The sequence below is a fragment of the Cataglyphis hispanica genome, chromosome 4 (assembly GCF_021464435.1).
Source record: "Cataglyphis hispanica isolate Lineage 1 chromosome 4, ULB_Chis1_1.0, whole genome shotgun sequence".
NCBI lineage: Eukaryota > Metazoa > Arthropoda > Insecta > Hymenoptera > Formicidae > Cataglyphis > Cataglyphis hispanica.
In genome coordinates, this window is record NC_065957.1 from 4,523,406 (window position 1) to 4,643,997 (window position 120,592).

Sequence of the window (120,592 nt, forward strand, 5' to 3'; positions counted from 1 at the left end):
GTATATACTCGTTCACGATATTTCGTATAAGTGCGAGCGTTACACGATATCTTCGTTATCTGCGCAATAATACTATTTGTATATTTCGAACGTAGGGACGGTCCGCCGCTTATAAACTTCAACTTGTCAACTTTAGCCTTATCCTTAATATATCCCTCATACGGATCGCTCGTGTACTCTGGAAACTTGCTGAAGCAACCAACGTGACTTCCACCAGGTTTCTTGGGGAAAGGGACGTAGAATCGCGCGAATTTCTTCTTTGCAATTTCGATCGGACCGAAGTAAGTGGGACCTGGCACCTCATCTTCGTAAGGATTGGGGGGAAAATAATCCAACGGCGCACTTGTTGTCAAGAATCGGCCTTTAGGTACTATCTCTGTTTCAATCAAGTAATATGATTTAGAATTCAATAAATAAGAAAAGACACGCTTGTCAATAATCAAAACAAACTTTTAAGACTCAGAATTACCAGAAATTAAGTATATTATATATATATAATTTATGTATTCAAAAAAATATATTGATTAAGAATGATTTTCAGATATTATATAAATATACAAATGAATGACACGGGAAATTCTATCAAAGAAAATTCTAATTTCTAAAAGTTTTTGAAAAATTTCTCAAAGTTTAATAAAAATTAGATTCTATTTTTGTAAATATAAAAAATATTATTATATATAAAATTCTTAACGTTATGCATTTTAAGGAAATCCTCTGAAAGAAAAAAAATTAAACATTTACGACACTAATTTAGGTTTTATTTAATTACTGCCAAATGTTTTTTTTTTTTTTTTTCTTTCCTAGAAAGAGAGTTGATGTAAAAGCTAAAAATGTTTTCCTCACTAAAACCAGTAAAAATAAGCAATTCTTTTTTTACGTTATAATTAATCACGTGCTGCCGTATAAAATGAAGGTAATATTTCGAAAAAATTCCAATCTACATCTATATTCCGCTTTCTCATTACTACTTTTTCGCACAGTAATTGTCTTCATAGCACGTTGTACATGTATACAAAATAATTAAAAAAAAGTGACGAAATATAATTTAAATTTTAAAATAATTTTAATTATCGTTTCTATTGGCAGTAAAAAGCGTAAAAAAAATTCATATCATTATATATATTAATTTTCCCTAATTATATAAAAATAATTAGTGTTTTGTGACAAAGATATATATTTAATTACGCATAATTATTTATAAAAATTATAATGAAAATTATTGTATAAATTATATCTCACAAGAAGCAATTCGAATTTTTCAGAATAAAAAATGTAATATACAAGATTTATTAATTTTACCTCGTATAGAATACCGTCTGAAAAATACATATATTTTGTAACGGAAAGAATTATAGATTCCAAAGTACTTTATAATATGTGCGATAAAATAAGAAAGAAAAGAAAAATGTGCTCGACAACAGCGCAGTTGTAGCAGCGCTTGTACACGTGACTCCTGCTCTCATCAAATTCAACTCAACATCGAAATAAACTCGTCTTTATAAAATAAGTCAGTTACTAAGAGTGAGAGGAGCGAGAGCAATATTACGAGTGCTTTTACTACTTCGTTTTAAAAAAGTGAAGAGTTGCTCTTTTAAAAATATCTTAATGACATTCCGCAACGCGTATCGCCCGCTCAAAATTATGCATATGAATAATTTATCAAGAATTATGCGCAAGGGAGAGCGAAGATCAGATCAGAAGAGGCGTAACGCAAACACATTTACTTTTACGATCTATCGCTTCGGGAGAGTAAGGCTCGTGGGAATACGACGGATAAGGATTGAGGCAAATATTCGCGTAGCCTGGCCCACCAAGCGGATTGGGTTTGATCTTCATATTAGGCAGAATTGGTGTCTTCTTTTTCTCTATCAGTCTCGGTTCCGTACTAAAGTAAGAAAATTTATCAAAGCATCCATACCAATCTCCGGACGACGAATGTTTCTTCGAGGGAGATGGCGGTAACATGCGGCCACCAATCTTTCTTTTCTCATCTTGTAACTGAAACAATCCCGTTAAATACATATAGTATAAATAGAACACTTCTCAACCCTTCTTTTCATTGTCCTTGTTAAAGCGAAAACTAAACTGGAATGAGCAACCTCGAATAGTGTGATTGAAGCAAATTAAAGAACAAAAGTCAAATAATGATAAATGAAGAGGTTTTAACGACGTCTAACATGCTATTTAATCAAGTATAACAAATTAAATAGCTTCAGCTTGATTAACAAGTTTTTATAGTCGCGCGCATTAAATTATAATCAAACTTTATTAAAGGAGATTCTTTAAGGGGTATAAATTTTCTCTCTGACAAGGATTTAATTAAAATTTAAATCAATATAACAATTATTTCAACCAATATAAATCCTATATGAACGCGCTTTCTCCTTTTCTCTCAGTTTTTTTTTTTTTTCTGCGGCTCAATGAAGGTTGATTTCATGTACAACATTTTTGCATACCCGTTTCTTTGCTTCTTCACGCCATGGTTCCGTAAGTGCCTCGCCTTCAAAAACTCGCTCAAACTTTTTCTCGAATAATTCCTTAGGAGGTCCACCGAGAATTTGACGTCCTTTCTCGATGCCCTCGCGAAATTGCACAGGGCGCTGATACTGATCAAAAGGGCCCGGTTCAGCATAACTGAAGAAACCTAGAAAGCTTCATCTGTGAAGATCCCAGAAATCTGTAGTTATACACGCATCGGCGATTTTATCGAAATATGCATTACCCGATCGCTCGAGATCAATTTTTCCATATTGACCGACAATTGACAAATCATTTATTGTACGTTTCTTACTCATACTTTTCCTTTTTATATAATTTTGGCATTATTTTCTCTCGAAGGTAACCTAAAGCTTTATCACGTCACTATGAAATATATATACTTATATATATATATATATATATATATATATATATATATATATATATATAGATATTTTTATGCGAAGAACGCGCGCGCGATCGTCGTTTATCGAAGGAAAGCGACAAAAAGTTGCCAATAGGGCAAACACTCTCAATATTGTAATCTTTCTCTTTACGATTTATATATTTTTTGCACAAATGTCTACACATCATTCATATATATCTGTGGTTGTATATATAATAAAATATATAAAATTAAATATATAATTAAGAAATATTCTTTTTTAAGTAAACGACTTTTTTTAAATAAACGATATTAATTTAAAAATTAAATATGCAATGATAAATAATTTTTTATATATAATATAATGATACATGTCACGTAAATCATGTAAATTACGGCATCTTGAAGATTAAGTATAAACTTATGAGTAATTGACCTGGTTCTTGTCAGTAACGAGCCGTTCTTAATGAGTTGACGCCAGTACCAGCGGATATCTAGCGGCATTCTCGTTGCGGTAACAGTGGAAACATTTCATTACCGCCTGTTTGAATAGACTGCACAGAATGAAGGAGTTACGTACTTGCGAGAGGAGCGATTCTACCTACGTACTGTTCTGGTCTTGTAATGCCGAAATAGAGAAGTCATGTCGTCTCCAGAGAGATAGCGAGCAATGATAGAGCGCTTAATGGAAAAATATCTATGACAATGGCAATTAATTTGCGTTCGTAATGAGTCGCTTGTTATAACGCTTGGTAATCTACACTATCTTCGACCATCATCTTATTTATATTCAAATCATAGCAATCGAAACGCGGTCTCGCTTTAATAACGTTCCGAACAATCTAACTTGCGTTACGGCAATATCGTTCAAGCGAAAGTTTTCCAGGCCTCCAAAAGGCCGAGTTCATCTTCGCCCGTAGCTATGCGTATGCGTCAACCCGATAATTTCCACAGTCCCTATCTGGCACGATGTTTCCGCGCGATCCACCGAACAGTTCGCGAAGCGGGGCGACAACGGGCCGCGATAATAACTAAACTTTCGATTGCCAGGGCAAGCCATTAAGATAAGACTCGAGGTAGCTAAGAGGACGCCGAGCTTCCGAACGAGAATAGTTGCGGAATCTGTAAGTGGTCGAGAGCGAAGGCTGTGGGAAAGCGGTAACGGAAAAAGGGAAATGCGAGAAACCGACGAAGGAAAGAAATCGACTGCCCCAGGAAGGAAGAAACGGGGAATGAGAGGTAAATTGGAAAGGTAAACGAATATAAGAGAGGTGGGATATATAAAAGGAGGGATGAACGGCGACGGAGGCGAAAGTGGTAGGAAGGTCGATGGAGGAGATGTCAGCGATGGAAATAGAAAAATGTCGATATACATCGGCCGCGCCGATAAAGTGGTAGATCGATTAAGATTAAACGTCCCGGAGTGTCGTCGAGTTTAAGACAAGTTACATTGGAAACTCGGCGATTGCCTTCGGCAGAATTGAAATCAAGGACGTGACCATTTAATTTGCAAATGGAAGGCGAACGATTGGCTCGACTCAGCTCAATTCGACGCGTCTGAGGAAACTGATGATGATGTCCTTTGGTTACTAAATATTCCCCGGAATCATAAAAAGGTTAATAACGTATAGTTTGTAACTGACGCTCTCGAAAATGATCCAGAATCGCCAAAATAATAAAGAGAGAGGTGATTTTCATCTTTGACAAGTTTAAATAATTAATAATTTAAAATTAAATTCCTCGTGTAAAATATAAAAAAAAAAAAAAAATAATTTATAAAAATCTACAACATACGATGCCTCTAATGTGATATTTCCCATTTAATCTTTATTTTTCTTGAAGTATTACGGAAATAATAAACAATTATGTAGTTATTGTCTTACGATGCATACTCTGGCAAGAGTCGAAATAATAAAGGTGATAAACGATATGCGTTATGACAGTTTCAAATGGTTGCACTGTCTTGATTCCATTTCATTAGCAAGAACACTGAACTGGTTGACACTAAAAATATCGTGAATAATCCTAGTTTAAAACATTGTTCGAGAAGATTATAGAAAAAAAAATTGAAGAAAGGATCAAACCAGGATTTATCGTTCCAAGTGGAACACGATTGAAGAGAAACGTTCTGTCTGTGTACGTGTATGTGTGCGTGGATCCTGAAATTTCAATTCAATTACTTTAATCCTCTGCTATCCATTTACGAGACGGTTTGCGCGAAAAGACACATCAATAGCGACGACAACAATGACATAGCCATAAATATAAAAGAGACGAAACGAGTTATCCGTTCTATAATTCTATAATTGACACGTGTTCCAACACGGAAACCGGACAGTCTATTATTAGGAGCGGTCGCGAAACTACAGAATTATCGATGTCGCGGTAACATTGAGAGACCATGTCCATTAATTCAACCTTAGTCTAAGAGATTTAAATAATTAAACCCGGGGACCCATCCGTTGCGATTAAAGGCTGCAATTTAAACCGAAAATTTGCCAGAGACGTCCTTGCCGGCGACCGCATCATCTTTCTATATTCCCGTTCCTCTAAAAGAGATGCGAATCAGTAAATTGTAACGCGAATCCTTTGTCCAATCTCCGCGGTCACAGATATGTAAATTATATAAAAACGAAGAGCTCTCAATTTGTATATTACATTTGTAAAATGCATTGATATCGTCTCTAGAATTTATTTCAAAATACAATCTAATTTTCTTTTTATATGAATAATAAATTCGTAGATTGTGCCTAGTTTCTTTTTATCATTATTATATAATTATAGCAAGACAATATATAGAAATTAGCGAAAGACCATATATTCCTTTATAGGCCTAAAGCTACACGGAACTAAACTACATTACCTTGCTTGGGCTATCACACGTGCCGTAGTCAAAGAGCCGGGCCTGTTTATACTGACTGAGTGTCGCGATTGTTGGCAAATTGGTGGTGGACGGATCTGTCGACGATGGCCGGGGTTTGATGAAGTAATGGACGTTCTCTGTCGGCGTGTTGACTTAGCCAAGCCATATACATCGTAATGGTACGTACACAATGCCAACAGGCAACGTAACGACTGCCAATACGGGTTCAGCTTTGTACAGTAAGCTTCGTGTATATACGTACACGCGTATCACAAGTACACAATGCGTTACGTATGTAACGTAAGCTATCGACTGTTCTTCGTTTATACCGTATCGTGATTCCTGCTAACGTTTTTTTTTGATATAAATCTCGCGCGTTATTTCAAATTTATAAATATTTTGCAACATTTTTATTTTGTAAAAAGAATATCTTTTGAACAAATCGAAGAATTATTAATCCATTAATTCGACACATAGCGATGTATCCGAAAGAATGGTTAGAGTTGAAAAAAAAATTAACGGCGGCGTGATTTTTTATGAACAAGAGTTTTGGCCGTGTCCTTTTTTTTGCGCAACTTGACTGCGTGGAGATGACGCATGGCCTGCACCGACGCGACGGTATGCACCGCAAGATTCCACGCGTCGCGTATCCACTACGTGCCGCCGCAGTGCGAAATTATGACAAAGGGTTTATGTCTTTCTCTGCTCTGCCACTTCGCAAAAAGAGAAACGCCGCTCGCACGCGAGCGGTAGGACAATAGAAGTAGTATGCAACGGCACAGTCTCGAGAGCTGTCCCGAAATAAAGCGGTTTGTTTCGGCGACGTTGTTTTAGGAATACCTGCATCAAGCCTGGTTCGCTTAATCAAGGGAAATATCATTGCGAAACGTTGACAAAGGGGAGCGACGTGTTTAACGTTATTATTCCGAGATGCTTTATACGATTGTTTTATACGTAATTACAGGAGCCCTTGATGCACCTCTGCAAAGAGATCAAATTTAATAAACCCTGTCTCGTTACATTAGCAAGATTTCTTTTGATCCATTTACAGCGGATTGATTGTTTCTCGACGATAGCTTCTTTAATCTTAACATCATAGATATTGATCTCGCGTAGAAATTTACTGGAAAAGAAACTCGGGGAGGGAAAGGCAGAGAGATATTTCGCGTGGAAAGAAATTACGAGCAAATAAAATAACTTGTCTATTCGCATCCGAAACACACTCATGCGCGATGGTGTTACGTCGTTTCGTTTACGTCAACAACGACGGGAATATACAATACTTTTCGTCTCCCTGTCCGCGCGCGTTCCGTTGCTCTCCCTTTCACGCAACGCGTCAGTGCCATCATTCTGATTTAGTATTTTTCCAGGACAGTTTATTGTTGAAAAGGGAGCTTTTAAAAACCGCGACGCTTAACGTACCCGCTTCGTCCAGGATATGGGAGAAATGGAGTACGCTCTTTTTTCTGTCGGAGCTCTCGGTCGTTTCGTTTTATTCAATTTTTCGTCCGGCACTCGGCGAAGCCTCTTCCGGCAGCTTTTATCGTCGCTCGGACTACTCGTCCAGTGAGTTTATCATTGTATCCCTGGACCATCACGAGATCCTCGAATAAGTCATTTCGACCGGCACGATCGAAGGAAATAATCATGATCTCTTTTGAAGATGTTGCGAGAGAGCAAAAAGCATCTCGTGAGATCGATTACGTGTAACTATCACGGTATCGATTTCCATAATCATGCCGGAAAATGTCCGGGCTTTCGCCGAGGAGTTTCTCTTTTCGATGAATAAGACGGCTATAAAGAATGCAATGGGGTAGAATTAATGGGACATCTCTCTTGCTAATGGATGCTGAGAACGTCCTTCCCCGATAATTTTTCTTCTCGGCTCCTTTGGACATAATTCAAAACCAATAAAAGTTCATCAAATATGCACAATGGAATTAACACGTAAGGTAGAAGGGACTTGAACCAATTAGGCTATTTGATTGCCGGGAAACGCAATACAGTACTCTTTCATTATCTTACGAGAGGTGTCATTATCGTAAAGAGAAGGAGAATGAATAAAGAGGAGACACGTTCAGTTTAAGTACTATATATTTTATTGTATCTTGCATTCGAACCTTTATAAATAATGAACAATGAATACCGACATATTAAATGAGCTTCCTATTTCACTCTTTCTCTCTCTTTCTTTCTTCGCCTTTAATGATGGGCGACGACCAGGCATCATATAAGTTTGTGTTCTCACTTTAATTGCATTAATAATGATATAATAGTACCAATAACTTACAGACTTGCTTACAGACTTGTTTTAACCATTATCGTGTATACATTAGTATGTGGATGCATGGGGATGAAATATGATTAATGATGGTAGAGTATATTATTGGAGAGCGTGCATATACACACAAACACACATACACTCGCACACATAACATGCGTATATCACACATTCTGTCGCTCGTCTTTCCATCTGCGGTTCTTCAGGAATAACACGCTGCCCGCGAGGCTTAACTTTCTAATTGCCAGTTATATTATCGAACACACGTAGATTATTTTGCTTGTAATCTCGCGCGCACTCTCATGCACAAACGTATACACACCCACGTGATATTATCCAGACTTGCGCGAGCGGTAATCGTCACGTCGCACGGTGGACAATAGAGGCGTATTGCCTGGGCAAAATGAAGAAAAAAAAAAAAGATATTAAAAACGAAAGGACGCTTTTATTCTCCGGAGGGCTGTTTTTAATTAGAGTTAATCTCCTCAAGATTAGCGAAGCCAAAGGTAAAACTATTTTAAAGCAAAGATCGTAAAAAAAATTGGCATTACAGAGATAAGCGCATATATATATATATATATATATATATATATATATATATATATGTATATATAAATTTACAATATCAAAATCTAACAATCGTATCGCTCACAAATAAAAGGTACATAATAATTGAGTGTAAACAAATTATATTTTTATATGTATATATATACATATATTATTTTATATGTATTTTGAAATAGAACTTTTAATAATAAAAGTTCTACAAATTCTACGAGTCTTACGGTAAAGTGATCATTTAATAATGAATTATTTCATACTAAACTATTTATCGAGTCTTATTTTATTATTTCTTCGATGACATATGTAATATCTTCGAGATTCGCTTGGGCCGATAGAAATTAACGCGATGTAATTATTTTCACGCTTACAATTGCATTTATAATTTTCATTGTTTATTTTTTAACTGAAAAGACAAAGAAATAACTAAAAAAGATGATTAAAAATTATTCCTTAACAAAAAGTTATTTTTCCAAGTAACTTCCAAGAATATATAAGTGATATTCACCGCATACAGAGCGGCTGGAAAAACTTTTCCTATCTTTCTCGAAAATGAATTCCGCGTGAGCGAACGTCGGAACAAGCAAACAATCGAAACTGATGACATTCGGTCCTGTAGCCTTGCCGGGACAAGCGAGAATATTCTGCAAAATTTACGCTTACCTTACGCGACGTGATGTAGTTGTAAAATTGTTCGTTGTAGTTTGCGCGCTTGACATTAATTCACAAATTGGCCTCTCGCGGATTAAAGCCATCTGAATCTTACATCTTGCCACGAAACAAGAGAGCGAACGGAGAGTAGACGACGTCTCGAAACTTCTCTTTAAGAGAATAGCAAAACGGTGACAGAAGAAGCCGACGATAAACCCCGAAGGAACATGAGAGAAGCCGCCCGGCAAGAGAGGACGAAAAGCCCGAATGCAAAAGTTTGCTCGCGAAACATTCGGACGTCGTTGCGATTCAATGCATTCCCGATACTCTCGTCGTCCCAATCCTCTCGGTTTTCTCTCTCTCTCTCTCTCTCTCTCTCTCTCTCTCTCTCTCTCTCTCTTTCGCGCTCGGAATAATAATTAAATTTATCGCGGGCACCGGTTATACGCGCGGATGTGGTTTTTGCGTAACGGATCGTGCACGGTCGCACGCGTTTCGTTGAAATATTTTGCACCTGCTCGTGCAATAATGCCTCTGTTAAATTATCACATTACACAGCCGACGCACGCGGGGAAGAAGGGGCGAGGGGAGAAGGAAGGGGGGCAGGGCGGCGGGGGCGGTCGCCGCGCGAATAGAAGCTACTGATTTACGCCAAACTAACCGTACGTCATTGTCAGGTAGGGCTGCTTAACGGTTCATTTTCCATCGGCAATTTGTTGGCCAATCGATCCTCGTCCGATTGTCGCGCTTTTACGGTGTGCCACACGTATCCCGATCCCGCTCGCGCGTTGCAGTTCCGCCCGAGTACATCCCCTGATGCAATCGTACACCCCATCGTTACATTGCGCGCTATAAAATTTCTAAAATGCAAATGCTACTCGCGTACGTTATTTTTGCGTACGGATTTAATTCGATATTTTCGGGAATTATTATGTAGATCTTGCAACATTCTCATTCATTTCTTCAACGATGTTTTTTTTTACATCGAGTAATTCTCTAATGTTTTATTCAAATCAATTTAATAACTTTAAAACATTAGTTTCTTAAACATAATTTTTTTTTTTTTATAAAAAATGTCAAATTGAAAATCGCTCGCGCATTAATTTTCTCTTGGTAAGAAACCTTGTTGGTACTCATTCTTATAAAGCCGCAGTTTCTTTGGTAATTCATATGTCAAAATAATTTGATTTTGCAATATTTATTCTTGAAATAAATGAAAAGTTATAGCATTATCTGCGTTTCGAATAATTGCAAATCGTTATAATCAAATAAAACGATATATAATCATATATATAATGAAAAGTTGGTTTTAAAAATCCATTACAATGTTCACAATATTTCAATAATTTTACATACAAAAAACGGCTACTGAATCTTTTAATGAAATCAATTTCGCGGATTTCATTTGCTATTCGTCAGATATACTTTAAGCGAACAAACGAACGAACGAATAAATAAATAGATCTTCATCATCCATGTTCATCATATATTGCGCCGCGGAGCTACTGAGCATGAAGATTAACATTGAACATTAATGATACGCAACCATTGTTTCATGCTCGAATGATTTTTTCGACCCATTATGAGCCTCGAAAATATTGCTTCTACCAGATGAAATTGACTAACAATGACAACTTGTATGGAAAGAATCGATGTTTAACAATTATTTTAGCAATTTTTTATTAACAATGATTATCGTCGATCGCTTCATCTGCAAAATTGCTATATAAATTCCAATTGTTTGTTAACAACATAAATTTTGATTCGCTCAAAGAGTAGCGTTTATAACAAATTGGAAATGTAGAGGATGATATGTAGATCTGCGGACTTTATATAGTCTGTAATTATCAAAAATTGATGAATATCAGAAAAATGGGACACTTTTATTATTCTCTATACAACGGAGTGTATACAGAATATAATTGTACAATTGCATTGTAGACGGATCGAAATGAAATGCAGTTTTTAGTAATAAACTGTGGCAAATTTTTCCATTTTGCGGATATTAAAAAAGCTGCGTATTCTTCGGAAATAACAATCGGTATGCCGTAAATCTTTTGGACGGTGTCGTTCGACAAATTCATATTTAACGTATATTTCGAAATACCTTCTTTAATATTAAGATTCTCATACTAAAAATACATAACAGTATACAGACATAAAATATAACTTCAACAAACATATACATATACATATATATAAATATACAAAGGTGTATATATATATATATATATATATATAAAAGTATATATATATACACATCCCAATTTTTGCAACATTACAAAACACGTTTGCTATACCTTCGCAAGACTCGTCTTTTTTCGATCGAGAAAAAATTTTTCGTTGTTATACCCTCCGAAAAATTATGCATTAAAAACTTATAAAAAAATGATACGCACACAAATATTCACACGTATATTCGTAAACTTTAAATTTAATTATCTCAGGAACAAATAGTACTTATCTACGTCGGTATACCGAAACGTTTCGTGACACAGGTGAACCAAAAATAAAATTAAAATATCGTCGATTTCAGCTGATGAAATCACACCACGCGGCCACCACTTCTCTAGCAACATTACACGAACATATGTCATAGTCGCGCGTTATATATCACATGAACGGAATCTCTTAATTAACGGATCCGCATTTGAACATTGTGGGGAGGGGAGGGAGGAGGGACGCGAATAACGCGCGTAATAACAACGCGTCAACATGCCAGTACCAGGAGCTCGAGGCTCGAGACACGATAAGGGGAGAGGGATGAAAAGTTTCTCCTCCCGAAATTCGCAGCGCGCGCGCGAGCACCACTCATCCTGCGCAAATCCCGCATTGATCGCCACCGGAAACGATTAGTCAAGTTTCTCAAGAGATACACTCGAGAGAAATGTCTGTTGAAACTGATACGCGTCGTCTCGTGGAAATTGCGAGATGCGGTGGTGCCTCTAGCGAAGCTACTCCTCGTTCGAGAGTTAAGTCCGCGAGATCTCGAAACGGATTCGGTTGATACCGCCGTCTTTGTCACGCGTATACATATATATAACCGTGACGTGCCGCGTGAGACTAGAACTCGAGTTCTCTATACGTACTTCGCACCAATTGCATGTGGTTTCCTGCGAAAGTGACGGAGAGGGCCTAATGCCCAAAGTTCCCGTCCGCTTTGAGAGGACATTCCGAGCGCGCGAGTCCCCGTGGGGAGGGAGAAAGTTAGCACCATTCGAATCGCAAGTCCAAAATGCACCGGGGTCATCACGGTCACCTTAAGAGCGACGATAGTGATATCACAACGGTGAAGATAAAGGTCGCCCTCGGGGCCGAGGTACCGCCGTGTTGCATGGCAGCTGGATTCTCCCCTGCAACAATACGGAAACATCGTGCCATTAATTTAATGCACTCCACTCACTCACCTCTTCTCTTTCGATCATCTATTTTATTTTATTTGTTTACGATACGCGCTGAATGATATTTTCGAGACCGCAAGTCGAATTTTTTTAAAATATCTCTGCGGAGATGTTTACGAAAAATCGTCGTTCATCCCTGATATTTCGCTGATATCGCATCATAAACAAAATATGACAGATTAATAAGTCGAATATTATTTTTTCAACATATGTATTTTTATAAATATATTTTTCCAACATACATATTTTACGAATTGTAGACAGTAAAAAATATTAAGTACTAAATATTTGTAAGGTCCACGTTATTAAATTGTCATTCTTTCGAATAAATCAAACATATTCGTGCTGTGTCTCACGATTAAAATGATACCTTAGTTTGAAAAAAAAAAAAAAAAAAAACGGAGAACATGTTTCCGCTTTAAGATTTAGTAGCAGAAAAGATATATTATCCTAAGGAACTGAACAAAGAGAGAGACAGAGTAGATTTTAAAAGAAGTGTATGAGTTATATACGTGAAATCTCCGCGCTAATAATCGAAAGATATTTCTATCCTTCTCCAGCTTTGTCGAAGTAAAAATGTCATTATTATATCATTTCATTTATCCGTTTCTTATCTTCTACCTTTTATAAATTGCATTTCTATTTTTACGTTTATGTCTTGATGTTATCGATCTACCGATGCGATTTTATTGGCTTTTATAATATTTATTCGTCTAGTCGTTATCAATGTCTCAATTTATTACCGCTGGAGAGAAAACATGAGGAGGGAACTTGGATAATAAATCATCTCTCTCGGAAGATGATCAAGGTGGATGTAAAGGAGAACTTGCACTGTGTATACGCATCGTGTAAATAATCTTGTATTTCTGTAACGTGTAAATTATATAACAATTTCTGAATATCAAACAAAACATATTCGCGCGTCTATCAAATGACGTTTCAATGAAATGGCGTTTCAATTCCTCTATTTGATTTGTCATGGAATACCGTGACAAAAGCATAGGAATTGCAACCAGTATATGTATTTGGCTTTTGAATCGTCCGAAAATTCAAGATATAAAGGCAAATCCGGCCATCCATAAAATTCGTGGCGAAATATCAAATGCGACGTGATTCCGCGGTCCACTGTCGCATTGAAAAGTGACAAGAGCTGCGGTCTGCACGAGTTTAGTAAATGGCTGATCGAAATCGCTCGTCGCACAATCGCGGCAAAAGTATCGCTTTTATCGCTTACAGAACCAAGTCCAATGGCAATTGAAAAAGAACTTGTTTCATACGTCAATTGGTCAAATGATTTATAATGGGAAAAAGCGTAAATGTATTAATCTATTCATGACACGTTTCGTCCAGTTGAAAGACATGTTTATAATCAGTTCTCTCATAGTCGTCGTATTAGTTCACAGTCTTCTACACACATGTCGGTGTGGCAAATTTTCTCTGAAATTCCAGAACGTAATTTGATGATGCGACTATAACTTTCTACATATGAGCGCGAATATACAACGTTAAGTTAATAATACATGTTTAAGCAAAGTCAATGTTATATAACGTATAATATTATATTGCGTTTCCGTTGACAATTGTACATGCAATATGTATATAAATGTATTTGCCGATAGAAGCATGCAAAATAGATTTGAATTTTGTATTATTCAAATCGCTTTGTCGCACGTATGCCATTTTCTTTTTTACAACCATTAATTCTATAATTAATTTTTATCCTTTCCTGGCACAATCAAACATTTAGCTCGATTGATCCTAAAGTTTCTACGAAGTTGAAAACATGCTAGCCGCGTGGCACTTTTAACGGCTTAGTCATAGGAACGACCACCTCTCTCCAGGGATTCAATTAAACACTCTCGCTGTGAGAAAAATTTACAACTCTGTTTACGCGCCTTCCTGGTAAACCGGTTCTTAATCCTGGATCTTCGTCCCATTAATTAAATCGTCTGAATCCTCACCGGACTAAGACGTTCCGTCTTATTGAAAATGCTTTCGTTAATCCAGCAAAGAGATGAAACTACATTTTCAACTGTCACGCGAAAAAAAATTCGTCGAGTTCTAAACGTTGAATTTTTAACCAAATATAAAAGAAGCGTATATAACGGGGCATATAGATTAATAATGAGCTCGATATAAATTTTTCATTCGCGTGCATATTTAGCAGTTTATCTAGTCGACAGAAATCTGTTCATTTGACACGAATTATGCCGAGTATTTGGCCATCCAACCCGTCCGCTTAATCACGAATTAATTGGCCGATCACTCATACGCTGCTCCCATACATACACGATGCTTTGTAATATCGAATGGAAATCTGTCATAATTTTATTGACTTTATTCATCACATTGTGCATCATGCAAAAATGCTATATGCTCTAAAAGAAAATGAGATACTTAATCTTTCCTAAATTTATCAAAGCTCGCTGCGTACAATTCCGACTCTGTTTATTTCATCTCCCGTAATTATTCGATATCCGTTAAACTCCAAGAGAACTTTAAAATCTACTCAATTCCGGATTGCGCTAACCATTTGCTCGAGTAAAGTGAAATTGATTAGCGTCGTTGCGCTATCCTCAGATAGGGAGGAACGTAAATTTTAATTCGCGCGCTACCGAGAATCGAGAATTGTATAATATTCCACGTAACCGCACGATTAATCACACTCGGCAACTCGGAGATACGATTTTCTTCGAGTATCCGCCGGTCTCTCCCCGGGCCGAGAAAGCGGCTCGAGAATCCGGGGACTTAAAGAATTCACGGCAGTAGAAAAAGGTGGATGCGAAATGAGCTGTCAAGTTCCCCCCGGAGATTCCTTCTGTGTATTATACATGGTCGTGCGCGCGCGAGCTGACCTGTTAACTACGTCTTGCGACGAGAGAGCTTTGCAAACTCCTCACGCCTGGCCTTACGTCGACAATGTAAGGAGACGCGGAAACGGGGAAGAGAGAGAGAGAGAGAGAGAGAGAAATAAATAGATGGAGAGAGAAAGGGAGGCTTTTCGACGCGGAGAGAGCAGTCAGAGCAGTGATGCCGAAGAGGCGACGGCAGACTTCCGTGTCGTAGAGGCGGGTCGACGTGTAGTCCTCCTGGAGCCTGCGGCTACGATTATTAATGGGCAGGGCGTGACACCCCGCGAAATAACCTCTCTAACCCCGGCTTTCGTGCCAGGACCAACCGGCCAACCACCCGCCGCACCAACGCCGTAGTCGCTTGTCTCCTCATAGGCATTAACTAGGCCAAGAACTACTCATTTTCCAGAACGAACTTTCCGCCACTCACACATTCCCCTATTTCCGCTTTTTCATCGATCAATTTCATCCGGTCAGTCATGGTTGGTCGGTCTTCTATTACATTTATCGTTTTTTTTTTTTTTACCGTTACATTGAAATTCTGTTGCTATCTAAATTTTTCTATTAGTTGTCTAATTTCTTTATTTCTTCCAAATTTATTTTATTCTATAGACATTTTTTGTTCAAAATACTGCTAACAGTAATTCGAGATTAACTGCCAAGAATAAGAATGGAGAGATCGCAAAAAGTAAAACCAAGAGAAAATAAGAACGGAAAGAGGTTTCACGCGAGTTTAAAGCAAACTTATCACACACAAGATGGTACCGAGTAATGTACTTCTCCTTCAACTAAGTTCGCGCTTAATTAACAATCATAGCATCGCGAGAATTAATTGCGTTAAGGGTCGTTCTCTCGTATATTGTGAGAGAATATTTTAATTGGAAAAAAAAAAAAATAACGAAAGAGTTGCATAACTATGTCACGTGCTTCGCTGAAGGAACTAAAATCGTATCACCTTTTTTCTTGTTTTTCTTGTTTTTCTTTTTCTTTTTGTTTTCCTAGTTTTACGTCAGAAGCTATAACACTGTTTTGTATGTATATAACAGTTCAACGCGCATTCGCCAACAAGCGCGGTTTCTCATTTGCATAATAAAGTAGAGAACTTTAAAATATATTTAAATATTAACGAATCGCATGGCGCGCTGCATTGTGTGATGTTTAGTTGAAATTTTATTTTACTTGTTTTATGAAAGGTGTTTATATTTTTCATTATTTTATCTTTGACAAATATACATATACACACATATATGCATATACATATCGCATACATTATTATATTACATACATAATTATATTATATACATATGTAATATAATTTGCAGATATGATTGGCGGAAAAAGACGATTGTAAGTTTCCAAAATCATTGAAAATAAGGAGGGAATTTGAATTTATAACAGTTTGATGGCAAATGCGGCGAAGGAGGACGAATCGATCTGGTCGAGACATTAGAATGCGACTCGAGCCACGAGATGGTCAAAGATGGTCACAGGTCCCATTTTGCAAATTGCTCACTCCGACGGACGATCGTTAGCGCCAATCTCATGCATAAACGGATAGACGAGCTGCGGAAGTACGAAACATTTCACGATGCATAGCGCTACACGAAATTTCAGAACGTGGATCGACTCCCGCCGCGGCAAACTACTTTCGAATGCGGGCTTCGAGCGTCCGACTACTTGTCAAGCAAATTCGCATTACTTCCAGTATTATGATCACTCTTGTAGTTACCGGCATACAACACCCGCGGTAATAACTCTCCGACTTGCTTGCGCATTTCGCATAGTCATCGTCGACAATAACGGTAGCTCACTCTAATTCTATCTGGCCCATATCTCGCACGTAAGATAATAAGACGCCTGTTTTGCGAAAGATGTTTTCCATGGTAGAATTCATAGTCAGGGATCCCCTTATTCGAGTGTTTAAATATTTAAATAAAAAATATGTGCCGAAAAATGTATAATTGCAAATTTAAAAGATATTTTCAACTATCATGTGTCTCGCGAGATCTTAGTCTTTTTAATTACAGGAAGATTAAAAAGTCGGACAATTAAAGATCACTTGGCTTTTCGAAAAAAAAAAGACTCCATTGTACATCGTATGAGCAAACATCTCTTCGCCGCCTCGTCAAACTTTACCGAGGAGATCGAACGCTCGTATTGGACCGCCGCGACTTAAGGTAATCCGCCGTAAATAATGCACATCACCTAGAGATGCGGCGTCTCTGAGCCGCTCTGGCCCAAGCGCGAAAAGCCGCCGTGAAAACTCGTTGAGCTCTTTTGCTATAAGTTCGAAAGACGTTCTCCCCAACCCCTCGATATCGACCGCATTCTACAGTGGCATCACCCATCCGCTGCTATGAAGCCTGCGTTTAGCAGTATTTCCCACAAGAGCACGCGTCATCGACTCAACGTACGTGCTATTTTATCGTGATACCAAAGTTTTGCGGTTTACGTCATTCTAGGATGAAGGGGAAAGAGCACGAAAAAGAAAAGAAGGAAAATGTCATCTTGCAATAGATCAAAAGAAAACTGCAGGCAGTACGCCGAGAATTGCTTATCAGGCAAAAAAACGAGTCGAGTTAAATATTAAACATATTATATATATCATTCTTTCTCTCTCGCATCAAATTTTCCCTGTAGATGCGAATAATATCAATAATAACGTGACATATATTCAAATTCGATAAACTCGACTGAAATCGTATCAATCATTATCCATGCTAATTCCATTTTGATAGATTGATCTTTATCTCTCTAACTACAGGGAATAAATTATCTATCAACACGATAAATTAATATCCATTAACATGTCTGGTTTTTGTAATAAAACTCTCCTTTTCACTTACATTATTTCCATAAATTGGAAATATGAGAAGTAGCGTGCTTTCTCGGAAATAATGTACATTTTGGACGTTAATTTGATTAATGAGAAAGAAAAAGAGAGAGAGAGAGAGAGAGAGAGAGAGAGAGAGAGAAAGAGAAAAATTATAAAATAAAGAATAGTTGTAACTCGACCAACTAAAAGAGAAAATAGGTCAACCTAAATATTTTCAATTATAAATGCGCCATGCGCTGGTATTAAACGACGGCCCGGATGCAAAATAGTAGTTACTCACAAAAAAAAAAAAACATTCGAATAAGTGACGGTATAAATTAATGCAACGTGTTTTAAAAGTGCTTCAATATATTATTTAGCAACAAATAAAATTATTTATAACAAATTATATGTTAACCATGGAGAGAATTCTCGTTTTATTCCAAGTATCGTACACAGTCGACTATTTTCTTCGTGTTATCAAGAATTATAATTTAATTTTTTTATTACATGAAACTCGTTGAACAAAACAGAAATGGAGATCAGACAAAGATTACAAAGAGCGACGACCCGTCAACGGCATCTCCATCTCGGTCGTGTTTGGCTCAGCTTACTTACCCTGATGAAATCACAGCTTTCTATTACTAAACGATCGATTGATGCAAGAAGACGCAGAGCGAACAACTGACTTCTTTGAAGCGTGAGGAAGACAGAAAAGTCAGAGAAACGGAAGACGGTATAGGAAATAAAGGAGAGACCGGTAATAGGCATCGACGCCGTGTTGAAAAGCCGTGGAAAATCAATTATCGACCGTGCAAAGGAGTGGAAAATTATATCGATAGGCGTCGAATGCCGAAGGTGGCTGGCATCCCTCCGATCCTACCTCCTTCCAAACACCGTTATCAGTACTGAACAGAGAGTGAGCCTTTAACTGTGTGTTTTCGAGTGTGGTTGATTCCTTGGAGCAAGTAAATGCCCCTGATACAATTAAGAAAACACAATGGGACAAATTATTCCCCGAGATTTTCAAACTGCGTATTAAGAATGATTTTTGTACGTCAAAGAAAAATAATTAAATTTCCCTAATTATTTATTTTTTTCTATTAGACTACACATAAAATTTAAATAATATTTATCAATTAACAAGTATGAAAGTCAATTGGAGCCAGCACGCAATAATTGGGGCGTAAATAAATTATATTTTGTTAAAACATGAAAATTACATAAAATCAAATGTTTCGGCCAATTTCAGGCCCTTCTCAATGAAATCAAATTAATATTTATTATTAAAAATCGAGTAGATTATTTCATAGATTTTATAAATTTTAACAAAATATAATATTTATTTACGCCCCAATTACTACTAGCTCCCCTTATTATTACTTCTTAATTGATTTTATTTTTTGAGCCTCTGTAATTTTTGTTTTAATATTTTATATTAATATTTATCAATTTTTTTGCATTCAAAAAATGAATTTTCTAAAAAATAAACATTTCCTCCATTCTTTGCTCGCTTATTAATGATAAAGTATCGAGATACGAAAGTATATGTTTGTGGTAAAAACATACCATTTAACACGTGGACGGACACCATAGTGACTGCTGCTACATTCGCCAGGGCACAGCTGTAGTTCCCGCTATCTTTTTTATTCGCATTTGCAATGTAGAGCCTAGATACCGCACCGGCTGCACCCATGTCCGTCTTGACGCTGGAACAGAAAGCAGAATGCTCCGTACAAACCTTGATAACGGTGACCGTTATCGCACGTGTTTCCGTGAAATAAAGAACGGATGTTCACTCGACAGTTATTTGTGCGAAAAGGGTGGATAAAGAATTTTAGTTCGCAAAAAAAGATACAAGAGCAGTGATACAATTGTCTTGAACAAATAATGTAATATCAGATAAAAGAAATGGTTGAAGATAAAACTGCCTGAAACAAAAACAGTGACAAAACAAAACAAACACACATAGCTGGACACTCGTATATTTCTATATTGTATTTAATCAACAAGTAAACATTATTATTTCTTATATGATATTGCATATTCAAAACTTTAGAGCGTTAAAAAAATAATGCTGCAACCTACAGACAGATGACGGTAACTTATGATTTATGACGATAGCAGGTGGCTATGTAAGAATACCCTTGAGGGATCTTTCGAAGGAAGGAATATGAAAACGAGGGTAGTTTATATCAAACATTTATCACCCATGCGAACGAGACTTTTTTTTCTGTACCACGCCGTCGCACTGGGTAGTAAACAGATTTAGTCCGTAGTTTACAACCACAGTGTAGACAAATAAAATAACCACCCATCCCATACAATCCCTAAAGATTGTAAAACGCAAACCTCCTCATGTGGAAAAAGATTTATATTAGAAATATATATCCAAAAAGTGTATCTTCTAAAATTATATCTAATAAAATGCAATTTATATCATAAATTTATTATTTTATGCATTTTTATGCTGATAAAGATATAATAATAGGGATAAAAATAAGTAAGAAAAAAATGTAAAAAAATCGTAAACATATAAAATAAATATAGCTCAAAATATATATATACACTTATATAAATTTTAATATATAATGTATGATATAATATATATATATATATATAATATAATATATATTTATATATGATTTATATGTACATTTATATATAATTTATATGCAATTTAATATATATTTATATATAATATTAAATATGCTTATTAAAAATGAATAGATATATATATATTTCAATTCGTTAAAATAAAATTTGTGTGTAAACAATATTTATGATAATTAGTTTTTTCTGTCTTTGCTCAAAATAGCTTATAGTGAATTTAACGAGTTTTACAACTAAAAGCCTCGAATATAATCATTTCTAAGAAACTTTCTAAGAATCAGAAACTTGTTAAGACTGCGCAGAGAAATATTTGAGAGGGAAAAGTTACACGGGCAACGAATCAGTAGTAGCCTTCTTACCTCGAGATAGATTTTACTTTAAAAATTAAATTAACAAAAAATTACTATCGACGATCTATATTATCATATTTAAACCTGTATAAGTAAGATAGAAGTTAGCTTAACACTAAAGACAACTCACGTTTCAATTTCACGAATTAAGCTGATGAAATAGAGCATTCAAGAAAAGAATAAGGGAAAGGCGGAGAAAGGCAAAGAGGATGTTCTGCGAGCAGAAGATGGAAGAAAGGCGTAAATCAACTAGTTCGCCCTCCAGCAGCTGCCCTTGACAGATCGAGCGCTCCACCCAAGCTTTCTTACCCCTCGATCTCGGGCAAAAAGAAAGATAATGGAATGGGTTGGCGTACGTTGCATACGCTTTCACGTATAGCATCGTATTAATTTCACACATTATTTCATTCGTATTACATTTGAAGCATGCTTGCATAACATGCAGCGCGCAAAATTAAATTATTTTGTTACAAGCCTATGTGCAAGTATGAAGAATTTGTTATTTCGAGTTTTACGTTACGTTAAAGAGAAAAATTGAATTGGTTTTATGTTACACTAAAGAAATATAAGAGATGACGCAAAAAATTACCGTGGCGTAATATAATAAAAAAAAAACGGGTAAAAAAAAGAAATAAACTGTCTTGCTTGAAATTTTTGAATATATAACGATGCGTGATGCTTGTTTTAGACACACCGCATGTTACGTAAGCTTGTGTAGAAAGATCTCGGAAAGAAAATGGGATAAAAATAAGATATATATATATATAAAAAGGAATACGCGGTAGAAAATGTCGCTATATAAAAGAAAGTTGGATTTTAAAAAACCGAGCGCAAGATACTGAAAAGACGGACATGCCGATGACGTCGGAAAAGATAGAGAAAAAAAAAGGATAGAGAGGGAAATGTTAAAGGGTCGGTTAAAAAATTCACATTCGAATAACCCGGATGCCGCAAAAGACGCATCTACTTGTCCCTTCCTGTCTCACCTACGACCATACGGATGCTATATCATCCCGCCAAACCTTTGCGGCGAGATCCTTTGAGAGCAACGCGTCGAGTGCTCTCCCAAGAATGCAGCGAGCGTTAGAACGTTAAAAGCACTTGTTGCCATCGTTATCGTTACCGTTGACACCGTTCGGTGTTTCCGCTTTTTTGCTGTCACGGCCCGCGTAAGCAGATGCTCGAATTCCCCTTCTCGAATCAAGTTATTCTCTTCGTCATGTGAAAGCTATCAACGATCGTTCAATTAACAATATCGATACGCACAATTTCGATTTTTCCCCATTTTTTCTCCTGTTGAAAAAAGCTTATGTTGAGGCACGGAAAAAAAAGATATTTTATCGTAGGGGAAAAAAAAAAAAAACTCACGTTCACGGCAGCGAACGAGCGGAACGTCCAGGGCGACATCGTGTACTGCATACGCAAGAGATCGCTTTATCCATCAGGAGGCCAATGCAGCAACTCGCGTAACATTGATCCAGTCGTTCTAGCACGACCGAAATTTTCCCCAACGATCGGCATCCGGGGACAGATCACATGCCATTTGCCGTTCCAGCAACCACTCTCGCACGCGAGGATAGACATCCGTCACGCGTGACGCGCGCGGACATAGTCGTATAAACACTTGTTTTATTATATTTCGTTTAACCGAAAATGCCCGTTTTCGAATTTGTCCCCGATATCCGTTGATACGTCATCGTTTAATCCCTGGCTGGCAAAAATGGCCGTTGAATAGCTCGCGGCGAGAATTTGTAATGGGAAGGATTAAATCTTCTTTGCGGTGACATGGGAGATTAAATACATATCGTGTGCGAAAATCAAGCAGCGCTTACTGACGTAAATTTTTCAACTTTTTTATGCGCATTGCGTTCATATTTTGCTTATCGTGCAAAAAAAAAATATAATCCATGATTATATCATTCGTAAATCAAGAATACGAAACATCCGCGAATGGGAAATCCCTTTAAAAATATATTCCTCAAATATTGGACATCAATGCTTAATAAGCGAATTTTTAGTACAATTATTTCTTCTCCAATTGTCATTCAACGTACCTTATGAAAATTTTTTTTAGCGCCCAACTGAATATATGAAAAATTATTCAAATATTCGTATGTGTCTTGTGTGTTGTCGCTGCATATTATTGAATTTAAAGAAGCAATGAGGTTTATCTCGTCAAGCCAGCAAAGTTGGAGTATTATTTCGCGATATACAGAGACTAACAAAAAGAATGCATTATTTTGTGAACAACATAATCCATTTTCTCAGTCAACGTATCATTTTGGTTTACACATATTATTTTTAGCGCACACGTTCACAAGCCAAGCCATCAGCTTATCGCGTACCTAATCATTTTGGCTTTCCTTCTTTCTCTCTCAGCCAAATATAGTGCTTTTTACCACGCCGTGGAATTTAATTCGAACATAAAGCGCAAAATTTATCCTCAAATTCTTCCACACGCAACTTTGCCCACTCGAGCTCCACCTCCTTCGCGTTCGACCTAGAAACTTTTTTTCCCCTTATGGAATCGCAGTGAATTTCGCAGCGGCAGTGTGTAGAAAAATTTAAGAGAACTTTCAGTCTATTTTTTTGTTTCTTCCCTCATTGATTTTATTCCCTCTTCTTCTCTTTTCGCCATTTTTTACGGCACATTGTATGAGTAAAGCGATACGCATGCGGTTCGCGCACTCTCCTGAGTACGTGCATCTTTTAACGTGAGAACTGAGAAACAGTTGGTAACAGCGTGGTTTTACGAAGATCGTGAAAGGGTTGTGGTGTGAAATTTACCCAACGGAATGCGCAACGAGGTAGAAAAAAAGGAGTTTGGAACATGCACTTTCGTGAGTCATTACGCAAGCATAACGCTGTCATAATGATGATTCGATGATTATTCAACAAAATTTTTTTATCTCTAATTTTTATCTCTCATCTGTGAAGAATTCCTTGTATTTGATGAGAAATTTTCATTGCTTCGGTATCTCATGAATTATATTTATTCAATCAGAATAAAGGAACAAAAGGAACAAGGTACCTTGATATACACATTACGGAAGTATCCTCAAACTGAATTCATTATACGACGAAGCTTTGTCTACCACTGCTCTTTTGTTCTTCATTTCAGGCAATAAGTACGCTTTTCTTCAGCTCTTTTTATCGGAGAAAAGAGCTTGCTCCTAGATCCAAGAGAATCGGACAATTTTATCAAAGCTCAAAAGCTTTTCGCCTTTGCGAATTTCACTTATTTCATTCGAGAGCTTATGTTGTGTCCACAAGTATATATATGTATGTATATATTTACAAGTTTACAAGGAAAAGAGAAAGAAAGAAAAAGAGAGAACAATTCGATCACTCTATTGTAAACAAAGCAATATTGTTAATATATCCGCTCGCAAGAATCATATACCGTTTTTCCTATTTCCGTGACTTTGTTAGAGGCTTATATAAAAGAGACCTCATTTATCAATTGTGTTCCAACTTGTCTTCTTTAACGTATCCGTGTCATAGAAAAAAAGTTAAGCATTTTATATGTCCCCTCCGTGAGTTATGCAATAAATGAAAGAAATCGCTTATGGTGAACAGATTTTTTGCACTTTCCTTCGTAAAAATACGTCACTCGATGGACTTCTTAATGGTCAGAAATCTGAGCGCGCAGTACTTTAGTCCGTACGTCTTGAGCAAGGAACCTCGTCTCCAGCTCCTCGTTTCCTGACTTAAAGGGAGTTGCGAAGTTTCTTTGTTATTCCCTTCCTGCCGACCTCCGTCGGGATTTTGCCGGCGAATCGGCCGGACAGACATTGCAAACTTTTCGCTGGAACTTTTCATCAGACTAGTCGAATGTAAAGCGCCGTCAGCTATAAACAGTTTTCACAATAACTGCAACGACAATGCATGAAAGCGGGTTAAAATGTTAAATAGATTTATCAAAATTATTTAAACAAAGCTTGGTTATATATATACATATGTATTTAACGAAACTTTCCTTTTGTTTAATATAAATATAAAACACACACATATATATATATATATATATATATGCATATTAAATGCATAAAATTGGACAAAAAGGCGCTCTTGATGAAAATTTTGAATAAAATATTTTGCAATAAGTGTTTTTATTAAACTTGTATGCAATAAATTAATTTATTTTTCCAACGAAATTAAAGAGAGCATAGATTTGGCTTTAATTGTCATAAGAATAATAATTTTATCGATCGGTTCTTCCCGAAGGAAGTAAAAGTATTAGGTGCGACTTCGCAGAAGTGCTAGCAACCGATTAATTCTCGGGACATAAAAAGTGAAGGTATAAAAAGCAGATTAAACGAGCCCTCGACGAGAGCTTTTTCATTATCTCCAAGATTTCGCATTCGGCCAAGCCGTAGGTTTACGGTTCGTAAATTTAAACGCGCCCGCGTACTCTTCTTTCACACGAAAGACGTAAGAAGGAAAGGTAAACCTGTAAAGATCCCTACCCTCCGCCTTCCCGCCGTCGTTTTTTCTCCGAGTTTAGCGGGTTTGTCGAGCAGGTTTTACGCGGCGTAAACCTAAATACGAGATGGGACGGGGTAAGTCTGTACAAAGAGAGCCGCGCGAATACAAGCGCGGCCTCTAGAAACGAAACTATGTCTCTCTCGTTGTCTCCGCAGAAATTTTTCGGATTATCCCGGATTTGCCGTACGACGCAATACCTTATCGTACCCGTGACTTCTTTTTCCAATCGAGACACGTAAAAAAAGTCGCCAAACATACTATCGAAGGAACTTTCTGACATAACGCCGTAAAGATTTAGGTCACAAGTCAGATGATTTCTACGTCTACTTGTTTTCCCTCTAAAAGAAAAAAAAAAAAAAACGTCCTACTTATTCCCCAAAATAAGTATACCAATCTGTATAATTCGTGTTACGCGACATAGAATTTTCTCTATATATCATGTAAAGAAATGCTGGTAAGCGAGAATGTGAAACAAAAGCCGTGCTACATTTATTCATTAAAATATCATTCACCACATCGCCCGCGATTTCGTACTTTATATACTTATATACATACTTCCCGTATTTTTGACGAGAGATTTTTTCGCTACTAAATAATAAACTAAGTGGGAGTTGTTGCATAATTGCGTTCAAAGAATGCCGGATAATTAACTTTTGTAGAAAAAAAAAATTGTAAAGCGCGCGATAAAAATAAAGAGCATACTACAGACAGAGAAAGAGAGAGAGAGAGAGAGAGAGAGAACGCGTTAAATTTAAGCTTGCAAAGAGTACCTTATTTAACCAGCTATGCGCGATTGTATCACCAAAATCGCAATAGCGCGTGTAAAAATAATCGCACATCAGTAATCAACGTGAAAACTCACGAGAATAATTAATGAAAAATTGGAATTGCCCATTGTGTCGGCCGAAAAAAATATGATCGTCATATAAGAACGTAGCGTAAAATTTTATGACGCTTTGCGTATCAAATAATCGATCCAGTACAACTGCATGCGTTACGATTATGCCAGTATATCTATAAAATGGGCAAACAAATATATAAACAGATTAGAGGCAACTGAGAGCTCGCGTCGCAAACTTTGTTGACCTACTCTACTTATTTTCGGTGCGCGTACCCTGAACAACGTTACGCGCTGTAATAAAATTCGACATGTATAATGGGAAAACTTCAAACGTAATAATCTCCGACGAGATTTCATCACGGCAAAAGATCAGTACAGTACAGCTATCTTGTTGTTGGTGACATATCCTCTTTTTATTTTTCCCCGTGCGTTGCACCAGGGGATTTAATACCGTCTTCTTTCAGCGCACTAAGAATTCGAATTACAGAGCGAGAGTCTTTGTTACAGTCGACTTTGGCTTTCCCTAGCTTCAAAGCAGCAATTACATGCCGGCCAATTACAATCCGATACAAGAAGCACGAGATCGAAAGGAAATAATCGCAGACAAATACGTCAGAAGTCGGGTCTTTCATTCAACGTAACATTGGAATCGAAAGGACGTGGAAACGGAAAAGGGATCGGAGTCCGGTCTCGTACATTGTGGAGGGTGAGTGGTTCAGATGGCCTGGGTCAGGTGTGAGCCAATATGCGGCATCTGGTGTTACATGCTTCAAGCTTCGCATAACAAGCTCGGGGCTTGCTGTGCGCTGATGGGAAAAGTTGCAGGTTGCAAGCTCAGATGTGTCGTTCTGGGAGAGCTACGCGCATATCCTTCCTTTCTTCCTTCCTATCTATATCCCACATATATCTATCTACTTACCTTCCTCCTCTATCTTTATTTTGGGCGCGTTCATCGATTATATGGACGCACTTACAGCGTCTCCTGTAACAAGGGCGAAACGTATTGTGCTAAGCCACGCTCACTAGCTTTATCTTCAAGCTCGTCTTCTTCGATCTTCCTGTACTCTCTCGCCAACGTTGCATTCATATCGTATATCGTTCTCTCGTCTAACTCTTTTTATTTTATAAAAGATTTGTCGAGATATCGTTAGAAATTTTTCTTGCAACAGAAGCCTCAAAATACTATTTATACTATATACATAATATTATTTATATTATTTAATATTAATTATATATACATAATAATATTTATATTATATATGTACACCGCGTTTCGATATCAAGCATAATCGTTCCTCCCAGATTTCATTTATTATAAGCCATTAGAAATAAATTAAACAAATTACAAATATATAAAAAAATTATGTAATAAATATTATATTGTGCAAAATATATAATGCAGAATATATGATAAATTACGTGTTTGTAGTAAATTATGTGCGCAATTGCTTTTATAAATCTATCAAAGTTTCTCTCGCGCGTTATAAATGCGCCTTGTCAATATCCTCTCAAATTTTTAACGCGTCTAAATCTACTAAAGTAGACGGAAACTCTCTTGCAATTTCTTTGCACTTCTCTTCCGAATGAAAGAAATTGACGTAACGATTATCGACGAAAGCATATAGAAACACGAAATATTGAATGCACGAATCTAATTTAGCTTTCGTGCCACCAAGTGATCTAAAATAAAACCGATACACTTCCCCAACGTTGGACTACAGTTCGAACGAATTCGCGTTCGATCGAAACGAGACTCAATGTCAATTGGACCATACACTCGTCTCGAAAAAATAAAACACGATGCGAATAATCCACCTACCTATTATCTCGGAGCATTGGCCAAACTTTTAAACCGCGGCCCTGCGCGATTTAATGCGCAAAAACTTTGAATGAGAATAAATGTACCGAATATATGATTACGACATTCCGCAAATTATTCCCGCAGGATGGGGGCTTTAAAAGAGTACACTACAAGAATTTTACAACAAACTAAAAGCAGCGCATAATTACGAATTTGAATGACATTTAGATGCATTTGGCAAATTTTCTAACTGAAATATATAAACTGAAATGTATAAATAAAATAAAAAGAAAGATGGAAACAATAAATTTCACAGAAAGCCCCACATTCGTTTGAAGCATATTATGAGAAACTCAATTTTTGAAATTTATTTTAAAAATTAATTAAAATAAAAATAATTCTTTTTAACGCGCAATCTTATTGTTACGGAAAGGAGTGACAATTAAAATAAATAGCATAAAAGTAATACCTTTGAAAGTTTTCAAAAAGCAAAAAGCTTCCGTTAATATAAAGCTTTCCTGGTATCCTTTCGCTTTTATCGCTACACTTTTCCTTCAATCTCTTTGCAACTTCCGTCATCAGAAAGTGATTCAGTGCATCTCTATATGCATCCCCCTGTCTGCTTATTTCTATTTGCGCAACGTGAAAATATAAGCACTAAAACTTTCTCATTCCGGCAACCTCTTCATAGAATCTTAACTATAGAAGTATAATCTCGTACTGATTCAGTATTTATATTTTACAAATGCATTTGACATTTCTATCAAAATTACTTTTCGCATTTGATATGAAAAGAGTCAATATTCCTGACATTTCGCTATCTTTAAATAGATCTGTCATATTTCAATATTTAATATACACATGTCTAAGTCTAAACACATGTCTAAATCTAAAAGGTTAATCAGCAGATCATTTGTATCCGTTGATAGCCTGTCATCATTTCGCTCATAGAAAGCTATTTCTCCGATAGAGAAAAAAAATACATACATATGACTGATTGACACATCACCAACGTGTAAACGCGAACAGCGCACATTTTTCATGCAATTCAGTATTTTCGCTAACGCTTTGACGTGCAAATAATGCCGGCACTTCTCCGCATTGATTATTTTTCTAATACTGATTTTCCCGACTCAACTCGGTAAATCGTCACGATAAAGCGCGATGCGAGAAGCAACGAGAAACGAGCTTTAAATTGTGTTAAAATCGTTTTATCGAAAATTTGCTATTATGGCTCGCGTGTTTGTCGCACAAGCATATGGCCGAGATAACGAGCGCGCTTATGATATCGCTCTCCGGTTGCCGGAATATTATGCATTCACAGAATTCGAATTAATTTAACGCGCATAAACCGTTGCACGAGGAGCGCTAATAACGCAGCAGAGATCATGTCACGCGATGGCATGGCCTCTGCCTGCCTGCCTGCCGCTTGGGCAGCTCCTGGAATTAAGGGAATTGTTTCAAGTCGCGGCATCTGTTGTAGCCGTTATCTCAGCATACCAATTTGACAGGCATCCGCAATTGCACCCGCCCCAGAAATGTCGAGGAAAAAGGCTACGGTCGATTTTTCAGTCTGACAGCTCCTCGAAGGGAGGCGACGTCGTCGTTCTCGGCTGTCTCGGACGCGGCGCATCGCAATAGAGGTCGAGGAGATCACGAGAGAACGTTAGCCAGGCCGTGCCTTCATCTCTTTCTGAGCGTAAACAGCATCAGGCATGATTAAGTAATCCGTTCTCGTCTCTCCGTCGTTCCCTTGAAAGGGCGTTCTCTTTTATGCAAAATTGGCGCCTGCCAGCCATAATGCGAGAGTGGCGAGATGAGATATCGTGTAAAGTAGCGTCGTACCCAGTTGTAATTCCGTCGTGTATCGAGAAAGGCTTTTCAACATGCACACTCTTCTTCGTACTTTGAAGAATATTACGGCAAATCATGCTCGAATGAATATTTCGTGATGTATATCGTCCAGATGCTAATTCATTATTCTGCTCCGTGTAATCTACTATATCGTTCTCTTAGCGCATTATGCACTGAGTGCAATACGCTCTTTAGAGAATTTACATTCTGAATAAATTACGAGAGAAGATAAGATCATATTTACGTTACAACTTTTTCGACCGCGTTTCGAAAAGTCTCATTTATCTAAATTGTACTTTCAATAACAACATTTCATCGCGCAAAATTCATTATCACTTCCTTCGCGTGTAATTCCGTGAAATATATTAGTGTCCCTCGATGATTAACGGAAACATAATTTATAGAACTTACCGAGATTACGTAACGCAATAAACCGTAATAGCCGGTAGAGAGAAAAGCACCGAGTCACGATTCGTTCGTGTCGTAATCCCCGCAACACGCGACAACAATTGCGAAGCAAAAAAAGCTTGCGAGACATCCGTCACTCTGTCAGTGCATACAATACACCCGCAGCACGCAACAACTCACTCGTTTACTTCCTCATTAAGAGGCAAAAGATTTATCAGGCTATTACTTAACCGAAGATCATACATCTTTCTTAATGTCACTCAGCGTATTCTCCGAACGTTTCATTAAAATATCGTGGAAAACTAAAAATCTGTATAAAATTTAAAAGTAATGTCAACCTTATGTAAATAATTTCAAATTGAGGATAATTGCTCGAAAACTTTTCCTCCAGAACTTCTCGTCGAGGTCAGAAGAAATCTTTATTACGTTAAAATCTCTTGCATGCGTTTCAGCGCAGTCTCGAGATGTGTCGCTTGTCCTGACTTAAAGGCACTGTCGTCGCCTCGACAAACATTAGACTGACGTAGAAACGTCGCAATTTCCTTACACTATTAGCGGACTCACTTGAACAAATAATCTCGAGACGCATCATCATCCTCATTTTGAATATAATGCGTTCCTTGTAGCCCGCATTCTAGATACGCCATCGCTGATGCGCGCGCGAAATAAATTCTAATGAACTCTCTGCATTCTCCTTTTCGCCTCTCGCCTTCCTATCTTTTCGTCTTATTGTCCATCTCGCTTTTTCCTATCTTCCGGTTACGCTTCATTGATGCGCGCGCGGTCTCTTCATGCGGCTTCTTAATTTCCTGTCTCTCGATTTCCATGAATCAGTGCTTACAACCCGTCGCCATTTCTCTGACATCGTTTTCACGATATCTTACGACAAGTCGTAACTTTTGCCATCTGCAATTTCCACCAGTCGCGTTTATCTTCGCGTGTAATATAATATCTTTCTTTTTTTTTTTCAGTTAAAGCGATCTCCATCTCCGCTTCACAAACGATCTACGATTGCTGTAATCTCTCTCCTTTACATTCTTCTGTTCCGCTTCCTTACGAATCGCCAAAGTTTTGTTTCATTCAAAATGATACCGATCCTTTGTAAAGCATTGCACTATTACGGAATATAGTGCGGGGAATGTTTGTAGCTGTAAATTAGTACCCGCATCAAGGGAGAGACCAGCAAAGAAGAGACTCGCATTGTTGTGCTCCGCGTTACACCTTGTGCAAATAGTTCGGTAAACCGCTATCTATTAAACGCCATTTTCAGCCCTCCTATGTGCACAATTTTGTTTATCGTTATCTTCCAATTCGAATACATTGCGGCAACTTTGATCGGATTTAAAATCATACAAAGCCACGTTGAAAAGCAATCTTTGCGATGGCTGAAAAATAGCCATATTCGCGAATTCTATTTCCTTTAAAATTACAAAAGCTATTCTCGTTAATAATTGCGAATAATGCGATAATGCAATAATTGCAAAAAATTACGATACACGGATGATTTCAATATTCACGTCGCATTTTTATGTAAGCATGTTATGTAAGCAAAATTGTTAGATTTGTTTGTCGCGTATCTGCAATGACCATCGAAAGAAAATGGCAATTTACACGGAAACGGCATCGAATCCCAAATATGTTGTATATGCAAGTATACGCAATATACGTGCAACGCGCTCGGTGAGGATGATATTAGAAGTCCTTTGTATGCAATTCGATTCGTATGCTCGATGCATGTGTGCCGCGGATATCCAAGTTTTCTCTCGTCTACCGTCTTTTCGCATCGATCGCCGCCCATGGAAACGGCTATGGTTCTCGAGAGATGGCTGCGACTGTAGATCGTTGCATATGCCCAGGATTATCTCCGACTCCCGCGCGCATTTATGACGCGAGCACACACATCCCAACTCCAGCTTGAATTTTTCTGACCGCACGTGCGACGAATTATCCTACCCCTTTTTTTCGTCCCGAAACGCACCCCTCGCGCTCTGGCGCTTCCGTGTCGGACCGATAAAGTGGATGACGACAGCTTGGACGACTAGCGAAATTGAAATATCGCGGACAGTGCCCGGCTACGTGCAAGAATAATAATTAATGCCACGACTTATCGCCACAGCGGAGAGAATAATTGAATCGTTAAGCATGATAGTCGCCGTCCGTTTTTCATTCCAATTACGATGAGAAGAAAACGCTTTCTCATTCGGAGCCGCTAATGCTAATCACGTTAATCGTGCCAAGAAATCACGCGTCAAAAATAAAAAAAAAAAAATTTTAACGCTTTGCAATTCATAAATCACCTTTGATTTCAAGAATTCTATAAACAATTGCATCTGTGAAAAATTTTACAATTTAATAAATGGGAAATAAATTCGAGGAACATTCACATAGAGGGCATTTTTCGTCCCGAGAACAAGATTTTCTTTTTCTCTCTGCCTACCTTGATCTTCAATCGCATTTTTACTCTTTTTGATGCATTGACACTACTACCGCCAAGTACTACCGAAAGGCGCCAAAGTACGGGGGGAGGAGGGGAGGAAAGTATCTAAGGAAACAGGATATAGCGACTTCTCTCCGCCGAAGCAATAAACTCACTCGGCTCCTCTCGCGGTGTCCACCCTTTGCCTTTGATCCCGACTTTTATTCTGCGCAAGAGTTTCCACGATATTCGAACCGTTGGGTCAACTACGGCGCCTAAAGTAATGACGTCGGGATCCTCCAAGAAATCGCGTCGTTATTCAAGTCGGAGGAAAGTCGAGGAAACAGTTGAAACTCGCCAAGTGGAGAGATCCAGATTTCCTCCGGAGCACAAAAATGAAAAGGAATCTGATATCACCTCATTAAAGCTAAGATAAAAAGGAGCGAGAATTGCAGTCGCGTTATCCCGATCTGTGTCGGATATCCAATAATACGGATACTTATCTCCGTAGTGATAATTGCATAAGAATTTCTCGACCGAAAATCACGTAAAAGGGGAAGGCAGCCGTAAAAAATAGATACATTGTCTTTTTTGTAAAAAAAGTAAAATAATAGGAAGCCTCTCGCAATGTAAGGCCAAGCCCGTTTCTTACACGCAGAAGAATATCCCACGAAAACTTTGAGTTATGGCTCATAAAAACTTTGCGAGCCCGGACGATTAAGTCGCCGCATAATATAGCGGACCATGAAACCACCAGTGTGCTACACGAAATACTATTGTGTAAGTTACACTCGTGTCCACTAAATGCTTCGCTCTTTTATATACTTATACATACACGCGAAATATCTTATTTAAACTCTGGCCGAAAAAGGATTAACAGAAGGTATTTCGTTTCAGGATTAAAAGAACGAAAATTAAAAAAGGAAGAATGAAAAGAACATTTTTTAAAATCTTTTTAAACATTTTCGTCTATTTGTAAAGAAATCAGATATATTTTTTCATTACAATTTTTACGGGCGCGAAAGGAAAACACGAGACGCTTATGTGAATCATAACGTTCACGTGGATGGTCCATAAAACAAGGAGCCCGCAGAAGATAGCGCAGAAAGCAGCGAATTGTTTACGAAGGGCATTAACGTCAGCGTTGCAACCAAAAACAATTAAGATACAAGCCGGGGCACAATCAGCCTCCTTCCGCCCCCAGTAGAGAATCAGCGTATTTCTCAGTTTAATCCGTCCTACCTCGGCAAAATTGTCTCCAACAAGTACCAACGATTTCGATAAAGCACCCCGCGTCACAATTATACGCGACCCTTTTGTCGCGTTATCAGCAAACAATCTCACGCTACGTCAGAGCCCATTTCAAATGAATTTGCTCATTCAGGCGACCATAGTCGAGCGCGTGTCAGATATTTATCGAGAAAGCACAAAGCACGAGGACGCGTTTTGTGAAAGAAAAGCGGAGCCGGTTAGAGTGTTTCTCTCCTATGACACATCTTCCCTGTCTTTTCATTAAGGAGGCACAAAAACATCGTGATAGAGCGAATGAAGTTCCTAGATTTGAAGTCTCGTTAAAACCGTCTCCGGCCGGTGGCACCAAGCCAGCGGCACTATCGCCTGTAGTGATGGATGGTTTTCGTGTGTACTACCTCTACTCTTCTAATAATTCCAACAGAGGAGACAGAACGGAGAGAGAGAGAGAGAGAGAGAGAGCGGCTAAATTACGTAAATTAAAAGTCGCTGCGTAACTTGTTCCCCCCGCCGCGCGGCTGCTCGTATCCCGCATTCATATAACCGCGCATAACCATTGTAATTATTTTAATAAAGAGCTACGAGATTGCGACGTATGCGTTTTTCCAAATACATATATCCACATGTATGAAAACTGCATTAATTTATTACATACTTTTCGCGATTAACGAACAATCGCTGAGCCACGAATGGGAAGTATCGGCAGAAGATTTATATTTCGCTTGCGCTTTTTATCCATGAGATGTACAATATTTTTCATCGAATTTTCGCATTGCTCTCGGATTACTCGGAAATATCTACCGAAGTGATTTCCGCATACGCGACGCCGCAATTAAATACCGTCTGATGAAGTCGCATACAAGACCGCTACGAAGCCAAGAGACCGCGGAAAAGAGCGATCGAGAATCAGTGAATGAGCGAGAAGAGGACCAAGAGGGGAGAGGGGAGACCAGAGAGAGGGTTAGAGAAAGACGGTGGAAAATCGACGATAGCAGGATGAGGGGGATAGGGGGTAAATTGAGGCGAGGGGGAGCGAGGAGTACCGCTTTAAGAGCTTTTAAGCCCGGCGTTAAGCCGGGATTTATTTCTGACCTGTTTACACCGGGGAAACAATTGACCCACGGCACAGCGATACCTAGGCCGGTCTCAAGTGTCTACTCCAAGCAGTCCAGACGAGACTCATTCTATCTGACTAACGATCCTGGCATAGCGAACCACTCGCAAAAGAAACAGTTCATTCCCGCTAAATGGACCCACTCGATGTCATTTTGGTTTTAAAGCACGACGGACGAGTATCGTTTCGTCGATTAAACTATCGGCGATATCGTCGCTATTGATAGATCGTACGATGTAATATTTAAAGGTGCTGCTCTTCGATGTGAGTCTACAATTAACTTAATCTATCTGTTATCCGTAAATGTAAAGTGTATTTTTTTAATGTTTCAAATTATGCTCAAATTAATCGAAAAAAGATTCTTCAAGAGGCTAGAGGAGGAAATGATTGTATGTTGAGTGCAACCATAATTCAGACTCGTTTTATTGTTGAATTTCAACTTATTTCCATTGCAGCCAGCTATATGCATGTATGTATGTATGTATAACGTCGTAGAGTATAACTGAACGCCACGAATTCTAACTACTCGACAGGTCGTATTCGGCATTTAATCTCATAGTTCATAGTTGCCTAATCTCGCTGTTGTCGCAGCCTCTAAACGCAAACTGCAATAAAACTTATCCCGCTGCCGCCACGCGGCCGTAATGGCCGTTAAGTTCTCGGTGTATCAAACTTTCCAACATAATGCAACATGATTGCATAAGTGCAACTACTTCTCTTGAAAATAGCCGCGTTTTTATCGCTCGTATGAGAATGTTCATTGCGGAATAAAAAAAAAAGAAAGAAAAAGAAAATCCTTTATATACGACAAGAGAGAAAAAAATCTCTTACCAGCTATTATATCAACTTGTATAATTCGTATAATCGAGATAGTAGAGTTTTATGAATATTTATGAATACTTATAAAAAGGCCAAGGTGCGATTGAAAAAGAAAGGCAGATAGATTGCACAACAGCTGTAAAAAAAAATCGCGCGCAATATAATATCACTTAACCGGCATTTATCGTAAATATTTATATCTCTTGACAATCCGAAAGCAGCTCGTGTTTTTACACGAAGGGGATCAGAAAGACCAACGGGAACTTTTTATTCGCACGACGTCGACGGAATTTATTTTGCTCCGCGTCGGGGCGCTGACATTTGTATTTATATATCATTGTGCTCTTTTCAGCGCGCGAGATGCAATAACGGCCGGTAAAAATAGCGCTACCAAAACGAAATTCGCGAATGACCGCGTTAAACATACTTGACAGGGGAGCGTGCTCGGCTCTGGAAATTCCGTGGCCCTTAATGGCTTAAAAGAACCATATGTTTCTATCCGTTCGACGCAATAATAGCCGCCGAGGGTCCCCCTCAATATCGTATATCGGTCTAACGAGTTTGTACTATGGAATATCCGTTACAATTTACGAAAAGTTTTTTGTTTTCCCTCGCCGGGGGTAAAAACTGTAACAACGTGTCGCGCGATCCTCGCGAATTTATCGAGCACATCTCCTCTCCGTGCGGAACTCGTCTCGGCAAACTCGGCCATAAATCCCGTCTTTACAGTTAGTGTACACGTTTGTTGCAGATCACGTAGCGTCCATCCGACTACGTGTACGCCATTACGCGTTCCTGTATAGGAAAGACGCTTGTTCCTGCTTTGCCGCCGGCGGAGAAGTCCCTTTAAATCTATCCAGCCGACAAGTCGCCTGGAAATCTTAAGCGACTCAAGACGGTTTCCTGCGCCAGACGAGAATGGTTTCTTGTAAGGAACTATATTGGTATTAGTGGCAACGCGCTCGTGCGTGTCGGGGCTCGCGTGAGGCGCTTAACCCTCCGAGTTGTCGAGGACCTGTTAGATTTGTCGACGTCCTCGAGTGCATGTGTTAACTGCGCTGCACTAACAACAATGTAATTAACGTGAAATGTAGCCTTAATAGAACTCGCAATTATGAAATTTGTGAAATGTGAAAAAAAAAAAAAAACTATAAATTGGAGATGAAGAGAACGAGATTGGTTAACAACCATCGCTGACGTAAAAGAGAAATCGCGTATCATCCAACGCGCGACATTTCGCAATCAAAGAAATAAAAATCCATCGTCGTGAAAACTTCAATTTAGGAAGAACGCGAATCCCCGAAAAAGCGTTTCTATATAAAAGGCAGTTAAAAAGCAAGTGGCTCTCCTATCTGTTCAATGTCGATTCTCCTTTCTCAGCGGCTTTATTCGAGACTCTCCCGAAGACTCGCGATGCAACATTCGTAAAAGAGAGGCAAGAAGTGGCGGAAACGTGTGCCTCCTTTCGCTCAACGAACTCGAATGTAGGTAGGGAGCTGTGCCACAGTGGAAGAACGGATAAGAGAGGGATGTGCCAGGACGGAAGGCACGCAGAAAAGGAGAGAAAAAGTCCAAGAGAGAGAGAGAGAGAGAGAGAGAGAGAGAGAGAGAGAGAGAGAATACTCGACGTCAGTAGCGGAGTTTGCGTAAAGGGGTTTAGGTAAATTGAAAATGGAATTAAATTCCCTGGGCGCTGCTCGAGAGAGGATACACACGGTATGCCCGGAAAGTCGAGAGAGGAAAGATGTACTTGTTGTTTATTTTTTTTTTTTTGCACCTTTCCCGTCGCCCACTCACGCCTCCCTTCCCGTGCCTCTACCCGTCCCATCTTTCGAAAGTCATCCACGAACGCGCGCGCGATGCGAGTAGGTAGGCATACAACGAGCTCAACCGGTGTAAATGGGCGTGCGACGAGGAATACCGTGTTCCTTTCTCCAGTAAATATGCTCGCGTAAATATACATATACATGCTTTCAACGCCGAACTATACATATGTAAGTTACAAGGATGCGAAGACAGAGCTGCACGTAAGAAAAATATCAGAAAAATCGTAACAATGTTATCGCGATATTACACTTGAAAAGGCATTACATCGCGATGCTCGTCAATGTAGACAGGAGACGGGATTCCATATATTTATATATCTAAAATTATGTAATATTAAAATTAATAATTTATTTTATTATTTATTCCGGGAATTAGAAAAAAATCTCACTTCCGATATATTCCATTCGAAAACTCATAAATCGACGAACTCTTTAAGTCAAATGCATGGGAATTTTTTTTCCCCGCGTTTCGTTTAAATATTCATCGAGTATATAATAAACTCTCTCGACTTAATATGCCAATGTAAAGAAAATCGATGATAGCGGAGCGCTTTATTCCGACTATATCATGATTAAGTTGCGGGTCCTTGCTGCATCATGCAACGTATCGATCCGCGCTAAAACCCGTTGAGTAACAATCAATCAAATGGATACGGGGCTGACTTACAGCTATAGGAGGTAACACGTTTCCCGTAGCAAATCCTTTGGCAATGTTGAACTCGAGTCCATAATTGAATGCCGCATACAGTAATAGAAGATCTTACTGTGAACGTTCAGACAGGAGCAAGATACACGCGCATTGAGTGTTTAACCACTTTTAAAGCCCTTCCTGTATTTCTCATATATTTAATTTTTTCCTTCTACTTTCGCACGTAAAAAAGCATCAGCGTGATGATTTGTATAAAAAAAATCTAAATATCCGTTTATCAATGGGTGACGAAGGATAAGAGAGAGAGAGAGTACTGAGCGAGCTGTAGGACGATGGGTACTTTGTCGACAATTCAATAATACAATTACTCAATAGAACTATGTAAATTTTGTTAATTACCACCGCCTTCTCGAGAATTTCGGAAGGCGGTAGCAGTCCAACTTCTCCTCGAGAAATTCCACGGAGACACAAAGCGCTTAAAATTAGCTCGAAATGCAGCATGAATAATAATATTGTGCGAATAAGAAGACACCTTCGTTGAAGGTACAACTAATAACGCTTACAGAGCGGTTTAATGTGTTTCATGAAATTATATTATAATAAATTGTTTAATGTGGAGAGCAAAGAATGTTCTGTTTTTGTTCACAGCACAGAAAGACAAATTCCTCTGTCAACCTGATATATAAAAAGCGTCGCGTAATTAAATTAAAAATTAAAACATGAGAATCAATATATCACTCAGAATGCGCTTATGTCATAATTATAATTAATTGAGAGTCATTTGCATGCAACACAAAGTAAAAATAAAATCGTAAATGCCATATGTTAATCATGTCGTTCGTAATATCGCTCGTATGTTGTTATTCGTAAACGCGTTAACTCGATTACACGCAGTGCAATTTAACCGCGCCGTAATTTGTTTACGAAAATTTGATAATGTATGGAGTAAAACGGGCTAAAATATGTTTGAATTTTGTGTTCCTCGTTAAACAACTTTGTGTATTGATAGCATGTTTGCTGCACAATAGTGTTGCATGCACTTCAAAAGATAAGTCACTTACATCACGAAATGCGTTAATAAAAGATTACTAATCAGTTAAATTAAATAAAAAATTAATCATAAACTAAATTTACAATTATCGCATCCACAAAATATATATATATATATATATATATATATATATATATATATAATTTTTGAATCGTTATTCAAATCGTATTTGTACTATAGAATCTTTAATCATTAAATTAGAATAATATTATAATTGAAAAAATTTATTATATTTGAAAAAATTTAAAACAGAAGTAAGTTAAGCATCAATTGATAAGTTAACTTTTTAATTGATTATTTAATCATTTAATTTACTGACTCATTAAGTGAATTAATTGACTATTTAACATCCGTAAAATTAGATGAGTTTACACACCTTGTAACAAAAATTAATGTAAAAATCTTTTCGTTTAATTTATTGTAAAGTCTATTGTAAATCTCTAAAAAGTCAATTAAAAAGAAAATCATTCGATAACATGATAAAGTATAATGTGACATACATGTTATATATTATATTCTCACTTAGAACTATTTAAATCTATACTCACGTAGTCAATTTGCATATTATTACATATGCATTATGTCCATCATAAATTAACTGATATGAAGGTTTTCGTTATCTATTCGATATTCATGCATCGCGCACTACGCAATATATCGTATTATATACGTAATTACTCACACGTGGATTAAATTTATTACGCGTTTGATTATTTTATTATTAGACGGCCGTCGAAATTAAATTTGCCCACATACTTTTTTTCTGTATTTCCATCAGCTGTCATCAGCCATTTTCATGCAAAATGTAAAAATATTAACAAAACAACGTTTTTTTTTATCTAAATTATAACATTTACAAGCGCTATAAATATTCATTCGTATTTTCATTGATGGCTCATTGCGCTGCGAATAATCTGATAATATGAGGACATGATAACGCACGGTAAGAAGTAAAAGGAACAGACACAGAGACAATGTTATTGCCAGGATTATCCATAAAAATGCAAAAGAGGATGCATAACAATTCCAATAAACACTGCCCTTAATGAGAAGCGGCCCTGACTTTAGGAAAGCGCCTGTTCCCCCTTAATCGTACTTTGTAGAAAAGTTTTATAAAATTATGGAAAAGTTTCGCCGCCACCGTAATTATCACCTGGGGACGAAGGCGTTGCCACTAACAACGCGATAAATTCATTTTCTTTTTAGGCGCGGTCAGAATCAATTTTTTTTTATTATCAAATACTATATTTAAGGGATGTTCGCACGCAATATTCTTAAAATATATATAAAAGATTCGATCTCCACGCTGCTTTAGGAAAGATTGTACCACGTAAGATGAGAAGAAATGCACGTGCAATCATCGTTGGCCAGTAGTTTGTAACTTGTTTCATCATCATGCTTCTATAATTTAGAAATCCATAAGTTCGAACATGCGTAGGATTTATTTTTATTTTCCAAGAAATCCTTCTTACATTTTCAAACGTAACGCTGAATATAGGATCGTGGAAAATAGGAGCAATTTAAAAGTTAAATCGCGCTATTGGACGCCAGCGGGAAAAAAACTTCGCAAACACATACACATACACGTTTGGCGTTATTTATTTATAACGTATTCTATACAGTCACCTCTGTGTTTCGCTGTAAAACATCCGCAGCATCTCGCGCGATATATATATATATATATATATATATATATATATATATATACAGTGAACTACTCTAAAGAAAGATCATGAAGAAGTCATCTCGTAAGTTTTATAAAAGTTTACGGTGGCGACAAACTTTTGACCAGAGCATCGGTCCGTATGTGCATCTCTTTCATTTCACTTTTATTCAATTTTTCGGGAAAAACACGATTATTACAATACGTTTACAAATTTTACTTTTCTATTCACCTTATGCGTGACTTATAACACATTATATTAAGTTTATAGGAAAATTCTAAAGCTACTGTTTTTTAAAGCAGAAAGGATATCGCAAAATGTTCTTTATATTTTATATTTATAAATCGTAAGATTTCCAATACAAATGTTACACAAATATGGATATTGTTGAGACTCATTATTTTTTTTTTTAAATCTTTCGAGATATCGCGCAGAAGGCTTAGTAACGGGGACATTTCGACGAAAAGAGGATTAAAAAAAAATTGTGACCGGAATAGAATTTTGAAATATGGGACCTATTTTATCGCGGACACTGATATAGAAAAAAAAAAGAAGCATGTCCCCCTTGTTGCTATGAAATATTTGCCGCCGTGGATTCAGCGTGTACTACCGATAAAACAAAATCCGATTAAATGCTTTGTTTTCGTCACGCTTTTTTTCCCGCACTACGACGCTGGTCGTGCCTGTGCCCTAATTGATTTGCCGAGTAATGGATCAGCCCGCATGTTACGAGCAAGCATCAGGGCACCGATCAGTGTAATACGACACTCCTGTGTGCAACGCGCAATATATTTCACAGTATATTTATCGGCGATCTTATTAACTCAAAATCCATACACGTATTAATCTGATAAAAGAAACTTTCAAGAATTCGGTCACCCTCTTCTTTTTACCAAAGACAGAAAAATGATTGATTTCACGAAGCTTAACGCTCGATTCAATACTTCAACAAATATTTTCGACATCTATTTTGGGTCAATGTAAAATTGCAATTGCTATAAATAATGTTAAATTAATATATCCGAGATATAAGCGATAGTTAATGCTAATATTAGACGATATCAATTGTGACTATGTCAGTTACACATTAATTCCTTTGCGATCCTTTCGCACGTATGGGTTTAAAAGCTGATATATGCAAATGTTACGCGGATTATTTCATTGCATTAATATATATCGTACGGACAAACTAAGCATCTGGTAATATATTGCACTATCCAGCTACAATTATATTAATATTGTGGCAATAAAATGTGTACGAAGTTGCTGGAGCGTTTAAAAACTTTTCTAATTACGTGCCGTGAGATGAAACGGTATTTCATTATCATGGACTTCCCTATTATCAGAACTGCTTGATTATGTTAAGCCTAGCATCGGGTTGGCCGTGCATGCTCGAGGCATGCACTCACGGACTTGACCAACTTAAGGGTTAGTCTTCGCCCAAGGTGAAGAGTAATAGACAGGGGGTCGGCGAACTATATACGAGGTACTAGAGATAGTGAAGTGTAATACCGCGTGCAGGAGAGTATAATAATGTTATACTGCTGCTAACTAACTTCTCGCCGACGTACTGCCTACTATATCAACCTTGTATCCTTAGTCGTTTAACGTGAAGCCAGTGAAAATTTTCGCATCAACAAGTAAATAGAAATGCATTATTCAAATAGAATTGGCTAAGGTATAAGAAAATAATGCATACTTACATGGATATATCAGCTTATACTATAATACTCTATAATCGTAAGCAAAATAGCTTTATTCGGAAAATATGCTGCAGTAAATTTGATTAATTGCCGTGTAATAAAATCTATAAAAGAAACGTACGCAAAAATGTTGCCAGGATACAACAGGTAATTTACAAAATGTATAACACTAACAATACAGCTTTTCAGAATAGTTCATCAAGTGAGAAGAGAGGCAATGCATAGCGGTGTGATAGGATCCAGTGAACCAGTAATCACACGACGATAGCGTGATCGAGCGTCGTTTATTTGCAACACTGTGTTTGACGCGTTCAGTTAAACGATCTCGGCAAGACGCCTCGCGGGAGCAATCAAAGTGTAATAGAATGTTCTCAATAAATTGCCTGCATGCTGCCCTGATTTCTTACGTAATGTCACCCCACATAATATCGAGTGAATAAAATCAGTTGCTACTAGATATAGTTCATGCGTAACATTTATAAGCTTGCTTCATAAATGCATTTTTATGCAAAATTGATAAAAAATTCTTTGAATAATCACATTATGTACTTGCATCATTTGCAAATAAGAGTTTTACAAGAAAATTAAAGTTTTTTTCTATTAAGAATGATAGAACGTAGCGTGAATTGAATAATTTACATCACTCAGCGAATTGCTTGAAGGAATGGATACACTTAATTAGCCGTTTTTATCGATTTTTCTTCAACGAAGTGGGGCTTGTTAATACGCTCCGAAATAATTCCATAGCTAATACCTACTAATCGGTCTTTAATCGTATACCTGCGATCCGGTTTGATTGAAAGTTTTTTATGTTTTATTCAAAAGCCCGGCTGCCTGCGCTTGGCACCAGCAGCACGCTCATTCATCATGTGTCGGACCACTATAATCGAGCATTTTCGAGGGTGATTAAATTGTCAACAGTTCACCTGATACCCCTCGCCGCATCCTTTCCCTCGATCTCAATATCGATCTCTATATTGCTAATTTCCCGTAAATTTTTCAAGCACCCCTATTATTTGCAATATTGGGGAAACTGTCAAGTATGTGAAGCAAAATAACCGATCCACAGTTAAAACGAATAAAACAGATGCGTTTGAAATAGTGAAACAAAGAGAATGTATCTGAAAAAAATACGAAATTACTTTATAACAATGGAACGCCTGAACGAAAAATCATTCTACGAAAAAAATCGACAAAATCAAATAATATTCGAAACGGTACTTGAGATTCACGAATACGGTCGTATCTATCTATAACCAATTAGGTCACACAGAGCCACCGTAACCGTTGACCGTCGGCCCGAGAACTTTAATGAAAGCCTTTCAAAATTCATCGAGCGTATTCTTTATCGAGGATCGTTCTTTATCGAAGCAATTAGAATACTTATGCAGTTTGCATAAAGCATCCGAGTCCTCGACGATCAAAATTACCGGAATGTTAATCAGCTGTATTTAAGCGTATTAGCGTTCCCTCTCCATTATGTCGCGCTCAAGGACATGGTGCATAATGTAACGAGAGATATGAATTGAAAACACCTCTTTTCGGTATCAATTAACGTATCGTATATCAGCTATCGCATTACTTAAGATCTCGCGATACTAAATAATTGCATCGTCTATAGCTTACCTGATGCCACCACGAGTCGTGTCGTAATTCAACGTACGAAGTCCGTGTCGCCACGTGACGTAGCCAGTGGGTTGCGGTATGTTGCTGACTACACACTTCAGCTCTATTGTGCTACCTGCTTTGTAAAACTTATCGGCAGCCGTGGCACCATGCTCGTCAACTATTTCCACCTTTGGCACTGCAAAAAAATCGATTAATATAATTACTTTCACATGTATATTTTAATATACAGAAATTTGATTTAGATTTAATTGTTTTGTTAAATAGTGATGGCAGAGTGACGATTGTATAGATACACGATTATGAGATGCAAATATTACTTTTTATCAAAACTGCCGCAAGTGCTTTTCACTTACATATAAACAACGTTCCAGCGTTCCAGTGAATGGATGATAAATAAATGCTAACGATTATAGATCGAGCGATCTCACTAAGTGCTCGATCCGAGATCAAAGTGACACGACGTCATTGGATGTGCGAGCAAATGACGCTTCGGGATCGAATAGAGGCAAGCATTAGTTGCGGTTTCCGAAGCGAAGTCAAGCTTAATTACTATCGTAAAGCAATGGGAAGTCGTTGCTTTTCCTTTTAGTGCCGTCGCTCGTTTCTCGATCACGTAACGTCCAATTGAGCTGCGGAAGTTTTACCTCGTTTAGGAATTTTCGTATTTGATGAGAGATCTCTATTTTCGATTGCAGGCAAATGAAATGGAAAGCGAATAATCGCTTTGTAATAATTCTTGTATATCGTAATGCTGTTATAAGCGCGAATTGTTTTCCCTCTCAAATATCACATCTCTTTACTCAGCAATTTTCCTCTAAATAGGTAACACGCAATATAGATGATAAGTACACGATTAATTGTACCTATCGTCTTAAGTGCGGTGTTACAAAGATAAGAGCTCCAGCAAGCAAACGGCGCGGCGTGACCTATCTACAATCAACTAAACAACGTAGTCGAACCAACACAGCGATTCACGCCTTGACGCAAACAAGGAAAAATAAGATGGCAAAACTTGCGAAGCTGAAAGACAGAAAAATCAAGAATGACAAAAAAACCATTTTTTAAAGTTGCTTAGCTCATCAACGAGTTTTTTAATGGAATCGTAAGATGAAAGTGTGGAAAATATATATATATATATATTTTTTTTTCTTTTTTTTTAACAAGATGGAATACTTTCTTATTACTTTTTTCGCGCGAAGAGCAATGTCACGCCGCGATAAAAGCAGAAAAAGAAGAAAAGAGATAAAAAAAAAAAAATAAGATGAAGAATAATATACGGGAAGACGGAAAACAACAAAGTGACAATTGCCGCGAGGAGAACGAGAGCAGGAATCGACTATAAATACCAGGCGAACAATCGGGGGGATGAAAGCCTTCGCTTCGTGGCGCCAGCTAATCAAAGCCTTGGCGGACTAATTCCGCACTGTCCCCACGTCCTTGCCCTCCCCATTCTCCTGGCATCGGCCAAACAATGCCTGACAGCGGCAAACTTTTGCAACGTCCATTTAGGAAAAACTCCATTTGCACTCAAATGAAGGCAACCGAGTGGTCCTGCCTGTATCTCTTGTGGGCATCTCCTTTCTTCTCCACGCTGCAATTCATCGCTTCGCGTCCCGACCTTGTCGCCGCTATTCAATCTGTATCGCATCCGACAACGCTCGCGCATCGTTATAGAACAAACTCGCTCGCAGCCAACGCATTTACGTGTTAACTATCTGTTATTGTGTCCCATGTCATTACTGACCGCTTTTCTATCTCTTTGCCGGTATGAAACTCGGGATATCCATCGGAAACGAAAAAATACAACCCATTAAAGTGGATCGAAACACTCGAGCACGAAAAGCTTACCGAGAAATTTTATTTTTTTCTCTTTTTTTGGATGACGGAAACTAGAGCCGTTTGGCCGACTGGCGCTCCGATTTATCCATTTTTGCTTCTTTATTTATCGAGTTACCAGCCTGTGTCTCCCTTGCGGTCGGTATACTCCAGATACATCCTTTGAGGCTGTGACTTGTAGCGCGCGTCCTTTGAGAGTTGCTTTCTTTATCGTGCAACGTCGCCCTACGCTCTTTGCTCTTTTCCCACGTTGTTTTTATGGGATGTACAAAGAGATATTCGTGGCGGATTCTCTTCTGCTGCTTTTAACCCCACGTACCATGTCGATAGAGAAAAGCGAGCTCGAAGAAAAAGAAATCTGTCTGGTGAGTCAAAGCACGAGAAATATTTGAATACCTCTGGTTTGTACGCACACACACTCATGATATTTTCTAACAAACGTCGCATCTCATAATCTTTCTCTCGCCACTTTGTTTCTCAACGTTTTGTTTAAAAAATACGATAATTATATTACCAGGAGTGAGTGTATTCACAAGCCGCGGAAAAACTACATAGTTTAAGCTATTATACGTACGACTGTGTTTAATTGGAAGGATATAAACCACAAGAATGTAGAAATAATTATATTATGAACAAATAGAGGATATGTTGCCGTATATTTATTCGCAGCTACGAGAAGTCTGTTACCACGGACGTAATTACAGCGTTCGTTTCACGGTTCTTTAACATAGAAGTAGATTCAAATTTTTATTCACAAAATAAATGTAACTAGTAACAAAAACGAGGTTGTGTTTTTCACCTTTATTACGGACAAAATTTTAATTCTACTCAGAAAATTTCGAAATATTAGTGCAATAATGGATTACGTACACGGAAAATAAATATAAAAAAAAAAGAAAAACATCTCGGATATTACATTGAACAAAACAAGTTATTCCGGAAAATACTAATATAAAAAGAAAAGATATTTGAAAATGTAGAAATATTTGAAAATATAGAAATATTTTTCTATATTTAAACATATATAATATATCTTAATTACAGTTTAAACTCCTTTCGTCGAAAGTTTACCGCGATAAATGAATCCAGATAATCTGTATCATACAACGTAATTAAGCAATGGGATTAACGCTGTATTTCATGAACGTTTCGACTGGGTGTTCTCTGTATCTCGTATCCCGAGGGCCCGGCGTACGTCCCTTGTGCACCCACAAACGGCCGCGTGCAATTACAAGCAGACACTTTGAACACGAGACCCATCGTTGATACGTGGTTTACTGCGAGTACCCGTACAACATGCTCGACAAAATTACCACGAAGGATATACGAAGCGCAACATGGGAACGGCAAAAGAAACCGGAAAAACGAAAAGATATGTCGCGCGAGCAAAATCAAATGGAATGGGAAAGTTCGACGTGAAACTCGGGATGTATTAAGAATTCCTATACGGAGACCGCGGCGAGCTACCAATCTCAACTTTACGCGTATTCTAACTTTTTCGCGTGTACATGTATATTACTCGCGTAAACTCGCCGAACACGTATCAGAAATCACTGAAATCTTAACGCGATTCAGAAAGGCCACATAGAACGCGATCAAGTAAGCAATATCCGTGTCTAAAATTATATGCACTGTTGTCTAAAATTACATTACATATTTTATTATATAATGTTACTATGCGTGTAATCATAGTAAGTAATATAGTCGGGGAAAACGCGAATTAATTACACTTAATTAGGTTCATCTCTTTCATACGCGCACAAGACAATTTCTTTGAAAATCTTGAAAGGCCTTATATGTTCTTATATAAGATCAAAGAGAAAACTTCTTGGAGTATCCTGATATTACTTTAATAAATAGAGTCGAGCAGATCTAAAGATACATTTGACACTTTCTGATCGCAACGCACAATTTATCACACCGATATATATATATATATATATATATATATATGTATATATATATATATATATATATATATAATTATTAACCTGAATTAATTTCAACAAATGCAACAAATTTTAATGAATATAGGACACTTGATAAGCGGTTAAAGCGGCGAAAGCGATAGAAACGATCCTTCCGGATAGACGACAAAGGGAAGACGAGAGACGCATCCGCGCGTCTGGACAGCGAAATTCGCACACGTGTCCTCTCCCCGAGGGAAACGAGGGGCGCGTATGGACGCGCGACCCCGGCGGTCACGCGTGTATGCATATGCATCCCCGGGCCTCGGCGATGCACAAGCGGCGAGATTGCCAGCAGTATGCATGAGAATCACGTTGTTGTGATGTACGATTGCAGCGGCGCCGTACACACGCCGCCATATGCTGCCTCTTTCCAACCCTCAACAACATCCGCATCTCGTCGGAGCCGTTTCGACCATCGGCGCGACCGCGGTATATGTAGTCTTACGACCTTTGCATCGAGAGAGAGAGAGAGAGAGAGAGAGAAGGAAACGCATTCCTGCCGCATTTTACAACAGAGGATAAACCGCCGCTATTCCCAAACGTTGGGGTTCGACCGCATTCGCGCCAAAAATAATCCTCTCCGATGTTGTTTCCGTTCTACCGATCTCTCTCCACCCACAATATACAGGCGCTTATCTCCTTTACCCGCTATCTTTTTTCCTTCATTTTCTCTCCATTCAGCTTTTTATTTCTCCTTTTCTCTCTCTCTCTCTCTCTCTCACACTCTACCGATATATATATATACATCCTCGATTATACTACGTGCCATCGCGTGTCCAATACCAAAGTTAGCTGCTTTCGCCTTTGTGTTGTGCTGCGCGATAATGGACAGACAAATTGCTCTCTTTAGCCGCGAGCCAGAGACGTGACTGCATGACAGAGTCAATGTCTTTCACGGTAGAAAAGAGACACGTCTAGTTAAATTCGTTTGGACAAGGAACAAATGCATTAGCAAATGACCAGCGAGTAACGACTATGTGTATTAACGGTAATAAAAATATTATTACATTTTTTATACGGATGTAATACCAGCAGTTTTTTTAATAATCGCATATTGAATAATAGTATTACGTTTGTTTTTTAATGATAAAAGAATTATTCCATTATGTTACATAATGTATACGTCATATATGCGTAAAGAAGACTGTTCGCTGTTCGCTGACGATATATATTTTCGCTAACGTACAACTATATTATGAATGTGATCGCGAATTGACTTCTAGACTGGAAAGACGTACGTATCTAACGTCAAGAGCATTTAATTAAAATATGGAGATGAGAGCGCAAAGCCGAGCTATTGTGGCTTCGAGTGGGACTGCAATAATAACAGATAATATATCGTTTGTGAAAAGCCGCTGTAACTGGCTCTTTGAAACAATGAATTCAAATCCGAGACTCGTTCCTGTGTTGGCGGAACAATAACGTCTCAAATCCAGGTCCTTGGCTATTGCCAAAGCTATATTTATCGCAAATATTATCCTACATCTTTTCTGCTGCGGGAGACTAATGCGCTTATTCTATTTATGTATACCAGCGTGCTCTCTTTTAGCTTTTTCAAAGTCCGAATCTGCGCTACGATACATCTATGACATTCAATTCGTTTCGCTACATCGTATATTTATATCGCGCGCACATGACGTGACTTTTGCGGCGACGGCGTTTTAATAGTGCCGTTTAATCAAACAGATAATCTAAACTGTACTTCAGCCATTAGCGCTATATCGGACAAGTTATCGTCGGATTTTTACTGGAATTTTACGGCTCGGTTATTACAGATGGCCGCGTCACGTCGAATGACGCTCGCGCGCACACAGCGCCAAAATTCGCACATGAGAGAAGCCAGACGTAATAATTACACGCGAGAAATATTTAACGATTCTCCCCCCACCGATCCTCGTGAAACTCGCCATTTCCCGCGACTCGATTTTTAATTTCTCTTAATTGTGATTTATACTAAAAGCACGCACGCCATTAGACATATCCTCGTTAGTCAACTCTGGTTCGTTCGAGTTTACTGATTGTCAGTCATTATCTTGATTTCACGCTACGTAGAATTCAGTGTCTGGTGTCCTTGCACTGAACATTAACGGATATTGCGAATCGATGTGACCACAAACACACACTAAATCATTTCGATTCGAAAATCAGCGACGTTTCAATTGTCGAAAATGCAGGACCAGAGGCGAAACGATTGACCGTTCAGAACGCAGTCTCTCCATCAAAGAAAAAGAGAGAGAGAAAGAGGGGAAGAGAAGCTTTACTTAAGCATGCTATTGAGTAAACCGTAGGGATTTTTGTCATAGATTGTTCTACTATTTCTTCTAAATATTTGTGCAAAAATTAAACACAATTCTCTTAACGATTTGGAAGTTATTTAAATTTAAAGTTACTATTGATTCTTATGGAAAATCGCCTATTGTAGCACTTATTGACAAATTTGACAAAGAAAAAATATTAATGAAATAAAAATTTTCACATATATTAAGGAAATTCTAATAAATATTTGTGCAAAACTTGATTTAGATCCACTAATTCGTTTAAAAGTTATTTATTAAAAATTGTAGAAAAATATTATCTGCCTCTTTTTCTCTTTCTGCAAATTACTCGTTTTTCTTTGTTTTTTGCAGTTGATTTCAGAGGATATTCACAATCAAAAGTTTTTGCCATAAATTAAGAAAAATATTAATTACAACTATTTTCTTTTACGAAGACGTCAAAATCCATATTATTTTGTGCTATTTCAATTTTTTTCATAACCCGAATTTATTTTTTAAATTTTTCAAACAATATAAACGTAAGAAACATGTTTTCTTTTTAATTTTCACAATTTTTTGCTACTATTGTACATCCAAAACATCCTTAACTCGAGCGACAGAATCGATTCTTTAATTCTGATTTCTGATAACGGGATTTTTGATAAAAGAGAAGAAAGATCTTTCTTTTTATAGATTTATTTCTTTGAAATTTTAATTTATTCACGTATCTTTTTATTCTATTTATTCTCCTACATATTAGAGCTGCCTTTTTGAAATATTCTTTTCCTCTATCATATATAGTCATTTAATCTCTCGAGAAAACAGCTTAATAATATACATTAGTGAAATTTAGAAATGATCGTTGAAATGAATATTATGACAATCTCCTAATCCAATATTATCTACCATTATAATAATAGCGCTACATTTTCTATAATATTAAACTCCGCGCGGATGTCTCTCTGAATGTGGAGAAATACTTTAAGCACGTAGACAAAAGGAAACTAGAAACACAAAGGAGAAAGGAAAAAAAAAACATAAAAGAATAAAAGCGAGGGACAAGCCGCAGAAGACGAGAGGAAGGTTACGTTTTATGAGAGAACATATAAATTTCTATTCCGAGGCAGAGAATCGGGTAAGGAGAAGAGATGACTTTATCGATCGCTTCTAAAACTTACCGTTATCTAAATAACGGTTGGCTGATGTTTTAGCGAACGAAAAAAAAAAAAAAAACTCGAATTTAACCGACCCGAAGATCCGATAGCAGGACGCATCCAGCAAAGCCGCCGACTCTCTTTAGACCCAATAGAAAGATATTGGGGCTTAATCGGGCTTGCATCGTGATCACGTATCTGCGATAAAAGCATTTCGCTTGTCGTCCACAATAACTAAACGTTATTAATATTTAATAGTTTAAAAGTCAACGCAGGCAAAATTGAGACAACGACAATCACTAATTTTTTTTTTTCTTCTTACGTAATTCATGACCTTATACCTCGAAAAATTTAATTTGCAAAACTTTATACTGCAAACGTAAAAATCTTGATACGAAAACAATGCGTTTCACACATCTAAATTGATATACGCGTAGCTTAGCTCAATCATGACGATAGTACGATAGCAATCCATTGTTTATCATTCCATTGTAGGCATCTAACAATACAATATGCTTGAGCTAAACCGAACGCTACTAAGCTGCGGCGATCTGTCATATACTTGAATCAACGTCTTAGATATGTGTTAAGTGATTTATCCAGATGCGCTATTGTGTGTGCCAAGAGTCGCGGAGTAATTGTGGGAGTACAAATGAATTAGTGTTAATTCGCGTCATCACAAATTACCGGCTTACATGTACAAATAATGTGATATATTGTGGTATAGCAAATATATCAAATATAACAATATATCACATTATTCGTTGTTACATATAATAACAGTAGAATTTTACAAAAGAGAATAAAATAATATACTATTATATATATTTTTTTCATACATACAAAATGAGTGATACTCAAAAACTAAACAAACTCTTTTAATCCCGATCCTCCAATTATCGTATTCAGTGGCGTTTCTCCATTTAATTAGACGCAAATCATATGAGAAACGACTAAATGCTATTCATACGCGGGGGTAATCGATTGCTGATAACGTGACGAATAATCCACTGTATTGGAACTCCAGTAAATGAGAGCGTAAAATGCAATGTGCGCGAAACCGAGGATTATTGGGAAATAAGCCAAGTACACTGCGCACTGCAATACCATTTACGCTTGGAAATGATGCTTTGATCGGTCATTGGAGTTACATTCGTATGTATTTTTTGCTCAGATCAATATTATAATACGCTATGAGATAAAATATCTTGAATTTTATTTTAACCATATTTTTGATTTATATATATATTATGTGATTTATTGACTATTCGTTGAGCCTGAACGAAATTCATGTTAATCAAATCAGATTTTAAGATCACGTTAAGTTGGCGTGCTATTTATCTGCCGGTGAAAACATCGTCTGCTCGTGGAAATTGATCGGCCCATCTCGAATTAAATGAAAACGCAATTACTGCATTGGTTTAATCGCGCATCGTCGATCACCCTGACGTTGTACGAGTGACTAACGAACCAGTGGCAGACATTTCCCGACTCATGTTGATTAATACTTGCGCACTGGCCTTTCACGTTTATCGATTAAGTGCATCGACTAATTTACTACACAAAGATAAATTCGCAACCAAATAAAATAAAATAATGTATGGTTGGCGTTGAAGCTAAAAAGTACATTTGCTGAATCGACAAACAAGGGATTCGTATCTAATTCAACGAAGAAAAAAAATTACAACCACTATGTTTTATCGACATAGTATTCGATAAGATCACGAATTCGACGCACGAATTATTTCGTCAAATTTTTGAATGAATAAACGCGCGCTGGATTCCGAAATTTTCAAGTGTTCGCGCAATTTGCACGAACTCCGATACGACTGGACGCGACCTAAGCGCGGCAATTGGAGGACGCCTCATTAAAACTTAATCCCGCGATTCCGAAAGGTTTTCAGGGAAATAAAAGGCAATCCTAACGAACGACAAAATCCCACGAAATTATCTCCCTCTTTCCGCGGTACAGGACAGCGATAAGTAGTTAGAGTCAACGTTCGATGATACTTTATCGTGTACGCAGTCTGCCGTGATAACAAGAGGTCTACTACCTCCATCCCCTCTAGTTCTTCTACGATATTACATAGAGTAAGTTATACTAGCCTTACAGCTCGCCTCGTGTCGGGATATAAATTCAAAATTATGCAAGTAATGCATAGTTTCTGCCCTCGTATATACCAAGCGCCGTGGAAAAATGGCCGGATGGGATGAGTCGCGATAATAGACCTTCAGTGATAAAACGCGGTCTTATGTTGAAACGGCTGACGTCGACGGGCGCGAAACTATTACCGGCCAGTTGACGAGATATAACTCAGCCGTCTAAGGCTGCGCTGGCGAAAACGAAAGGACAATGATAATTTTCGATGAAACGAGGCAAAAGATAAGCTGTTATAGAGAGGAGAATGAAACTCTTTTTTAACGTCACGAGAAAATTTGTTGCACAGAAAAGTGTATCTGCATAATGTTTCCGTATAAAAAGCTAAGAAGACAACATTCGTAATCAAGTTTGCGTCTTCCCTAGATTAATACAATATTATATAACAATATTTCATAAAGCTCTTTAAAAAAGTTATTTGAATCGAGTAAAATAATAGCGCATTGTTTAAACATACGGTGATTGTAAAGAAATTGTAACGCAAAGAAAATATTGCTGCGAAACCTAAGATACGTCAACGGGAAATACGCAATAAGGAAAGAATCGTATTCGGACGTGTATGTCGATGGATCGTAAGGTATTGAAGATGAGAAATTCCATTTTATCCTTACGTCGCTCCTTGTTCAGCGGACGGATAGCACGCGAGTCGCGGAAGAGGGAGAAAGGAATTTAGGTTCCGTCTGCTGAAACAAGCTTCCGTAAAACCACTTATTTGTTCGATAGCAGACCAAAAGACGACACTTAAGGTATGACTCGAGGAGTGAGATCTTCCGCTTGCGAGCCTCCGCTCGGCTGTCGACAACGGGCAACTCACGGAAGGCGAAGGTAAATATTAGCAAAGAGAAGGCGGGCTTGTTTGTGGAGAGCGATTTAATAGCGAGGCCTGCAATTTGAATCGCAAATTCCGGCACGCTTACATGGAATGCCGCGCGGCTAGAAAATAATTAAGGATTTATGGTTTTCGTATAAATTTGCCTTAATTACGCTCGATGGTGCTCCTTCATCGAAACGAAATCTGCGCGATGTATCTCGCGCATTATTATCGATGCGTGTTTTGAGCGAATTCATTTCGTTGTATCGCTATAACGTAGGCTTATCGCGCGTGTAAAGTGCGATAAGCCTACGTTATTTCATAAAGATTCTAAACATCTCGTGAAACGTCGTCAAATTTTTAGAACTGCCATGTTTCATGATAAATCTGCAAGATAAACAGCGACTCTCCTCCATGAAATGAGATTATTTCTGATTTCAGATAATCGATAAAAGTATATATCCGAGGGAATAATAAAAAAAAAAGAGAGAGAGAGCTCTCGATATGGAACTCTCTCTCGAGCCTGATATATCACAAGTACTTTCAAAGAATCGTTCGTTGCCCTTGAAAGTAACTTGTTTATAACTTTTTAGATAGATTTAAGATGTAAAAAATTTTTTTTATTAAATATACAGAAGGAATCAAAATTAAAATATTCTCAAAAATTGCACAAAGTTTGTTTTTTAACTATATCGACAAAAATGCAATTATCATTAACAAAAATGATATCCACGTAAAATCGTTCTTTGTTCTCTCTAACACATCTAGTTACGACAAAACGTTGATCGTCTGAAAGAGCAAGTAAGTGACGCGATACTTTGTAACTTCCGACACGGCGGAAGTCATCAAGATAGCGTACGGAAATAAGACATTATCGATCAGTGTACAAAGCTGTGTACTTTATAGGCCTCGGAATAACGTACCATGATATAACAAGTAAAAGTAGTTGAAGAAGATAAATATGCATCGATCATTGTGACAGAGCGGATGTTGGAGAAAAATTATCGCATATATTTGAAAGTAAATTATAGACGCCAAGATACATTGCAGAAAATAATTTAAATAGAAACAAATAGCATCGCTAATATTAATCTCAAATTGAATAAAATGCATATTACTGTAATTAAAAAACATTTATCTACATCATTAAATAATAGTTCGATTTTATTATTTAATAAATTATTTAATGTCCATTATTTTAATATCTTATTTTAATGAGTATTTGCAAGTGTGCTCTATGAGTATTTGCAAGTGTACTTCTTTTCTTAGATTAAGTTCCAAGCGTCGCGAGAAGAAACTGGTTTGTAACACCACGAAGGCAAGGTAAACAAGTTTTGTGCTATTTTTGAGTATCTTGTTATATCGCGCGAAAGATCTGGGCCACGTTCCGTATGAAACCGAGCCTCTCGGCTATTTTTCTCCAGCTATATTCTCTCGTCGCCTTCCTTTCTCTTTTTATGCACATCACACGCCTCGTTTCAGATCTTTCGTCGACAGCTTGCCGCTACCTCTTACACGTCTGTGTTTCACCTCATACACCCGGTCTATCTCTCGCACAGCTGTGCGCGCGTCTAGGATGCGAGCCGCCTCACGATACGAGACTAACACAGGGTTAGTTTACAAGCCGAGGAGGGTAATAGAAAACATCCCTCGCGTCGTACCTGTCGATATAGCCCAACAGAATTGTAAATGAGCCGCGCCGTTCTTGTGCATTTCATCTCCGTGCACAGCCGACACATGTTTGCAGGGAAAGGTAGAAATAAAGACGCGCGCGTATAAATGAAAAGAGAAATATTGAAAATACTTTAAAAATTTTATTTCCTACAAACTCCTGTGTAAGATGCATGTCGCGCGACAGATTGTCTCGTAAAAACTTGAGAGAAATTCATCTTTAATGCATTCACGATAAAATCATTCAGAAAAGTAGTTTATTCAATCTGCGAAATTATATTCCATACATTTATGTACCTTCTCATATCTTATGCGAGTCGGGTAAATTTAAAAGAATATAAAAGATAAATAAATAAAAAAAAAAAAAAAACATGCAAAATTTAAATATGCAGAGAGAATTCACGGAACACTACGATTATCGTGTACGTTACACAAGTCCTTAACAAATTTCCAGAGCTTTTGGCTAGCGGCATTTTTTCTGCTTTCTCTGCTCGTTAACGACGACGCTTCTAATTTTCGCAGTAAGGCGGGTAACACCGCGCAACTTATTCGACATCCACTGCGCGAAGAAGGGTACAAAAGGAGAAATGGAAAATACTATGGAGCGGGAGGGGAAGTTAGAAAAATAGAGAAGAGCGCCGGATACGGGATCGGCCGTAATTTTGAAGTCACGCACGATCGTTAATCTAAATTCCAGAATTCTATTCTTGACGCTCTCAGGCGAACATACCGACGTCGGCACGACGAAAATGCATCTGCCCGCACACCGGAGTCGGGTACATCAGCACGAGGTGAACTGCTAATGCGAACTGCGAATTGAATTCAATTTATCGTCCGAAATGCGCGATTTGCTGCGTGATACTAAAGACATTTATTCGCGTTATCCGTTCTAAAGTTTATACGTTTTGTTTCACCGTCATTTATTTTTCTGCTTTCATTATGCATTTTATGAATTTAACATTTGTCTTATGTATGCGTATATGTGTGTATCCGCCACATGGGTCACATACAAGAGAGAGAAAGAAAGAAAGAGACAAACACATCGAAGATAAATCAAACTAGTTTTTAAAATTTATCTTTTTAAAACTAAATTAATCTAAATATGTCGTAAACAAAGATTATCAAAAAGCATTAATAAACAATGAATTTTGTCGATGATAAATATAGAATAATATGTGTATATATATATTTATCATAAATATTAATGAGGATTTTAAACATAATTATTATTTCGACAATTATTATATGGTGACACTAATTAAAGCTCGTACTAAAGCCTTCAACAAAATCACAATAAATCCCTTTATCTATAATAACGTATCAACAATATTAATTACAATTTATTTATATTGAATACAGATAATATTAATAAAGCGACTGTGTCTGCCTGTCTGTCTCTCACTCTCTCTCTCTCTCTCTCTCTCTCTCTCTCTCTCTCTCTCTCTCTCTCTCTCTCTCTCTCTCTCTAATAAGGCATTTATATTATATTTTTTAATAAAAGTTTTGGAAATATTAAAAAAATTCGACCATTAATTATTACGCAATTTTACTCTGCATATTTTCCAATTATTTAGTCTATTAAAATTATAAAATGTATAATTAAACGTATAATACAGAATCTGTAATAAAGTCTCTTTCCGAGATTAATGATGTGGGAAAAAAACGAAAGAAACTTCCGCTTACAGACAGAATTCTTTAGAAATTGCTTATTAGCAATTCCGACTATGCTTAGAGAGATCGAAGCAAACCCGCTTAAATTACTTAAATAATACATAAAGTCTCGCACACACGAATTTGCGCGTACCACATCCACGATTGACATTACGAAATACGTCAAAGATAAATAATTCATTGTGGCGTTGCTGCTTGTTTATATCGTAACTACAACTTTTCCGAGTAACATATTTTGCCTCGCAGATGCTTAGCCACTAAAGCCACTTTTCGCAAGCAATGGAAAGCGAACGAATGGACCAAAAGAGATAAGGTGAGTTACACAAAGGAAACTGTCAATGCTCCTCATTTGAGTCGTGCGAATGGACGCTGCAAGCGTAACGATGCAAGAGAAACGATCATTCCCAATAGGGACATAAATTTCAGAGGCACTTGCACTCATACCGGTTAGGTGCGCAAGGGCGTATGTAGTACAGATCTGCAATGAAGTATCCATCGTCTGAACTCCGCACGCGAACAGACAGAATTATCAACCCCCAAAGGGTCGTAATTCCCGCAGCTGCCTCATACGATATATATCGTCGCGTGAAGCACATATACAGTTAATATATACAGAGAGAGCTGCGTTCGATATACGCTACACCAAGTACATTTGACACAAGCCGTTATAATATACTTCCCGTCATTTAAAAAAAAACAAGAATAATCGATCTCAACAATCAAGCAGCAATATGTAACTCGTAATATCCGCATTTGCATTCGCGATACATGAGTCTCACCGATAACAAGCGAAATGATACGAAGCAATTGGTGCGAGCTGAGACAAAGAGACACGTCTTGGTAGACTCCATTACCTCTCGAGGCGGCGTATCTGTTTTTCATCCTCATCGCGCGGGACGTGAACGCGAGAAAAATGCCTCGGGATAAAATAAAAGTGGCGCTTGGTAGGGAGAAGGGTGACAGCGCTCACGAGGGATGCTCGATTTAACCTCGCTACGGTAAGGAAGAGGAATCGATGGCTCGCACACATTCAGAAGATAAATCCTCGATAACCAAGAGGACAACCCCGGTTTGAGCCAATAAGAGAGAAACGAAAATACGCTCCCGCCCTTAGCGATTTAACTCTTGTCTCCATTGTAGCGCACGTGATTGTGATAAGATCAGCATTTCATTCGGAAAACGACGCGTTTATCTCAATAGAACGTAACGTTTATCACCTACTAAAAGATGATCAGGTGTCGTGTTAAACCAAGCGACTGCACGGTCATTTATATTACTCAATAATTTTGTGATCAGCTGATGAAAATAAAAACTCATTATTATAATGTCAAGTAATATTGATTACAAGTCTTTCGACTAAAAATGTCATCCAATATTTTTCAGAAAATATAAATTTATATATATATATATATATATCTATAAACTCGCCTTTGTATTATATTATATAAGGCAAAAGAAATTGTGCAAAGATCGGAAAAGTCGTAAGAAGAAATACAAAGATTGAGTTGGAATAGACCGTTTCATCTCAAGAGTGGTAAATCCACCGAAAAAGGTTTTCTATTCTCTATACAGCCACGCACATCGCTAGACATTTTTCGTACGAATCACGTATAGAAACGTATATAAATGTTAAGGGATAAAACTAAGCACGCAGCAAATATCTTACAGATGCAATTCAATTTCCTTGGAATAAACCCGCATGTTTGAGCCCGCGTTTCAGGTCATTTCTATTATATTTGCGTACACATAAGTAATGTAATATTTTCCAGAGTGTTGAACACAACTCACAATGTTTACTAAAATCCTTTTTGGATACAAGTTTAACACGACATATAATTTCAAACTCAACTTTGTCTTAATAAAAATTTTATTTAAAATATATATAATGTCATAAATTTTTAATATTATAAATATATTTCGACAAACGGCAGCTTATCATGAGAAAGTGAAAAACGAGGAAAAAATTGAATCAAAATTTATTATAAAATCTTTTTCTAAGCGGCCTCGACTTAAGAAAATTCATCAGTAGAGTTAAGGCGTGACTCTGTACCGGAACGATCTCATCTATTTGGTTACTGGATGCCGTAACGAGGAGCGAATGGAAAGAGTTGCAGCGACGAGGCCAGAAACGGTCGAAATTGCGAGGAAGGCAGAAAGTGAAATGGATAGCATTCCATCTTACACCGCAAAGACAATATTGCACAAAGACGCTTTAAAAGTTCGGTAATAGGAGATACCATCCTCTCAAACGACTGTGCGCACGAAGACCTTCGGTTTGCTCCTTTCCTCCCATTTCTATCTTTTCAATCTTTCTTTCGTTCGCTCTGTCGAACGTTTATAAGCTCCCCTTTTCCCACGAAACACGCCGACACGCAAATTCTCCTCGTTGGCATTCTAAAAATGCCAAATCGCCACTCTACCGCCCCGAACATGAATCTTAAAAATTGGCGATAAGCGCATCACTTCTTAATCAGTTTCTACGTACAGGATGGATTTTCCCTTTTTTTATATCCATTTGTTTCTCTCATTTTCGGATTTAATCGAATTATCTGACGATTCTTTCATCTTTGCTCTTGCAGAAATATTATGTAAAATCATTTACGACAGATTTTAAATGTTCATACACATCATAACTAATAAAGTATCAAAGAAAAACCTGGCGCATGATTGCGTGCATCAAATGTATAAATTTACATGAATAATGCAAATATAATATCTACACAGCGTACGTGCAGCGTATTAGATAACGTCGTATGATATATATAAATAATAGGCATTAAATGCATAACGCCGCTTGATCAAATATATGCATCGGCTAGTAACGTAATTAACACGGTATCATAATTAATCCATTAAATACGCTCCAAAATTTTAATAAAACAGCGTCAAAAATAAATTATTCGCCAAGAAAATATAATATGCTGTCGGGTGTCGATATCGATAATATTAGCATGCATATGCGCAGTGTTGCATATTAACGAACTCGATTCGCCAGACATATATGTATATATATATATATATATATATATATATATATATATATATGTACAAAATATACGTTTACAATTTTAATTACCAGATTTCATTCGATGTACTTTGCCAGCATCAGAAACGACTGCATAATATGGCGCGGCCTGTTCAGGGGTATAATGCCATTACTAGCCATCTACAAAAACTTCAAAAGCTACCAGGCCCACGGCGGGCATTAATTTTTCTCATCGCGGTGCCTAAACCAACTCCGACGTTATTTACCGGAGCGAAACCCGAGAAAAACGAGATAGTAGTCGCGACGAGAGCCCCGTTGCTGCATCGGTCGTGAACAACGCCGCCGGCCAACCGCGAGACGAGCGAGCGTTGTTAGAAGGGCCTTCTGCCATTTCGTAAATCAGCCCGGCGAGCTAAAAGCTTTGCCTGAAGTCGCTGCACCGTGAAAAGATTTAATGCACGTCGCCATTTCAATAATACACCAGGCTCGCGATATGGCCGGCTAAAAAGAAAAAAAAAACAATCCGCGGACATTTGCGTCAATTTTTCTTTTTTTTTTTTTATTTTAGTTAACGAGAGACTCGTGTTACACGCTCTGTACGAGTACAAAGCGCACGCTCCTCAATATCGGCGATAATACACAAGAGAAATTCGAATTTCAAACTATCTAATCCAATTACATCTCGCATATTATGGTGAATTTTTCGCGTACTGTTCGCATCTAATTACGCGTCGGCGTATCTTCCTTGAGAATAATTAATTGTCCCTTGCTTTTGAGATAAAGCTATAATAAAGAAAGTTACCTTTGCTGCTACCCCGTTATAACCAACCAGGTGTGGCTAATAAGAGTTAAATAGAATTAAAACTCATATTAAATGTTAAAAGTTTCTTAACTTTTAATTTAACTGTATTAGCCTCTTTTCATGCTTTTAATTTTATTCCGTCAAAATGTAAGAAACTTTGGGAAGTCTGCTAACCATTACACAATTATTCACTTAAATTTACACATGTTATAGTGCTGCGTCACTGCTACTTAAGTTCAAGAATTTTTAAACAAATTGATCGAATCTGAACTCTTTTTTTTTATCTCTCTCTCGTCGCGTGTTCATCGTTCTTGCACCACTTTATCTTGTATTCTCTTGATAATTTATATATTCTTGTTCTCACTATTGAGAAATATAATCCTTCTAGCAACAAATAGCTGGCATATTTCCGCAAGCTTCGCCAGTGATCATGGTCGATTATTCTGCCCGACTATTGTTCTTCGCAGTTACTCCGCATATTGTTTTCGTTTATACCTTGGAGAGTATTAACAATGCACTCGTAGTTGCACATCTCCCACGAGAATCGATTCTAGTTTCATGTAAGCGAATACTATACATTCGTACAGTAGCGTACTGATTGTTTCTGCCACATTCAAACGAAACACATATTTCTCGAGCATATATGTATAAAGTTTAAAGATATACTATAGGGCGATACATATATATCCGGTTCATGTATTTATTTGATTAATAAGAATAGATTTTATTAAAAGCAAATAGGCATTTTTTTCTATTGCTCGACTTTGTTGTCAAAATAAATTAAAAATCAAATTAAAATGCAACATCAATTCTGCATACAAACTTTTGGCAAATCCGTTTCTATTCTTTTATAAAAATGTATACATAAAAATATACGTGGATGAATATATATATATATATATATATATAACAAAATATACATATATGTATGTATACTACGTATGTGACACAATCCGAGGCAATACATGCGCGTGCATGTACATGTGCGCGCCTCTTATGGGGCGTAAAAAAAAAAATAGAATATGAAATGGGAAGATCGAGGGAGGGAAAGGGGTAATGGTCGTGGCACAATTCAAAAATCACACGGCCACCCACTTTCGTTTCAACGGCTTGACTAGACATCCGCAACGACTGACGAACGAATGACGTCAGGTTACGAATCCACATATCCGTATACACACATGTACGAATGACATTTTCACGCTTCGTACATACATATACGCATGCACATACATAGTATACCCTCATGCATTTATTTATGGAAGATTCCGGAGAGTCGACGGACCAGATGCAACGTCACGACGAGATCGCGCACAACACGGCTATCGCCACGAGCGAGGAGACTCGATTTACATACGCAACTTTTGCAGTTTAACGGCAAATATACGCGCGAGCCCACGTATATATACCGTATGCGTGGTGAACTCTCAGCTGGAGGGAGTCGCGCCCCTGCGGTTGCTGTTTGCATTCGAGAAACCTACCTCCGTGCGGCTTTCCGACCGTTTCTCTAACCCCTGCACTTATTGCATTTACAAAGCCTCAATTTTCTTCAAATTAACCCAAATAGAGAGATCCATCGCAATACATATGTATGCGCATCGTCGCAACGAATTCAGAAATATAATATAAATTTTAATTTTTCAGCAAAATGAAAAGATGACTCCATCACATAGCTCTCATTACATAAACGCTCACTTTCATCGCTCGCCGATGTATTGCTGCTATTACACAATGGCAAATGGCAATCAATGATGAAAATTAATTAACAGTCAATAATTAATAATTACTGAGATGGCTCGGTATAAGAAAAAGTCCTTGAATAAGCCGAGCCCAAAGTAATGCATCGGTAATATTAAGGTGAAATCCGATTGCGCTCTTGTTATTGTTAATTAATGGATGTTGGGAGAGAGCGAGAGAGAGAAATGACTGATAATTCGCATTGCTGGAATGAGCACATGCAGCACCGGTGCTCATAATCGGCGCCGCGCTAATGGATGCTTGTTATTTGGCGCGGTGCGATCAAGCGTCTCCACGTGCGACAACGTTAACGAGATATCAAATGATAGCGGTCGTACGCAAATCTGTCGACGATGTGAATGTGGTCGTTACATCGATGTATTTCAACTGTTATAATTACGATCGGTTTGTTTCTGTAGCTAGCATGTGCCATGTTCCCCTCATAATCCCTCAATTTTATTTCCCTTTTAAATTGCCGATGTGTTATTTTTAAAAAACTTATCAAACATCGCAGAAAAGATTCGTCCCTCTCGTTTTAAATATCTTTCAGAGATAATCATATATATTATATCATCGTACCGAAAAGTTTCGCAAAGCTCGAAATAATGTAAGATGAGAGAGGAGTAACTAGAGACGAAATCTCATTTCAGTATCCACGAGTCAGCAAATTAGGGCGTATTTTAACGTTTGCCCCTGAGAAATTAGGATCCTCTCTACCGCTATAGGAATCCCTCCGAGGCAACCAGTTCGATGTTAAACGCTTGCGCGCGATAATTATACGCTTCTGGGACGCTGCGTGTCCCGTGAATGCAATTAACTTCTGGTATTTCGGTGTCGGATTTAATCTGCGCGTTATCATCTAGATTACGCAACTCGAGGACCAGCCGTCTTTAGCTTCGAATCTCGATCTTCCCTTCGTGATTTGCCACCTCGATTGTGCGATTGTTTGAATATTGCCTGGACAATGCGAAATGAACGATTAAATTAACAAATTTTTTTTTTTTCAGAGAAGAGAAAATTCAAAAGATTCTTTTCCGCCGAAAATAAATACGCAGATCGAGCGCCAAGCACGTGATATATGTGCGTGTGCAAACTTTATTTTTATCTATCGGACACACGTCCGTTTCATCCAAGGTTTTATGTTGCGACACTTTAATAGCATTACTTATAAAAAAAAATATATATATATATATATACGCAAGGAACTATAAAAGCGGGAAATTTTTACGCACAGAAATCCAGCATGAAATGCTCGTCAACCGAAAAGGTACTCTGATAAAATTACGACAGCACAAAAACTTCTCGAACTCGTCAGGACCGCCATCGCGTCACGTTCTTTCCAATGTTCTCGCATTGCTGTTTCTTCCGGAACGCTGATGCACCTATAACCGTCCCGCGGAGAATTTACAGCGCAGTCGAACAAAATTTCTACGGAAAATCGCAAGCTCGCGTGCTTAGCTGCAACGTTTGCCATTTTAACGGACGTTCGAGTTAATAATGCCGCTTGATGCGAGCACCTTTCGCGCTGTACGATTCGGTAAGAAACCCTAACATCGAATACGATAAGAGACAGAGAACGATAACAACCATTAGCGAAGATAAAGCGTTACGCGTCGCGGTAGTATTTAAAGCATTCGAAATTATCGGTGTAAGAAACGCGATTAGAATCATTAGAGAACGCTATTTATTTCATTCGAATTTCGCGAAAATCGTACGTCAAATGCTTAAAGCATTTTGATTTTGTTTCGCGATCGATCGATGATGAAAATTCATTCCATCCGACAATGCATGGAGCTACTCGTTTTACGTACAGCATTACGAAGCATAATCTAATGCGACGTTATGAGAGAAGGGGTAAGAAAAACGTCTCTGCTTGATGCGAAGGAGAATCTCATTGTTTCGTCAAGATAATGTCCTCTTCTTTTCCCTTCCAACGCCAGGAGAGATTCGCGCCAGGAATTTGTCGATGTAATTTCGCGCCAACGACACGTTGGAATTTGCGTTCTTTTGTCGTCGGCAATATTGCTATATGACAGAGTATAAACGCAGTCAAGCTATTTCCCAGCGATAAGAGCACTGAGATGGTGTGATTGCGCTGCATGATCGATCACATTCGCCGTTCAAACTTCACACGCGAATAACGTATACGATACTAAAATCGATATTTTACAATATTTCTTTAATATATATCTTTCTGCATTCTATTCACCACTCATTTAGGAGCTTTAATGTAGTTTTAACAGCGCTCAAACTTGCTACGTCAGTTTTAAACATTCATTACAGACTTACAAAATAATTCTCATTCGAAATTCGTATTGTACATTAAGAGAAGCATGATGAAATATCAAACTTACTTCCCAACTGAAGTGCAATCAGCTCTCCAATCTGATAAGAATTATAATATTTTGGATATACTTTCGAACAATGAGAACGCGGGAAAAACGGAGAAAGGAATCTCGGGCGCACAAAGAGAACAATCGACTGTTGAGGAAGTAAACTTTTCCTTATAAATAAGCGTGAGGGGTTGCCTACGGATTGGTTGCCACTGTATAATAAGACTTTGCAGCGTTCGGTATTGGCAAGTCCTGATTTATTCCGACCAACTGAGCCGGGAGCATCGAAAGAAGAGGAAAGAAAAGCACGAAAGGCGAGACCGTAGTCGAGAGTACACATTACCTTCTCTTTCCCTTCGCGCGGGATTGCATAAGATGCCGTTAAAATTTCTATATTCCCCGGATCTCGGTCTTATAATTGAACAAAACGGTTTGTTTGCGGGTGTAATCGTCCTCTCGTAGGCAGACCAAGAGATCTTCTCTCTCTCTCTTCTGAAAAATCCTGTCATACATCGAGCATCGAAAGTTTATCGATTTTTCGATAAAATCGATAAAAAAAACTTCATCTGAGAATCACTTAAATATTCTCCTCTCGGCGATCTTGATGTAAGAGGCATACATCGTCATAATCGCATCCTCAAGTGAAGATTTCGACATTTCTAAGCCACCGGGTGCGAAAATGTATCCCCCTTCTTGAATATTAACTGAATATGAAATCGCGTTTTTCCCGAAGAAAATATAGGATACTCGGCGCAGCTTTTTCGACGATTGATTAGATAATAGCACCAAAAAGAAAGAGGAAAGGAGGAATACCTTGAAAGCTTCTTTTTCCTTTTAAAAGCATTTTATTTTAAACGGGACGCATCCGATCATTCTGTACATCCGTTATTTGGAACGACGATGAGAAAAAATTCGTCTTCGCGCCAATCCCGCGTTCTTTTTGTATAAGACCGACATCAATCGACGGTCCATTATGGAAACCCGATTAGAATGTGGCTCATAAAATTCACGATGTTAGAGCTCGAATATGGACCGGCGCGGCGGTGGTGAAACGAGAGATCGCGGCGCTGGCACAAGCAGTTTACACTCTCGAAAAAGCCGCCGTCGCGCGCGGAATTTAAGTTCCTAACTATTTGAACGGTTGCCAGCAATAAAGCCCCCGAGGCAGTTGCCGCTGACCAGAAATTATTTCTTAAGTTTTGCAATGTGCAACTTTATTTCTGCGGCAAACGGTTCACTCTCGCCGATGCTTAACGACGTTCAAAGTCTATAACAATGAACAACGTTGTCGTTTTGCCATTCGCGCACGATAATATAAACAGCTGATGGAAAAAACGATAGCCTCTTGATTAATGGAAGGATAAGAACGAAAGAAACGTAAAGTCATGATAATAAATGATGTAGCACTGTCTATCGCAACTTTTACAGATCATTATTGAAATCTTTAATGCGCGATAAAGGCAAAACGGTGAGTAATGGCGAATAGACGATGCGAGAAAAAATTGAGAAAATAAGGTAAAACTTAGGAATTCTCGACGCTAACGAATGCATCGACATATTCTCAAAGGAAATCAGTATTCGCAGTTTTTTTTCCCTTTGCCAAAGAATACAATAATAAAGTTCAAGCAGATCCATGATGTGTGTGCTATACGTAGTAATTTAAAACAAATATCGCAAAATTTGATAAAGCGCAAATAATAGAAGAAAAATTAAATACTAAGGCTTAAATATATATTTTAAATATATATTACATATATTATATATATATATATGTCGTAGATTATACAATCCATCGTTTTATAAAACGTCTAGGCATTTTATAAAGTGCGGTCACATTTTCAATTCATGGTTAAAAATAAAATATTTTACAACCTACAAAGATTAAGAATTTTAGTCGTTTAAAAACGCTAGCAAACAACATATTATCACACGCAATGATTATTTAAAATTCTGGCTGGTCCATTTTATCAACAGCGCGTTTTTATCAATCTTATTTTATGTTATTTTTCATAAAATAGTCATAATAAATATCCTTTTTTTATTTTTTCATGCTTTTTTATTTTTTTTTTTTTTTTCAAATATTATTTCAAGAATTTTCTATTTACGTTATTTTTATAAAACTTTAATTGTAATAAATAGTATGTGTATGTATAAATACAATAAGTATTAATAAATGCAATAAAGTGTTGATACAAGCTTTTTCTCATTTAGACATACATTAATTACTTATTAATATTATAACATAATTTGCTATTAATTTTTTATAAATGACTGTTCTAAGAGAGCTCATAAAATGAGTGAAATGAGCCAGTCAGAATCTAAAACGATGTACAAATCATTCCGTTTGGCAACGTGGCGGATCACTTATTAGTTTATAAAATTCTTAACCAGATTGTAAAATATTTCATTTACAACTGTGATTTAAGAATGTGGCCGCATTTTATAAAATGCCTAGATGTTTTATAAAACGACGGATTATGTAATTTGGCTACGACATTATACACTGGATGCGCACAACCAAATTCCTTAGAAAATTATATTAGCAAAGAGGACCAAAATATGTATCACGGTCAAGCTGTTCCAGCGAATCGTATATATGTCACGCCTCGAAATACTTAATGTATAAGAAAGCTCTCTTTACCATAGTTGTATCGACATTCAGCTTCGAAGGATTATATGGAAAAATGATACGCTCGAACAGACTTTATAAGTTAAAACGAAAGTCGAGTGATATGTAGAGGAATAATATACCGCGATCGTTCGTTCTACCATTTGGATCCACGAAATATTCCGTTTATTTCACAGAACACGGAATTTATCCCGACCCTGTACCTCTCTCTGGTATTTCGGTCAGATATTTCATAACCCTCTATTGCAGCTATGGTGACTGAAAAATATTTCGATATCTGCATACTTATTGATTTTATTTCTTGCACCACTTTCCTCCCTCTTTCTCATCTTCTCATTTATTCTCTTTCATTCTTCGCTATATCATTTTCGTTATATATATTTAGCATCCTTATATCGTTGTGTTTTTTTCCCATGTAATGCAGCTTAACAAGTTTGAATGTCCGTACCCGAGTCAAATCGAGATTATGTGAATAAACTTATACAAAAGTTGCATGAAAATAATATATAGGTTTTAGATTATGTTTTAAAAGTACAAAACTTCAAGCTGTGTTATATCTCGATACATCTTATATCCAAGTAGATATATTTTTGCATATGTCAATAACTACATCCATCGTACAGATATAAATAAGTTTAAATAACTTTGAAAAAATGTGAGAAAACAAAAGTTAAGAAAGTACCGTCTCCGTATCGACCAATAAGATTGCGAGACTTAACTATTTTCTCTCGACGAGAAAGATCGTATCCTCGAAACGATGTTTTCTACCAGCACTTTTGAAGCGCTCGTCATCGTAAGTTTATACTTCGTGAAATACGTCACTTGTGCTCGTGGCACCGTGATTAATTCACAGTTATCCTATGCGCATAATTATAATCGCTCGCGTTCAAATATATAAATTCTGAAACTGCAAATGTTCCAAGTTCTCTTTTCAACGCGCCCCGGTCTCATTAATCTCGAACGGAACGGAACTATTTGCCCAACTACTCGCTCAACACCAAGCTAGGGACTGGCCTATAGAGATATACCGTCAAACGTCCTAGATGAAAGCTGAATTTGATCTTCAAAGTGTCCATCAGTCTTACGTCTGTCATTAATCAAATATAACTGACAACTGCGATATTGCCGGCTATCAATCAATCATTAGTAGCTGGCTAGGTCAGTCGCAAATTAACCGTTAACGCATGCCAATTATGCATCGATGATAGATGCTAATGCGATTACTCTGCGTTAGAACACGATACATCCATTAAAGCTAAATATTTTTATTCACTACGATTAAAGGAATTTAATCGAGAACGATGTTATCGTGATGATATTATAATTTTATATCTTTCTCTGTTCCATTTTATTCATAAAATGAAATCGTGCGACTCATATGTCAGAGACTGGCCATATATTGTTAACAATGAGAGAGAAATAGAGAGAGACACATGAATAAGAAGAGAAAGAGAGAGAGAGAGAGATAGGGGAATAAGAGATGGGACTGCAATTAAGTGGCACGGAACGTGGGCGTCACGAGAACATCGTTACAGCATCGAGATCACCATTATGCCGCGAAGAGGACGATCCTAACAACGTGGTGGCCATCCGTGATTTATGGTCCAGCGAAAATGCGCCGCGAGACGCATGGATTATACATATATATATATTGTATATATGTATCTACGAGAGAAGTTTTCGAAAGTACTTTACAAGAGTAGATTAAGAGAATAATGCATGTGGCTTTTGTAATTTCCGTCATTAACGAAATTAGCCTCATTCGCGTTAATACGACTACAAACTTCCGCGATATAGCCCGAAACAAGCCACACCATGTGATTACATCAAGACCAGGAAGCGCTTCAAATTGATTATACAGGGTGCTCTAAGTTTTTCGATCGCAAATCGTTTGATCATTTTAAAACTGGTTCTTCTTTAGAAAAAAAAAATTGTTCGACATTCGGTAGTTTAAGTAGTTTTCTGATTCAAGCAAAATCCGCTCGATATAAGCATTCTTCTCGTTGATCATTAATATCCGTGGTTTTCGATAATGGTAACGATTCCGAGACACCCTATGCAAACGTCATTGATTTACGAGCCGCAATGCGGTCGTCAGATCAAAGTGCATATCGTTGGTAGTGGGAAATAGCAGCTCTCTTGATTGCTTCGAGGTTGCCAAGTCCCGTACGGTCAAATGAACATACGCGCAATGACGAGCTCACTTACCTGACACTGCTAGATGGACAGTTCTGATTAATGGTGGATGAGCGCTGACTTGACACTCGTAAAGACCGGCATCGCGTTCTGTAGCAGAGCGCAAGAGTAATCGCCAATCATTAGGCTTCTCAAAAGCCAGGGAGAATCTGGAATCGCTCGCGTATGTGTCGAGACCGATGGTGAGTAAATGGAGCTCCTCTCCTCGTCTACGCACCCAAGATACCTGTAATAAGAAGACAACAATGTCTGTGAGATCCCGTCGTCATAATCATCGCAGATTATTTTTCAAATTTTTATGAATGTCATAATTTTTAATCATATTTTAATTATAATTTATATATTTATATATTTATTTTTAATTATAATTCTTAATTAGAAAAAAGTAGAAAGAAATGCGTATATTTCTCGCTCGTTAATCACCTGCTGATAATCTCTATAAAATTATTAGCTCCGAGAATTCTCTGAAAAGTCGTTATTCGTCCTAAGACTTTACCACACAAGCGAGTGCGCAGACAGGGCACATTTATATGCGGTCGAGTTCTGAGTGGATGTGCACGAATAATCTTGTTCCTTTCGCGAAAGCGCCAAGAACACTTTGCATAAATCATGTTCATCGAAGCTAATGGAACAGCGTGCCATAAAAATACGATCGTATTACCCGTAAATCACGTTAAGTTATACCGTTAACGGCTGTTATCTGACGCAAATATATGTCCGCATTTTAAAATCGATTGTATCGTTCCCATTTTCTGCGGAACGCAAATGGAACCTTTGCGCGTAAACAAAAAAGTTCTGACAGCTACGACAAATTTAGCCAAGGAGATAAACTCGCAGAATATTTTCAGCATTAATTTCTTTCGTTTTGTCATATTGAGACAGAGAGAACGGAAATCGATATATCAGTTTTTTCCGCAAAAAAAAAATAGCCGCGTCTTTGCAATTATAATTTAAAGCTTTACCCGATTTATTCGTAACGCGTCCTCGAAACGTACCACGCACCAGTATCTACAAATTTTAATTAATACGGAATATGAGAGATAATTGCATTCGCAGTGCATCATGTGCAAATTACGTATTACGTCTTTCGCGAATAGCAACAAATTGAGATCAGTTGCGATACCGTGAAACTTCTCTTCCGATAATGTGTTGAAATAATTTATTCCGATACTTATGATCCGGCAGACAAAAGTTTAATAACGGCGAAGTTAAAGAATCGTCAAGCATCGCGCGTTGCAGAAATTGCCGAACCGTCTCTCTCTCTCTCTCTCTTTCTCCGGAAGTGTATCCTCAAAATAGCAAACGGAGCGAGAACGGAAGGAATAATCATTTGTCATTATTATAAAGGACTCAACAGTGAATAATTACATCTTAGTGAGTTTGTGTCTAAGTCGTCTGCGCAACATTCAACTTGATTTCCATGTGACGCTCCGCAAGCATATCATTTACAACAGAGTATGTTAAATTACACGTTATTATTTAAATACTGTAAAGCTTCTGTCTCTCTCTCTCTCTCTCTCTCTCTCTCTCTCTCTCTCTCTCTTTCCCTCTCTCACCTATCCTGCATAATTTTCCAAAATTATTTATATAAATTAAATACCTCGACGTCACGCGGATATACCTAATACCTAACATTCGCGTTCATAATTAGCATAGTTACGTATCGTTTCGCATGTTAAGTGTAATAAGCGTGTTTACCCGACGTAAAATATGCGGTAAAGTTATGCCGCGAACGGCCATCCGCTGGTCATCGGAGCGGAGCCACCGCATGAGGTGAAAGGTTACCAAAGTTTCGATTTTGCATTTATGCGTGCAGAAGACCGCGTTTCCTCTGCCATCCGCGAAAGCGGGACAGGCCGCGCTAGCGCATTTATCACATGCAAATTGAGCCGCAAACCAAACGTCAAAGCAGCACGTGAGTCTGTTCGCGTTCACGACAAGTATACAGCCGCATTATTTCAGAAACCTCTCGCTGTACGCGGCCATCGGCCAATTTGTTTGCGATAACTGCATCGTCGATATTCGATTACATTGAAATTAATTGCGAGCTAAGATTATCACAATCGTCGTGTCTGTTTCAAATATATTTGATTTAACTCGTGGCAAATATTTTACTGGATTGACTTTACTTTTCGAATTAAGTTCTCTTAGGATTAAATTATATATTAAAGTATATATAATGTATGCGTAGTAAATATTATCACTTTATATAATATTTTAGATAACTTATTATAGATAATGTAAATAAATTTTCAATACTTAACTAAAATGTTATGATATCATTCTGATATATATATATATATATATATATAGTTTGATGATGCAGGATGGATTATTCATAAAGTATTTGAGAGTTATATGGTTATGGGTACGTTTATTCGCGCATGCGAGAGCATGTGGACATTCGTCAAATTAACGATTCATACATTCAATATTTCGGTTGCTGATCAATACGTGGCGATACACTGTTTGTTTATTTACTTCATTTTGAGCAAACATTTATCCCGGATATACCACACACGGGCGACTTCCTCTTTTATATTCCATCAATCATGCGTTCGCATTTTACGTTCGGAAGTATATCAAAGAATGTAATGGAAATGTTCATTCGTCAATTAATTCCCATTTAAGTTAAGCGCAAAACCATTCAATATAAACTCGCGAAAATACATGCTATATTTACGCAACACATTAATCGTTTCGAAAATGTTACACATTTCCTATTATGTCTTTTAGTAAACAACTATTCAACATTGATACTGAATTTCTAAATGTTTTTCATATTTAAAATTCGATATTTCTGAATATTATTTGATGCAACAATTACGTGGGCAAATCAAATATAAACCGAACTTTTTTCAAAACATTTTATTTGATCAAAATATTTTTATCGCACACACAAGTCATTTTTCTATATGGAAACATAGTTTCCATTAAAATCTAAACATATTTGTCACCGGATTGGCAGTTTTTTATTTGCATTTTTTTATTTGCACATCATAAAAAATAGGGGACGTATCTGAAATCAGTTGCGCAAAGCAAATTTTTTCCAAAAAATTCTTTATTTAATCAAAATATTTCCAATACACATCTAAGTCAGTTTTCTACATAGTTTCCACTAATATTTAAGCATTTTTGCCACTAAAGTTTTTTATTTTCGTATTATAAAAAGTAGTGAGACGGAAAAATTCGTGCACAATCGGCTCTAGACACGTCCCACTACTTTTTATTTGCGACACGCAAATAAAAAAAAAAACTTCCTATACGGTGACAAAAATGCTTAGATAGTAGTGGAAACTATATAAAAAAATGACTTGAATGTGCGCTAAAAATATTTTGATCGAATGAAATGTTTTGGAAAAAATCTGATTTCTATTATATTTGACTTGCCCACGTATTTTGCTATTAACAAAAGCAAAAATTTCTTAAAATATTCCTGTTTAAAGTTAAGATCTGTATTTCGTCACCTCGATGTGTCAGATCTAAAGAATTTTCAATTTTATAAACATTTTTAATAATATTATATCTCTAAACTTTGTTGATATTAATAATATTAAATAATATTATAATAGTAAAATAGTACTGAAATACTTAAAGTTTCAGAATTCGTTAACCTCTCTAGTTAAGTGCGAAACCTCTTAAATCAAAACGCGCTCGAGTTACGCGGTTACAACTTTAACCGTAGAGATCTCGTTTCCAGCAACCGTGATCTCTGACGCTTGTCGAAATCCGTAAAGTCAGTTCTAACAGGAATTCGGACCGCCGAGTACAAAGGTAAGAAAATTGGATTCGCCGGTCCATCGATAGAACGACGAGAGATAACCGCAATCGAACTCCATGTCATCGACAATTGTGTGCGAAACTTGAAAAAATGATGTCGTATCGGCCGCGCAAACTCGCGCGTATCTTGAAAACGACGAGGGGAGATAATTTTATTGTCCATGTTGGAAAAGCGTCATCGAAGAGGAGTCACGTTTGCAAAACTTTAATTAGTGTTTTGAACCTCTTATTGACGAGCTGTGCGGCAGAACTTTGCTCATGGACGAAGGAAGCTGCTAAGGCTCATCAGATCCGCGATGACGCAAGGGTGAACTAAATACAAGATAATAGACAAGGCGAACGCGAATCGGAAGATAAAGAATAATTAATTAAAAATAATTTAGACGCAAAATGCAAAATAATAGAAAACTTTCTTCAAGGAAAACAAAATATATCTCATAGGAAAAAGCTCTGAAATGCCAACGAGTAATTGCTGGCGTAATTATACTGCTTTTACTGAACTCACAAAAAGATTTTCCTCGAGATCTTGTATTACGTATAATGATGAAGCAGTTGTTCAGATAGTTAATTAAAATATAGCAATACGAAAAACATGATATACAGGGTGCTAAATGTCACACGTAACCAGCCAAATATCTCGATAACTAAATAAAAAATCGAGGCCCAGGCCTTTTTTTAAATTATATTGTTTCGAAGACAAATTTTGATAAAAAGAAAATTTGACTTTGGATGGATGCGTAAAAAAAAACGGATCTCGATATTTCATTTAATTATTAAGATATTTGGCTCGTTACGTTTGAAATTTGGCACTCTGTATGTAATAAGCCACACACTTAGTATAAACTTTATGTGTAATTAAATATATTTTATATATTTTATATATTTATATATTTATGTACAAGGATAAGATATATATATTCAAGATTTTTGTCACAGATTTTCTATCCTCTTTTCCCATCTTGTTCTTTCATAATTTTCACGTTATGGTAGACTATAACAATCTCGTACACAAGCGCACAGCTGCGGCATTTATAATACAAAGGCACACATTCTCTTAACCACATGCGTATCGGCACATATGCAGCTGCAGATACGTGCACAGTCTTGAACCATGAGCTATAGCTCAAGACTCGCGCGGATGTAGATCGTGATATACTAGCTCATAACGCTTAATAATTCAATTCTCTCTGCGAATCGAATTACGTCGATAATATGATGACTGCATTTAACAGAGAAGCGTAGTAATAAAAATGAATGGATATTTGACGAACATCGAGACATCATCTATTCGAGAGTTTATATATATATATATATATATATATATATATATATATATATATAAAGTTATATATTTACATAATAATAAAAAAACTTTAATAATGAAAAGATAAATATAGCGCGACGAAATAAAAATATGATAAAGTTTAATTGAATAATTGAAGTAAAATGTAAAAAATATAAGATTCGATTTCGTTCGTTAATTATTATTGCAGATTTAAATGTTAATTTCAATTAACTCGGTTAGATTGAAAATTGAAAATAAAAAAAAAAAAAAGCGTAAAACGTATTTTAATCCCAGGCGCAATTTCGGTTTCGAAACATTAATTTCAATGGCTTTGTTTTTTTATAAAATATAACATTCCCAATAATTATAAGCATGCATTTGTGTGTATTAATTAAACGTAAATATTTTAACATATACAATTACATGTTATATGAATTGATATATTAGAATTTCATATTTCTAATTTGTGTATCTGTTCAGAAAGCATTTATTTTGCTTCCAATTATTTTAAGGCAAGTATCTCTCTCTCTCTCTCTCTCTCTCTCTCTCGATTAAACTTAAAAAAGCAATATTACTGCGAGTCACAATATGGTACTAAAAAGACGATCTAGCATGCGATTCCCTTTGGAACTGATGCAACGAATCAGTACGGGTGGACAATTGAGAAGCACTTACATCTCTATTCCATTTACATAGTAATCCTATGCAATTTCTATCGAATAACGCACGAAAAAGAAATGGAACATACGAAACCCAAGAGAGTTAGCTTTTAATCGTAAAGTAAGAATTTTATTTTAATTAATTAAATTCGCTCCCACACCATCTGATTTATTAATTTCAAAAAGATAACATGTATCGAAATCAAAATCTTAACAAAAAATTTAAGAAAATTAATTATTTGACATGCAACATTATATCTTTTGGAAGTGCACATTATTCTATAATTCTGCAAATAAATTTTTGTCTTATGTCTTGACTCGTTAAATCTACCGCGCTATATACATTATAGTTAATATATACTCAAAATGACACGTGTATAATTTAATATTATATTAATTGTAAGTAAAATGTGTATAAAGAGTTGTAAACAATTGTCACATGAAAAATATACGTCAAATTCGCCGGTTGAAAGAGCGTGATATATTATTTGTACATATACGTGACTTTAAATAAACATATTCCTTACATGTATATTGAATACGATGTTTTCTTCGATTTTTCTCGATCTATGACTGCTCATATTTGTTTTAAGCAATACATTAATTTAATATTACATATCACGTAAAGGAAGTTTCGGCTCGCCTATAATTAATATATTCTTTTTAGTAGCTATCTTTCTGTCGAGCTAATTATAAACTTGAGTATGACACGAAACGAGAATGCTGTTAAAAGTTCGGTCAACGCACGCGTTATATGCGCAGAAAGTCGCGAAAATGGGAAGAAGTTCGAAACGAGACAATTCAAAGTACCGAAGTTCTGCTTATAGGAACCGCAGCTATTTGCATCGCGCTAAAAAAGTTCAAATTATAATCTTTTATTTTACTTTGCGATTCTCACACTTAATAATCTTTTCATTAACAACTAATAAAACGTTATTAAAGTCATATTATATGCTAGTAGATTATGAAGTATCATGAATTATGAAAAATAACAATTTTTTGAAAATATCTTTTGTGTTTTATTCAGGAGTTCATTGACCAATTTACGTCATGACCGATATTTTTAATATCTTCGTCGTAGAAAATTTTCCGTCTTAATACAAGCTAATTATTCTTGATGAGAATTATTTTAGTTTATATTATAGTTCATTGACCAATTTAAATATAAGTTTTTCTCTTGATTAAATATATATGCGAATTCGAAACTTTAAGATTAGAGTCAAATAGTGGTAGTTTGAAGAAACTATATACATAATATGTCGATAAAATATGCAAGCTGAGATATTTTACATAAATTGATTATTTCATCAGCCGACGGATGGGAGCTTACGGAGACATGGGCTGTCTTTAAGTAGTTTTAGTCAATCATTCTTCGTACACGCCCGACACTAGGCGACTGGGAATAAACAGCTGGAACAGCAAATTCATGGATCTTTCATTAGAGAGTAGCGACCGTCTTATTAACATTATTGATCGAGAAGAAATGTCTTTGTTACTCTTAATGAAGTCACTGTTCCAATATTTTCGACAGCAAACAAAATAAAATAAACAATGTTCCGTTATCATACGGAAAAACGCTTCATTTATCTGATATATATATGTGTATATATGTATGTATATATACTATAATAAATTATAAATATAAAATATTTTTAAACTCTCATCTTGTATATATAATATTATTTATAACAATTTATATACTATTATATATAACACAATTTATATTATTTAAGATTTGTAACATTAAATACAAACTAAAATAATTCCTCATAAATATCAGAAATAATTAGCTTTTATTAAGACGGAAAATTTCCTATGACGAAAATACCGAAAATATCGGTCATGACGAAAATTCCTTCTAAGGCATGCTCTTGAGAATATTTAGCATGTTTGAGATAAAAAAAGTACATTAAATTTTTCTATCAATGAAACACATGTGCTTATAAAAATTTAATATATTTGTTTGCACGATGTAATGTGGCATAATTTCACAATCTTAATTTCGTAATAACGTGTAAGATCGACATTTTTACATATTATTCAACTTATTTTATATGTTTTCAATAAAGTGAGAAAAAAAATCACAAATCAATTAAATGGAATTCAAAAATTCGCAATGATACAGGTAAATGCATACCATTCTCATCCCACTATATGAAACAACTTGTTTCACCCCACCCATCGCACTCCCACTTAGAAAGATTGAATTTCAAGCACTCGCAAAGCCCAACGAGCGAGATATTCCACTACACTGTTTGTGAATGTTTCCTATGTGACTCGAGCTTTGCTCGAGAGATTGGTAAGTTCAGCAACGATTTATAGATCACGATACATCGTAAATGTAACGGTGCACTTACGCCATTCTTTTTTTATGATAAACGATCGTATCGACAAACGTGCATTTCCCATATAAAGTAGTTTGTACTTGGAATAGATGGATGTGTGATAAATGTTTTCATCGCGTGCGTTAATGTGAATTCTAATAAATATATTACTTAAAAAAAAAAGTGGAACTTTACGAAGATAAATAACAATTTTAAAAAGTAGAATAAAAAATTTATCAATATGATTTACATAATGATTACGATAAATATTTTTTTGCAAGGCCAAAGCGAAATTATCTGTCACATTTTGTCAATATTGATATTTGCTGACAGTTAAGTGCTACTTGTCTTAAGAACTCAGCAATATCAAGTTTGAAACTGTTTCAAAGATCCAGAACTACTAGTTTCTGCTGAACGCTCTCGTTACGTTTATATGTCAGGGATTAGATAGCTTTAAATTCGATAGATTTATATACCGATCAGAAATAATACAATGCGAAGAAACATTACGCAAATATGTTTGCCTCCTGGAATTAATAAACCGCAAACCTTCGAGTAAAAATTTGAAAATGATTTGTAGGTAGTATTACACTGAAAGTACTACATTCATCTTCGTAATAGTATTATTTGTATAAATCATTATACTTTTTATAAACAATGTTATTATAAATGGCAAAAGAAAGAGAGAAGAAAGAGAGAGAGAATCTCTAAATGAAATATAGCTATAAATATATTATTTCGATATTTTTTCGCGTTTTAAAATCTAAAACTTTAATTTATATACAGATAACTCTTGTATGAAAAAGAAAGAGAAAGAGAGAGAGAGAGAGAGAGAGAGAGAGAGAGAGAGAGAGCAGGAGAGAGCAATAGTCGCTTTAAATCAAAACTACTTAAAATCAAAACTATTCGTTTTCGTGCTTTGAATTTTTTGCTTTAGATATATCTTACCCACTATTTTCGGATTGAGAGCGCGGAGAGTAATACATACATGAATCGCTGAATCGAATAATTCAAGTAATGGCAAGACGTGATATATCGACCATTTAATAATAGTAGATATATTTCGTGAGATTTGTGTCGTATGTTTTACGTGATTTATTCGATTGAAATCTATCGCGCGAGTAGTAAGCAACGTATATTAAAGCGACGATGTATTTTCAGGTACTAAATTGCGCGGAGCTTTAATTTTAATTCGCGTATTTATTCATACCATATAATATAATATAATATAATCGTCCTAAAAGGAAGGTATATATTATTTGTTAAAATCTTCGAGGCGAGTGGCGCGTGAATTTAGTCACGTAATTTTCAGATATTTAGCGGATCGTAACGCTTGTGCAATCGTAGTTTCCGCGTAGTTTCCACATCGCTCTTCCATCGCAATATAATAAGATTTGCGCGCTACGATCAATATGGGAGTGCCGTGCAAAGTACCACGCAACCATCGTATTCTGCTAATTAGTATGCGCGAGAATGTAATTAACCATGTTTTCGTGAATGAATGTCGTATAAGTTTCATAAAGAAACAGCGAAAATAAATAACAGAGAAGGAGAAGCTTCGAGAAAATGCATCAAACGATAGTGGAGCAATTATCCGAGGTGTGAGCAATATATAATTTATTTAGTTCATTAGTTGTCAAATTAATTACTCTTTTAGCATCTCCGTGAAATATTTTATTAATATTAATATTAATTTTAATATTAATATTATATTATATTTCATAAAAACCAACTTTCTAATTTTATAGTCTATTCATATTCAATGATAATTTGATTATATATAAAATTTGAAACGAATTAAAATGATATAAGAGCTAATAATATAATAATATTAATTAAAATATCGAATTAAACGGAGTTTTTTTCATATATTGATATTTTAATCTTTTTTTAACGCGAGATATCCAATAATATAAAATATGCAATAACAATTTTTATTTTTGAAACAATGAAAAAATAACTGACTTCTCGTAGAAAACTTTGAATAAATACATACGAGATCTGCTTAGAAAATATGGAAGGTCGCGAAGATGTTATAACTGCCATCTGTATCATAGTGATAGAGCAGCACAGCCACAAAATTGGGAGGAAAATATCCCACCGCTATCCGCGGAATTTCCTTTGGGAGAATTAAGATGAGCTAAGTGCCGCATAGTAGCTGCACATGAGAAAGGAGATGGGAAAACCGACGAGATCTCTTCATAAAACAAAGTAGAGCACTTGAATTTTACAAGGCAACATCGCATACGTTGAAAATGTTATGTTTATTCGTTTATGTATATATATATTTGTACTCGTATGCTATTTATGAAATATATTATGCTCGTTTTGAAAAGATTTTAACAATATAATATTATTTTTCCGCATACATTATTAAGATTATAAAATAATATCATAAAGATTTATATACAAAAAGAATTTTAGAATATTAATCAGAAAAATTTATATTGATGTGCAATAAAAAGTGCATGAGATCGAATTTATAGGGAAAAATTCACGCATTATGTTGAATATTCTCGAAAGATAAAAACATATGTAACTTACCTTAAGAGTATTTTGTAAATTTTGTACCCTGCAGTGCATGTAGACTTCGGTACCAAGCTGTACGGTAATGTTGCTTTCGGGATCCTCGAAAAACGGCCTCGGTTCAGGAGTGCCGCCTGTTTCAGTCACGAAACTCTCCACCTCATATACCTACGATAAAAAATGCACTGAAATCTGCAACCGCACGCTTTCTACTATTTAACATGTTTGTAATATAATTAAGGAAACTACAGTTTGCTTTTAAAGCGACACAAACTCTGCGTAGTTATAACCACTACGTAGTTAATCCTAAATACACATAATGCTTCATGCAAAATTCAGTAAACGGTGAATACGAAATGTTCGAACATTCGTCGTACGAGCGTGTCGTGTATTTAACCTTTCAACGATTAATATATAAAAACAATTTAAATTGCAAATATTTTGATAACAGGAATAAATTTATTTGTATTAATAAATACTTTGTGGTGAGAATTATTTGAAAGATATAATATAAAGGGTATATTGAATATAAAAATTATATTAATATACTATTATATCCTACAGTTTATTTTTTGAATATAATTTCAACAATGTTATTAAAATCAATGCATTATATTCATATCTTATTAGAATATATATTCCAAAAATAAACTTATAAAATGTTTTAAAAAATAAGTGATATACATATACAATATAGGAAATAAAATGAGATTTTTTCCAAAGAGAATTTAAATATATACATTGAGCTAACTTAAACATACACACACACACACAACTCGGAAAGTCTGACAATAAAAGCGACTTACCTCTGTGAAAGGTGAACTAAGTTCATGCCAAATTGAGCGTGGTAAGTTTTCAAATCCTGGAAACGGCTTCGCACCTGCAACAAAATTTAGAAAAAGAAACTTTTTAATATTAATTTTTACAAATAGCAAAAAATATGTTTTATATAACAATAAAGTACCTCGGGATTAAAGACACATATTTTATCTTGGGATTCTATGATCAATTTATATAATCAAATTTTGCATATAATAGATATATAACTTAATACATGAAAAATTAATAAAATCTTTTCTCCTTGTTCCATATTCAATAGATCCAATATTTAAAAAAGAAATAAAATAAAAATCAAGGAAAGCTGCAAAGAAAAAAATCAATATTTCAGATATCCAATCGTAAACGGATGAAGCGAGATATCAAGTGTCAAAATTTTACATTTGTGAGTAATGAAAAAAAGTGTCTGACAAAAGTTTCTCGAGTTATTTTCGTTTAAAGTATTGTAGCTTCTTAAATTAAACCAAATTATAATTTTTTTTTATAGAACATTTCGATCTTTACTGATATACTGATATACTAATACTGATATACATGTTTTCAGGAGCAATTAAGTTTTTTGCCTGCCGGAATGATTCTTTGTAGGTATTTCTACCGTATACATTTTTCGCAGCATGAGCTAATAGAACCTTCCTTTGGCGCTAGTCTCTACGTTCTAAGAAAAACAGGCCATAGCACATTGAATGATCATGTTGAGTGAAAAATCCCCTGTATATCCATTAATTGCTTAGCGTTGACACACGATTACGCGTTTATTTCTCGCCGCGTCAGAAATGAATCAGAGCGAGACAATGTTGACTTTAATTATCGTGTTTACTAAATTATAATTTTTTCTTACAATCATGAGGTGAATACTTTTTTTTCTCATTAACAGAAATTTATGTTTTAGTAGAAAAACAAAACGATAAAGAAAAGACAGACTAACGGTAAGCAGAAAAAAAATCTCTTTGATATTTCTATCTACATTTCTTTTTCTTTTTCTCTTTTTCGCTCTGATATACGATTAATTATTGTCCTTACATTTTACACAGATACATTTTTTTGATCGAGGATAAAATCAAAAACTTAAAAACAATGAACACTTTCATTCCAAAACATAATCTTCAAAAGATTAGATTTACATTTGAAAAAATAATATAGTTTGTGCATGATATCGAAAAAGATTTCACTTTTCACCTTGATGCAACGCATGACGAAGTGAATCCTTTTACTTGCTGACACGTTGAATGGCCTTATCAGCGAGAAGCACACGCGACTATGTATATCTCCCTGAGATGGTACGCGCGAATATATTCCGCTTTGAAGCTGCGCAACCAATGGCAAATATCTCAATACGCGTTTCAGAAACATAAGAAGATTGTAATAAACTAAAAAAAAAAGATATTTATTTATAAAAAAATTAAACAAGGAATACCATTTTATTAAAGTATTTTATTTACATATAATGCGACACACACAAAATAAAATCGTACTCATCAAAATCTAAAATAAATCTACAACAACGCATATATGTTTTTTTCATTTAAATGCAAAAATGCGAAATAATTTTGATGCGCTAGAACGCATACGAAACCCTCTGTTTGTTTTTATTACATTGCACTGTATAAATATTTTCGTGAAAATTCAGACAGACGTATCTGACAAAAGTAAACGTCCCGTTACGAGATGCGTTGCAAACAATGGTCATATTACTGTGTATAGCAAAATAGAAATTATCTGTAATGCAAAAAAAAATAAAGAATTTGCGCAGAAAGAAACATCTATCCTGAAAGTTGAATATAAAAGACCAAAATTGCGCGTTAAAAATAAAAATTTATCAGAAATTAAGTTAAGATTTAATGATACAATGTGCAATATGATATGGCAAAGACAAAGTGACAATACGATAATGTTATACGTTACATTTCAATGCTATTCGATAAAATTTCCGCAGCCGCGTCATCTCCATTCTCGCTCGCGATCGAAGACACCAGGCGTCTTATAAGCATAGCTTTACATAGCTTGGCACAGTATGCGCGCAGATCGAACAGAAAGAGGTAATAAAGCCAGTTTCCCAGCGACGTCGTCGTTTTTTGAAACGATACCGGGAAAGCGTGCAATCTCGTCTCTTATAAAGCCCGCGCCGCTGGAAGAGACAAGCGAGAAGTGTAGAAAAATAAAGAAAACCGCGATAGAATTCGGGAAGACCACGCAAGGGAAAATGGCAATATCTCTCTCATTCAAACTCGACGATTCTCAGATGGTCCTGGCTGGTCTTCGCGATCGGTTGCTTCGCACGAAATCGGTTCGACAGACAGAGGGTCTTTCTACCGGGGTCCTTTCTCATTTCCACAAGGATCCGAGAAATCTCGACTATGTGAAAGATGCACTTTGAAATTATTTTCTCAGCTGATCGCCCTCACACGCGACGAACAGTCTTCCTTTCACCTTGCCTTGACGAATTGCCTAGCTTTCCCCGCTGTTTCTCCATCTTCGTTCCTCAAGGTCTCGACCTAACTATTTCTTGTAGAACGATGGGATAATCCTTGAGAGATATATCAGCTCCGGTAACTGCAGAAGGACCCTCTCCCCACGCTTACACCAATTTAACAAGTTGAATTCTCTCGCTGCAGAGAAACGCTCCGGAAAAGGAATGAGACGAACAGACTTCTAATATCCGCTAGAAAGACGAGGCACATAATCTCTATGGCAGAGATAAACTCTAGGGAGGATTTCGAAATACGCTTTGGATACTTTAGCAGACGCGATTTATGTCTTGACACAAAAAGTATAACGTGCGTATGAAAGAAATGTGAATGATTTCGCGTGAAAATTTATATAAATCTTGACAGAACAATGTTTACAATGTAAACAAAAAAAAAATTAAAATCAAATTATAATTAAATATAATTAAATATGCAAAGAGATTCGTCAAACAACGAGTTGGGAACTTTGACAAAATAAAATTGGCTCGGATATGTATTTTTGTATAATATGTACATTAAAAATAAGGACAAGCATTTTTCGACGAATTCTCTCAAGTTGCCTTATTGTAATATATTTTCGCGTTACAGAGACAGCAAGCACTCGCGCCCAGATCCAATACATTCCGGAAGTGCCCTATATTATTTCTGCCAAAGAAAAACAGACTTTCGTACCGTTCAGAAGTATCGTGACCAATTGCACGATTCTCGTCGTTCTTCTTTCCCTTCAATTTCAGCATTTCAACCAACCGTTGTAAAAGCCGCCTCGAATCTAAAAGTACGTCGGTTCGATCGCGGTTTGTCGTACGGTACGGCGTCAAATTTATGGAAGCCGTCCGTGCTCCGTGGATTTATGAGAATCCAATGCCTTAATTGGAAAATTATAGGACAATGTCTGGATATCGATCGTTCAGCTCTCGTGGCTCGTTATTCAGGGAAGATAATCTAATTTTCCCTTTTCCGCCAATTGCGCCTGAATATTTTTCACTTATAAAGAACTGGCTCTCCTCAAGTAAAAACAACGGTAAGAATATCGTACACATGCGTACATTAAAATCATTTTTTAATATTTCACGTTTTTAATCCTTAATTCTATTAGTTTTACGTTTTCTTTTTTTTCGGAACGCGCGGTTTAACGATTATTTATTCAATGATAAAAATGATTGCTGTTATCTCTCCTCTACGTTATAAATATTTTTCTATAACTTACCCAAAGTATTGGCGGTGCACAGAAAACGTATCTGGTGAACCAAAATGGAGGCCACCACGGCCGAAAGACAACTCAACATCGTAGTCAATCCTCAACTCATCTCTATTCTCAAAGTTGGTAAGCACTGGTACTACTGCAAACACAAGAAATAAAAATGTTTGCTTAATTAAAAATCACCATTTTAATAAAAATATTGTCCAAAACAGATAAATCATTAACGCATGCACGCAACAATCTCATATTAGCTGAATTAATCATCGTTGCCTTGTATTGTATTATAAAAATATGAATGCGTAAACGGCACGATCGAGCATGTAATAATTAACACAGACACGGAGTAAGGATCGTCAAGCATCAATAAATATCGGTCTGCTTGAACATCATATGCTCCTGCCAAATCAAACGATTCCCTCCGGACGCCTTGCGAAGCCAACTTCCTATTTTGCTGCTTCTGTTCTACTTGAGTTTGCAGTACACAGAACATTTCACGATAGAGAAATCAATGCCGTACACGTGTAAGCTATACGCTGGAGAATCGCACCTTTTCGAACAGGCTACATGGCTACAATATGAAACTTCAGACGTGCCACGTGAAATTGAAATTGTACAAAAGGCAAATCTAAGCGAAATGTATGTAAATTTTTTTTAATCCGACTGTGTAAATATAGGAAAGTAGGACAAATTTAAAAATCCACAGGGATGTTTTAACTAGGAAACATTTTTACGCGAAAACGAGGACATCTGGAAATTCTAAGATAATTTAATCCAAAAATATGCGCCGTAACTTCTGAATAATGTATTCGTGCATTGTTATTTATTTATTAACATTATAAATGCATTACGTAGATTATACTGTTTATATATATTTTCTTATCAATTTTTCAATTCTTTAAAACAGATAATCTGAAACAATCTAATAATGCTTTGCATTATTATACTAAACATCATAAATTAATCTGATACGTGAAATACATGAATTCTTCTGCTCCTTATTAGATATAGATATTTCACGTATAAAAGTACCAAACTCGATTACTTCGCTAGGAAATAGTGTCAATAATACATTCGCAAAAATTTACTAACAAGGAGCTATCCTCCAGCATTGGTATGGCCCCTGCGTCGCGATCTTCTCAATCTACACCGTGATCGAGTTATATGCTGAAGAAGCTCGAACCTGTTCAATGAGAGAAATGAAATCGTCAGGTCCAACGGTTACGCGCGGAGATCCCAAGTACGAAGTAAATCAACCGGTCGCTCCAAGTCAAACAGAAGATTGTTACCGCGAAATTTCGCGTGATTCAATTTGGTCGGAAATTCGGGGTGGAAAACATGGTGCGCGTCTCGATGGTCGGCCCGCTTTCCACCAGAGAGAACCATCCCCCGGTTTCGCTCTAACGAATCTATCGACAAGTTTGGAGTTTCTCCACATCCCGTGGCGGCTCTTTCACCGGCTGTCACCTTCCACGTATAGCGTTCTCCCTCTTTTCCGATCCGCTTCGTGCCAGCAAAGGGCAAGGGGACTTTGTGCTCCCCTCACTCCTTGCGATCTCGCCTCGTCCGTAGAACTAAGAAGGGACAAGCAATTTTTACTTTTCCTATACCGAGGGGTAACCAAAGACCTGTCGTTTACTCGCAAGTTTCAAATTATTTCACCATCTGGCGCAGGTGTTGGCGTTGATAACGAGTTGCGGCGCCGAATAAAAGTCTCTCGTATCTCTCCAACTGCTCTCGCCGTTGTTTAAACTAGACAAACTACGAAACGGTGTAGAAATCAACGAGACGAGCGCGAATCGGGGAGTTGATCGTGGAAGAGATTCGGTAACCGGAAAACGGAAAGTAAACGCTGTCGCGTCGCTGAAAAACGGGATGGACGCGTCAGCAAAAATAGTCAGAGGGATGCGAGAAGTATTTTTCTTTTCTAATTCAATTACTTAGCTGAATTAAAAATATATTTAATTAAATTAAATTATATTTTGACATGTAGTTTTATCTTTCTCATGTCACGTCAATTACTGCTGAAAAATCGCACAAGTACACATGATATCCGGCAACAATCATAAATTACACAAGGTATTCTACACAGGTATTCGAAAATTCGATCGAATCCGATGCGGTCTGCTCAGCATCCTTGTCCGCGAACCGATAAACAAATCCTCACCTAGGCGGTGAGGGTTGCACAAATAGTATGGTGTGACGCGTACTTTATGGTTGTGTAGAACATGCCCTCGGTACGTTGTAACGTACTTGTTCCGCGCGCTTGTTACCGATAACTAATGTTCTATCCGCCTATTCGATAGCGCGATTTCGATAGCCGATTGGCAGAGAAAGACTGCTGGACCAGAAAGAGATCGTGCGATTGAGCAAATTACGACACGTAGATTGCGAGCACCACCGGGGGCTAGAAACGATCAGTATGCTATCGGCGGCATCGCTGGACGAAATGTGAACGAAGCGCTAAAATTTTCTCGTTTTCCATTCGCCGTGCAATCGAGATGATCGCTACAAACCGATCGATCAAACTGAAGTAACGCAACACATTGTAAATACTTCAAATTCCTCCAATCTGTATCCATAAAGATTCTTGTGCTAATATTTTTGTATCGTATGCAAAATATAAAGGTATAAAAATTCTAGTACTAACACAATCGAGACAGTGATAAATTTCCCGTGTGTCGTGAAAAAAAAAAAAAAAAATTTTATCTAATAACAAACAACATTTTCACGCACACACATTTAGATTTTTATTTCGAATAACTTCTTCTTTGCTCCAATATTCTATATTATGTTAATTAATAACGGAAGTGTATAACTTTCGTATTCGCGCGTCCTATGTTACAATTTAATGTTATTAAGAGTACAAGTTCGGAACTTTATTAAGACATGCAAGTAATCAATCGATCGCGAGAATTATCTTATAACATCGATGCTATGAGGTAACTTTGCGAACAAGAGTTCGCGAGCGCTTCCTTGGATCATCCTAAACTAACGATAACCAACTTCCTACGCTTAACTTTTCAATATAATCTGTCGCGTATACGCAAAATATTTGTTTGAAAACAATATATTAAGTATTAATTATATTTCCTATGCGTTGACTCAAATGTGAAGAGAAGAAAATTCAAGTGAAACTCAGTAAGGAAAATCAAAAATTGCGACGTCTAAATATACACAATCGCAGTGATTGTTCGCCTTTCAGTACCCTGTCGTAAAGCGATCGATTTTGGCAATACGACGTTTCGCAATCGCAACTTCAGCCAATGTTTGCTCAATAAACCTCATGAAAGCCGACGAACCAACTACCCAGTTAACCCGTTAGCCCTCGATCTGGAAATTATTAATCGTGCTGATTGCAGAAGTTCGATATAACCAGATCAAATTGTGATGCATTTTTTAAATACAAATATATAGAAAATAAAATATGCATTAACGTTTTAAAATCGACATACAGTATCAATATGCATTAAATTACACACAGCATGTATATATCTTATATATTAAAATTAATGTCCATGTTTAATTAAACTAAAATCAAACCTTATCTCGCTAATATCATAACTTATATATCTGAATTAATTTATTCGTACAAATAATCATATTGTCGTATCGCAAAATAAATTCTAGTAAAATTCTAGTAAATTCTAATAAAAGGAAAAAAAAAAAGAAGACAAAAAAGGGGCGTATCTCGGATCGATAGAGAGAGTTTGAAGGTAGATCTGAGGATAAAAATATCCTCAAATTGCAACGCTGTTTACTGATGACGCTTTGATGTTGAAATGACAACAATCAAGTAGCCGCGGTTACAATGACCATACTATGATAAAAGCGACAATGGCATGTCGTGGTTAGGACAACAGCGGCCACGTTTGTATCACACTCGCGCCGACAATGGCATAGCAGATCGCGTGGAGATTTATATGAAGGTCGAAAAAGAATATTGTTAAAAATAAAAAGCTCTTCGTATTGCTGCGTCCAAGAGATTGTAAAAAAATATAAGCGATGCTTGTGCAATTTGGTCGCGTTAGACGCGTTGATATGATTTTACTTTTCCGCATCCGTAAGACGCTCATGCGAATTTATAGCAGCACTTTACCTCGGGAACTTTTACAATGATCGTTTTTAACGCGACTTTGACGATACATTACAAGATACGGTAGCGTGTAATACCAGAATCAACAAAATGCATATAAGCGCGTTATGTACTATGGCAATATCCTAGCGTTGAGCGCGTTGCAAAAGCGCTCCTTTCTCCATTTGGCTACCGACCATCGCGTTTCGAATGCACAAACTGTACTCTAGCTCGACAAATGCCCGTTACCGCCGTTATGCCATAAAGGCATCCTAACGACAGTTTGATGGAACACGGTAGAATTTTTATATCCTCTTCGCGCCAACTATATACATTTATTATACGCATTTTTGCTCTGTATTAAAGTCCCCCTTGCGTGTTTCAAGATAAGTCTATAATAAAATGATGATATACAATCTGCGCGAGTTCTCGATATCGATTTTTCTTTTTACGCCATTCTTTTTGTCTTGAGATAAGGATATTCATTAAAGATATTCTATTAATAAAAATCTGTAAGGCGTTGCCATACAGTGTCGTGTACATTATCAACCTGGATCACAGTTCATTACGTGTACTGAGGTATACTTAAATAGTGTATAACCTAAGCGCCCTAAGTGGAGAAGGAAGCTTAAATTCATTAAACGCGCCATTGAACCGGCAGCAACTCAACAAGAAGACTCCATTCAACCACATTTTCTTCTCTCTCTCTCTCTCTCTCTCTCTCTCTCTCTCTCTCTCTCTCTCTCTCTCTCTCTCTCTCTTTCATCTAACACCAAAATGGAATTGTCAATTTACAACTTCATTGATGCGTTAGGTGCGCGCGCACCGTTGGCGCCCCTTTAACACCGATGTGTTAACGACCGCGATAACAATTACCGTTTTCGATTATCTACGTCGCATTGTCTCTCGATACAGATTAACGGGTGGTTTTGCGGTGAAAAAATAAAAATTCGTAAAATGTCATATCGTTAAACTGTCAATTCTCCGAATCTATTCATCCATAACGGTCCCCATTAACATTTCATCTCTTGGCGAAGCGAAAATTAGTAAACCGCAACTCTCCTGTTGTTGCTCATCCTTGGAAAATTTTGCGTGAATAATTTCGAATTTCTTGTATGCCTTCCAAAGCTGCAGTCTCGTTTCCTTTAAGTCAGCCCTCCTACAACATCTTATCATTATGCATCCACGTTCCTAATGCACGATCTCCATCCCTATGCACAATGCGTCAGCCATATACCTCGGTAAACTGCGTCGGAAACACGTGGATACGCATCTCTGTATATATCCGTGTGTATACACGTCGCGTATATAAACACATATACATGTGTAGAACAGATATGTGATACGCGTACGTACGTGTGTACGCCTCTATACTCACGTTTACTTCTATTAAACTGACGCGCGTGTCGTTCAATTCGTACTTGCGATTACCAAGCTGATCCGCGCTGCGTGTTTGCGACAGAAATGGAGAGACATTCGCTTTAGCCCGCAATCGTTTACACATATTCAGCGACACTCGCACACTTTTGACAGTTGCCAGGGATTTTGCGCGAATCGTTTCGTACGCGATGTCGTTGTACACACATGTTGATCGGCACGAATTTTACTTAATGTGATGATAAATACTTCGTTCCACAGTATTATTATTATTTACCGTTCGTCTCTTCCTCGATAAATTTGATAATATCAATTTGGCGAAGAGAGGAAAATTCGTATTTCCAAAATGAAAATTTTATTGGACATTGGCAATGCGAAAGCACTTGTCAAAGGGAAAATTATATCGCTGTTTTGGATGCGCACAGAACAGCAGTAGCAAATGTTGTTACTCCATTATCGGCCTGACTGCATAATTTTCGACCGTATAATTTAATGTCCATAAATGCTATGCATGCAAAATCTACTTGGTACAATTGATAAATAAATATTTTCAACGGTGATGTGCATAGCAAATATGCAAAGATGAGCAATTCGTTAATTCAATTAAATTGCCATTTAATTCGCCAGTTATATGTGCATAAAGATAGAAAATACAATATATTTTCTACCGTAATTTCTTTTTTAGCTCGCTTACGTTTTATTTCTCTCTTTCATCAAACACATGTTCCGCGAATGTTTTCTCTTGTAAATGTACTGCCAATAGCATCGGTCTATCTGAACATGCATCGAGGAAAAATAGATGTATATATTATAGTATCTCCTTTCTATCAACATTATGATACAATCCTCTTGTTTTCATTCCCATGATACCTAAATGGATTGATCAGAATATATGCGTGCATCTTTAAATGTATATGCTATTATAAAACCAGCTTCTAAGATATGGTCGTTGTAAAGTTTTCTTTCTCTCCGTTTTTTATATTTATAGTATATTTTATATTATATTATATGTTTATTTTATATTATATGTTTATATGATATATTTAAATTATATATTTATATCATATTTTACGGAATATAAATATGTCTATATAATTCTTTTTATGCAAAATGAAATCATTCTGATTTATATTTTTTTTCGAACGATTGAATTAACGAAGAAAACACACTTTGTAGTGGTAAGCAATTATTATTCGAAATAAGCAAGATTATAACAATGCATTCATAGTTACGCGTAATTTGAATACAATGACTATCGTCCGATTACCTTACGTTCATTAACGTAACAAAGAAAAGAGAATATAGGTATGCACGCGTTGTTTCGCGAGAAACTATGTAATCGCCATCAAGTTTCCGAATTCTAGAAACCTCCAGTCCTTGATTCCGAGTTTCAACTTAGCCAAGCATTTCCTCGAATGCTAATGCGATTTCGCATTACGTGTGTAATGGAAGAACCCATTAAGTGATGTATGTATGTCGCGCAATGTACGCGACTGTGCAAGATTTCCCCGATAAGAATATCTTCAGCGAGCGGCTGAGAATCCGCACGTGTTATTATTTTTTTTTTTATACGCCTTATACGTCCTGCAAATTGCGCGAACGTGCGATTAAATTCCGCACGGGAAAGAGCGAAAAGAACGACGACTCTCGCGCGCTCTCAAAAGTATACAAATACAGCCCGTAAATTCGTCTCCCAGAAATATTGTTTGGTCCATAGACAGCATGACTAATGTACACCAGTGGGGGGGGGATCAATAATTTCATTATGTATTCAACGTCGATACATGCCAGCAATAAATCGTTTTCCACCGAACTATGGTGAATCTGTAAATCTTGTCCGGACTTCCATATTCTCTAAGCGTGCAATGCAAAAAGTCATGTCAGTGGAATCAGAAGGCATTACATTGCCATATTTTGCTATCGTATCACGAAATTCGTCAATTAATCATCGTACTGTCCCAGGAGGCCAACAATTCGCGATATTCTATTCGTGATAACGAATGAATGGGATGAGTGATCATTTTTCTTCACGATGTACATCTAAAAATGCTTAAATATAATAGGTTATCGATATTTTTACTGCTTCAATAGCAACAAGTGTCGTTATTATTCCAAAATTGTCAGTATTTTATTATATATCGCTTGTAATAAAATAAAATCATATTCGCAATTATTATGAAAAATTAGCAAACTTTTTCGGAAATTAAGAAATATAAATAATAAGTATAATTAAATAACATGCTTTATGGCAACATATATATATGTATGTACTCTGGAATATCCTCTGCAAGATATTATCGACATCTTTATTCTATATGTAACACTTTACATTCTATCTATAACACTGTCTATCATGTATAAATATCTAACCAATATTGGAGATAAAAAGTGGATGCAAAAATAGTCGAACAATAATAGAAAGCGTATTATCAGATTATATAATGATATTATCGGATTATATAATGATTACTCATAACGAGCAAGCCTGAACACAGCATCCAATAATATTCATAAAAATTAAGAAAAGAAGTGTTTTTACACATGTTCCATAAATGCGTTATATTTGATCAAATATAATAAAAATGATATGATAAAAACAGGCAAAGAAATTTGACATATCGCAAAACTAATCCACTCACGACGACAAATAATACAACATAAATATTTCTCGCGATTTTGCAGATACAAGATTATGTACATCTTCATGTGCATGCGTGTGTACTTTACACGTTGATCAAATAAAATTAATGCGCGGCATCTTCCGTCAATATTTATTTGTGAATGTTTGATTGTTGAAAACATAACAAACGCAAACACCGAATAAAATATCGTCGATATGTAATCTATTGATAAAAAAATTATGCGATGTTATTTAAGAAATATCTAAGAAAAAATATGAATTTAATAAATCAAAGAAATATAATTAAATCATCTTTTACGACAATTTAATCTCACTTTCGAATTTATTGACAAAGCGACAACCATATTTGTGCACTACATAAGCATATTTCCTTTGTCATTCAAAAATCATACATTTTGTCGATATTTGCGAAATGTTGTCAATTCATGTAGCTTCATATGATTGTACTCGCGTGATATTCTTGTCACGTCATAAACAATAAAATATGCGTGATCGATATTGGATGTACCATGAAATATTATTTGATATTTTGATTAGTACTTGTTTAATCATAATTAACAGTGCTTCCGCGAATGAATATTGTGTGAATGTATGAAGAAGTAACAATGAAGAAACAAGAAAGGAGGAGGAAGCATCAGGCATCGGCGGAGAAACCGTGGAATAAAAAATTAGATAATTTATTTACTTCTTTTATTCATTTGTGACATTAATTAAACGTCTATCTCTTACAATTAGTGCACAATTTTACAATAGCGCGTGATATATAATGCGTATATATAAAGTATTTTAGATTTTATCTCGCGATATTTAAAAGAACTAACACATCTGTTTAAAGAAAAGTGGTCATGTATAGTATTAATTGTTCTGAATGTACCATTTTATAATTTGTATTTTTATAACTTTATATTTATATTTTACAGATCAACGATGTAATTCCACATGGTACCGGTGAGTTAAATTACTTATCTTAATCTTGTGGTACCTAATAGATTAAAAATTAAATATCAAAGAGAATCTTTAAGATTTCGCTAAGTAAAGAATAATAAAATAATCAAATAATTTTTCTATAAGAAGATAAAAATATACAGAGAGTAAAAATATACAGTTAGATATATAAAAAGATGCCAAATTACATGCAACATAAATAAAACTTTAGAATAATAGTAAAATACTGTTAAAAAGTTAACTGCTTAAAAAATTAAAATAAATATGACAGAAAAGAGAAAAAAAAGAAAGAAAGAAAAAAGAAGAGAAGGAAAAGTAAGAGAGAGGAAAAGATGCAGCGGTCCAGCAAAAATTTAAAAGAAAGGAAGAACTATGTTCCTATTAATTTTACATTAGGTATTAAAATCCAAAAGTAGATCACAGTTTCGCAAAATAATGCAAGAAAAATAAGCTTTCAACATATTAATTAGTTTTTTGAAAACGTCAACGCAACACATATGTATATGTATATATTTCTGTTTCTTCATACTTGTCCAAGTTTGAATATTATGACAGACGGATACATAATAAATGATTGCGCGTATATTGACGTCTCTCAGTGTAATTATTCCATGAAGTGACGAGTTTCTCTCTCAACAATTTCATCATCCGTGATGAAACTTCACGTAGGGGGAGGGTTAGCTTAATTAAAGTTCGATACTACAACAAACAGAAAAGTCAACTGCGGCATTGCCGCTTCTCTGTTATATATTGCAGGAGAAAGAAGAGAGCAAAATCCGTGAGTGACGCGAATTGGCCTTTGGCACTGTTTTCGAAACATTTCTGAAACTTTATAACGTTGATGATACTTCAACTCCGAATAACCTTCTACATTAACTTATTTGTCATGCGTAACACAAAGCGTATAATTGACATTGTAAATTTTTTCGCGTAACAAAGATCAAATATTTTTTACGCGATAACGACCCTCAATATTATTTAACGATAAGGCCAAAATGTCCGTCTGATTTTCTGGCAGAGGACCGGTAATATCCGAAAGATTACCGAAACGAGTGACAAAAAGAGAACGTCGTTAACGTTAATTAGTAAGATTTCATTTAGAAATTTAACTTTAACTTTCATAATTACATGATAATGGCATCGTTTTACCGAACGTCTACGCGTACATGTCTTTAATATCCCATAGTCAGCAGTCCCCATCCTTTATAAAGTAAATTCGAAGGAAACCGATACCTTCCTTCCCTCACACTTATAAACACACGCATCCGTACGAACACAGGTACTGGGATCTTTACGATAACTTGGATTTATGTTTTATATATCGCTATTTTGACGACAATGCAAATGTCGGGCAATAGTATAGCTCGTAAGGTGCTTCGAATTTCCATCGTAACAGTAAATAGCCACGTCCTGTTGTTACGAGCAATACTATTTTACTTGTTTGGTTAAGGGTTTGTTCAAGAATACTGCATACATATATACAAGCGTGTATGTTTGTTTTTCAAAAAATACAATTGCATTTTATATAAAAATGTACACGTGTGTCTTATTTTTGAAAAAATATAATTGAATTATTTTAATACAATACAAGCATATAAGAAAAAAATAAGAATGCATTGTTTAGGAAAAAAAAAGATAGGAAGAACTTTTCAAATGTCTTATAACAGAAAAATGTCAATGAAAGAAATCATGCTACATTGTCCGCATTATAACAAGCTCGTTATGTCAAACGATTACAAACACTGCGGCCAGCCATTACCTTCGTTCCTGCCGAGACATGCAGAGCGAAAGAAGAACTAGGCTAACAAAAAGAAGAAAAGACAGTGACAGATACGGGATGAAGGATGCAGTAACGAATCATGACCGCGAGAAAAAGAGAAAGACACGGACAAAAAGCAGGAGAACGCGAAAGAGTTATGTCTCCGGTATAGATTAGGGATATTTATGGACCGGTAAATCAGATATATATCGCGTCCTCTCTTCTCGGCGCGTCCTCACGCGATGTGAGTTCCCATAATGTAAAATAAGTCCTTGTACAAATATTTTTTCCCTTTTTTTTAATTGGGAAGGAAGATTTAAAAAAAAAAGTTAATTTTAATAAAATAGCTAATAAAAATTCTCTAATGCAACGGAAAGTAGCTAATAAACGAGTCCGCTGTCCGTAAAGCATTAGCAATTTTATTCCGTAAAATGTCTGCATTCTCTCTCGAGGAAAGATTTTAATTACGCGCGTAAGATCGCATCCCGTCTTCCTATTTTTTTTTCTTTCCTCGACATTCGACTTCCTCCTCGGGAAAGTTCCCTCACGCTCGCGCGACGTCCTCTCCTCTCAACTGCAAATTCCTATTTCACAGATAACTTCCATAACGTCACGCGCTATCGTGCCGTCTCTCTTTACCTCGCTTCGTTCTCGAGAGGAACGAAGAAAGCGAAGAAGGAATAATGCCGAGATACAAGGGGGAAAATAAACGCGGGAGAAGCGCGGCAAAGCGCGGGGACGAGAGGCGATGGCGTGTGACAGGAGAATCGTGGAAGAAAAGAAATTTCCGCGCGGCAAACGCGGACGGCGAGCGGATTGACGAGCGGCAGAGATACGAGCGACGAAGAAAGCAACGGGGGGGAAGGGGAGGGGGGGGAGGAGGATAAAAAGCGAGCAGTCTGCTTATTATGTAAAGAGAACGCGCACCCTTTTTTTTTTCCTCGCGCGCCCTTCCCGGTTCTTCGCTTAATGCTCCATTCAAAAGCTCTTTGAATTAATATCGCATAATGCGATAACACGCGAGCCGACCGGTAACATTCGGCTTATTGCGCTCGTTTTGCGAAATGCCCGCTAATAAAGGAGCGCGCGTTAGTTCGGACGCGCGTTGCGCATTAAAGTTAATACGCGCATCATCGGTCCGACACCCACCCTCGCGGCTTTATAACGCGACATGTTCATAAATTTTTCTCTCCCTTTTCGATTTTTATGAAAATTAATAGTACACAAAGCACACAACACACCCATACACAAGGGTATAGAAAGAGATAATTTTGAAAGCTTATATCATCAAATTAACTGATTTTATGCCTATGTTAAAAAAAAGAAAAAAGGGAAAAGTAAAAACGAGAGCGTTCGACAATGGCGCAACACGAAGCAAATAAACGAGAGAACTTTTTAAACAATATCACGCAGTACGCAATATCCACGCTTGCGGCGAAATCGTATCATCTGCATACGTGCAAGCGGAAGGGCAAAACAACCTGGCAATAATGCCGTAAATACAGATGATAGCCTCACGTGAACACGGTCTGGAATTTGAGAGCATACATGCAATTGAAATTTAATCCACAAGTTCGATCTCAAAAGCTAGACCGCGGTATAGCTATACTAATGCATAATTCGTCGCCGGGAGAATCTATCATCGATAATAAGAAGGATATCGTGATATGAATAAATGATACCTCAGATTTGTCCGAAATTCTTTTTCTTTCAAATATTATAATTGAAGGAACTTGGCACAAAGAGACACGAAATAATATTTTTATTTGGAAACGAGAAAAATGTATAAAAAAGATAGAAAAGAGAAAAGAGAAAGAGAGAGAAAAAGAAGTATGAAAGTTTTTTGTCTAATATCGCTACAAATGTATATATGTGTATGAACACACACACACACACACACACACACACACACACACACACACACACACCACACGCACATGCACACCGCCACGCACACGCACACGCACACACACACACACACATACCACACACACACACACACACACACACACACACACACACGTTCTCAACAATATTAGACAAAACTTATTCGACTTGGCACATCGACCGGCAATAGTTTTGTAAAAAAAACTTGGTACGTGCGCGAAACTAACGTTATCTAATACCATACGAAATCAATATCAATGCCAAAAGATTAAACGGAATCTAATGCGGGCGCCTACGAAGAGTGACTTCTATCAAATTCGATTTCACTTCCGAATTATGAATTAGTTCCGAATGCGATTCCAGCGACAAGAAGATAATTGATGTATTAATTTTCGTGCACTTGTTTCGAATTTTCTTTCCAAAAAGATTTACCCAAGTAACGTGTGCATCGTCGCTGCACTTCGTATAATAAAAGTTTTGTGACCTGATTTGCGATCAGATTTTCGTGACCTATTATGATTAGCTTACATCAAGAAACCCAGCGACAAATACGCGCGTGTCGCGCGCGCCAGTTTGTTTCAGAACAATTTGTTACATCGTATTGAGTAATATCGTGTCAGATTCATGGTTCCGCCTATAAGAACCGATCTGTATAGAAACTAACGACACTTCAGTTTCAGACATTCAATCATCGCGAAAACAATGCATGGTACGAAAGGATAATTTTCTCAAGTTATATAATGCATAGTATATCTTAAACTAAGTAAAAACACATTTTGTTCCATCATTTTGTGTGTGTGTGTGTGTCACTGTTATAGCAATAAGATTTCACTGAAAACTCAATAATATAATATTTATTTACAAGAAGTAGCTTTTAAAGCTTTTTATTTCTTTTGAATTATTATTTTTTTAAATAAATTCACACACACATATATCTAAAATAAAACGTGTATAACTAGTACCGAAATTTAAAATTATAGACATATTACATTCGCTTATTCTTATGATGTGGTAAACCCAAAAAATGGACAAGACACTTTTAATCAAACTCAGATTTCCTTATCTTATTCTTATTTTTTTACACAATATATTGCTTAATAAATTTATTATAATATTATGATTATACACACACACACACACACACACACACACACACACACACACACACACACACACACACACACACACACACACACACACACACACATACATATATATATATATATATATAAAAGAAAAAGAGAGAGAGAGAAGGGGAGAGGGGGAAGGCGGGACGCACTTTAAATATTACAACATTTTAAAATGCACACGTACATACAATAATTGAAAAATAATCATTAACTGATTTTTTCAATGACATTTCATTGCCTTACAGTACTGTACTTATAATTGAAATCATTGTTTATAATACACTGATTTCATTTCATTTAAGAGAATATAGAACAAATGACAAGAGGATAAAGGGGATGTCGCTCTTCTAGCATAGCTCTTTATTCGGTTATTCTCTCGCTGAATATCCCGAAAAATTATTATTAGCTTTAAATACTACTAAAAATCACAATCCTCTCTCTTGGTTCCGCGGCAGAATCTCACCCAACATTAATCCCCGCGTTTTCCCGTTATGTTCGCCGCCATTGTCGTCGTTGGCACCGATCACCAGCGACATCGTTGAGCAACGTCAAAGGGAACCCTTCTAACGGCCAGCGTTCATCGATCTGTTCATTAACGACCTAATTAGCCACACGGCCTGATTACTCAACCTCGAACCATCAGTCGAAGTTTGCCGACTAAGCAGCCGCGTGACACGATGCGCTGCTGGCGTCGTTAAGGCACGCGGATCACTAACCTTCATGAAAAGAATCGAATCGGTTGACTTGGATCATCACCCTCCGGAGATATCATTATCGGGAATACAGACCGTCGGATATTTCAATTCTTCCTCTCATCATCCTCTTTATTTTCTCTTCCTTTCCCTCTCTCTCTCTCTCTCTCTCTCTCTCTCTTTTACCGCTGCAGGATATTTCATTATTAGAAAATCTGTCTGACACTCGAGCTCTCGTTCCTCGAAAACATTTCATTATTAGAAACTTTTCCTCCCCGATGTTCGGATAACTTTTAGAAATTTCCCGTTCACACCATGCAAATTGTCTTTGATAAAACCATCGCCATCGATGATTTGAAGAAAAAAAAAAAAAACTTCGAATCAAAATAGCGCTAGTTCGCATTTTTAACCCTTATCCGTAACACAATCGTTGAGTTTGGGCGCGATAAAGCTCTTGTTCATGGATGAACATTACACGTAATCGATATTACACCGTGTGTTATTCTCTTAAAGATAAACGTATCAGATTTACCGTACGTTTTAACCTCATATAAACGGAATTATACGAAATAATATCCTTTTAGTATATCCCCTGATACAGAGAGAAAACGCGAGACTATATTTGTTCTTCAACAAGGAAATCAATAAAATTGAATTGAAGGAACGTTGTGCCGATAATGTCGCGCCATTGCTTACAAACGTTCTTTTCCTATATTTTCTCATATTATCTGACCGGTTTTATATCGACTGAAAGCAACAATATGTATTTCTCATGGATAAAAATCCCGCGAGACTGTTAATATTATTTGTAGACTCTTTTATTCAACTGCGTCGATTTTCCGCCTCTCTCTCTCTCTCTCTCTCTCTTTAAATTTTAATATTGATAACTTCTCCATAAAAATTTCATAGGTATTTATAAGTATTCTACTCACCTTCCTTTTCCATCTTTAAATATTTTATGATTACACTTTTAAAGAAAAAGGTATGTAATTTCACAGCAAATGCTCTCACCATATTTTCGTCATACTGAGTTTACGGTTCAATTTTATAGGCGAAGTAACTCCATTAATCGCATCATGGGAATATGAAATATGAGCTGACCGATATAAAATTGACGTCAAACATTGAGCAAGCTATGATCAGCATCGAGAGTACGTAGTAACGTACCTTTACTATTTAGACTAAAAAAATCCATCTCATCCCGTTTCGCGTTAAAGATTCGAAAATTCGTTAGATAGAGACGCTAATTTCATGAAACGATGTTAATTTACCATGATGCCGCTAGCACCAGGTACCTAGCGCGTTGTACCGGAGATATGGCACGAAAGCTTTTAGAAAATCCGCTTCTAACGGCATAGTTTCTAACGAGTCGATTCTCATGAACCGCAAGGCTTTTGTCAGATCGATAATAATATTCTACGGTTACGCTATCTCTAGATGAAAAAAAATCCGATTTAATTTTCTTGTGTGTGCGTGCAAGCCAACAGAGTCGCAACGTATAAAAGTAGAAAACCAGTCTTCGCATATTAGCCTTGAGCTCTAAATTATTTTTTAATTTTTTTCCGCGGAGAAAAAGATTATATCTCTCCACGCGCTGATAAATACGACCAAGTAAAGGTTTAATCGTAATGCGATGTAAAAAAAAGTTAAAAGAGAATAAAATGAGAGATTTTAATCGACCGAAAAGCACTCATTAATCGAGTAATCTGAAACATCATCATTTTTTTTTTTAATTTTTATCTCGGCGTATATTTATAGATCTCTGATATAGCGATATTTACAACGTTTTTCGCTCATGTCGCAATGGCTAACCTTGTCTATCGTTTATAGAGGCAAAATATTACTACCGCGAAAGCACATCGCTCGTAAATATTAGTTTTATATATTGACCAGTTCGTCGAAGCGCACACAAAACCAAAAATTTCCTGATACCAATACCACAATTTTCAGAGACTATCAAATAATCGATCCATTGTTATCTATCGTAATTTAAAGTATTAAACTATTAATGCTTCTCGATTTATTGCAGCAAACTTTTTCACCGCAACTTTTCATTACATTTATGCGTACGAACACTATTATTATAGACGATCACTCTTGCTATAAAAATATTAATTCGATTATAAGTAAAGCCACTGACGTATTTTGCGGCAAGCGCTTCTAAAATTAGTAAAAGGAAATATCGAGGTCAATCGCGAGGCGGGGCCATAACTTTCCAGAAAATAATTTATAGTCTAACGAATATATAAAAAATAAAAGGGGAGTCGAACTATCACCCTGCGACATCCACGAACAAACGGACCTTCCGATAAGATCTCAAATGGTCATCATTTCACATGGAGGCCTTTCTTCTCGTTCCGCGCTAGAACAATTCTCCGCTGATGCGGCTCGCAAATTAAATTAATGTTGGCAATTCGCCTCGCAGACATTCTTCCTTTATGTCGTGATAACAATCTCGTTACACTTCTATATTATTGAAATAATTCCGATATTCGCCTACCTTTATTTCTATTAATTATTATTAAAATCGACGCAATACTTATTATTAGCATAGTTTGACAAATTAACGATTTCATGCACGTAAAATAGGTACATTTATTACGATGCGTAAGTCGTTCGCTGTGAAATAAAGATAATCCAATGCAGGATATAAAACATTATATATGTTTTAGTTTATAAACGCAGAATATAAAACATTATGTATTTTCTACTGTATAAACGAGATATACGTATTGAAAAATGTGGAAAAAAATTGCGGTGAACAATGTACACGCGTCGTGCATGTGAAACTAACTGTATGGTTTCGCCATATATTCAGAATGAATGCTACATAATGTGCGAGCTGCTGCTCTGCAGAATCTAACGCAACATTATTTGACGCAAAACGTTCTGTGATAAAACGCATGTGTATCCGCACGCGTTGCAAAAAAAAATCAGATGCAAAAGAATCTGTCACAGTTGACAGCATTCTAATTAGACACATGTGACATACAGCTGTGCGCGATATTGTAACAAAAAATAGTGATATTTGATATATTACGCGGAAGAACGTTTGTAACTGAAACTCTTTTTTTCATACAAAAAAACAAAATCTCATGAAGCATTACGACAGCTGTTTCGAATCCAGCGATTCGCGCAACACCAATTTTTTTCCTGGAATTAATTAAGCAGCGCAACGACCGCATGGAAATAGCTTCATGTTATCTATGCGAACCGGTGATTTTATAATTAAGGTGCATTATACATCCGAGCATCGCGGAAGTTAACTGAAGGATGTACGTTGCATTGCATACGCATTAATAGAAAATTGAATATATTGATTATTCACAATTTTGCTTGCCGCGATCGAATAACACGTGCACACATAAACTAGTAAATTTATATTATTCATATTCAAGAAATAGGAGAAAAAAGAATGAAAAAAGAATTACATCAAATGAAAACATTACAACATCACGTATAAAGAAGAAAGAAAGAGAAAGAAATTGTCTCGCGATAGCTGATACGTTTGTGAATAGGCGACAGTTCCGCTTTCAAAGTAGAGATTTCACGCGTTCCTACCCGCATTTAACGCAAAACGGATTAAGTCGTCTCGGTCGCGAGGTCGGACTTTCGTGCGAACGATTAAATCTCGTACGAAAGGAGTAGAAAATGAGGGGGTGAGGGGAGGGAGGGGAGGGGGCGGGGAGGGCAAGCGGTAGCAAGTGAAAAGAAGTAAAGGGGATGAAGAAGAAACGGAGTGTTGCGAGATAGAGACTGCTGGTTACATGGCTGGAAACCGGCGGGGAGGAGGGAGGGGGGAAGGAAAAGCTCGAGCGGAAGGAGAGACAAAGTGCGACGCGCGACTACCTTCGGGCGTTTCGGAGGATAATTTGCATTATTCGCGTGGAAAGTTTCTCCCTTGGCGCGTTAATGGGTCTCTGGGACCTCGAGATTCGGATATACCATCTTCTTTTCTTTTTTTTTTCCCCCCTTCCCTTCCGCCGCGCCGTCCTGAACCGCCCGCGAACGAGCGGAAAGGAATGTGAAAATATCGAATCGCCGCGAGTGTCCTTTATTTTGTCATTAACGACGCTATAGAGTAATGGTACTTCGCGTCGAAAGACAGTATCGGGGAAGGAAACTTGGGAAATTTATATTTGTTCATTAATTTTTAGCTGACCGTATAACATTGAGCGTGCATGCGTAAAAAAACTGCTTAGCTTTCAAGATTAAGCAAAATCTAATGGATTCGACTATATATAAAGAGCTTTAATAATATTTGAAAACTTAAAATTTTATATCCTTTTTTTTAATTTAAGACTTTTTTATTATAACTAGCATACAGCACGATCATCATATCGCGCTTAAATATATTTCGTCCGGTGCGCATATATGCATATATACGCACCGGAAATATTAAATGATATAAGTATTTTAAATTATAGATTAATTATTTATTAATTGATAAATGTATCATAAAGCCTTTCGTTAAATTAATTACTTATGCGATTCAATTATTTAATTGCACGCTCACAATCCAAATTATATTTATCTCGTGAAAAAATTTAACGATAAAGCACCGGACAAAATATATAATTTTAAATATTGTTAAAGAAATGATTATTACTCATAAAGAAATAGCAACAAAATGATAATTTATTATATTTTGAATTCTTGTTATTACGTTTTTTACTTAATAAAATGAATAAATTACGCGAAATATGCGCTTCGAAACTTATTGTTGCGATAATTACGTATGATTCAACGTGCAACATGCAAAAGATAATAATTATTAATCATACCAAATTATTCTCTGATAGTTGGCAGAATCACATTTGAAAAAGGAATTTGTCGCAGCACTATTTTTCTGTGTCGAGTGTTGGTCGCTGGTTGAATGATGAAAAGTACCATAGGAAAGGAATTTGTGACGTGGTCGTTGGAGCGTCTCCCACTATTACAGTACTATTCAAGTGTCGTCGCGCGAATGATAACAAGATCGTAAAACGTAAACAATAGGGCGCTATACGTCGCCAAGGCCGAGCACCTTGTTATTGATAAAACATTACGGAACTATTTCATATATGACGTATATTGTTTATAAGTGTATTGTACATATTGTATATTGTTTAATATAACGGAAATATTTCACATATGATTGTTTATAATATATTATACATATATTGCACATATACGATTGTCTCTTTCATCGGCGTAGAAAAATGTAAGAAATCTATCGTCCGTACAACCACTTGAGAAATGTACGTACGCTGACGTATCGGTTAGCAGTTAATCTTAGGTTAAAAGTTAAGCTCCGACTCCTTAATCTGACAGCATAAAGCCGTATCCTGAGATAAACTTCGCCTCTTCAACCTCGCGCCCGCACCGAATGGCCGGATTTCAAGGGGGCACATTTTTATGTAAATTTAATGGCTTTACCAGTGTAACGAGGGAGTCAACTCGCGCTTTTGTACGAGCGCGAATGTAATACAACCAAGGACATTGCTAATATATACTCCCTTTTTCAACTTCTTGTATAAAGTTTTCATGATGTAAGAAATCGAGCATAAAATGTACTTGGTAATAAGCTTTTTTATCCGACGTGATTTTTATAGAGATTTTTTTCACCATTTTTGCCGTTCCCTTCCTACGGATTTATTTCGAATTTTTCTTCGTAAAGACTTTAAAATCTCAAATTTAAAATCAAATTATTAATTTTTAATATTAAAACTGTGTTGTGTAACAGTGATTGATAACGGATTATTCGTCTGCAAAATTGTATGAGAATGTAAAACGTGTTTTATCTTGTTTTTCCGGGGTAAAGTTTTATATTATGAAATTCTTATCTGTGATATATCGTTAAATAATTCAATTAGAAAAGCATTCAATGTAAAATAACATCGGCTGCAAATATAGGCAGCAGGATGCAACGAGAGCAAGAATTCTTTTCCATTGCTATACTTTCCTTCAAACATCGACAGCACCGACATCTCTAGACCTAATAACATTAAACTACTAGAAATCAGGAGTTGATTGCGACGCATTCTAAAATACTTCCTGATCTTTTTAGAACGACCATTTGGAAGAACGTGGAAAGGCTCGTCTTACGATCCCTTCGAGAGCGAACATAATCGAATCCGTACGATGGGAATAAGCTATTGGGAGCAGTTCCTACAGTCAATATATCGATCGTCGCAACTGATTTCTATCAAGAAACGCAGAATTTCGAGCGAAAACTCAGGATGCTATTGAAGAAGCGAGCAATGGAACAAGAATTATCAGGAAGAGATGCAGCTGATTATCAGCGCGGGTACAGTTACTTCAAGAATAATAATAGGATTTTACGTTGGAACTACATTATCTCAAGCAATGGGGAATACAATCGATTCCAAATTCAAATATTGAAACAAAAAATACCGGATTATATTAATGCGATGTTTATGAAGAAATCTGAAAAAAAAAAGTGGATCGCACTTTTGCGGGCGCAAAAGCGTAAAATCATATTTTTTCCAAATTACATATTGTCATTGACAATACATGTACTATCGCTCACAGAAAATGTTCCTAATAATATATGCGTCGCGCTTCATTACCTCGCGTCATTGCAATCATATCATTTTCTATAGCTCTATATCTCGCGAACCCGATGATTATCTGGAACATAAGTAGGCTACACACGCGAATATCGTAAATGGCAACGACTGTACTCGACATCCGCGAGAAATCACTCTCGGAGGTATAACGTAGCAATCTTGGATCCGTGGTCGATAACTGCGCGCGATATGGCGGCTCAATTACGGCGACTGCGAACTTTCGCCCCAAGACGACATTTCGCGGCAACTTACGAGCGTATCGAGGATAAGGAGACGTTACTTGCAGTGAGAGAGAGAGAATTCGCTTAGCGCTTGTGCAGCGTGGCGCCATGTAGAATACAGGATACATGGAATAAGGGCAACGACGAAGGCGGAGAGTAAGGATGATGAAAAGATGGAGGAGGGAAGAGCTCTTCCTCCCCCTAAAAATCGTAAGTCAGACGCATAGGCGCGCGTACACATCCCCTCTATTGTGCCACTCCATTAAACATTCGTTGCAGTTACATCAGTTATAAAGCAAAATATAATCTCGCGATGCAGTAAACACGCCAAGCGAGTTAAACGAATTGGGCGCGGATTGCGTCTTCTAGGATGCCGTAGGGACGGTAGAGAAGACAAGTATAAACGTTTCGCAGCCACGAGCAATGCTCGCGGGCGTGGAAAGTAATTTAAGGAGCGATCAAGCTGTCGCCGGCAATGCAGCTTACATCCAGCCCCTTCGGCCCCACGTTACGGCCACGCGCAAGAGGAGATAACCAGAGACGATCATGTATATATTTCCTAGCGAATAAATCGACGCTAACTGAGATAACGAGCCTTTCTTAGCGCGAGAAATAGGATTTTTGCGGAACTATTCGTTCCGAGAATATTCGTTGCAGCTATGAATATCGGAAAAGTCGTATTATTCGACGTAAAATTTCAACAAATTTGAATATTAAATCCTCGTTTATAAAAGCACGTGCATATTCCAAGTGTTTGAGGTAGAAGAAGAAACAAAGCGAATGGAGGGGAAAGAGAGAGAGAGAGGCAGATTATAGGAAAATCAAAATTGAATAATTAAATCGACGATAATAACAGATAGGAGAACCAGAAGAACCCCAGACACAGATGAAGATCTCTTTCAAGTGTTTCGCAATTGTAACCTTCTGGCGCCAAGCGTCACCCGAGAGATAACTCCGCGCACTTTACAATTTATATTACACAGTCCTGTAACACAAGCTCTACCTCACAAACCATGAGATTTCTCTTGCCGCAAGATTTACTGGTAAAGTTGTTATTGCTCCGCTATAAAATATTTAATTAGTTGTCTTAATGCCATTTATTTCTCTCGCGCGCTCTACTTGCTATTTATTTCGAACTTTCGCGGAATGCAATGAGACTATGCCACAATATATATACATATATAAAGTGTTCTAGAATTACTAGACCACCTGCTAATGGCAGATTCTTGAGATCATTTGAAAACTATTTTTTTTTCAGTGAAAATCGAGAGAGATCATCACTTTTTGCAAGTTTCCAATTTTTCCATCATATATCTTTATGACTAAGCCCTTAAATTAAAATTCTCTTTCTCTATTAAAGTAACCTCTATCTGGAATTAACTAAAGAATGTAATTTTAATTATCTATAAAGCTTAGTTTGCAAAACGCTCTTCTTTTTTAATCGCTTATAACACGGAAATTATTGATGCCTCGATATTTTTGTTGAGGAAAAATCATTTCCAAATGATCTCAAAAATCTACCTCTTAGCAGGTGGTCAGGTAATACTGGGACACCCTGTATATATAGCGTGCTAAAGAAAAATACTTTATATTACTTCAGTCATACACTAATATCTCACTCTGCAATTATTTCGTTATCGAAAATTTTGTTTTACATCCGTAAGATTTTTACTTAACGTCAGCCGTAATTAATCGATCTTCTTAAACTAATTAAATCAAGTAGAGTGAATTAATTTATTGTTGATATTTGCCATTTCGAGAATTGTAATTTCCTGTCGTAGACACTTCTATCGATAACGTCGCGATACAATTACTATAATCGCTCGAAACGTTAAAGTGCGGATATCGCCGCAAGCCATACGTGATACGTATATCGTATTTAATAAAATATCAACGATACATATCGACACGTTAATATACGAGCGCGTTATTGCGGAATGTAAAATGGAAAGTTTACTCTACGGAATGATTTCTTCCGTTATCAAAGATAACGGTGATTAGAATCAAAAGATGGGCAATTGTGAGAATGCCATCGTGACGTTGATTGGAATTTAATACAGAATAATAGAAACTAGTAACGGCTCTCCAGCTTCTCCAATTAAGCTACCTGGATGTAAATCAGCTTAAGGGAATCCTGTAGTGTACGCGTTGCCGACCGGGATTCAAAGGAAACACCAATGACAATTCATTGTTGAGAAAGCCGTTAATATCAATGGGAAGACCTTTAAATTAAAGTCGCATCTGGAAGGTTTTGCTGTAACGTAACATTGTATCGTAACGAACGAATTGTTATCCGCGCGCGTATGTCGTTAAATGAATTTCTCCATCTAAGCCGAGTCATATCGGTTACAGAGATTGGAAGCGGCAAAAATTGAGCGTCACAAAGATTAAACTTGTCGGGATTAAAGACGCGCGCGTAAGACGCGAAACTCCCTCCCCTTCCGCCCTGCCCGAAGGGGTAGATGCCGCACGGCGGATAAAAACTCATCAAAGTTCGCGCCAGCCAGCAAACTGACGCCATTAGAAGTAATTTATCATTTAAAAGTGGCCCGTTCTTGCCGGCACTCTCAGCAAGCTGCGACATATGCGGTATTAACTTTCTTATGACGGGGATGATCCTCTTGACCCGTTTTCACCTTACGTGATGGCATAGCGCGTGACACATCCTGCACGACCGCGCGTTCCGCGCGCATCTCGTGTATATGTATATAACGACCGTATTATAATACAGGCATTTATCTGACACCTCATCTCTCTACGCGAGCGCACGCGCGCGCGCGAATAAAAGCCATATACAATAATTTCTATCTAATCATCCGAGAATACAGTTACGGTAGCGTTAATGTTGGCGGAAAGCCGCGAAATAATTGATCGCTTAAAATTTATCATTTAATAATATCCCCGTCAACCGATTATCCACCGATGCATCTACCCTAAGTACATAAATAAACAATTGCACAACGGTTACACACGCGACGAATAAATTCAATCCGAATCGCGATATTGTGTGCAAGCGGTTATTATACGCTCCGTTCCCGCCGAAACGAATGGCTCTCACAAATCTCGTTTATTAATGCAGATAGAAAAGTGTTTCTCCTCTCTAAATGTGGAGACGGCGGCCGCGAGCGTTGCAAATGCAAATCACGGGATATTATACGGGATATCGCGTCTCTTACGTTTCCGCACTAAAATATTTTTACGGATAAGAGAGATGTAATGAAAATCGGGATGAGCGATAAAATCGCGAGTACGCGAACTTATTCTCCCAGATGCCATGTTGTAGAATCGCGAACACGCGTTATTATGCATTTTATTCCTCAATGACGAATATTGTCAGTAGTAATACGAATAAGATGGCATTAAGTTATAATTTGTACGAAATAAATGTTAGCACATTGAGTTCATCTTTTAATCTTTTCGTTGCACATAAATTATTCCGGATAAAATAAAATCATAATTATATGCAATAAAGTATATTTGAAAGCAGATATATACTCGTACAAGTCCGCGGAATTATAAAATATTCACGCCTATGGGTTTAATTAGCGCACGAAATGTACGCGTAGTCCTCATCGGATCTGTATACTCACGAATATTCGATCGCTCGCGGTAAAATTAATGTGTCGAAACTGCCTTAAATCGGGAGTAAATTAAAAGCATTGAAATTCTGAATCAGGTTGCAGTTCGCTTGTTATACGCATGCAGGATAATTACATGCGATTGCAGCTCTAACGCCATGTTGAAGTATGCGGCGTTATCGGAAAATATGTAAATCACAGTGTTATCGATTCGCGCGGAGGGAACGCAAATGTGCTAATAAAGCGTGCGTGCACGAGCGCATGATAATTATTGATCAATGTTATCGATATACTCACTCTTTTCCACGTACAACGCAACTAGAAATTTCTTCGCGCTGTGCCCTCCAATTTTCCACTTTTTACTTCCTCCCCCTCTCTGCTTTATTTCTTTCTCCCTTTCTCACGTATTACTCGCACGTTCGTTCGTCTTCATGCGACTTCACTGTCAAACTGGCTCTGTCAAAAAATCACAACTTTCTCCTTTATTGACACTTTCCGCTGTGAAGAGAAGAATCTCGCTTAGAGGCTAATTTAACGTGATTGCTCTTCCCACCCTTCACCGTCGCTTAAACGGCTAAATCATATAATTATTTATTTCCTCCGTCATTGTACTTATGATCCATCCGCCGTTATCGCTGTGAAACAGAATCTGTCCCGCGACAGTGTCAGCATTACGCGGAATATCGCTTCAAGTGATAGTGGACATCCACAGTCGATCAGGAGGCGTATCCTGTCAGACACCACAGTACATCTGCGAGCTGGGATATCGTCCGCGACCGAGAATAATCGCGCGAAATCACGGTTCAATGTGTCGAAACAATTCCGGCGCACCACCGATTTACAATTTCGCGAATCAGAACGGTCAGTCGTTTGGAACCGTGCGAGAATTTCTTGACGCGCGTATCAATCCGCTGAATTTTTCAAAAACAGATATATATATATATATATATTACGTTATCATCTAGAAATTATTGTACGAGATAGGGACATGCCGTTATATACATATTTTATATTTTACTTTCATATTTTACGTGCAAATACTTTTGGAGCTAAGAGAGGAGATATATGCAACTACACGTTATAAATATTTAAAAAAGAAATAACGATCAAAATGAGATGAATATAAGAAAGGAAAGGGTTTTTCCACCTATCCAATTATACGAGTGAAAGCTCTCGTTCATGTTTTAAGCAGCACAAAGCACGTTAAACATACCGAAAACTGCTGCACTGACGATGTTTACAACATCGAATGTTTTGCAAACTAACTGTTATTGAATTTGACTTAAATCAATGTAAGTAAATTAAGTATCATTAAACGTTGTAGAAACATAAACAAAATACCTGCCACTCGTTGAATCATTAATTTATAAATTCTGATTTCCGACGAACATATATATATATAATTTTGTTATCAATAATAATAAATAATTGCATTTGAGATTTAAATAACAAACAATGTTTGGCTCTTTCGTCGTAAAAAAAAAAAAACCATAGCTCTCGACGAAAGTCATAAAAAATCTATCACCGTCTGGCGCAGAAAATTTCTGCATTCGTAATGTCAATCCCATTGCACAATCGATGGTGCGAGTCATGTCACGGAGCTCATATGATCTCTCTCCGCGTAATTTCATGTGCATTTTTCGTTCTCTTTTTTTCTTTTTTTTTTTTTCTATCTATCTCCTCTCTTTGCTCCTCGACCGAACCGGATAATGCCACGAAGGGCGGGACCGGACGTGTCCTACTTTTACGATGACCGGTGTACAGTTTTTAATCCGAGACTAACAACGTGACGCGGATTAGCCATGCGGTAAGATTATGTCACACGCCAACAAGAGAGAACTCACGTACATTTGTCATCACAGAAATTTCAATCGTGACGTCTAATGTTTTCTCCATTTATTCTGACGGATAAATATTTACACAAGATATCATTAATTATTGCGTTTAATCTCGCAATTTTTTGCATTGTATATCATAAATACGATGCGCCATCAGACTTTACAAAGAATATAAAATTCATCGGACAATCTTGAAAGTGCGAACAAAATAATAAATACATTAAAATTGACAGAAGAAACGAAATAACAATTTGAGATTATCTTTTAAACAAAATTCTTTTTAATGCCTACTTTTCCTTTAAATATATAAAATGAAACATAATTATGTTTACGTACTGAACGAAGAAAAGAAGCAAAAGAGCAGCATCCGGTTTATTGGCAATTTAATAAAGCTTATTCCAATTTTTATGATCACTCCACAAACCACGGCGACCGATAAGAAAAGCGATTAGTTCGAAATCGGGCGTGCAAATCACGCGCGATTTATCTTCCTTTCTCTCCTGTACGATCACATGTCGTTGACAGATTCGAGGTCCGAAGCACTAAAATCTCACAATGCTCGTTCATCGAGGATTCCGGATCGGAAAACACCGTTTTTCAAATTGTTCTTGCGGCTCCGGATGACATATGAATCGCGCGAATCACTTCACAATGCCGTCTCAAAAGTTTGCACGAAGAAGAATCTCTCGTGTTTACGTATTTGACGCTTATTTGCTACGACGTGAAATATATCGAGACACACCGGCAAGGACAACAGACCGTCGCCGCGGAACTGGAGCGGCGTGTGTCGAAAAAAAAAATGGACCGACGCGCGAGAAAAAAAAAACCACACGTCCACTTTCGCTCGCTCGAGTTCTTATGAATCTTTTCGTGGGAATGCTCCGCTCTCGCCCGCTGCTCGTTAGGGCTTCGCCAATGGACTGCCAGGCGCCGCGGCAAAAGCTACGGCGCAACACGCCGACGCATCTACCCCCTTGCAACCCCCAAGCGAGCCGTCCCCCGCTTTGCGACACCGACACCAACCCATACCGACGAGTTTTCCACTCGTTCTCCACGCGCGAGAGGCTCGGGCCTTTCGCGACTTCGTAAAACACGAACGCTATGACACAGACGATGCATAGGAGTATGTATGCGTGCGGATGTACACGCGGTTTTCGCGATCATTTCCCACAACGGACATCACGCGCGTCACCGCGTATCGCATTAATCTATCGGTTGAATGCAAAGAAAATATGCATAATATAAATCGATTGAGTACCTTTTTTAAATTTAATAATAATAACTGAAAAACGCGGGTGCCAGTTATATCCGGCGACAAAAAAACGGAGAGGAAATATTAAATTTCAACAAAAGAAAAAATTTGTCATCGCATTGCAAACTCAACTTTGCTCTCATATTTTTTTATTTTTTCCAATTATTAACTAAAATATTGATTTTACAATAATCGAGTATATAAAAATCGAGTTCCTGATTGTCGAGTTTTTGAATCGAACGTGTAAAATATTAGCAGCAAGATTTAGCCATTTGTAAAAAATCGAAAAGAGAGCAGTAACAAGCGCGAGAGCTTTGAAGCCGAAATTAAATGCTGACCAAGTATGCTGACACTCGATAGCCTATCGTTATATGAATATGACGCATTTTGATACGAGCACTGCAAACTGAGCGGCATGCCACAGACTCGGTATATGACAGATAATGTTGCAATACACGAAAGAGAATAAATTTGATTTAACCCGTTTCATATTTTCGCCCTCGATATTCAAATATATCGAATACTTTTATGCCAATCGAAACATCCGTATGATTGTCGATCGGCGGGGGGTTGTAATTTGCATAATTATGCAATAACGGTGATGTCGGGTATCCTTCATTCCGCCACATCGATGGCAGCTTCCAGCGAACAAATGAACGTATCGGGATACAAAATTCGGCATATTAAAATTATGCGGCGGCATTATTACGGTCCTTTTGATATTTTCAAAATTCTCTCTATCTTTCTCTCCGTCTCTTTCTCTTTTAAACATTTCTTTCTATTCTAAAAGCGACTACAATTTCGTAGCGACAGGAAATGATAAAATTCCACTGGATTGACGTTTATTCGTGACAATTGGCATAACATTTTTCCTACATTTTTCTATATAAATTTTACTGATATTTCGATTCGCGCAATTGCATCGATAATTTTACTGCAAGCGCAGCGTTTTTTTATTTTTTTTTTTTACATTTGCATATTGCATCTCAAAAACTTATAAAACATAGTGGGATCAATGACTGCACATTTGCCCAAGATATAGAGCTCTGATTGATGACCAGCATCGATCAAGTCTTCCGTTCTCACAAGCTACATTAACTTTATATTAAATACTTTATCATTTTTTCGCGACACGTCACGCTTCACCGATTTACTATCGATTCTCCAACCGAACGAGCTGCGAACGTGCTATAGATATTTTCTTATTTGACATGAATTTTCACGTACTGTGATTCGTTTCCTCCATTTCATTCCCCTTCGCGATAAAGTATTTACAATGTAATATTCTTTTTATTCACATATCGTGCATGATTACATATCTTTTGATAGTATTTTTGATATTTTGTCAATCGACAAAATGTCTAATGACAAAGATAAAATAATAAAGGTTAAAATAACAAAGATAATATGTATTGACGAGAAAAATGAAAAGTGAAACCGAATTGATAAAAGTGAAACTTCGTTATATGTATACAGAAATGCATGCGTAAAGGAATTTAATATCTGCATTAATTCATTGTTCGGAGACCGATACGATAAATCGATGCAAATGTTAATAGAATAGGCCGCGAGCGTACAACTTAATACAAAATGTGAGAGCATCGAGTATACTCTCGCGATGAAGTTCAACTTGATTTTGAAAGTGCAATACAATTATAGCGTGCAAGCGAGGCCGTTTTACATGCCAATTGTCTATCTAAAATACATAACCGCAGATTCTCGTTCCCTTCCCCTCTCTCCGTACATTACTATATTATCAGCCGGTGCTATCGGGGCCATCAACATATCGTTACCTGTCTGTCGATAATCATCCCGGGCGTTGCACGCAGCCGGCTCGGACTTCCGTAATAATTGCATAATGTGCTAATAGCGCTCGTAAAATGATTACGCGTCATATGAAATGATCATACTTCGGTGCTAGCGGCAATTGCGAGATCGGTCTATCGTACGATACGCGTATATCGCATGTTAATACGGATAATGCATTTTAAATATCATATAATATTATATATCGCGTGAATAGCTTTCCGTATTTCATTCGTTGGGGAGGGGGCGCGTGCCATTTTCATGCCCGATGTAACGCCCAAGCGACTGCAATTTTACCAACATATTACGTCTCTCGTCGCGCAAAGCTATGCTGGACACGTAGCGGTGAAAAGCACGAATCGGAACTGCGAATGCCTCACGAATCATCGGAAGATGTAATGGACTGCAGGTGTGAGAAAACGTGACAGCGGCAAGCTGCAATAGCATAGCATATCTGCAACGATGTAAGATAGAAACGCCTCTATGCCTCGCCTTGCCGCGTGGAAATGAGAAATATTCATGAGAGACTCTCTCTCTCTCTCTCTCTCAGGGAGCTAAATGAGAAACTCTGACGACATTTGTGATAATATAACGGTATAACGCAAGAAGAACATCTCGGGGAAAATTTTTTTTCTAATTATCGTCTCATATTTCTGCACGCGCATCTCGTTATTATAAATCGCGCGCATTCTTACAATCGGCGGAATGAAGTAGTCGCGCAATGGAGCAATTGCATTTCGCGTTGCATTGCGCCAGATCTTTTCGGAAGAGTGACCCGATGTAGAACGCAGCGATACGACCGTATCGCGGAATGGTCGCACATTGCGCTCCAACAGGGCGCAGCCTGTTTAATTAGCGAGCAAATTAAATGCCGGGACAGCCACATCCGACATGGTTCGCGCAATTAGAGGTATTATAAATTAATTACAACACTGTGACGCAGTCAGTTTTGCGGGATTCAATCTCGGAATGGGCTTGCCGTGAGTGAGCGGAATGAATGCCAAACTTCTCATTGCCGACCCTGCTTTACAACGCGTTTTATTACTATTTTCCTTTGGAGGAGAGAGATATCTTCAATTACATGAATCAAGTAGTATAAAATTAGCCTGGGGTGATACGAGATCTCGTGCGGCGAAAAATGGTCTAAATTGACGCTATAAAAAGAAATCTAAAAACAGAACTCACGATATACATATATCTCTATGTTACAGGCGAAATAGTTGAAGTTTTATTTTGAAGGGAAAAATAAGCAAAATATAAATTTTTATTTCAAAAGTGTAAAATGTAAACTTTTAAAATACAATTTTTTTTATAAATTTAAATTTATAAGTTAAAACATAAATCGCGGAAAATGATTCTTGAGCATTGAATTCGCAAGCGGATTCAAGTGCAATAATATAATCGCACCGGTCGGTGAGACGATTATACACTTGAATCCGCCTGCGATCCCGAAGCTACTTTTCCCTACTATCGACTAAACGCGATTTGTAGTTTTAACAAGCTGCACGTTCGGGCTACGTAAACTGGCGTAGAACGAGTAACGTCCAAGATTCCCCAAGGGGGGGTGTCACGAATTGCCAAACGGAGCTTAGAAGTCTCGAGCAGAATAGAAACCGATTAAGCGAAACAACGACTGACAGCACCTGTTGATACTTCGCCTAGCTCGTGGCGAAGGTGTGATTTGCCGCACACACACACACACATACACGCGCGCGCGCGCGCGCATCATGTACGCGCGAGTCCGACGACTCCCGACGTATATACGACTTGTTTGCGCATCCGCGGCCGATGTCCAGTGTCGTCGCGGCTTCATGAATAAACGGAAGATGCCATTGAGAACGAGGACCGGATCTACTAGTCAGTCTTAGAATATCCTATTTTGGGTAATGCATCTCGTAATAAATTAAATCGTGGGCCAGAGGCCCTGTTAATATTCGAATTACAAGCGCCGCTATTACCCTTTGTTCCATGATTCAGCATATTATCCGCGTTTAAACGCGATTCTCATTCGCAAATTGTTTACGGATGATCGAATATACAAAGCTGTCAGCCGACAGAGTATTTCCGGCGCGTAGAAACTCGTGTTTCTCTAGAATCAGGATCGTATCTTCTTACCTATCCTATTTAATTTATACGAGAGGCAAGTTGAATTTGTAATTAATCTCTTAAGCAATAATATTTGGCAATAACAACGTAATTAATGCAAGAATATTTTTTCTTCGGAAAATATCGGCAGCAAAATCTTTCATCAGTCTTTTAATCTTAATAGCCTTTTAGCTATAAACGATTAAAAAAGAAAAGATTAATTTCCTAACTGATAACAAACTCTTCCTTCAATTAATCTAATTTAACTAATCTAATCTCTGATCCCTGACTAATTATCAACGAACTTTGCTTCGATGAAATCTTAACTTGACGCTTACACTCACAGGGATATTTCAATATTGAAAACTTTTAAGCTTTCCTTTTGCGCATCGTTGAGCTAATTAATTCTACATAAAGCGATTCGTGGCGAATTAATCCAAACGACCGTGGCAGCCGTGATTACTGCGATAACCGAAAACGTATTCCGTTTCAGAGAGAATTAGAGCAGAGGAAATTAGCTTGATCAGATTGCTTGAACGTACGTGAATCTTTCAATGCCCGCATGTCCGCAACAAACGTAATATCATAAACAATGCGCGCAATATAGGAGGTAATATCAATGAATTCTGTCAAACTAATCGCGTGAGCCAAATATATAGTGTCGCGTTTCTGAAATCCTCTTTGTGTTCACAATCACGAGTGTATAAAGGATATTTTTCTCGGTGGCTTGCAAAACCTGATATAATCTCCACATGTGTGTGTCTTATTATTTATTTTATAAATATAACATATTATTCTATATGAAAAATATATATACCGTTAATAATATATCGTTTCAATATGTTATGAATATCAATTCTGATTGAATACGCGGAATCAATTTTCAAGTCTACATTTATCGCGAATGTGTGCACTATATATATTTAAAATTTCAATATTTTTTTATTATATTTTTATATGTGTGAAAGAGAAGCTTTTTAGAGAAAGCTTTATATTCTGAACGTAACTGATATCCTTTTTGGCTTTATAATTAATCTAATTTTGTGATTGTCAACAAAGATTTTATTAAAATTACTTTATACAAAGTATTAACTTTTCATATAAATGAATCATATTTTTCCAATTAATCTTGATTAATTAAAGATAAAAGAGGGGAAAACAATCTTTTTTAATACATTGTCAATGTTACATAAAAATTGCTTAACGCAATCGTGGCTCAAAATCAGAAAATAAGTAAAATTCAATCAGTACGCTTCATGCTTTTCATAAACCGACTTTGCGCGAATCTCGTAAAAACTCGATAGTAGGGATTAAATATTACCTACCGAAATATTACGCTTTTTTCTTTCCCCTATGGAAATACCTGTAATTTTATTTATTTCTCACCTCGCGGGCATAAAACCAGAAATAAATTTCTATTTTCACGATTACGAAAATATTCTGAACGATGCAATTGTGTGTATGTGTACGCGAATAAAGCGCAGAATCGATAAAAAAATTTTATTTTTTATGAATACAAATATCATATTTCGTTTATATTCTACGTATATCGCGTATTACAACATTGAAATCATTGAAAAAAATATGATTCATTTATAAGAGAACCCTTTTAGCTTCCATATCAGAGGCAAACAAATCGCCTTACAAAATTCAATACGCTGTAAATATTGCGAATGCTCTCAAACACAAGTTCAATCGAAGTATAACGACTAATTGGACTTACCGATCCGTTGTATTGCCATGTCTTCAAATGTGCCCGTTTAATCCGATTAAGATGCTCCTGTGGCTCTCTCCGTGCAACAAAGAGTCACATTTAATAACGCTCGCTTAGAAGTCACAAGAGGAAAAGAATCTGCGAGAAAAAAATGCGCGGATTAATGTCAACGAAATTCGTATTAAATATAACTCACAACTCGATGCGCGATCCGTCCTTACGAGCTGAAATATGCGGCAATTTCACGACAGTGTTCAAACTCCATATCGTCAGATTACGTCACGGCGCTAAACGATCATGGTATCCACACCCATATATATATATATGTGTGTGTGTGTGTGTGTGTGTGTGTGTAATTAATTTTTTCGCTAGCACACGCGTGAATGTATTACTTGTTTCAAATTATCCATCATCGTTGATTAAACTGAATATAATTATACGTAACGTATACGTCAACGTCACGTTAACATAACATTAAATATTCTTATACGCGTTTCAGATGAAGCAATATAATAATATTGATCGTCACAGAACCGGACCGTCGCTGACATTAAAACTCCATAACGTTACGTTGACGTAACGTATAAATGTGCGTTATACGCACATTATACTTTGCTATGTTGTAGTTTTATACGTACATGATTTACGCAGCGAAAGGATTTATCCTGCGTCCCGCGAAGGTCTCGACAATATTGTCGTTTCGCGCCGCGCGTGTTTTATCCCTACATAAAACACGGCTACCAACTGAATTTTAAATTTCACTATCATCGTTAGCAGCGCGCGATTCGATTTTTTATGCTAGATTGTAAATAATTAATAAATTATTAAAAAATCATATATTATTTAGTAATTTACTAATTCACATGTGTGATTTAGAACACAAAATCGAGCTATTGACTTTTATTTTCTGTAATCTTTATAATAAATAAAACAAAATTTTAAATAAATAAAATGACAAAAATAAAAAAAA

General features: G+C 36.9%; 1 protein-coding gene across 1 annotated transcript; it reads right to left on the minus strand.

Annotated features, from left to right (window-relative positions):
• Window positions 1-9,825: 9,825 nt before the first annotated feature.
• On the minus strand, window positions 9,826-111,657 carry LOC126848719 (peroxidasin). Its single transcript, XM_050589824.1, has 8 exons — window positions 111,225-111,657; window positions 86,060-86,192; window positions 82,357-82,430; window positions 81,569-81,718; window positions 70,989-71,202; window positions 44,765-44,942; window positions 19,860-19,999; window positions 9,826-12,575 (listed from the first exon to the last, which is right to left on the minus strand). Exons 2-8 carry the CDS (start codon window positions 86,136-86,138, stop codon window positions 12,478-12,480), a joined length of 933 nt encoding a protein of 310 aa, XP_050445781.1. The 5' UTR covers window positions 86,139-86,192; window positions 111,225-111,657; the 3' UTR covers window positions 9,826-12,477.
• Between the last annotated feature and the right edge of the window lie 8,935 nt (window positions 111,658-120,592).

Coding starts and splice junctions, on each gene's coding strand:
- LOC126848719 (XM_050589824.1), bottom strand. CDS start 86,138: ATGTTGAGTTGTCTTTCGGCCGTGGTGGCCTCCATTTTGGTTCACCAG. Junction 71,203..81,568: donor ATTTACAAAATACTCTTAAG/GTAAGTTACATA, acceptor TTCTTATTACAG/GTATCTTGGGTGCGTAGACG. Junction 44,943..70,988: donor TGTCCATCTAGCAGTGTCAG/GTAAGTGAGCTC, acceptor ATTTTTTTGCAG/TGCCAAAGGTGGAAATAGTT.